The following is a 118,683-nucleotide window of genomic DNA, read 5'->3' as shown; positions in this document are numbered from 1 at the left end:
TGCTAGCTAGGGAAGATGGGAGTTGTAGTCCAAAAACAGCTGGCTACCCAAGTTTGGGAAATGCTGATTTAAACCAAGAAAGTGCAGGCTGCTGCTCTGTTGGCATGGAGAGGGTGTCACAAAACCAAGCACCTCTTAGGAAAAACTAAGCTTACTTTTTAAAAGGAATGTCAAGAGAAGTATGGATTTTCTTAACTGATGGGCCGTTCCCTTGGTTACGTTCTCCCTTGGCTGAGCATCGCACCACACGCACCCGAGCTGAACGGCAATCGATCTAAGTGTGCTGCTTTTGGTAGATGTTAAACTCGCAAATAAATGCAACCACCTGCACTGTTCCTTCAGAAAACAGCCTACATCTTTTACCCTAAAAAGCATCTCGGCTATAACAGCACTTCCTGTGTAAGACCAGGAAATAATTGCTGCCTAGTAGAGTAAAACCACATAGCTGAACTGCTTCCTTAGAACAACAAAAATCCACAAAATCAGCATGCATATATATATATGGGTCGTGGGTGGCACTGTGGGTTAAACCACAGAGCCTAGGACTTGCCGATCAGGTCGGCGGTTCGAATCCCCGTGACGGGTGAGCTCCCATTGCCCCTGCTCCTGCCAACCTAGCAGTTCGAAAGCACGTCAAAGTGCAAGTAGATAAATAGGTACCACTCTGGCGGGAAGGTAAACGGTGTTTCCGTGCGCTGCTTTGGTTCACCAGAAGCAGCTTAGTCATGCTGGCCAAATGACCCAGAAGCTGTACGCCAGCTCCCTTGGCCAATAAAGCGAGATGAGCACCGCAACCCCAGAGTCGGACACGACTGTTCCTGTACTGGCAGTGATGTATGGAAGTGAGAGCTGGACCATAAAGAAGGCTGATTGCCAAAGAATGGATGCTTTTGAATTATGGTGCTGGAGGAGACTCTTGAGAGTCCCCTGGACTGCAAGAAGATCCAACCTCTCCATTCTGAAGGAAATCAGCCCTGAGTGCTCACTGGAAGGACAGATCCTGAAGCTGAGGCTCCGATACTGTGGCCACCTCATGAGAAGAGAAGACTCCCTGGAAAAGACCCTGATGTTGGGAAACACAGAGGGCACAAGGAGAAGGGGACGACAGAGGACTAGATGGTGGGACAGTGTTCTCAAAGCTACCAGCATGAGTCTGACCAAACTGCGGGAGGCAATGGAAGACAGGAGTGCCTGGCGTGCTCTGGTCCAGGGGGACACGAAGAGTCGGACACGACTAAATGACTAAACAACAACAAAATTGTCATTGGAGTCACCACTCTGGGTGTCCTAAAGAGTTGTTTTTACCAATCATTTTATTGTTCCAGTCTCTTCAAGCCTCCACATTGAGGTTGAGTTTGTTAGGGTTTTTAAGAACGAAGCAGTGTATACATTTTATGAAATAAAGTTGATGTTGTTGTTTTATTTTCAACTTATACACCGCCCTGTACTCGGAGGTATCAGGGTGGTTCACAACAAGACCACAACATATAAAATCAAACCAAAAGCAGTAACCTAATAACACCCCCCCCCTCAAAAAAAGCCACATTCTAAAAGGGTGTTGGATGTCAATAAGATCAACCAAAGGCCTGGTTATATATATAATGAGGACCTAGAGGTGTTCATGATAAGGTATGCAAGCTTTCACGTTCACACAGAACGCTTTGACTAAGTTCTCAGTGGACAGTAAGCTTGTTCCTGGACCTGGGGATCACATAATGGAATAGTCTCCTCTGTCCCCATCCAAATTCCTGCATGTAGAAAGCCAGGCTAAAGTATTTCCAGCCTGCTAGCTTTCTACGTGCGGGGAACTGTGTCTGTATGTGTTTTTACAAACTGTGTTTGTACTCCATCATCCAAGTCCTTACCTGCTCTCTGATGCCGCAGTTAGAACCTTTCATGCCTTGTTCCATTGCCCCAAGCACCAAGCTTCTCAATAAGGACTGCAACCTTTACAACACAGTCCCATCCTTCGCCACACAGCAGTCTTCGCTGTTGGCGAGACTCACTCCCAGGGATCTTGGTACGGGAAATTTGCCTGAAGCAATTAGACAGAAGTCTTTCCAGCCTCCCAGAAAGGCATCCCTAATTAATCTGGCAAAACGCTCTTCTAACAAAATCAGTTCTAATTATTCCTAACAGGTATGCTAATATTTATAAAATACTTTAGAAGCCTGCAGATGGCGGGCAGCGTTTCAAAGGGAAGCGAGGAGAGCAGTGCCGGATCAGGCCAAAGGGAGCCCATTTAGTCTACCATCCTCTTTGCCGCATGGCCAGGCAGAAGGATGTGGAGGATCTAGGAGTCTTGGTTGACCACAAACTTGCCATGAGCCAAAAGTGTGACACGGCAGCTAAAAAAGCCAATGCAATTCTGGGCTGCATCAATAGGAGTATAGCATCTAGATCAAGGGAAGTAATAGTGCCACTCTATTCTGCTCTGGTCAGACCTCACCTGGAGTATTGTGTCCAGTTCTGGGCACCACAATTCAAGAAGGACACTGACAAACTGGAACGTGTCCAGAGGAGGGCAACCAAAATGGTCAAAGGCCTGGAAACGATGCCTTATGAGGAACGGCTAAGGGAGCTGGGCATGTTTAGCCTGGAGAAGAGGAGGTTAAGGGGTGATATGATAGCCATGTTCAAATATATAAAAGGATGTCACATGGAGGAGGGAGAAAGGTTGTTTTCTGCTGCTCCAGAGAAGCGGACACGGAGCAATGGATGCAAACTACAAGAAAGAAGATTCCACCTAAACATTAGGAAGAACTTCCTGACAGTAAGAGCTGTTCGACAGTGGAATTTGCTGCCAAGGAGTGTGGTGGAGTCTCCTACTTTGGAGGTCTTTAAGCAGAGGCTTGACAACCATATGTCAGGAGTGCTCTGATGGTGTTTCCTGCTTGGCAGGGGGTTGGACTCGATGGCCCTTGTGGTCTCTTCCAACTCTATGATTCTATGATTCTATGAGATTCGATCCATGGCTTCTAGCTACGCTTTGCTGCTACAGTTGGGAGTCAACAATGCTTCTGAATCTCCAGAGATTCAGGAACAGGATTTGAGATTCGGGGGGATGATGATGATGATTTATTTATCATTATCCACTGTCTTTACAACCCTGGACAGCATTGTTTTTTCCCTGACCGTGCAGCTCCCAAACCACACACAGAAACCATACTGTTGAGAGTGTATTAACTTATGGTCTGTGTGTGTGGTTTGGGAGCTGCACGGTCAGGGGAAAAACAATGCTGTCCAGGGTTGTAAAGACTGCGGAGAGAATAACTGGGTGCACTCTTCCCACCTTGGATCAAATCTATGTTTCCAGGTGCCATAAGAAAGCTACAGAGATAGTGCAGGATAGTGCGCACCCCGGAAATGATCTCTTTCAGCGTCTGCCTTCTGGAAGAAGGTACAGGGTTATAAAGACTAGGACTAGCTGCCTGAGAAACAGTTTCTAACCAAATGCAATTTTGGTTTTAAACACAGTGTAAGGTAGTCTCTATGGGAGTTTAATGTATTTAATTATGGGGTATCAGAGTTTTTAGGGGGTTAACCAGGCTGAGATAGCAGGCTTGCTGGTTTTTGAATGTCTGATGTAGTTTTTTCCAATTTCGTATGGGACAATGACAATAAAGATTATCGTAAATTGTAAATAAATTCAAAAATTATTTATACCCCACCCATCTGGCTAGGTTTCCCCAGCCACTCTGGGCGGCTCCTAAAAGAGGACTAAAAACAGAACAAAACTTCAAACATTAAAAGCTGCCCAAAACAGGGCTGCTTTCAGATGCCTTCTAAAAGTCAGATAGTTGTTTATTTCTTTGACATCTGACGGGAGGGTGTTCCACAGGGCAGGTGCCACCACCGAGAAGGCCCTCTGCCTGGATCCCTGCAACCTCACTTCTCGCAGGAAGGGAACTGCCAGAAGGCCCTAGGAGCTGGACCTCAGTGTCCGGGCAGAACAATGGGGGTGGAGATGCTCCTTCAGGTCTACCGGTGCCGAGGCAAAACTCAAGTTATTCTGTGTACTAGCAACTTAGTGTTGTCGTTGTATTTAAGTATCATCACTTCAGGGAGCATAATCTGGGCAGCGTTTTTATGGAGGACAGGTAAGGGGGGCCCGAGAGCACCTGCCGCTTTGCATCCTAGCAGGAGGGATCTCTTCTCGCGGCGCCGCAATCGTTCATCTCCTGCGCCCCTGCAGGAGTTTCATGCACAATCACGCCCACTCCCAGGAGCCGAGGACGACAAGCCGCAAGAGCAGAATCTAAATGGAGCTTCATTAGCCGGAATGCGCAATTTTAATGACCTGCTAAATAAGCCAGGCCTTCAAAGGAACCGGGGAAAGAAGCTGGAAATGATTCGGTACAAATTGACAATTAGCACAGGCAATTTGCTTCCTGAATAATAAAAAAACAAAAACGAGGAACAGAGGGAAAAGAACACCTCGTACCAGCTCAAGACCTAAGGCAGGTTTTCGGGGGAAAGGCATTCTGTCCGGCTGTCGAAACAGCGAGTTCCTGCAGAATACAGAAAAGCGTGCTTTGCGTTATACGTAGGGCTGCTTCTGAAGACTGTTCAGAAACTTCAGCTGGTGCAGAATTCACCAGGGCATGGAGATTGCTCCGTGGACCGGATCGTGTCTGCACAGACGCGATTTTCAGCGATGTGGAAGCAAGTCCCCGCTCCGCGCTGCGCCAGTTTAGCGCAGCACGGACTCACCAAGCGGGCAGCTCATGGGCCATTTAAACAACCCCTGTGGGCCGCTTGTGGGCCATGGGCTACAAGTTGCCAACCCCTGATCTTACACCGATCCTGGTCTGACTGCACTACCAATTCAAAGTGCTGGTTTTGACTATAAAGCCTTAAATGGCTCAGGACCGCAATACCTCAAGGACCGCCTCTTTCCATATGAACCTACCCAGACCCTGAGATCATCTTCTGAGGCACTCCTTCGTGTGTCTCCTCCTCGAGAGGTCAGGAGGGTGGCAACACGAGAACAGGGCCTTTTCTGCAGTGGCTCCCCATCTGTGGAATGCTCTCCCCAGGGAAGTTCGCCTGGTGCTTTCATTATACAGTCATACCTCAGGTTACAGACGCTTCAGGTTGCGTTTTTTTGGGTTGTGGACGGCCGAATCCCGGAAGTACCGGAACAGGTTACTTCTGGGTTTCGGCAGTCACGCATGCACAGAAGCGCTAAATCATGCTTTGCGTATAAGCGCCAAATTGCAACCCGCAAATGCGCGCACACAGACACAGGTTGCGAACGCTGTGGGTTGTGAATGTGAATCCCGCACGTATCACGTTCGCAACCCGAGCATCCACTGTATACCTTTAGGTGCCAGGCAAAAACGTTCCTTTTAACCAGGCCTTTGGTTGATCTTATTGACATTCAACACCCTTTTAGAATGTGGCTTGGGGGGGGGCGGTTTTATTAGGTTACTGCTTTTGGTTTGATTTTATATGTTGTGGTCTTGTTGTGAACCACCCTAAGACCTCCAGGTATAGGGCGGTGTATACCGTAAATTGAAATAGCAACAACTTTATTTCATAAAATGTATACATCGCTTCATTGTTAAAAACCCAAACTCAACCTCAATGTGGAGGCTGGCAGAGACTGGAACAGTGGTGGCAGCTGCCCAGTGCCTTGCAAAACCAGACAAAGTTAGGAGGAGTTGCAAGCCAATTCAAATGGGAACCATATGGAAATTAGAATGATTTGCAGAATTTTTTATGCAGGATGCAGAATTTAGGATTCTGCTGTGGTGCAGAATCCCCTTTTGGAAAACAAGGAGTAGACGCAGGCCCACCAATAGGCAAACCTCCCTCCTTCGAATTGTGCAGACCTGCAGGGCTGTGTACATGCCACAGAATCTCAGCTCCCGTTTAAAACCGAAAGAGCGACTTTCTTGTTGTTTAGTCATTTAGTTGTGTCTGACTCTTTGTGACCCCCTGGACCAGAGCACGCCAGGCACTCCTGTCTTCCACTGCCTCCCGCAGTTTGGTCAAACTCATGCTGGTAGCTTCGAGAACACTGTCCAACCATCTCGTCCTCTGTCATCCCCTTCTCCTTGGGCCCTCCATCTTTCCCAACATCAGAGTCTTTTCCAGGGAGTCTTCTCTTCTCATGAGGTGGCCAAAGTCTTGGAGCCTCAGCTTCAGGATCTGTCCTTCCAGTGAGCACTCAGGGCTGATTTCCTTCAGAATGGAGAGGTTTGATCTTCTTGCAGTCCATGGGACTCTCAAGAGTCTCCTCCAGCACCATAATTCAAAAGCATCAGTTCTTCGGCGATCAGCCTTCTTTATGGTCCAGCTCTCACTTCCATACACCACTACTGGGAAAACCAGAGCTTTTACTATATGGACCTTTGTTGGCAAGGTGCTGTCTCTGCTTTTTAAGATGCTGTCTAGGTTTGTCATTGCTTTTCTCCCTTCTTGAACTGTGGTGCCCAGAACTGGACACAGTACTCCAGGTGAGGTCTGACCAGAGCAGAATCCATGATGGGAAATAGCCATGGATAGCTCTCTTGTCCCTCACCTCCACATGCAGCTGCTGGGTGACCTTGGGCCAGTCACACTTCTGTGAAGTCTCTCAGCCCCACTCACCTCACAGAGTGTTTGTTGTGGGGGAGGAAGGGAAAGGAGAATGTTAGCCGCTTTGAGATTCCTGAAGGGGAGTGAAAGGCGGGATATCAAATCCAAACTCTTCTTCTTCTTCTCTTTAGGGACACATTCCTGCTGCGCTTACAAACATGCTCATATCCCAGTTGTTTTCACCAGCTCCACCTACACAGCCAGACAAAAATAAAAATCCGGAGGAGCAATTGCAAGTTTGGAAAATGACACACGCCCCCTTTATGCAACCCAAATCAATGTGCATGCAAACTGCTCCTATGTACACACAGCTGTGTTATGTTGTGATTCTGCACAACGTGCAGAGATTCTCTGGGGCTGGGCTGTCTGAGAAACTCCGCTTGCTTTATTTACTTGAGTGCAAATGATTCTAGTCGGAAAGATGCGCTCGGAAAACGCTAAGATTGTGGCAGCTAACGGGAGATTTGAAATGGGAGTTTGGGAGAGCAGTCTGAAGATTTCTGCAGGAGGGGGGGGGTCAGTGCCTACCCACTCCTCTTGCATCACAGAAACCCAGAATTGTAAAAAGCAGTAAAAATGGCAGAGGTAATGCAAAGTATGGAAACCTGCTAAATTCGTGTGTTTTGCAGGCTGCAGAATTTAGAGTAGCGCTGCAGGAATTCATACTTGTGTCAGCAGATGTACAGGTGAATATACTCAATGTTATGAGCTGGCTCAACTGATACCATTATTAATCACCCATTCCCACCTTGCATGTAACCAGGAATTACACAACTTATATTTGAGATCTCTCTCCACAAGCCAGTTTTCCTTCTCCTAGATCCTTCCCAAATTTATTAATGCAGCTGTTTGACTTCACCCCTCGAGGCATGCTCCATTGTCTCTTGAGACAGAAGGATGCAAACAATTTTTAAAGACTAGCAAGGAACCCCACACAGAATAAGCAGTGCTGGCCTAAGAGGTGGAACACTATGTTCCTCTTCTGAACCACCACCACCAGCAAGGCCATGTGTAACCACCCCTTGTCAATCATCATGAGATTGACACCTGCCTAAGGTCAAAGGAAGGGACGCGGGTGGCGCTGTGGGTTAAACCAGAGACTAGGACTTGCCAATCAGAAGGTCGGCGGTTCGAATCCCCGCAACGGGGTGAGCTCCCATTGCTTGGTCCCTGCTCCTGCCAACCTAGCAGTTCAAAAGCACGTCAAAGTGCAAGTAGATAAATAGGTACCGCTCCGGTGGGAAGGTAAGCGGTGTTTCCGTGCGCTGCTCTGGTTCGCCAGAAGCGGCTTAGTCATGCTGGCCACATGACCCGGAAGCTGTATGCCGGCTCCCTCGGCCAATAAAGCAAGATGAGCGCCGCAACCCCCGTGTCGGCCACGACTGGACCTAATGGTCAAGGGTCCCTTTACCTTTACCTAAGTTCAAAGGAGCCTGCTGTATACCTGGCAGTACAAATTGCCCAAGCCTAGTGAGGTGCACCTTCCTCCATCATTAGAAACTTTCAGGAGGGATTTAAAAGCCTTCATGTTCACCCAGGTGGTCGAAGAATACCATCCTAGCAACTGCAAGATTACTGGGTGGAAGAAAACATTGTAACTTTTAACTGTTAACTTTTGGGTGAATGGTGATTCAGGAACCTGGAGTGCTCATGGGCCACAGAGAAGCGTTCTTGGTCCCATATACAGGATTTTAAACAAGCTGTCACACCAGGCAAATGCCCAGGTGTGTACTCTTTCTCTCATGGGCCACAAATTACATTTCAAAACCTCCACCTTTCGACAGTTTTCCCCGAGGAAGGTTCGAGTAACGACAAAGGAGTGCAGTACAGAAGACAGGCAATGAACTGTGTTTTTTTTAAATTGTTTATTGTGTTCATGGCTGGGTTTGAACCCCCAGTAGAAAAAAAACACCACCAATAAATACAACACATTCCTAGCTCCTTTAGCAGACAAGCGTCGTGCCAGCAATGCAGAGATCCAGGGGGGCCCCTTGAGAGTAGAAGTTGAAGGATATGGAGAATCCCAGGAGGGAGAAAGGTCTGGAACCACGAAGGTTGGCTGGACCTGAACGTTGGAGGGCGCACTGTCTGGGATTTCCCAGAGTTTTCTCCCGTTTGAAGGAGGAGACCCACTGGGAGCAGAGCAGCAACGCTGCGAGCGCCTCGCTCCCTTTCCCCCCAGTGTGAAGGTTGTTTGAGGACTGCCAATGGGGAAAGCATTTTTCTAAGGGGTCCTGGGACCGGGTCTTGTTAAGAGAGGGGCTCCCCGTGTCTTGCGCTGCTGGCGACACCTGCCCCTCAGTGGTTATGGGGCCGGCCTCGCCCTCTGCCGCGGCCCGGAGGAGGGGCGTCTACCGTGGAGCGGGGGTTCTTGATGGTCTCGTCCACAGACACGATAAGGCAGGCGGCCTCGGATGCCGCTGTCAGGGCGTTGATGCGCACGACTGCCGGCTCCCACACGCAGGCCACAAAGTTGTCGGCGATGTCTTCGTTGTTCACATCTACGCCGTACCACTTGCCACCCTGAGGGGCAGACAGAACACACCCGGTGAGGTGGTCAAGCGACGGCCCCTTAACTCTGCCCCCACTAACCTGGCTCCCCCCTCCAGCCCAATGGCACCATAACTGTAATGTCTGTACAGGCATTTATGCGCATTCCCAGGGCATTCGTGCATCACCGGGAACATAGGAGGGGCACGGAAAGGGGACAAACCAGCCCTAAAAGAGCACGGAAACACCAAAAGTGGTGCAAAAACAGCACCTCATAATCCTACGAGCCCTTGCGCCAACCTTTGTGGCTGGTGGAGAGCTGGGAGTCTGAGCAAGGTTTGGAGGAAGAATGTGGTGTTTGCAGGCTTTTTCAAGGGTGTTTCCAATATACGTGGTTTCACTTAAAACACGTGGTGCTTCAGAAAGTAACCCTCGCGTAAATGGGGAGTTGCCTATATATTACACAACATATATTGTGCTATTGCTTTGTCCATATCAAGTTTTATTTCAAGTTGCTCTACACCAGTGTTTCCCAAACTTGGCTCTCCAGTTGCTCTTGGACTACAACTCCCATCATCCCTAGCTAGCAGGGATGGTGGGAATTGTAGTACAAAAACAAATTGAGACCCATGTTTAGGAAACTGGCGTAGAAATTTATATACATATTCCACATTCTTTGTAACCCACTGATGAGTTGAAGCAGCACGCAAATTTCATTAAGTAAATAAAAGGAAAGCGTTGTGGACCTTGACTTTTGTGTTTGCATGCAACGAGAAGAGAAGCAGCATGTACTTCCTATCTACCCTGAGCAGAACCACCAGGAAGCCTGCCATGAAGATGCAGCAGTATCCAACCTGCCCACTGCTGGGAAGTGATAGAAGTGGAATCTGCTGCTCTGAAAAGGCTGCAAAACGGCCCCTGCAGGCCTGGCTAAGGTTGCTCACCTGGGCATGCTTGGCTCGGAGTTTGTTGAGGATGTTGGTGGCATCGAAACCGGCGTTGTCACAGAGCTGCCGCGGAATGATCTCCAGGGCTTTGGCGTAGGCTCCAATCAGCAGCTGCTGCTTGCCTGGAATGGTCCTGGAATAGTCTCGAAGGTACTTGGAGATCTCCATTTCTATAGCTCCACCACCAGCGACGACAGAGTCATTCTGGAAGCACACAATTGAGCGGGGAAAGGTCACCTCTCTCTCTCAAAAAAAGTCAGCTATCGCAACAGGTCTAATTTATGCTGTTCTCATAGACGCCACTGGCAGTTTGCCTCGCACGGATCTGGCTGACACTGTTTGGAAGGAGCGAAGGCACACGTCTGTCGAGTTCACACAAGCCAATGCTATCCACCAGCCTGCTGGCAGTGAGAGGGAGGCACAGCTGGCGTGTAATGCAAAGCTAAAGAAATCTGAAATCCATGCAGAGAATGATATGCAAAACTAACTCACGTTTTGCATACTTTAAAAGCAGACATGGAGTATTTACTGTACTTAGTACATTTAATAAAAATTCCCTAAACCACGTACACCAAATCAAAGAACACAACAAAATAACATTCAGTAAGGCTAATTCAGCATGGAAAGGCCTCTAAGCAGAGACTAGGAAGAGTGGGATAAATTCATGGTTAGCAATCCACAAAGATGGATTATTGCTAGCGTGTTCTAAAAATATGTGGTATAGCCAGGACTCCCTGTATATTATTTTAGCAAAGGATGCAGGATCCCCGCTGAACATCTTGAGCTCTGGGAGCTCCCTGGACTGCAGACGTTAGGCTGCATCAAAACGAACATGGGAAGAGCACACCTGACCCAGAGTTTAGGGAACTCTGTTAGCAGAAGTCCCTTTACAATACCACTGGAGAGTCCATTCACACATTACGCGGCAGTCAGCGTCTTCGGGAGAAAGCTGAAATCGAGGTTCCCTCCCACGCTGTGCCTGCAAGATTTCACGTTTTTAGGGGAGTGCTGAAGTCACGCATAAAGCCTGCCCAAGACGCAGCAACAGACTGACAGCTTTGCTGCTCTCCTTAGATGAGACGTGGGGCCAACAGGCTGCAGTTCCAGCATCCTCTGGCATGTGGCGGACACGAACAGAGAGGCTGCTTTGGGGGACGCCAGTAGCCAGAAGGCAGCCACTCTCACTGAAGGGCTCTTTGGCTGTTTGATCGCTTGGCCATGTCTCCACCATTCCCAGCTTGCTTTAGCAAACAACAGACCGAGGTGCTGCTGGGAGGAGCAGATGGCTCTCAAGAAGGTCCAGGTGGCCAGACTTTCATCTGCAGAGAGCCTCGTTTTGATGCCACAGCTGGTCCTTTGGGTCCCAGCACAGGGCTCTGTGCTCCCCCCACGTAGGATCCTTTGGAGTCCTGTTTCCAAGGATACGTGTTTCCAGCTCTTGAGGTAGGGATGCGTGAGAAGAGCTTTGCCAAAGCTCAGAGATGAGAGGAGCTATGTGTGTGCGTGTGGATTTCTATGCATGTCACACAACAGCTTCCCTGCAGCTCGCCTGCCTTCTCCTGCCCCATTTACAACCCCAATCCTCATGGCAATACAAAGCCCAGAAATCTACCCACCCCCAGTTCCCCCCCCCAAAAAAAAACCTTCTACCACAAAGACAAGCTATTCAAAGGCTCCACATGCCACACATGGGTTAAGTGAAAGCGGCAGAATTTTGGAAGAGGCTTTCTGGAACAGCTAAGTAATCAGAGAATTGTAGAGTTGGAAGGGAACCAAGGGTCATCTAGTCCAACCCCCTGCAATGTGGAAATCTCAGCTCAAGCATCCATGACAGATGGCCATTGATCCTCTGACGAAAACCCTCTAAGGAAATAAAATCCACCACTTTCTAAGGGAGACCATTCCAGAGTCCAACAGTAATTACAGTCAGAAAGGTCTTCCTTATGTTTAGTCAGAATCTCCTTTCTTGCATCTCAAATCCATCGGTTCAGGTCCAACCCTCCGGAGCAGCAGAAAACAAGTTTGCTCCATCTTCCATGGGACAGCCTTTTAGAGATTTGAAGATGGCTATCATATCTCCTCTTGGTCTCTTCTATTCCAGGCTAAACATAGTCATACCTCGTGTTACAGACGCTTCAGGTTGCGTTTTTTTTGGGTTACGGACCCGCCGAAACCCAGAAGTACCGGAACGGGTTACTTCTGGGTTTTGGGGGTCGCGCATGCGCAGAAACACTAAATCACGCTTTGTGCACGCGCAGAAGCACCAAATCGCAACCCACACGTGTGCAGACGCACCGCTGCAGGTTGTGAACGTACATCCCGCACGGATCACGTTTGCATCCCAAGAGTCCACTGTACCCAGCTGCTTTATCATCTTCTCCTCTACATACATTCCAGCTTATCAATACCCTTCTTACAACTGTGGCATCAAGAACTAGACGGTGTTCCAGGTGAGGTCCAAAAGGTAGCGCTGTGGCTTGATCAGCTGCTCACACAGTGACCAAGCAGAACTTAACTCCCAGTGCATCAGCTGACATGCAGGAAGTTCAATCCTGCTCTCTGCTGGATTTGGCTATCTCCCGCCTCCCCCACCCACATCACTATGATGTCAGATGATTGACAGGCAGGTGGTCCTGCACCTTAAGCTGTGGCACATCTGAACTGGGAAGGCAGAGGGGAGACACTCCCAGATTACAGGAGCCCCTCTGGCTGGGCCATGATCTGTGGCTGATCAAGACATCCAGGAGGGCTACGGAACCCCAAGTCAGCCTAGCTGCTCAACCCGCACCTTGATTGCTCTCCTAACAATCATGATGGCATCGTGGAGAGAACGCTCCGTCTCCTCCATGAACTGCTCCGCCCCTCCACGCAGGATTATCGTGCAGGTCTTGGCCTTCGGGCAGCCTGTGAAGAAGTTGTACCTGCCAGAGAAAGGGGGAAGCGTGTTTTAGTGTCCATGGGGATCACAGCCGCGCCGCGCCTTAGCTGATGCGCCCTCTGAGGAAAGGGCAGACTCAGACCCATATATATGTCCAGCCACCTCAAGAAACCCCCCAAATGTGTGTGAATTAAAAGCAAGCAAGGCAACTCCAAAGCTTGTCCCGTGCCTCCGCCATCCTGGCCAGGCTGCCTTTACCTGTCGCCTCCAATCTGAGTCTCCTCGAAGAGGTCGCAACGCCCAAGGACCTCATCGGTCAGGGAGTTTACACTGGTCTGAATGGATCCACCGCAGGCCTACAGGGCATGGGGAAAGAGTACCATTTTAGAGGGTACTGATCTAGCATCAAACAAGCGAAAACCGAGTTCTGTTGACTAGGTTTGCTGCTCCGCTCCCTCCACCCCCCATTATGAGAATGTCATTTTCATATATAAGTATCACTACGAAACAATAGTGCCTATTAGTCTGCCTATTGCGTTGACTTATTCATTCCACATCAATGGCCTGGGGTGCTTTGGAAGGTCAGGATATAAATTCAATAAATACTGTATTGGCCCGAATACAAGCCACACCCGCAAATAAGCTGCACCTTTAAAATTGGGGGGGGGAGACAATACCCGAATATAAGCCACTCCCTTAAAATTCCACAGACACTCACGCCTGTAAATGGCAAATGTTCCATTTTACCATATGTCTGTTTCAGCAGCGATATCGTAAAAGCCAATTTTTGTAAGGTCGCAAGTTTAAGCCACACTTTAAATTTTTACGGTCAGAATTTGGGGGGGAAAGTGTGGCTTATATTCGGGCCAATATGGTCATAGCAAAGCACTCTTTACCCCTTTAACAGGGCAGTGTTGCAAAATTCTTTATCAGAATTAAACAGGGAGTTCCAAGGTGTTGGTGATGCCACACTAAAAGATCTACTTATAAACGCAGAGCAAGGATTGTGAGGCACCTGTGAGAGCGCCAGTTCTGCAGATTGAAGCGGTGGAGTGAGCATATAGCCGGTTAAGGTGATCCCGCAAGTAAACTGGTCCCAAGCTTTATATAAAAACAGCATCCCTCAATGCCCTAGGATTAATCAAGGCAATAAACCCTAAACAAATGGCAGGGGATAGCAAGAGCAGCCATTGCAAATTGCAATAAAGGAACAGAAATGTTGGGAGGCGCACACCCACCCACACACCCCTCACAATTTCAAGCACAAAAAACAGGCAGTGGAAGACATTCCGTTCCACGGTAACAGAGAATCGCATACAATCATACCTCATGTTACGTTTGCTTCAGCTTGTGCGTTTCCCGGTTGCGTCCTATGGCGACCCGGAAGTAATGGAACGGGTTACTTCCGGGTTTCACCGCTCGCGCATATGCAGACGCCCAAAATGACGTCACATGCATGCGCAGAAGCGGGTCGCGTTCTGTTCAGGTTGCAAACGGGCCTCCAGAACGGATCCCGTTCGCAACCAGAGATACCACTGTACAGGCCTTTTGCTGCTCCCTGCAGCTGCGCTCAATGTCCAAGAACTGAGCTCAGCAACTAGCGACCTGCAAGGGGTCCAGGCCTACCTTTCTCTCTCCTGTGCTGCTTCACCAGTTCCTCTAACAGGGCTGCCACCCAAGGCAACTGCTCAGGCTGGTTGCATAGGCAGGGCAGCCCCAAGCGCTGGCCAACAACCTGGGAAGGCGAACAGGGGAAACCTCACCATCATGGTCCTCTTGAGATCTTCTTCAGGGACTCGGCCGGCACAGAACATGTCCCGGTCAGCAAAGTACTGGGTAGCCACATCGCCAATCGGAAGCTTGGAGAGGATGACTTTGGCCCCTGACTTGTGGAGCTTATCAAGCTTGTCGTACAAGATGTTCCACTCGGCGTCCACGATGGCCTGGTAATCCTGCAGAGGGAGATTTAGGCAAGAAGCTATCGGTGCTGTTTCTTTAGCCAAGGGGGGGGGGTCTGTTTGGCTTAAAATAAAATAAAAACAAGGGTGGGGTACGGTGCCAATGTACCGTATTTTTCGCTCTATAGGACGCACTTTTTCCCCTCCAAAAATGAAGGAGAAATGTGTGTGCGTCCTATGGGGCGAATGCAGGCTTTCGCTGAAGTCTGGAGAGCAGCGACCCCTCTCGCTCTCCAGGCTTCAGGAAGCTCTCCGCAAGCCTTGGGAGCCCGGTGCGACTTCCCGTCGGGCTCCCAAGGCTTGCAGACAGTAGCCTATTCTGGGGGCTGGGGAAGCCCAAGCTTCCCCCGCCCCAGCCCCGTGCCTGGCGGGGGGGGGGGAATAATTTTTTTTCTGTATTCCCCCCCCCAAAGAAAAAACGAGGTGCGCCCTATGGGCCGGTGCACCCTATAGGGCGAAAAATACGATAGTTGTCTACTGCAAAGGGCGTTATGAGAATGACAACTCTGCCAATACAGTAAATCTAGACATGGAAACAGGATCAGGGGCACCAATGTTCATCCAAGGTGTGCACATTTAGAAGCGTTCCCCAACCATTGGTTTTAGATCTTCCCTGTCACAGAGGTGGCACCAGTTAGCTGCTGGAAGGTGGGTGCCCACCTCAGCACCCATGTGAAGACCACCTGGCGGAAACCCTCACACATATGGTTCTCAATTGTAAACTATATGCTGATCTCCACCAGCAATTTCTAGATCAACTCTGTATCCCCAAATGGAAACCAGAGTCAGAAGTCATACATTTTCTATTACTGGGGAATGATCAGGAGCTCACCAAGTTAGTGGCGAAATATCTCTATTTGGTTTTTTGTCGTCAAAATACACTGCAGATGTCTGATCTTCCTGGAGACCAAGAGATGTGACAATAGACTGCTCTGCCTCCTTTCTTTTAGCAAATGTTTTGTGCCACTGGGGAAGTGGTAATTCTGTATTGATTTGTTTTGGATGTTGTATGTGATGCCAATAAAAGGTATATCTATCTTATCTATCTATTACATCAGCACCCTTCTCCATTGCTCTTGCCCACCCAAGAAGCTGCCTTGTTGGGCAGCTGCCACCCCATGGGGACAGGGTGAGGGCAGAAGAGAAAGGATGGGAAGGGGCAAAACTCAGTGGTAGAGAGTCTGCTTTGCATGCAGAATGCCCCAGGTTCAATCCCTGGCATCTGCAGGTGGGGCCAGGAGAGAACCCTGCCTGAAACCCTGGAGAGCAGCTGCCAGTCAGTGTAGCCAGTACTGAAGTAGATGGGCCAATGGTCTGATTCACTACAAGGCAGCTTCCTTTGTCCAAGGCGGCTGCAACCATTCTGCAGTCCTCTGCTGTGCTCACAGTCCCTTGAACCGAGGTGCTCCTTATAGAAGAACTTTCCAAACTTTTCATGTTGGTGACACACTTTTTATACACGCATCATTCGTGAGAGAGTCTTACTAGCAAACCGCAGATTAAACCAGCCCCGAAAGCGTGCAGGGAGCGTTCGTGCAGCAAACCTACACACTGCAGCCAACACGTTAACATATCATGACAAAGCTTGGAAAGCTCTGGGTTAGGTAATGAGGTTCCAACTATCAACTTGGCCAAATGCCGCATGGAAGTCAAAGATTACCCCGCAAGGCACACGGCTCTTTTGGCAAGACGTTACATTTCCACAGCTTCTCTCCCCAAGCGGTTCTGAGCCTTTACCTGCACAGTGTGGACTCTGACTTCAGCATTGTCCTTCTCTGCCTTCAGCTCCAGCTCAATGTTGAGCAGAGCGATCCTGGGGGACTCATACTTCTTGGGCTGCATCTCAAAGCCGGCGTAAGAGAAGGTCTTCTTGAAGGCAACTCCTGCCACCAGTTGGGAATCCTGCAGGAAAGGAAAGGTCATTTCACTCCTCACGCCCACTCTCGGACGGCAGGCAACCTTCAGTTGGTTCCTACTTAGGTCTTGCTCTTATTTACTCAAGAGGAAGCCCCACTGAGTTCAGTGGGGCTCACTTTCAATTACATGCGTACAGGAATGCAGCCTTAGTGCATCCAACTAAATTGTACCATAGACCCTGCAAAGTCAATGGACTTGTCCATTAATTTCAAAGGGTGTGCTCTATGAAGCAAGCAAGGCCTTCACTGTCCTCTTTCTGGTGCCTGCAAAAAAACATTCTTCTTTAGACAAAACTACCCAGATGCTTAGAAAGCGGAGATAATATTAGTCTATTACCCTATTTTAACTTTCATATGTTTTAAAGTATGGTTGGAATTTTTTCTTGATTTTAGTTGTATCTTTTGTAAACAACTTTTAAGCTTTTTACAATCAAGCGGTATATAAATTCTGTGATTAGGACTATTTTTTAAGTGCAGCAGCCTGGCTTCTTAAAGGGAGGAAAAGATAGAAATAATTCTTGAGAGCTACATGGTGTGTAGTGATGGGCCTGTTAAAGAAGTGGGGGGAGTTACTGTTCTTGTTTTTATTACGTATTTTGTTTTGTAATCTTGTATTTCTTTGTTGTGAACCCCCCTGGGATCAACAGATGAAGGGTGGTATAATCATCGCCATCATCATCTTTGACGAAGACTGGACATCACCCCAAGTGATTTTATCCTTTCGTTTTCCTCCTCGCACTCCCATGATCTACTATCATTCCCTTTCTCCATCAGTTGCTCGAACTTTGCCAACAGCTCCCAGTTTGCTCGCTACCTGAACAGCGGTCTTGGAAGGTCAGATTGCAGGGTTTCCCACAGACACCTGGTTGGCCAGGGCAAGAAGAAGACAGGCCACTGGCCTGATCCAGCAGCCTCATCTTATGTTCTCCACCCTTTTTAGACTTGGAAAGGAATTCCAGCCTAGACTCCTCTGAGCCGAAGGGAACTTTTGGAGGCCAGGGGCTTTACCTCCAGGGCTCCTCCCTGCACCTTCTTGATCCCAATCATTTTGATCTGCAGCAACTCATCCAGCATCATGACGGCATCCACCACCATCTTGGCAAAGAACTCCTTCTGGTGGGAAATCAGCTTCGAGCTCAAGGCTGTGCTTGCACACTTCTCCAACAAGCTCCGCAGCTCCCTGCAGAGAAGAAAAAGATGGAGCCATTTCTTGCCTGCTCTCAAAGTGCTCTGGAGCAATAGGCAGCCCCGAGGCTAAAGAAGCAACACACACAGCACAAGTCTAAAATGAGCTCGTTAGGCTACAAAAAAGAAACACTGCAATTAGTTAAGTGATTCTCACGACTGCTTTGAAAATGGATGGCTTTCTGTTTTTGCACATTAGGTCAGCCACTGGCTGTAGTGCGGGGGCACAAGCAGAACAACAACTTTCCTGCTTATTGCTACTTCTCGTGAACTACTATAAACATCATAAAATGCCTACGGAAAGTAACATTTCCATCAGGCATGGTTTTTGAACGCCTGGGAAAGACAGCATGCCCGTCACAGAAGAACACTTCTTTTTTTAAAAAAGAAGTCAATTATATGGAAGTCTTGTTAATTACAGTTCCTTCATTTAAAGATTAACTGGCATTTGCCTGAAGATTTAATTGCATCACCAAAACATGTATCTTCTTAGCTGGAATCTATCAGCTCAGGCAATGTCCTCCACGCAATCATTAATCATGGGGGGCGGGGGGGGTTTAGAAATGAGCCAGCAGCCTAACCCAACCCATCAGCTGTGCCTCCTGACTGGGCACTGGAGGGGAGGAGAGAAGAGGGGAGGCTTGCCCTATGCAGAGGCCTCCATTTGATTAACAACTCTGTGCAATCGGGATTCTAAACTCCCGGGCCTTTGACTAATTAAAACACCTATGACCTTTTAAACTGCGGCGGGGGTGGTATGATTTCCGTTTGCTACTATGGTACATATTATTGGGTTTTTATATTGCAAACTGCCTTGTGGTCCTCAGCTGAAGCATAGTATAGAAACATAATCGATAACAGCAATGATAAACCACAGGCGGAGCCCCCTCCATGCACAGAGATCCCCCTTGTCACACCTTCCCCACACCCACCTGCAAGTGGGTCGCACCTCTCTGCCTCTGCATGTTTCTAACTGCATGGAGGATAACAGTCAAAAAGGGCTGATGTCAACCTGCATTAAAGTTCTGTGCATTAAGTTTTTGCTGCTGCAATTTGCAAAAGGTGGGAAGTTGTCAAACAGCTGTTTCTTACACAAATAGTTTTTCATAGCCTTTTTTTCTAGGAAAGGTAACATATCCCCCCTGTATACATTTAAAAAAACAACAACTGCACAGCCCTCCACCTGCCCAGGAGTTGCATCCATCAATCATGTTAGGATTAAGAATGCATGTAAAAAAAAAGAGAGCCCAAATAGGGCTATCCAAACATTCATTTCCAAAGATTAGGCAGCAAAACTTTTGAAAAGACTTTCCAAAGAACAACATTATCAACGGAGAGCCTGGCTGCCGATCGTATCCTAAACTAAGCAAGGTGGCGATGGGTCTATACTGGCTCTACCCATAGCTAAGCCCCATATAAGACAAAACACAGGAAATGGGTTGCTTAAGCCCATTCCTCCCTCCATCCCGCATGTAAGCTCCAATGTTTCCTTTTCTGATGGCAACTGCCTCCTGTCGTGTCTGTGACCTGGCATGAGCCTTGGACTGAACATCTCACACCCGAGACAAGGGAGGATTCTGGCAGGGCCTCTGCTGATGTTTGCACTGAGATGGGTGAAGGGTAAACTGCCCTTTCTCAACCTGAAACTGTATTGGAGGGGATAAGGAGCTATACTGGAAGACTTTGGGGGAGGGCAGATTTTGCACCCAGGCTTCCAGTTACCTATTGCTACATGATAGGGATACATGTGCACAGAAATGCAAAGTTGTTTTCCATTTTGTTGCATTCCTGCTTTTTTTCGCAATATATCCATCCAGAGCTTACTGCTGAATCCATGGTACTTAAATTTAGTGAGCAGTAACCATGCTGCCAATGCCCCAACCGCAGAGGGGCACTGCATGCACCCAATCCATTTAAGAACCACTTGCACACACGTAGGTGCACACATTTGTGCAGAGCATCAATAAAAACATGCACCCAACTGAGCCAGCAATGAAGGGAGGTTGTGGATTTAACCTTTCCAATTGAGGCATGGAGGAAACTTACTCTTGGTCGGTCTTCTTGATCGTAACGGCAATCTTCCTGATCTTATTCACGGCCTGCCAAAACAAAGCAAGAACCAGAATTAAGACTTTGCTCTCAACCCCTGCCAAACTCCTGCGCCAGTGCAGCGATGATTCAGCCGCCATGTGCGATTACCCAGCCTGAAGTCTGCACCATTTACGGCAGGCATAGGCAAACTCCAGCCCTCCAGATGTTTGGGACTACAATTCCCATCATCCATAGCTAACAGGACCAGTGGTCAGGGATGATGGGAATTGTAGTCCCAAAAACCTGGAGGGCCGGAGTTTGCCTATGGATGATTTACGGCAACCCCTTTCCGTGTCAGCCTCACCAACATGGACACAAGCATGGTGTCCTATTGCCATCTTGAGTTACGTATTTTGACTTTTTTATTACTTGTTGTCAAAGCGAGAAGGAGGTGGAAGCACAGAAGTGGGACAATGGTCTGCCTCAAAGGCATGTATTTGATTCCAGGTTCCACGTAAACAGGATTAGTGCGAGTCTCTGCCCCAAGCAGTGTTTGGTGTGATAGGCACCACAGCAGATGGCAGTCTTATAACACCTCTGGAGATGCAAGAGGGTTACTGGGAGGCCGGAGGGACATTGCTGGAACAACTCTTGGGTTGGGGTAACTGGCTAAAATGTTTTAATTTTGGTTCCCATTTTGTTTTTGTTGGGTTGGTTAAATGTTTAGTTGGGGTGGTAAAGAATGTATAAAACTGGCTCAAATATAAGTTGGAAATGTAAAGAAAAATAAGGTACTTTGTATCATATGTGGCATGTAGGGAAGTTAAAAAAATTGGGAGATTATATACAATGAATTGGAAAAAATGTTCAAAACAACTTTTGTAAAAAAAACCAAACCAGAAGCATTTTTGTTAGGGATTTTAGGACAAGAAAAACATAGAACTTATTTACGTATGCTGCAACAGAGGCAAGAGTCTTGTTAGCACAAGGATGGAAGAATGAGGAAGTCCCAACGAAAGAAAAATGGCAAGAAAAACTGATGAGTTATGCGGAGATGGCAAAGGTAATTCATAAACTGCGTGAGGAGGAGAACCATGACTTCAAGGAAGAATGGGAACTATTTATAAACTATTTAAAAAGACAACAAAAGGATTTGGACTCCTTGGCAGGTTTTGAATAAACATCTACAAATTTAGTAGTAGAACATATGACAGATAAGATAATGATATGTACAACTTTACAACATGCAGAGAATAATATGTATGAACAAATCAGAGAGGGGAGCTGAGGGAAGTCTCTGGAGGGTGGGAGAGGGAGGGGGAAATGTAATAGGTTATATTTGATTTATAAACTGATTTGTTAAATTTGCTTAATAAAAATATTTTTTAAAAAATGTCTAGTTGGGGTGGTGGTTATTTTAATTTGGGTATAACTGTAAACTGATTATTATTATTATTATTACTACACTCGGCTCAGAGGTGCATAATGCCCAGTGGCTGGGACTGTTTGAATGAGCCTTTGCCAACGTGGTGCTTTCCAGATGTTTGGAACTCCAACTCCCATGATGGGGGAGGTCTGGTAAAAAAAACACCTGGAGGGCACTAGCCAGGCCTGACTAGAACCCATTTGTAAAAATTGTTTCTTGTTCCTTCACTCCCCAGGTGCAAAAGAGCTTCCACAAAGGAAGGCAGGGTGCAGCAGATTCCCTTACCAGCTGGGTTGCAGTGCGGAAGGCACGGATGATGATCTGGGGATGCAGCCCTTCTTCCACATAGGGCTTGATTTGCTTTAGGAATTCAGCAGCTAGAAGTGTAACGGAAGTGGTGCCATCACCAACCTGCAGGAAAAGAGAAGGAAAAATGACGTGTGCCTGAAAACCAGAAATCTCTGCGAAGGGAAGTTCACAAAGCAGCGGCAAGTGCCCCAACTTTCCACGGAGTAAATTGCACCCATTCTATCCACCTCGCCCTGCCATCTCTCGTCCGAAATCACAAGCGCTACAAATCCAACATCTGGCTCAAAACTCCCCCATCACCCTTCAAAGGAGCAGATCTGTGGATTACCACAAGATGGGATGCTGGAAAAATCAATGGCAGCTTGCCACTGTGACAGAGAAAGAGACGTTGGATCCCAGCTACAGATGTTGTAAAGCTCAGAAGACACAGGCACGAGCAGGAGTACCAACATCTACCTACCACTGAAAACTATCAAACCTCCCACACCCACCTCCGCATCCTGTGACTTGGCAATGTCCACAAGTGTCTTTGCAGCAGGGTGTATCACATCAAGAAGCTTCAGGATGGTGGCGCCATCATTAGAAATCGTTGCTTTGCCTGCAAAGATTAACAGAGACAAAGTTCAGGAACAAAGTTGATTCCTGCACTGCAGGGGGTTGTTCTAAGCATCCCAACCAGATGCACCTGCAACATCTGAGCAGGTTAATCAGGACTCTGAAGTTAGGAAGAGAAAGGTGAGCCCTACAGGATCAGACCAAGGAGAGCCCCACCTAGTCCAACACTTTGTTATCAGCCGTGTTCTGCCAGATAGCGTCAGAGCCTTCCTGTGGGTTTCCTAGAGGCAACCGCCCTCCCTCTTCGGTAGTCTCCTCCCATAAGCCCACACATTTTGGCATGGAAGCCATCCAAATATTGTGCTAACCTCCAACCCACCCAGTCCCCCCAAGAGGGCAGAGAGGCTTTCCTGTGACAGCACAGTGAGCTTCAGAGGCACTCCATGCAATTCCAAGGCCCAGAACAAGGTGGGAGGAAGGGGAGAAGCCACCACATAGCTTCCATTCCCATACTGGGCCTGCTAGCAAACTGACGCCCCTAGATGTTTAAGTGCAAGCCCTTGCCCTTCTCTGGAGCTCAGAAAGTGGCAAATCTCCATGGCTTTACATTGAGCTGCAAACAGACTTTACCAGCTTATGCCTTGACAGAGTATCATACCAAATCAGATGACGAGCTGCCCAGAAGGATGTGGCAACTCATTCCCTAGCAAACCATGAAGGGGGGGGTGATCCCGCTGCTGAAGGAGAACCACCGCAAATACTTCCATTCCAACCAGGCACTCAGGTAGTTAGCATAGGTCTTTGCCTCCCATAGATGGAGGAGGCCCTGGAACTACACACACTGGTACATTTGGACTTACTAAAAATTCTGCAGTAAGTGGCAACTAAAGAGGTTCCAGAAATAAAGTCACCTTGCCCTTTCATGATCAGGACAGGGTCAGAGGCATTGTGGGAGCCAGGTAAGACCTCAAGGGTGCCACTGCACCCGTGAAGATGACCGTGCCACACTCTGGATTCAAGGAAATTAATATAGTTAGGGTCTTCACATTACCAAAAAAGTTAGGTAGCAAAGATGTACAGTGGTACCTTGGGTTAAGAACTTAATTTGTTCCGGAGGTCTGTTCTTAACCTGAAACTGTTCTTAACATGAGGTACCACTTCAGCTAATGGGGCCGCCACGCCGCCAGAGCACGATTTCTGTTCTCATCCTGAAGCAAAGTTCTTAACCCGAGGTACTATTTCTGGGTTAGCAGAGTCTGTAACCTGAAGCGTCTGTAACCCGAGGCACCACTGTATAGGAAATTTCCAAAACATCTTGATATGAAGAGTTACTCTTTCACATAGCTATCCTTGTCCAGTATTCCAGTCTCAGGTGAACAATGGCATGGGGGGGGGGGAGTCTTCTGTCTTCAAAATGGACAGCGACGCATGGACAGTTGCTCATCCCCCTCCCTTCAATGTCACCTGCCATTTCTTTGTAGGACAAAACCTCCCCAAAGACCTGTGCCACTGACTGATTAAGATGGCTAGAGAGTAACTAGAGAAAGGTTGCCATACAGAGACACCAGAGGCAGAGCAACTCAGGTTCACAGGTGGCAGCAGGCTCACCTCTGTCATCAACAATGAGCTTGTCCATGCCCCGAGGGCCGAGAGTGGTCCGGACGGCCTCTGCGATGACTTGGCAGGCATTGATGTTACTCACAAGCTGAGGGACCCCCTGGGAAGTGTCTGTGCCTTCCTTCAGCAAGATAACAGGCGTGGGCTGCAAGTAAAACAAACGGTCAGACAAAACACCCTCCAGGACAGTGACAAAAGTTTTTTTGTCATAGAAAAGGTAGCGCCGAACAGCACAACACAAAATTTTCACTAGAAAAATCAGCATTGTTAGCCAGACTTCCTATACACAGATGCAGAAACACTAAAGCAGGAAACAGCTGAATTGGAGAGCAGATTCCATCCTTAAATGCTTCAGGAATGCATTTGTTGGGATCCACAAGGCGCCAAGAACTACCACCTACAAGCCCAACGCAAGTCGCTGGCCAAGCTGGCATGATGCGACAGAACATTCATAGGCACTTTTTAACAGCTCAAGTGCACTCTGCACCACCTCAGAGACAGAAGCAAATGATCAGTTTGGGTTGGACACAGCGTCCTGTTGTTGTTGTTATTTATATTTTAATCAATTCTTTTTATACACTTTTAAAATTCTATTAGTATTTAACTACTTTTTAATGATTATGTTTTCTATGTTACAGGTAAGTCTTGCAAGGCAGCTTACAGATTTAAGTTCTTGAATTCTGGTCTGGGAAAAAGGCAATACAAATATAATCACCACCATTCTCTTTTGATGACCTGGCCCTGCAATCCTATGTGCATGAACCTGGGAGCAAGCCACGGTAAAGGCACCATGCAACTACAGTGGTGCTTCGCAAGACGAAAAGAATAGCGGTCTAGCGGTTTTTTCGTCTTGCGAAGCAAGCCCATTGAAGGATTAGCGGATTAGCGCTATTAGCGGCTTTTAGAGGCTTTTACCGGCTTATCTGCTGATCGGATCAGCTGATAAGCGGCTTGTCGCTATTAGCGGCTTTTAGCGGCTTATCTGCTGATCGGATCAGCTGATAAGCGGCTTAGAAAAAGGGGGGGAAGGGGGAAAAAACCAGCAGGAACTTGCAAGACATTGTTGTCTTGGGAAGCAAGCCCATAGGAGATTCGTTTTGCGAAGCACCTCCAAAACTCTTTCGTCTAGCGAGTTTTCCGTCTTGCGAGGCATTCGTCTTGCGGGGCACCACTGTACAAGGACTGCAGAGAAGGCACCGCCCAGCATGCAAGATTTATGGGCCAGCGGCGACGAAGGAAAGCAGGGCCCTTTCTGCCCATTACAGAAGCAGAAGAGGACATTGTCTCTGCCATGCAGCTTAAGCTAACCAAGCCAGTGTTGGGGAACTCCAGTCCCCTAATGTAAAAAGAGCTCTGCTGGATCAGGCCCATGGGCCATGTAGTCCAGCATTCTCTTCTCACAGCGGCTGACCAGATACCTGGGAGAACCCCACTGGGAGGATTCACAGACTCCCAGAATTGCAGAGCTGGAAGGGACCAGTGTTCAAAACTCCCACTATTCTCGGCGCATTTTGCGACAGGGAATTTCATTAGCGGAAGCAGTTTCTGAGCTCTGGGCACATGATTTCAGATTAAAACTGCAGAGTGGAAGGAAAGGAGGACCGTTTTCTGCCTCCTCACTTGCAGCTACTCTCAGAAGACTGGAAAAGAGACCCTCTGAAGAATATCAAGGAGGTCGGCAAGGGAAGGACTAAAGCATAATATTTTAGCTGCAGTTCATTCATTTTCAGCTTTGCATTCTTGTTATTCAAAAAGTGCGCCTAGACATTCAGTTGTTGTACCCGTAACCTAGGTCTAAGGTGCCATTTAGCTCCTAGCTTTCATGTCTCAGTTTCTAACACTGGAAGGGACCACGCTGGTCATCTAGCCCAACCTTTTGAAATGTTGTTATTATTCATGCAGTGCTGAGTTCAGCTATGGAACTCCCTCCCACAGGAGGCAGCGAGGGCCACGAAGCTGGCACCTGCCCACTCATACCAGTGCCGGATTTACCTATGAGCTAAATAAGCTATAGCTTAGGGCCCCACTCTCTTGGGGGGCCCCAAAAATTTAAAGGAAAAAAATGGATGTACATTTCCAAAATATAAAAATTGTATTTCAGTTCAACAATTACTTTGATAATATACATATTTTGTTATGTGAAAATGGCTTTAGACACCCATCAGGTCCTTAGATTATCATATATGGCGGCTAACAGATTGAGGTTGAATCCTGACAAGATTCCTGACAAGAACAGGAGTACTGTTCTTGGGGGACAGGGGGCGGGCAGGTGTGGAGGACTCCCTGGTCCTGAATGGGGTAACTGTGTCCCTGAAGGACCAGGTGCGCAGCCTGGGAGTCATTTTGGACTCGGCTGACCATGGAGGTGCAGGTCAATTCTGTGTCCAGGGCAACTGTTTACCAGCTCCACCTGGTACGTAGGCTGAGACCCTATCTGCCCACAGACTGCCTCGCCAGAGTGGTGCATGCTCTAGTTATCTCTCGCTTGGACTACTGCAATGCGCTCTACGTGGGGCTACCTTTGAAGGTGACCCGGAAACTGCAACTAATCCAGAATGCGGCAGCTAGACTGGTGACTGGGAGTGGCCGCTGAGACCACATAACACCGGTCTTGAAAGACCTACATTGGCTCCCAGTACATTTCTGAGCACAATTCAAAGTGTTGATGTTGACCTTTAAAGCCCTAAACAGCCTCGGTCCAGTAGACCTGAAGGAGCGTCTCCACCTCCATCGTTCTGCCTGGACACTGAGGTCCAGCGCAGAGGGCCTTCTGGCGGTTCCCTCATTACGAGAAGTGAGATTACAAGGATCCAGGCAGAGGGCCTTCTCGGTGGTGGCACCTGCCCTGTGGAACGCCCTCCCACCAGATGTCAAAGTGAACAACAACTACCAGACTTTTAGAAGACATCTGAAGGCAGCCCTCCTTAGGGAAGCTTTTAACATTTAATAGGTTATTGTAGTTTAGTGTTCTGTTGGAAGCCTTCTATCACTGTGCCATTGAGAGTGTGCTCACTTATGGCTTATGTGTGTGGTACGGAAGCTGTACTACCCAGGACAGGATGGGGTTGTGCAGGGTTGTTAAGGCAGCAGAGAGCATTGTTGGCTGCCCACTCCCCACCTTAGAGCAGATTTATGCCACAAGGTGCCATAGGAAGGCACTGGACATAGTAAAAGATCCATCGCATCCTGGTCACTGTCTCTTCGAGCTCTTGCCGTCGGGACGGAGATACAGGACGATGAAGACAAGAATGAGCCGTCTTAAGAACAGCTTCTTCTCCAGAGCGATCTCGGCCCTGAATGGGAAGCCCGGACTTTGAAAGTCATCTAATCTCCCTTGCTGTATTATATTGTATTGTTTAATTAGTGTTTTTTATGGAGCAGTCAAGTAATTTCGTCGTCCCCGAAGGGGGCAATGACAATAAAGATATTATTATTATTATTATTATTATTATTATTATTATTCCCAGTGGCTGGGACTGTTTACATGAGCCTTTGCCAACCTGATGCCTTCCAGATCTTTGGAACTCCAACTCCCATGATGGGGGAGGTCTGGTAAAAAAACACCTGGAGGGCACTAGCCGGGCCTGACTAGAAACCATTTGTAAATATTGTTGGGGAAATATGGCTGGGGAAACCCAGTCAGATGGGCAAGGTATAAATAATAAATTGTTATTACTATACAGCATATATTCAACACAAAAAACAGCGACAGTTTGTTGCTGACAAAGGACAGCTGGACCTAGAAAGGGCCCCATTACCTTCAGGAGCTGAGGGCCTCATCCAACCTCAATCCGGCCCTGGTTCATACAAAGAAACTCCTAAGGGCCGGCAAGGCGGGACAGCGCCATGCGATACGCGGGACTACAACTCCCAGAACGCCCCGCGCGGACAACGGCCTCGCTTCAGAGGCGCCGGCTCCCGAACGGCCTGATGGGACTGGTAGTCCCAGAGGCTTCCCGCGGACCCTCGCCGCGAGAGAAAGCCCGGCCTGGCCTCACAAGCGACGAGGAAGCCGCGGCCTCGCAGGCTCGCCCCCGGGCAGCTCCGGCCGCTCAGCTGCCCCGGGCCCCGCCAAGACCGCCCCGTCCTCGTAGGCCAGACTTTCCTGAGGGCCGGAGAACCGCCGGTGAGGGAAGCGGGCCCGTCCTGGCGGCGGATGGCGGCGGATAAGCGCGGCTCCCCCACCCGACAAGCGTCGATTCATTCACTCACCATCATCTTGGCGGCAGCCCTGTTGCTAACGGTCCCTCCCCACAATGCACCGCGCCCGTCCAGAAGCTTCCCCTTCGCGCCTGCGCGGTGGGGCCAAAGGGCGGGGTTTTAATGGGGTGGGAAAGGCTATTGGTTGAAGGCTTCGTAGAGGTACGAAAAATAAAGACGCTATCTTGCGTGCAGGTTAGAAGACTTCCGGGTTTAAATGAAGGGATTTGTTTATGCGGTGAGAACCGCTCGTGGGAACCGATGGGGAAACGCGGGGTTTTTAGGTGCGTGGGAGAGAAAAGGCAGGGATTCCCGTTCTTTGGAACTCAGGCCTTTATCATTAAAAGAAAATAAGCGTATTAAATTGGGAAAGGATTATGAAAAGGCTGTATATTGTCTCCCTGCTTATTTAACTTATATGCAGAATTCATCATGCGAAAGGCTGGACTGGATGAATCCCTGGCTGGAATTAAGATTGCCAGAAGAAATATCAACCTCAGATATGCAGATGACACAACCTTGATGGCAGAAAGTGAGGAGGAATTAAAGAACCTCTTAATGAGGGTGAAAGAGGAGAGCGCAAAATATGGTCTGAAGCTCAACATCAAAAAAACGAAGATCATGGCCACTGGGCCCATCACCTCCTGGCAAATAGATGAGGAAGAAATGGAGGCAGTGAGAGATTTTACTTTCTTGGGCTCCATGATCACTGCAGATGGTGACAGCAGTCACGAAATTAAAAGACGCCTGCTCCTTGGGAGAAAGGCGATGACAAACCTAGACAGCATCTTAAAAAGCAGAGACATCACCTTGCCAACAAAGTATAGTAAAAGCCATGGTTTTCCCAGTAGTGATGTATGGAAGTGAGAGCTGGACCATAAAGAAGGCTGATCGCCGAAGAATGGATGCTTTTGAATTATGGTGCTGGAGGAGACTCTTGAGAGTCCCATGGACTGCAAGAAGATCCAACCTCTCCATTCTGAAGGAAATCAGCCCTGAGTGCTCACTGGAAGGACAGATCCTGAAGCTGAGGCTCCAAGACTTTGGCCACCTCATGAGAAGAGAAGACTCCCTGGAAAAGACCCTGATGTTGGGAAAGATGGAGGGCCCAAGGAGAAGGGGATGACAGAGGACGAGATGGTTGGACAGTGTTCTCGAAGCTACCAGCATGAGTTTGACCAAACTGCGGGAGGCAGTGGAAGACAGGAGTGCCTGGCGTGCTCTGGTCCAGGGGGTCATGAAGAGTCGGACATTACTAAATGACTAAACAACAACAACAATACAGTAGATTTCTATGGACAGTCATCATTCCACTCCCAGAAAGTGATATAGGGTGTCCCGGAAGTTCTATTATTGATGTGAATCTCTGCTATTAGATTTATGGTTCATGTCCTGTGAGCTCTATGGAAAGAGCAGCTCCGGTGAGCCGGAGCCCTTCCTCAGGGCCTTACCATAGAGAGAGGGAGGCATTCCCTATCCAGACTGCAGGCAATCCTGTGTGCAGTCCTATGAGCAGGAATGGGAGGGCCAGGTGCCCTGCAGATAGGACTCCATTTCCCATCAGCCCCTTCCACCAGCAGCGTGGTCAAGGATGATGGGACTTGTAGTACTTCAGGAACACCTGGAGGAACCACAGCTTATCCCCATCAATGCTAAACGCACCTTGCATGTCCCGTTTAACCTAGAGCTTCCTTCTGAAGCATGTAGGACAATGGTGCATAACAGCGGGTTGGGCTAGATGACCTTTGGGGGTCCCATTCCGACCCTTCAAATTTACAATTCTAACTGGAGTTGTTTTTTCCCCTTGCTAGGAACCATTGGCTTAGTAAGAAGGTTGTGCAGTTTGAGTGAAAGCCATTTCTGGAGGTCAGAACTGCCCCATCCCAGCGATGTGCAGAAATTCGAGAGGTGAAGCTTTTGCTGAGATGCTTCACCTGGGCAACCATCACCTGCTGAATCGCTGTTTCAGTTGCAGGGATAGTAAAGCAGGATGTTTTCCCCACCACTCAGGATTACCCCCGCAGGTTAATCTGCAGCTCTAATATATTCTCACTACTTGGGAGTAAAGCCATGCAGACTGACTTCTGTCAGGGATTTCTCTAGCTGTGATTCCTGTATTGCAGGAATTTGAACTAATGACCATTTCCAAGGCTAGGATTATATAATACGAATCCTTGTTTTCCTGGAACGTGAACTACACTTTAATCTTTCACATCACCCCCTTGATATTCTTCAGAAAGTCTCTTTTAATTTATATTTATCAGGCTCTGATGACTCCAAACCATAGCTGTCAATTTCCCCCTTTTCTTGCGAGGAATCCTATTCGGAATAAGGGAATTTCCCTTTTAAAAAGGACAACGTTGACAGCTATGCAGATGACTCCAAACCCTCGATCTTTACAAAAAGGAAGTAAATTTATTTCTTATTTCTTATTAAGTTAAAAGAAATAAGCATTTGAAACTTTATGTGTTTTTAAGTTTTATATTTTTGTATGTTTGTTATATATTTTTTTCTTTTTTGTTGTGGTTGTTTATTGTTGTTTTTGCTTCATTATAGAAAATGCTAATAAATATTAATTTTAAAAAACAAACAAAAAGGAAGTAAATTAACCTCTCGCTATTCTTTTCCCCCCTATTAGGAGCTTGTTGGTAGGATCTCCCCCCCCCCCCCAAAAAAACCCACCAATATGGGTGGCAGCTGATGGATTCGAACCCTCCGCCAATGGCATCATGAAGAGCTTGGTCTCCTCCAATGAGAGGAAGCTGGAGGGCGGGTTTTTCCCTTATCAGCGAATGTCAGCGTGAAGAGTGTTGCACAGCTGATGCGCTTGCAAGAGGCGGCGCTTGGCAGGCAGCTGTTGCGGGCCCCCCCCCAGCAATGCTCCCCATTTGGCCCAGATGTTTGTGCATCTTGCTCTGCTTCGGCCCCTTCGCTCGCAGTGAGTATCCCCTCGGCTTCCTAACCTGGGACTGGTGCAGTCATTGGGGACGGAAGCTTCTGGGCTGACAGCTGGCATGGCAGAAACCCTGCCTTACCCTCTCGCCCAGGCTGCAGATGCTCAAAGGACACTGACAAACTGGAACGTGTCCAGAGGAGGGCAACCAAAATGGTCAAAGGCCTGGAAACGATGCCTTGTGAGGAACGGCTAAGGGAGCTGGGCATGTTTAGCCTGGAGAAGAGGAGGTTAAGGGGTGATATGATAGCCATGTTCAAATATATAAAAGGATGTCACATAGAGGAGGGAGAAAGGTTGTTTTCTGCTGCTCCAGAGAAGCGGACACGGAGCAATGGATCCAAACTACAAGAAAGAAGATTCCACCTAAACATTCGGAAGAACTTCCTGACAGTAAGAGCTGTTCGACAGTGGAATTTGGAGGTCTTTAAGCAGAGGCTTGACAACCATATGTCAGGAGTGCTCTGATGGTGTTTCCTGCTTGGCAGGGGGTTGGACTCGATGGCCCTTGTGGTCTCTTCCAACTCTTCTATGATTCTATGAAATCGACCTGATCTTCCTTCGATCTTCCTCTTTTCACATTCATGTGTTTGCCTTGTCTAGCCTTAGTAAGTTGCATGGGTCATTTTATAAAGAGGTTCCTTTCTCAAGATCTTGCAATGCTTTTTAATAATAGTAATACAGTAGCACCTTGGGTTAAGTGCTTAATTCATTCCGGAGGTCCGTTCTTAACCTGAAACTGTTCTTAACCTGAAGCACCACTTCAGCTAATGGGGCCTCCTGCTGCCACTGCGCCGCCGGAGCACAATTTCTGTTCTCATCCTGAAGCAAGGTTCTTAACCCGAGGTACTATTTCTGGGTTAGCGGAGTCTGTAACCTGAAGCGTCTGTAACCTGAAGCGTATGTAACCCGAGGTACCACTGTAATAATAATAATAATTTATTATTTGTACCCCGCCCATCTGACTGGGTTTCCCCAGCCACTCTGGGCGGCTTCCAACAAAGATTAAAAATACATTAAAATGTCACACATTAAAAACTTCCCTAAACAGGGCTGCCTTCAGATGTCTTCTAAAAGTCGGATACAGTGGTACCTCGGGTTAAGTACTTAATTCATTCCGGTCTGTTCTTAACCTGAAACCTGTTCTTAACCTGAAGTACCACTTTAGCTAATGGGGCCTCCTGCTGCTGCCATGCCACCGGAGCACAATTTCTGTTCTCATCCTGAAGCAAAGTTCTCAACCCGAGGTACTATTTCTGGTTTAGCGGAGTCTGTAACCTGAAGCGTCTGTAACCTGAACCGTATGTAACCTGAAGTGTATGTAACCCGAGGTACCACTGTAGTTGTTTATCTCTTTGACATCTGATGGGAGGGCGTTCCACAGAGCGGGTGCCACCACTGAGAAGGCCCTCTGCCTGGTTCCCTGTAACCTCACTTCTCGCAGGGAGGGAACCGCCAGAAGGCCCTCGGAGGTGGACCTCAGTGTCTGGGTAGAACGATGGGGGTGGAGACGCTCCTTCAGGTATTCTGGGCATAGGCTCTGCCTTCCTGCAGTTTCCAGCAACGGATATTAATAAGCGTTGCTGCCTCCAACTGTGACCCCGTCCATTTAAAAGCACATTCTCTCCCCACCCACCCAAAGGATCCTCAGAACAGTAATTTTCTTATGGGTGCTGGGAATTGTAGTTCTGCAGGGTAAACTATAGTTCCCAAGATTTTGACGGTGAGGTTTGGGGCGGATCCAAACGATGGATTCAAATTGCAAAAGGGAAATTCCAACATTAGGAAGAACTTTCTGGCAGTAAGAGCTGTTCAACAGTGGGACAGACGTCCTCAAAAGGTGACAGACTATCGGTCAGGGATTATTCAGCTACATGGTGTGGAAGGTTGTCATTGGCAAGACACCGGTTTCCAGAGCAGCCCATGTGCTTTTTGCAACTGCTCCAGAGTATATGGTGTGTGGGCTTTGCAATCTCAAGCCTATTTATATATTTTTTTAATAATGTTTATTAAGGTTTCACAAACAATAAAAGATTCCAAGATTTATACATAAGAAAAACTACTAAAATATAAAAATACAAAAACAAAACACATAGAGAATACACAATAAAAAACAGTTAACAATGGAAAAAAGACAAAGAAAAGAAAAAGAAAAAATAAAAACCGAGAAAAAAGCCAAAACAGAAAATTGATTAATATTATTCAAATCTTATATTTCACTCACTAGTTTCTTGACCTCCTCACACCTCCCATTATGTATTCCAGTTCAGATATTAGGTTCAGCAAATCCTTACCCTCTTACATTTATCCTCACTCAAGATATTAACCTATTATAAATTTCAATTTTCCAGTTATCAATCCTTATTTACATTTTCTTAAAAGTCTTTTTACCAATACCAATTATTTTCCATCAGACATCATTTTAACATTCCTTAATTTTACAGTACTTCTGCAAGTAGTCTTTGAATTTCTTCCAACTCAAGCCTATTTATAATTCCTTGCTTCCCCCCCTCCCCAAGCCTCCTATTTGCAGCGTGGCAACAGCCAGTTGCATGGAATGTGGCCAGGCAAATTGTTTCCATTCTTCCTCTTCCTCTCGCAGTTATGCGCAGGCTTGAAAAACGTGGTCTCCCAGGATTGGCATAGAACATTCCAGGGGGCCGAAAATGGAGGTGGTTATATATTCAGATTATCAACTCCCCTCTTTTTTCCTCCAATAATCATCCTATTCAGTGTTTCTCCTATAGAAGCGTGAAGCACCAGGGAACTATGCTTCCTGTCCCCAGACCCTTCCTTGATTTCCAAAGCTGCTCTGAGATTCTCTTCGCAATCCCACAGACCCACAAAATCCCAGCCGCTGTCATAAATTTGTCTTGGTTGGCAGCTTCAGGTTGGCGTTTCTGCCGGAGGTGGCATTCAGCTAATTTCCTTTCGGGTTTGGACCCTGGAATGCAATTGTGGATAGGGCGACTGTGCTGGAGAAAAGTAGATAAGCCTGCCACCCGATAAAATCTTTATATATATATATATATTTAAAAACCCTTCCAGTTTAGTTAGTTCAGCCTTTGCCAGCGTAATGCCCTGCAGGTGTGTTGGACTACAAATCCCATCAGCCACAGCCAGCTGATGGGATTTGTAGTCCAAAACAACCGAAGGGCACAAAGCTGGCAAAGGCTGAGTTAGTCCATGTTTCCTCCCTGATCATCACGTCAAAGGAGGAAAGGTGTTATTGCATGACAGACTTAAACTGGTTTGAAAGGCATTCCCTGTTGCTGAGGTGACCTTGGCTATGGGAAGAGGACTGAGATTCTCAGCACCTCACTAAACCACAGGTATAAAACTGATATAAGTTTGTTGTATAGCCACACCCTTAGCCCAGCAACAGCTGGAGGCAGTTTTCTTCTGGATGAAAAGGTCTCTTCACTTTAGATGTTCATTTGAACCTATCTTCAGTTCCTGCTTTTGTATTTAAAAAAACAACAACTATTGTTGTCTCCACCCCCATCATTCTGCCCGGACGCTGAGGTCTAGCGCCGAGCGCCTTCTGGCGGTTCCCTCATTGCGAGAAGCAAAGCTACAGGGAACCAGGCAGAGGGCCTTCTTGGTGGTGGCGCCAGCTCTGTGGAACGCCCTTCCAGCAGATGTCAAAGAGATAAACAATTACCTGACATTCAGAAGACATATTAAGGCAGCCCTGTTCAGGGAAGTTTTTAACGTGTGATATTTTATTGTATTTTTGGTTTCTATGGAAGCCGCCCAGAGTGGCTGGGGAGGCCCAGCCAGATGGGCGGGGTATAAATAATAAATTATTATTATTATTGTCTAGATGTTTTGATGGTAAGTTTGCAAATCACCATGGGACAGAAATGCAAAAGTAGATTCATAAATAGGTAGATGCTGTACGATCGCAGTTTGTGCAGGGGTTCAGTGCCAAGGGTTCCATGTCAAACCTCGGTTCACGAATGGTTCCGTTTTTGAACATTTTGGCTCTCGAATGCTGAGAACCTTTGAAATAAAAAATTTAAGGTCTTATATATGTAATAAATGTTCACAAATGTACAGAAAATAACAGAGGCCATCCAGAGAATATTGAGAAGCAAAGCAGATCGTAAGCCTGATCTGAGAACCCCAAACAAAGGTGTGCCTCCCTTATATAGACATTTTAAATTGCCCGCCCTGGAGTCCAAGATGGAGGGGTGTTAACGTATATAAAATTGTACATATGGTTGATTTGAATATGTTATTATTGATTATGTATACCCAATGTATCAGCCGCCTAGGGGGTTTCACTGTTTGTATTTGGTTGTTGCTAAAAAAAATAAATTAAACTAAAAAAAATGCACTTAAGATGCGACTGTGCTGTAATGAAAATAGTCAGTGTATCCCAGTGCTCCCTTCATCTCTGTTTTCGTCGAGACTCTTTTGGCACAACCTGCCCCAAGAGTTCACGCTCTCTTTCTCTCTTGGCACTGCAGGCTTACGTATCCAGGAATACCTCTACTTCCAGGTATTGAGCCCTGGCGATATCCGCTACATCTTCACTGCCACCCCGGCCAAGGATTTTGGAGGGGTGTTTGTAAGTATGAGAACCAGGCTCCTGTCCCCTCCCAGCGATGCCCAACATCATTTTATTTTTTTACTTTTATTAATCACATTTATATACCGCCTTTATCTTCCAGGGATCTCAAGGTGGTGTCGAGTGGTGCCTCGCAAGACGAAAAGAATCCGTTCTGTGATTCTCTTCGTCTAGCGGTTTTGTCATCTTGCGAAGCAAGCCCATTGACGGATTAGCGGATTAGCGCTATTAGCGGCTTTTAGCGGCTTATCTGCTGATCGGATCAGCTGATAAGCGGCTTAGAAAAGGGGGGGGAAGGGGAAAAACCAGCAGGAACTCGCAAGACATTTTCGTCTTGCGAAGCAAGCCCATAGGAAATTCGTTTTGCGAAGCACCTCCAAAACGGAAAACTCTTTCGTCTAGCGGGTTTTCCGTCTTGCGAGGCATTCATCTTGCAGAACACCACTGTATATGGCTCTCCTCCTCCTCCTCCTCCTCCCCCTCCCCCTCCCCCTCCCCATTTCATCCTCACAACAACCTTGTGAGGTAGGGCTAGGCTAAGAGATGGTGACCGACTCCATGTTCACCCAGTGAGCTTCATGGCCGGGTGGGGATTCGAACCCTGCTCTCCCAGGTCTGAGTCCAGCGCTCTAACCACTACGCCACACTGACTGCAAAACAGTCTTCATTTTTTGGAGGGAGGGTTTAAAATGTAACTGAAGCGTTCCCAAAGCCAGGAAGGATTGGACTCTGATTAATAAAATACAGACGAGGCTTGACCAGCCAGACTCTGGGAGGGGTGCCAATAATAATTCCCTCCACCCCTTGGCCCAGGTCGTTTTATTCACAAAAGAACTTTTTACAGTGTTCGTAAGAACCAATCAGATTTCCTCTGAGCATTTTAAAAACCCCACGTGGGGCAAAGTCAGATCAGAAGAAATTCTTTTAACTACAAAGAAACCATTTCCTACTTGAGCATGCATATGTAGTTCAGAGTAAATAAAATAGGAATAAAAGGAGGAATGCAATCAGCAAAACCCCAGAGGTCATAAACAGGAATAAACAGGAGAGGCAGGATGGGTAGTATTTACCGTCTCCTTGTGAACTCTCTTCCTGGCCTTTAAGATCTATCTAAAGATTAACAAACTACATAAAAGTAACCTACTATCTTTATGTACTGAGGATGCCCAGTGAAGCAACTAGCCTGTGTTTAGAATGCTGATAAGTGCCTGTCAGGCGTAGAGAAAGCAAATGGCAGAGGTGGAGAGGCTTGTGGGATTTGATCAGAAATTATTGTCAATGAATCAAGCCCAGACAACACAATGCTTTCATTGCTGACACAATGGCTTGCTCCATATTTCATAATTCCTCATAGCAATCCCACTTGACCCCCACAGTAACAGAGAGGATAACAAATTTATTAGGACGTAAGCTTCCATTAACAATAGCTCATTTCATCCAATACTTGAAGTGTTATCCTGAGTCACATTTTCACATGGTTGGATGTGTGTGAGATGAGTCCTAAGCTAATAATGGCGAAAATTGCTTTAAAAAAGAGGGATAATTTGCAAAAACAGAAACAACACACCAGTAGCTGATAACACAGGCGTCCTGGCATTGATATGCTAGTTCACCACTGTGCTACACTGGCTTCTCATGGCGCCAGAGGTAGAAAGCAAGAAGCCCTGGCGCTTCTATCTGAGATATTCAGCAAGTTTTAATTTTGCTCTGCTTTCTTTCTGCCCCTTTCGCCTGCCCAAGAACACGAGATACCAGCAGATCTACCTGGTCCCAGCAGACCCCCCGGAGGCTTGCGGGGCTCTGAACAACGGGGTCTTCATCGAAGGCCAGATCGCCTTGGTGGAGCGCGGGTGAGTTTCCTCACATGGGAAGAGGGCCCGGCTGTTTTCAAGGGCTACGTTTTTAATTAATGGGATTGCTTTCATATGCATTTTGATTAACCTTCCCGTGAGTCGCTTGTTTGCCCGCACACTTTTTGACGCATTTCCCTGTCTCTTTCCAAAAGTCTGCGCACAAAGCCCTTAACAACTCAGGACCCAGTTTGCCTGCCGTAGGCCCTAACTGGTGACACCAGTCACGAAATTAAAAGACGCCTGCAAACCTAGGCAGCATCTTAAAAAGCAGTGACATCACCTTTTGAATTATGGTGCTGGAGGAGACTCTTGAGAGTCCCATGGACTGCAAAAAGATCCAACTTATCCATTCTGAAGGAAATCAGCCCTGAGTGCTCACTGGAAGGACAGATCCTGAAGCTGAGGCTCCAAGACTTTGGCCACCTCATGAGAAGAGAAAACTCCCTGATGTTGGGAGAGTCCATGGGACTCTCAAGAGTCTCCTCCAGCACCAGAATTCAAAAGCAGCTTCGGTGATGAACCTTCTTTATGGTCCAGCTCTCACTTCCATACATCACTACTGGGAAAACCATAGCTTTAACTATATGGGCCTTTGTTGGCAAGATGATGTCTCTGCTTTTTAAGCTGCTGTCTAGGTTTGTCCTTGCTTTTCTCCCAAGAAGCAGGCGTCTTTTAATTTCGTGACTGCTGTCACCCTCTGCAGCGATCATGGAGCCCAAGAAAGTAAAACCTCTCACTGCCTCCATTTCTTCCCCTTCTATTTGCCAGGAGGTGATGAGCCCAGTGGCCATGATCTTCATTTTTTGGGTGTTGAGTTTCAGACCATATTTTGCGCTCTCCTCTTTCACCCAATGATGATGATAGCAATAGCAATAGTACCCCTCCCATCTTACTGGGTTTCCCCAGCCGCTCAGGGACGCTTCAGTTATAAAAACATAATAAAGCGCCATACATTCCAAACTTCCCTATACAGGGAACAATACCTGTCTAGTTTGGATCTGAGTGTCTTTGGGGGCGCAGGACTCGAAGCTCTCTTGCTGCCTTCCCGGCAGGGGCTGCTCATTCCTGTCCAAGACTCGCATCGTACAGGAACTTGGCGGCCGTGCGGTGATCATCGCGGACAACGCCTATGACAATGACAGCTCCTACGTGGAGATGATCCAGGACAGCACCAGGCGGACAGCGGACATCCCTGCCCTCTTCCTGCTTGGGAGGGACGGGTAAGTGGCTTGGAGCTGGCGTAGCCAGAGGCTTCCGAGATCAGGCAAAATCTCCTCCGTGGCTGGATCTACACTCAGTTTTTAAACGTTATTAGAATGATATCGGAAAGATCGTTCTAAAACGTCAAGAAAATAAAAGTCCCTTTTGCTTTCTTTCTCCGCCGTCTCCCTGGTTTCTGGTTGCTCTCATGTCACGTTTTAATTACGCACCGTGGACATTAAAACATAACGTCGCATGGCTATATGGTTAACAGAATCTTTCCTTTGCTTTTTCTTAGCGTTAAAAACCGTGAGTGTAGATCTGCCCTGCGTCTTGTAAAAATAGAAGACAATCTTGGAAATGAAACAAACAAACAAACAAAAAATCCTTTCAGTAGAACCTTAGAGACCAACTAAGTTTGTTACTGGTATGAGCTTTCGTGTGCATGCACACTTCTTCAGATATGAAAGCACACGAAAGCTCATACCAATAACAAACTTGGCCTCTAAGGTGCTACTGGAAAGAATTTTTTTATTTTGTTTCGACTACAGCAGACCAACACGGCTACCTACCTGTAACTAGAATCTTGGAAATGGTAAAGAAATGGGGGGTTTTATCAGTGATGGCCGTAATAACAGAGCTATTCCTCCACTGTTGGAGGGAATCGCCCCTTGAATACCTGTTTGCTGGAAATCACAAGTGGAGAGAGAGGACGGTTGAGCTCAGGTCCTGTTTCTGGCTTCCTGTAGACACCTGGTCAGTTACTGTGAGAAACAGGAAGCTGGACAGATGTAGCCAGACCAGTTATGTGGCTTCCCTTAAGTGCATAGTATTAAATTTGAGTGCAGTAACTATTGGGTTACGGTTATGATATAAAAAGAGTGAAGATTGGGTGTAGCAATGAGATTTAAAAAAGAAAGCCACAGAAAAGGGGATGAGAAGTCGATAAAACAGAAGAAACATTGGGATTTTATGTGAAATTTGTGGAAAGTTTAATAAACTATATTATAAGAAATAAATAAATTTGAGTGCAGAGAGCTGGTGTGCAAATCTGCTGGCAGCAGTAACAACCCTTGCAACAACAACAAAATCTAACAATGGGAGAATGGAGGAGAGCTTGCCAAATTTTAGGAATGCAGAAATTTACCCGTTTTAAAAGTGCATTGGCACACAGAAGCAGCAAAACCAGTTCCTTTTTTAAAAATGGAAAACTGAGTGAGTGGTTGGCAGGTTCCGGAACAGGATCAAAGCTCTGGAAAACATCAGCCCAAAACTCTTGAGTGATGTGGAGATAGAACACGTTTGTTTATGTCACGAGTCCGACTTGGAATAAGGACGCTTACTGGGGATACCTGGAACGGAGTCGGCCAAAAGGGAAATTGCAGGCCACTTGGAGACGGCTGGCCACTTTAGTGTGGCCCCTCGAGTTTCCACCAGACTCCTGCAAACATTGGTCGGACCTTGACAGGCTGCTGGGATCCTGGCTGGTTGGTTGGTTTGGAAAAATGTAGATGGGGCAAAGGCAAACCCATCACTGATCCAGAATAGAAATTGAGCAGCTGTACTGTGCTGTGGAGGACATGGGTGGCACTGTAGGTTAAACCACAGAGCCTAGGACTTGCCGATCAGAAGGTCAGCGGTTCGAATCCCTGCGACGGGGTGAGCTCCCGTTGCTCGGTTCCTGCTCCTGCCAACCTAGCAGTTCGAAAGCACGTCAAAGTGCAAGTAGATAAATAGGCACCGCTCCAGCGGGACTAGATTGGGACAGACAGAAGTACTGTTTTGGGGGGACAGGAGGCGGGCAGATGTAGAGGACTCCCTGGTCCTGAATGGGGCAACTGTGCCCCTGGAGGACCAGGTGCGAAGCCTGGGAGACATTTTGGACTCACAGCTGTCCATGGAGACGCTAGTTAATTCTGTGTCCAGGGCAGCTGTTTACCAGCTCCATCTGGTACGCAGGCTGAGGCCCTATCTGCCAGCGGACTGTCTCACCAGAGGGGTGCATGCTCTGGTTATCTCCCGCTTGGACTACTGCAATGCACTCTACGTGGGGCTACCTTTGAAGGTGACCCGGAAACTACAACTAATCCAGAATGCGGCAGCCAGACTGGTGACTGTAAGTGGCCACCCAGACCACATAACACCGGTCTTGAAAGACCTACATTGGCTCCAAGTACGTTTCTGAGCACAATTCAAAGTGTTGGTGCTGTCCTTTAAACAGCCTCGGTCCAGTATACCTGAAGGAGCGTCTCCACCCCCATTGTTCTACCCGGACACTGAGGTCCAGCGCCGAGGGCCTTCTGGTGGTTCCCTCAATGCAAGAAGTGAGGTTACAGGGAACCAGGCAGAGGGCCTTCTCGGTGGTGGTAGCCACCCTGTGAAACGCCCTCCCATCAGATGTCAAGGAAATAAACAACTACCAGACTTTTAGAAGACATCTGAAGGCAGCCCTGTTTAGGGAAGCTTTTAATGTTTAATAGGTTACTGTATTTTAATATTCTGTGGGAAGCTGCCCAGAGTGGCTGGAGAAACCCAGCCAGATGGGCGGGGTATAAATAATAAATTATTATTATTATTATAATCCCGCAAGCAGGATTCGAACACAAGAGCCCTCTCCCCTCCTGTGGTTTCCAGCAACTGAGATTCAGAATCATCACTGCCTCCGACTGTGACAGGGAGTTCCGTAGTTTAACTATGCAGTGCGTCCACCGACCAAAGTCACTATGGCTTTGCCCCCCTCTTTCCAGGTACATGATCCGCCGATCCTTGGAGCAGCACGGCCTCCCCTGGGCAGTCATCTCCATCCCCGTAAACGTCACCAGCATCTCAACCTACGAACTGATGCAGCCTCCGTGGACCTTTTGGTAGCAGAGAGCAAGCAGGGCAAAGGATCCTGGCGAGGACGGGCCACAGACTGGCCGGCTGGCCTTTCCGAAAGGAGCTGCGATGGGGCTTTACGAACTAGAAACCTCCTGGATGTTCCATCATCTTGCCTCTTTCAAGAATTGGAGCCACCGTTTTTGGGTGGCTTTCGTAGGTCAAAGGAGCTGCCCGCAGCGACTCAGCCCTATGGGCTACGTACTAAGCGTGGCACTGGCTTCCCCGCCTGGCACAACTCTCCCGGGGCCCAGCCACAAGTCAGCCCTGGACCCGTGGGCACCAGGAACCACCAGTGGACTGTTCCAGCAAAATACACCTTCGAAATCCTGTGATTCAGCAGAGGCAGCTTGCTCTTTCTTGTGCTGTTCCCACTGGGCTCAGGATTGTGCCCCCATTTCACTGGCTGCCTGGATGGGGCAGCTGTGCTGCTTTCTGCTTGGAAAAGAGAGGCACAGTGCGTCTCTCTTGGAGGACTGGGGCTGTGGATGATTTAGGTTACCTTTTTCTATCCCTGGGGAAGCATCCCTACAGCAGTTTTGCAGTCCTGCTTCTTGTTTCCGTTTTTGTTTGGCTATGCTACAGCACTCTACGTGGGGCTACCTTTGAAGGTGACTCGGAAACTACAACTAATCCAGAATGCGGCAGCTAGACCGGTGACTGGGGGCGGCCGCCGAGACCATATAACACCGGTCTTGAAAGACCTACATTGGCTCCCAATACGCTTCCGAGCACAATTCAAAGTGTTGGTGCTGACCTTTAAAGCCCTAAACGGCCTCGGTCCAGTATACCTGAAGGAGCGTCTCCACCCCCATCATTCTGCCCGGACGCTGAGGTCCAGCGCCGAGGGCCTTCTGGCGGTTCCCTCATTGCGAGAAGCAAAGCTACAGGGAACCAGGCAGAGGGCCTTCTCGGTAGTGGCGCCCGCCCTGTGGAACGCCCTCCCATCAGATGTCAAAGCGATAAACAACTACCTGACATTCAGAAGACATCTTAAGGCAGCCCTGTTCAGGGAAGTTTTTAACGTGTGATATTTTACTGTATTTTTGGTTTCTATGGAAGCCGCCCAGAGTGGCTGGGGAGGCCCAGCCAGATTGGCGGGGTATAAATAATACAGTATTATTATTATTATTATTATTATTATTATTATTATTATTATTCAACGGCACCCTCTCGGAATTTCGAATGTGCCCATTGGCAAACTCTATTTAAACTGGGGAAGGGAGTAGCTGATGCGGAGACCTCTGGGACGCGAATCACGTGTGGCTGCCGGGAGCTGCCAGCGTGGTGCCCCCAGGTACACAGCTGCCCCACACCAAGCCCCCCTTCCCCAATAAAATAGGTTGTGGGGTTTTGTGTGCATTTTATGCATAGCAGTTTTCCTACTTTGCAAACTGCGCCCAAGGGGTCAACAAGTTTGGCACCTCTTGCTGGTAAGTGCTGGTTGGCTCACGGCCTTCTCCAAACCTTATTTCTAGCACATTTGAGTACAGTCATACCTAATGTTGCATCCACTTCATGTTGCGGACTGCCAAAACCCGGAAGTACCAGAATGGGTTCCAGGAGTCCATTCGACTGCCAAAACCGTTCGAAAACCAAAGCATGGCTTCTGATTGGCTACAGGAGCGTCGTGCAGCCAATTGGAAGCCGCGCCAGACATTTGGCTTCCGAAAACCATTCAAAAACTGAACCCTCACTTCTGGTTTTCGATCATTCAGGAGCCAAGAGTTCCAAGGCGTTCGGCAACCAAGGTATGACTTTAGTCCTGTCACGGAAGGAAAAAAGAGGCGCTCAGACCCTCCTGAAATAAATCTAAAATGAAAGGAAAGCAGAATTTGCCTCCAAAATTTCCCCAAGCAAACGAAAAGCACAACCTCTATCCCTGCAAAAGTAGGCAGAGTGCACTCTCTACCCTGGTGCACAGAAGCATTTGGATGAAATAGAGGATGGGTAGGCAAACTAAGGCTCAGGGGTCGGATCCAGCCCAATCACCTTCTACATCCGGCCCGCAGACGGTCTGGGAATCAGCGTGTTTTTACATGAGTAGAATGTGTGCTTTTATTTACAATGCATCTCTGGGTTATTTGTGGGGCATAGGAATTTGTTCATTGCCCTCCCCCCCCCAAATATAGTCCAGCCCCCCACAAGGTCTGAGGGACAGTGGACCAGCCCCCTGCTGAAAAAGTTTGCTGACCCCTGAAATAGAAGATGACTGGATGGCTGGGTTTTGCATTCTCGCCACTTCTGGCTGCAGAAAGAAATCCCTCAAATTTAAAGTAAATAAATGGGAAGAGGAGGAGGAGGAGGGTCTCCGCAGCTGACAAGGGGTGGTGGTCATAGAATCTTAGTTGGAAGGGACCCCATCAGGTCGTCTAGTCCAAACCCCGCTGCCCCGGTGTCCTCACAGTGATGTCTGAGGACACTATTTTATTAATTCCGAGAGAATAATAGCAAGAAAGATTTGGGAAATGATTTTGGCTCCACCACATCAAGAAGTGAGTGAAGGACCTGAGCAGAGACTAGTTGCCAGCTGATCACCCGGAGTTAAGGGCTATTGGAGAGGACACGGCGATAATAATTTGTTCATGTGCTGGATCTAACAGCTATAGGGCCTGTTAGGAGTCATGAAACTTTTCATAAAGCTCCTGACAAAGGAGACTTCCCTGAAACGCGACAAGCTATGGTTTGTAACCAGATGTGCCAGAGCTTGCCTCCCTTTCTCCCTCACTGAGGACTAGAAACTTGGTTTTGAAAAGACGAAAATCGGGACAGACCAGAACTGTCACATCCTATCGTGGGTGGCGCTGTGGGTTAAACCACAGAGCCTAGGGCTTGCTGGTCAGAAGGTCGGCGGTTTGAATTCCCGCGACGGGGTGAGCTCCCGTTGCTCGGTCCCTGCTCCTGCCAACCTAGCAGTTTGAAAGCACGTCGAATGCAAGTAGATAAATAGGTACCACTCCGGCGGGAAGGTAAACAGCGTTTCCGTGCACTGCTCTGGTTCACCAGAAGTGGCTAGTCATGCTGGCCACATGACCCGGAAGCTGTACGCCGGCTCCCTCGGCCAGTAAAGCGAGATGAGCGCTGCAACCCCAGAGTCGGGAACAACTGGACCTAATGGTCAGGGGTCCCTTTACCTTTTATGAAATCACAGCGCCCCACAAATCATACGATCCATCGCTCCCACAAACCTGCTTCATGGGTCTCAGTTTACCCCAGGTAGACTCACAGAATAAGAGGATTAAAAGATCCCATGAGGGTCATCTAGTCCAACCCCCTTGCAGTGCAGGAATCTTTTGTCCAACGTGGGGTTCAAACCCACGACTCTGAGATAAAGTGTCTCAGGCTGTACTCACTGAGCTATCCCAGGGGATAAACTCTGCCCCACCTACAACACACACACAAAAAACCCTTGCAAAACTAGCTTCTTATTGCTCTGTTAAAACAGCAAAGAACTATTCCCGCATTGCCAGGGGTTGGACTAGATGGCCCTTGGGTCCCTCCCAACTCTAAAACTCTACGATTATTTTCCAGACTGAACATACCCAGCTCCTTCAACCATTCCTCATACGGCTTGGCTCCCAGACCCTTGATCATCTTGGTCACCTTCCTCTGCACATTTCCCAGCTTGTCAACATCCTTTCTAAATTGTGGTGCCCAGAACATAAAATTGTGCAGCCCTGTTTAGGGAAGTTTTTAATGACTGATGTTTTAATGTATTTTTAATCTTTTGTTGGAAGCCGCCCAGAGTGGCTGGGGGAACCCAGTCGGACGGGTGGGGTAGAAATAATAAATATTATTAATAATAATAACTGGACACCGTATTCCAGGTGTGGTCTGACCAAGGCAGAATGGAGCGGTACTATTCCTTCCCTTGATCTGGACACTAGACTTCTCTTGATTCAGCCTGGAATAACAAAAGGCAAGAGCAGGGGTAGGCAAACTAAGGCCCGGGGGCTGGATCCGGCCCAATTGCCTTCTCAATCCAGACAGTCTGGGAATCAGTGTGTTTTTACATGAGTAGAATGTGTCCTTCTATTTAAAATGAATATCTGGCTTATTTGTGTGGCCTGACTGGTGTTTTTACATGAGTAGAATGCTTTTATTTTAAATGCATCTCTGGGTTATTTGTGGGGCATAGGAATTCGTTCATTTTTTTTTCTTTTCAAAATACAGTGGTACCTCGGGTTACATACGCTTCAGGTTACAGACGCTTCAGGTTACAGACTCCGCTAACCCGGAAATAGTACCTCGGGTTAAGAACTTTGCTTCAGGATGAGAACAGAAATCGTGCTCCGGTGGCACGGCGGCAGCAAGAGGCCCCATTAGCTGAAGTGATGCTTCCGGTTAAGAACAGTTTCAGGTTAAGTACGGACCTCCGGAACGAATTAAGTACTTAACCTGAGGTACCACTGTATGTAAGAATGCAGCCAGCCCCCAAACTGCTAAGAACCAGCTTAGGAGGAAACTAGTGATGACTGTTAAAGTAAAAACAAAAAAACCCCACACAACTCCAGATAAAGTACAGTGGTACCTCGGGTTACAGATGCTTCAGGTTACAGACTCCGCTAACCCAGAAATAGTACCTTGGGTTAAGAACTTTGCTTTGGGATGAGAACAGAAATTGTGCTCCGGCGGCAGCGGGAGGCCCCATTAGCTAAAGTGGTGCTTCAGGTTAAGAACAGTTTCAGGTTAAGAACGGACCTCTGGAACTAATTAATTACTTAACCCGAGGTACCACTGTATAGTCCGGCCCCCGACAAGGTCTGAGGGACAGTGGACCAGCCCCCTGCTGAAAAGGTTTGCTGACCCCTGGGCAAGATCCTCTCCCTTATTCGCCTTTCCCACCACGTGAACACAAAAGCCGCTCTTTGCGTTGCAAATCGTTTTACTGTACCCAGGCAAGTGGCAAAATGGTGGTCAAGGGGTTCCTTCAGCCTGTGCCCCTCTGCCCCACGGGCTTGGGGGGTGTTGGGGAACTGCCCCATGGCAATTGGCGGGGAAGATCTGGCCCTCTTTGGGGGGTTAACAGCTCTGATACAATGCCGAGAGGGGAGGCGTCAGTAAATGGGGCACATTTCCCCAAAGGGGCAGACTCTTTGCATCGCGTCCTGGCGAAATCTCTGCCCTTCACTCGGCTGCCGGCACTGGCTGCTCACGAGTCCAGGAATCTCCTTCCAAAGCTGATGCCGCCGTTGTCGCCTCCAGAGAGGAACCCCCAGCCCAGCCCCCAGGGTCAAACGTCCGTCATCTCGTCCTCCAGTTCTGCATCGTCCGGCTCCCCTTCGACTTCTTCCTCCTCCTCGTCTTCCTCTTCCGACGTCACGTCCGGGTCGTTGGCTTGAGCCAGGCACTTGGGGCAGGAGCAAACAAACAGGTAGTTTTCCCTGGAAGGGGGCAGAGGAGGGGGGAAAAGGGGTGGGTGCTGGTTATGATGGTGACGATTTCAGTTTGTTATCCTCCCAACACATAATAATAATAATAATAATAATAATAATAATAATAATAATAATAAATTATTTATACCCCGTCCTTCCCGGAACAAGCTTGTTTTTCTCCTGCTCTGGAGGGTAATAATAAATAATAATTTTTTCTTTATACCCCACCCTCCCCGGTTCAGAAAACCGGGCTCAGGGCGGCTAACAACAAATTTAAAACACTTAGTTGATGCAACAAAAAACAGCATAAAATGCAGTATAAAACGTGAATAACAAATTCAGAATTCAAAATCAATTTAGGGGGGAAATCCATCCAATAAACATTAGATGATCCCCAGGGCTAGCTGGCTGAATTGGTCCTACTTGGGCCAGCGAGGAGACCAGGGGAGAATGAGCTGTGGGATCCCAGAGCGGGTAATCTTCATAAAAAGGGGAGGGGGAGGGAAGGAAGGGGAACAAAAGATCAGGCTAAGTTCAAATTGAAAGCCAGGCGGAATAGCTCTGTCTTACAGGCCCTGCGGAAGGAGGTTAAATCCTGCTGGGCCCTGGTCTCCTGGGACAGAGCATCCCACCAGGTCGGAGCCACCACTGAGAAGGCCCAGGCCCTGGTGGAGGATAGTCTGACTTCCTTAGGGCCCAGGACCTCTAAAATATGGTTATTCATGGATCTTAAGGTCCTCTGTGGGGCAGACCAGGAGAGGCGGTCCCGTAGATACAAGGGCCCTAAGGAATCTTTAAAATACATTTTCACCTATATTTTAAATTGCCCCCCATTATGTTTTTTTAAAAATAATAATAATAATAATAATAATAATATATTATTTATACCCCGCCCATCTGGCTGAGCTTCCCCAGCCACGCTGGGGACGCCAATCAAGTGTTAAAAACAGTACAGCATTAAATATTTAAAACTTCCCTAAACAGGGCTGCCTTCAGATGTCTTTTAAAAAGAAGATAGCTGCTTATTTCTTTCACATCTGAAGGGAGGGCGTTGCACAGGGCGGGCGCCACTACCGAGAAGGCCCTCTGCCTGGTTTCCTATAACATCGCTTCTCACAGGGAGGGAACCGCCAGAAGGCCCTCGGCGCTGGACCTCAGTGTCCTGGCTGAATGATGGGGGTGGAGACGCTCCTTCAGGTATACTGGACCGAGGACATTTAGGGCTTTTACTGTGATTTTATTGGTGTTAGCCGCCCTGAGCCCAGCTCTGGCTGGGTATAAATAAAATTTATTATTGTTATTATTATTATTAGTAGTAGTAGTAGTATTTTGTGACTGTGTGGAACACAGTTCAGCTACTGATTGTGTGACTGCAGTACATTGTTTACTGCTTTCGTTTTATGGATCAATGGTCTCGTCAAGACAGTAAAATTCATGTTAAACTGCTGGTTAAGGGGTTGTTTTTAATAGTCTGGAACAGATTAATCCATTTTGCATTACTTTCTATGGGAAAGCACACCTTGGTTTTGGAACGCTTTGGTTTTGGAAGGGACTTCCGGAACGGATTAAGTTTGAGAACCAAGGTGCCACTGTATTCAGAAGCACTGTTGCCACCAGCCGTAGCCATCGAAAGCTCCCTCCGTCCTCCATCAATCTGCCTCATCACTGCTTCTTGTGGCAGAGAGTTCCACAGTCTAAGACGGATTTTCCTTGCATCTGCCGTGAATCTTCCAACGTTCAGATTCACAAGGATTCCTTGATGGGGAGCTATGCCTCTTCCCCCCCCCCCCGCCCCGGGCCTCTCCTAATATTATGTTGGCATCCGCTGGCATCAAACTTTGCTGCCCAGGCTTACCGGAGGGTCTTGTTGCGGCTGTGGCGGCTTCGCTCCCTTTGGCAACAGTCCAAGTAGCTGATGCAGATCTCCTATTCGGGAATAAGGAATGGCACACATTGAAGGCAAACACTGACCCAAACAGAGCGGCATGCCCAACATTTCTTTTTAAACCTCTGTGTATATTCCTCTACCTATTTTCTTTTTAATTTCTATGTTTAAAAAAGAGCTTGCTACTTGATGTTTATCTTTGTAGGTTATTTCATCTTCGTTCTATCCAGCTTTAAATTAAAAACAAACAAACATATACTGTGTTTTTCCATGTATAAGAGTATATTTTTTCCCAAATTTTTAAAGTTTAAAATTGGTGGTCATCTTATACACGGAATGATGCAATTATTTATTTCTCAATTTGGGGCTCAAAAAATAGGGTTCGTCTTATATACAGAAAAATACGGTGTTTATTTATAATAAAACGAAACATTGTTACAGATGCCAGATTAAATAAAAGCAGAAGGGAATATCTAGAACTGAGCGCATAGGAACGAATTCCCATACTAAGATAATTTCATATCGCATGGTTCCAAGTAGCACAAATGGATTTGCGTTACGCTGTGCCTTATTGCTCCTGTACATAATAAAAATTATATTATAAAAATAATAATATTCTGTTTTGTTATTGTTATAGTTTGGTGGTTTCCCTTTTTATTTGTGTTTTTATCTTCTGAACCGTCCTGAGGTCTTTTGATAAAGAGCAATATGTAAAACCAGTAAAAAATAATAATTTTTAAAAACACGACAAAGGCGTTCTCTTGGATTGGATTCTTACAAATACTGTAATAGGTTAAGATCTTGTGAAGTAGAATAACAACTTTGTAAAATATACAGTCTGGGTTTTTTTCCTCTCTCCCCTTTATTTTCCCTTCTACATGGGTTCTGTTTCCCTTTTCCTTCTTATTTACGTCTCACCATGTTTAGTGTACATATAATTCTGTGCGTTTGAATTTTCAATAAAAATGTTAAATAATAATAATAATAAAAAAAACGATAATGGCCTCTTCTTGCTCTCTGGTTCTCAACATACTTAACCATGAGCTTAGACATGCATACTGTGTCCCAGATTTTCGTTACCCATTCCTAACTTTGGGACACGTCCCAGCCCAGGAGATGCCCAATTTTTTGCAACAGGGTTCAAAAACAGGCCCCTCTCACCTCCTGCAGGATGGTACATTTAGGAGACTGAGACACCGGCCTGCCTACCCGATTCTGGCTTAAAATCACAGAATTGTAGAGTTGGAAGGGACCCCCACTCCAGGGTCATCCAGTACAACCCTCTGCCACACAGGAATCTTTTGCCCATCACGGGCCTCGAACCCATGGCCGATTGCAGTGGGTTGGACTAGATGACCCTCGGGGTCCCTTATGGAACACATTCTCTCTTTCTCTCGCTCTTACTTAACAACCAGCCCAAAGCCCATCAGCTTCCTCCTTGTCAGGTGTGCGTGCAGGAGCCAGGCCCTGTGACCAGTAGGGCTTCGCAGGACTGGGGCCTTCCGAAGTTTGTTCTGGAGAGGCAAGGGGCGGCCACACAGGTGAGGCCGATTGGTAACTCACAGCACCGGGTGGCAAGAGCCAGGAAGGGATATAAGGTCAGAATTCCCTTTGGCTCTTTGCCAAAGCAACACGCTTCCTGCCTTGCTGCGTTTGGCTTCTCGCTTCTCAACCCTCGGACCCCTGATTTCGTGACTCCTCGCTTCTTGACCCTCGGACCCTTGACTTCCTGACTCCTCGCTTCCAGACCCTCAGACCCCTGGCCACTCGTTCCTGCTCCCACCCCACCATCTTGCCCCCGGTCCCGATGTCCTCCGCTAGGACTTCGATTGCCCGTAGACCGGACCGTGACACTCCTCCTCCTTAAGTTTCAGCTTCCCGTTGCAGAACTCATCCGGGAAGAAGAGGAGTCTGCATGTCCTCTAGCGCCACCTAGTGTTGGTCTCCTGGACCCCTGCCCTACCGGTTTCTGAAGGGCCTCCAGGGCTCTCACCTCTCCCGGCCTGATATCCTCCAAGGCCGTCAGGTGCAGGAGGAAATTGTTATCCGGGAACGAGGTTTCGGCATTGGGGATGCAGCTGTGGTTACCTGAGGAAGGAGGCAAACAGAGCAGCCATGAGCTTCAAGGAACAATTTCCTGTGTGATATACCGTATTTTTCGCTCTGTAACACGCACCTGACCATAACACGCACATCGTTTTTAGAGGAGGAAAACAAGGGGGGGGGAATTCTGAATGAAACAGTGGATGTATCATTTTTGTGCTTCATGCTGTGGCCACAGACATGTGATCTGATGGTGAATTTGGGCTGACCCAATGCAAAAACCCTGAGAATCTCTGTGGATCTGTGCTTTGTAACGTTTTTGCACCATTGTGGCCCCAGGCCACAATGGGTGCGTGATTTTTTTGATGCAGGCTATAGCCATGGACATGCTATGTGATCTGATGGTGAATTTGGGGTGACCCAATGCAAAGATCCTGAGGATCCATGTGGATCCATGCTTTGTAACCACGTTTTAAGTGGGGAGGGAAGGAAAAACACAGAAGGGACAAGGAGCATGAGAGGGGTGTGCAGAGAAGCAGCTGGCTAAGAATGCAGGAGAGGGGTTTAACGGGAGGGAGGAAAGGAAGGCAAAAGTTTCCCCCCACCCACCCAAGCCAGCCCTCAACTCTCTCTCTCTCTCTCTCTCTCCCCCCTCCCTCCCTCCCTTCCTCTCCCACCTGCATGTTTTCCAGCTGCCTGTTAGTCCCTAGAATGCTTCCCTGGACGCAGCAGCAGCAGCAGCAGCAGCAGCGGAGCATGGAGAGGAATGAGAAGGAAGGACGCAATCCTTTCCTTTCCCCTCTGCTTGCCTGGAGGGCAGGGGGTTTCCCTGCTCTTTGTTCCGTTTGAGCAAACACAGCAACGAAACAGAAGCGGGTGGGCAGTAAGACCCTGAGGCAGAATGCAGGAAAGCAACAGCTTCCTCTTTTCAGGTTTCCCTTTTCCGTGACGCGCGATCTGGTTTTTGCCCCTGCACTCATGCCAGTCGGCTCCAGGGACCACACATTCGCTCAATAACACGCACAGACATTTCCCCTTACTTTTTAGGAGAAAAAATCTGTGTGTTATAGAGAGAAAAATACGGTATATATTTTTTGAAATATGAGAGCCATCTTCAAATATCTCAAGGACTGCCACGTGGAGAATGGAGCAAGCTACTTTTCTCCGGCTCCGGAGGGTAGGACTCGAACCCGTGGCTTCATGTTACAAGAAAGGAGATTCCAACTCCAGGATGAAATTTCTCCCTCAGGAGGTTGCAGACTCTCCTTCCTTGGAGGTTTTTAAGCAGATGTCAGATGGCTATCTGTCATTGATGCTTCAGATGAGAATCCTGCACTGCAGGGGGTTGGACTAGATGACCCTCGTGTTCCCTTCCCACTTGACGATTCTATAAAACGTGTTTGGGCAGATTATTCCTCCCCTGATACTTACAGCAACTCTGCAGCATGTAGAGGCCAGACCCTTCGCAATTCAGAAACTCCCCTGTCTCTAAATCAAAGAGGGAGGAAAGAAGATATGAGAGGCAATTTCCGTCTCTTAATAATCCCCCTTTCCCAAAGAGAATCCTAAATGCAGGAATCAGGCACAGTATGACCCTCACATGAGCCGTGGTATAGACTCTCCATCCTAGGAGGTTTTTAAGCAGAGGTTGGATGGCCGTCTGTCAGGGATGCTTGAGTTGCGATTCCTGCACTGAAGGGGGTTGGACTAGATGACCCCGGGTGACCCTTCCAGCTCTAGGATTCTATCACTATACCTGAAGGAGCATCTCCACCCCCATCGTTCTGCCCGGACGGTTCCCTCGCTGCAAAAAGCGAAGTTGCAGAGAACCAGGCAGAGGGCCTTCTCGGTGGTGGCGCCCTTCCTGTGGAACGCCCTCCCATCAGATGTCAAAGAAATTAACAACTACAGTGGTACCCCGCAAGACGAATGCCTCGCAAGACAGAAAACCCGCAAGACGAAAGGGTTTTCTGTTTTGGAGGCGCTTCGCAAGACGAATTTCCCTATGGGCTTGCTTCGCAAGACGAAAGCCCAAAGGGAAATCTCTGGGGACCTGTTTTAAATTGCTGGCGGTCGGGAGCAAAGACTTTCGCCCACAGCCAGCCTTCAGAAGAGGTCCTGGACCTCTTCTGAAGGCCGGCGGGGGGCAAAAGTCTTTGCTCCCCCCCCCCGCCTGCCTTCCCGGGACAGCGGAGACTTCTCTGCTGTCCCGGGCGATCTTAAAATGCTGGCGGGCGGGAGCGAAGCGTTCGCTGCCGACCCCCAGCATTTTAAAATCTCCCTGGGACAGCGGAGGCTTCGCTCCCGCCCACCAGCATTTTAAAATCGCCCCGGGACAGCAGGGGCTTTTAAAATGCTGGCGGTCGGCAGCAAAGCCCTCCTGCCCCCGGAGCTTGCGGGGCGGGAGGTGGGAAGAAGGGCTTTTCTTCCCACCGCCAGCCTTCAGAACAGCCTTCTGAAGGCTGGCAGTGGGAAGAAAAGCCCTTGTTCCCCCCCCCAGCCTTCAGAAGAGGTCGGGGGACAGACTGTCCCCGGACCTGGTCTGAAGGCGGTTTCCCTAGGAACGCATTAATTGATTTTCAATGCATTCCTATGGGAAACCGTGCCTCGCAAGACGAAAAACTCGCAAGAAGAAAAAACTTGCAGAACGAATTAATTTCGTCTTGCGAGGCACCACTGTATCCGACTTTTAGAAGACATCTGAAGGCAAGGGAAGCTTTTAACATTTGAAGAATCATTGTATTTTAATATTCTGCTGGAAGCCGCCCAGAGTGGCTGGGGAAACCCATCCAGATGGGTGGGGTATAAATAATAAATTATCATCATCATCACATTTATACCCTGACTTTCCTCCCAGGGGCTCAAGGTGGTTTTCTTCCTCCCACCTGTCCCTGGACGACGTCAAGGTTCGATCCTGCTTCACCAGAGTGTTGGAGAAGATCAAGCACCCAGCCCATCAGGCAAAACAACAAATGGATCTTTGGCCTGATCCTGCAATGCCTGCTCTTCTGCTCTCCAAAGCAGAAAGGGCCTGGAGGTGAGCCATGCATGGACTCAACACAGTTCAGCATCCTTACCAGTTCCTCGGTGATGCCGGGCAGTGGCATAGCATGGGATGCCAGTGCCCGGGGCAAGACCACCATCAGATCCAGGAAGCGGCAGTGATGGTGGAGGGAGTTTATTTTATTAGTTTTATTTATTTTGTGAAATTTTTACACTACTTGTTTGTTTTTCTTTTGAAATTTTGCACATGCTTCCCAAATTTTGCACCCGGGACAACAGTCCCTCTGGCTCCCCTCATGCTATGCCACTGATCCCAGGCACATGACGACACCGCCACAACCAAGGGCGTTGGGCACCTCCCACCCATGAAGGCACGGCCCCCCCCCGTCGTTCCAAGGCCCCCAATTTCCCGTTCACTGACCTCTCTCTATGTCCTTGTACAGCTGGTTTATGAAGGCGTCCAACTGCTCTCGCTCCTGGGGGGGTAAGTCCAAGGCGTCGCAGGCGTGGACCCACTGGCTCAAGGAGCTGGGTGGTGCCAGAGAGACAGACAGATGGCATCAATTCCTTCCATTTATAGAGTCTTCCTCTCTGCGGGGGCTGGCAAGGAATTGCCTTCAGGGTGCCACCACCAAAAGCGCCCTCATTTTGCTGGGCCAGGGCACGCCACAAACCACACCTCCAACTCTGAGACGTCTAAAGGATTTGCGGCAATCCGTAGGACGCCTCCACTGAAAACGGGGGTAGCCAACACGGTGCCCCTACCCAGACAGCTCCCATTGGTCCGGGTCAGCATGGCCAATGACCAGGGATTGTGGGAGTTGTGGTCCTAAGAGGGCACCACAATGGCAGTGCCTTAAAAGGTAGGCCAACACTGTTATACCCATTTTGCAGGTGGCAGCGAAGAGCGACTGAGGTGGAGGGCCAATGGTGACTTCACAGGGGCTAAAACGTGATTTCAACGGGGGAATATCTGAGCCACTGAGTTCCACTCACCGCAAGCAAGGACTGTAGCACCAACTGGTATTTTTCATATATATATGACTGGGTTGTCCCAGCTCAGCCTGTGAGTCAGTCTGCTAGCCAGTCGGTGTTACTTGTCCAACGTTACGTCTCGAACGGCTGAACTTATTTAGAGCAACAGAGACATTTTGTATGTATCTGTATCTGGAGAAGCCTACAACCTGTAGCTATCTATGTCCAGAACTGTTTTGCTGAGCCTTATCTTCTGCAGCAGCAATCTATCTGAACCTTTCTCTGCTTCCAGGTGGCGACTGGTACCGAGAGCAATGTCCGCTGTACAAGAATCTCACCTGAGATTCTCATTACTATCTCAGTACTGTCTACCAGGACTGGCAGGGACTCTCCAGGGTTCAGGCAACGGGAAGGAACTGGGGACTTTCTCAATGAAAAGCAGGTGATCTGCCCTGGATCTACAGCCCTTCGGACTAGTTCCTCAGACCACAAAGTTAGGTCTGGCTTTTAGATAATTTATTACGGTTGGAGACCAGCTTATAAAACACACTCGGGCGTACATTCCCAAAAAGAAAACAAACAGCTAAAACAATGTATAACAATAAATTTAAATTTTATAAATCCGATAGGTAAAGGTAAAGGTAAAGGTAAAGGGACCCCTGACCATTAGGTCCAGTCGTGGCCGACTCTGGGGTTGTGGCGCTCATCTCGTTTTACTGGCCAAGGGAGCCGGCGTACAGCTTCCAGGTCATGTGACCAGCATGACTAAGCCGCTTCTGGCGAACTAGAGCAGCGCACGAAAACACCGTTTACCTTCCCACCGGAGCGGTACCTATTTATCCACTTGCACTTTGACGTGCTTTCAAACTGCTAGGTTGGCAGGAGCAGGGACCGAGCAACAGGAGTTCACCCCGTCGCAGGGATTCGAACCGCCGACCTTCTGATCGGCAAGTCCTAGGCTCTGTGGTTTAACCCACAGCGCCACCCGCGTCCCGTGATAAGCATATAGACACTTAAAACTTTAAGATAGGCTACCGCAGAGAAATGACCCAGAGTCACCCATGAAACCGAGTTTGGGGATTTTCTCCACGAACTAGTTTGAGCCGGGGGACGGTCTGCGCCTACAGATCAGTACACAGAATCTGGCGACCATCCGGGTCGTCTTATGATCTTTGCCTGACAGAAGGCCAAATTTTTGCTTTTCCGGGAGGTCAGCGAGCCTCACCAGTAGGGGATCAATGGTCTTACTACGTGCCTCTTCGTAAAAGGGACGTCTAAAGAACAAGTGTTCTGGGCTTCCTATCTCTCCCAATGGACAGGTGCAAAGTCTCTGAGCGTACGGGACTTTTCTGAAGGCTCCTTCCAGGACTGGCGAGGGCAGAGCCGAGCTTCTGGCGAGTGTAAGGCCCTTCTAGCATTTTTGGATACGAGAAAGAAGAGATATGCTGCCAGTGCGGCTATATATCTCCCGATTTCTCCAATTTTATAGTCGGGGCACCTTGAGCAGTCCTGTTGTCTCTCGGTGTCTATGAAGTTGATGTATTCCGCTAAGTCCTAATTAACCCTCAGAGAACCCAGGGGAGTTCCCGGGAAAGGCTAAAATCCACTTGAACGTACCTGGTTCCTATCCCCTGTCCGTTGGTGCCGACGAGGGCGAACAGCGACCGGAAACCTTCCGGGGAGAACCACTGCCAGGAGGAGATAGCAAAGAGAGAGAGATAAATGGTGGTGGTAAACAGCATCCCTGCCCCAGATGCTGAGACCCTTCTGGGACTAGAGGAGTGGGATTGCGGGGCCCACCTTCTCTCGGTCCTGCCACTGTTACAGGGACACTTGGTGGGGACGCAGGATAGGGCCTTCTCAGTGGCTGCCCTCAGACAACTTTGAAACTCCCTGCCTATTGGGGTTGAATCCTGACAAAACAGAAGTACTGTTTTTGGAGGACAGGGGGCAGACAGGTGTGGGGGACTCCCTGGTCCTGAATGAGGTAACTGTGCCCCCGAAGGACCAGGTGCGCAGCCTGGGGGTCATTTTGGACTCACAGCTGTCCATGGAGGGGCAGGTTAATTCTGTGTCCAGGGCAGCCGTCTCCCAGCTCCATCTGGTACGCAGGATGAGACCCTATCTGCCTGCGGACTGCCTCGCCAGAGTGGTGCATGCTCTGGTTATCTCCCTCTTGGACTACTGCAATGCGCTCTATGTGGGGCTACCTTTGAAGGTGACCCGGAAACTGCAATTAATCCAGAATGTGACAGCTAGACTGGTGACTGTGAGTGGCCACCCAGACCACATAACACTTGTCCTGAAAGATCTGCTTTGGCTCCCAGTAAGTTTCCAAGCACAATTCAAAGTGTTGGTGCTGACCTTTAAAGCCCTAAATGGCCTCGGTTTCAGTATACCTGAAGGAGCATTTCCACCCCCATCGTTCTGCCCAGACCCTGAGGTCCAGCTCCGAGGGCCTTCTGGCGGTTCCCTCATTGCGAGAAGTGAGGTTACAGGGAATCAGGCAGAGGGCCTTCTCGGTGGTGGCGCCCGCCCTGTGGAACGCCTTCCCTTCAGTTGTGAAGGAAATAAGCAGCTATCTTATCTTTAAAAGACATCTGAAGGCAGCCCTGTACAGGGAAGTTTTTAATGTTTGATGCTTTTAACACTGTATTGGGAGCCACCCAGAGTGGCTGGGGAAACTCAGACAGATCCAGAAACCTTCCCAAAGGGCAGGAGAAACCTGGAGCCTGGAACTCCTCCCAGCTACAAAAATTCTGGCTTTACCCTGCTGAGATGGTCGTCGTAAAGGGCTTCGGTGAAAAGGACGCGCAGGATTTCCAGCTGGCCCTGGAGAGGTGGAGGAGAAGATCAGAAGTCATTCAACGCTAGGAATAAGGGAAAGAAGTCCATGCTTGATTCTGTCCCCGCAACCTTCTCGAACCTTCTGGCTGTTTTGAACTCCCATCAACTGCCAGCCCGTGAGATCCTGCCCACACTTCTCTCTGGAGTCCTAACAGAAATGTGCTTTTAATGAAATTTGAGATAAGAACAGGATCAGGCCAGGAGCTCTGCATCCTGGGACCAACCAGATAATAATAATAAAATAAAAATAAAACTTTATTTATATCCCGCCCTCCCCAGCCGATGCTGGGCTCAGAGCGGCTAACAACAGTAAAATAATACAGTATTCTAAAATCAATTCGTTATAAAATCAGTTCAATCCCTGCAGGAAACCCGCAAGGGGGATTCGAACACAAAACCCCTCTCCCCTTCCTGTGGTTTCCAGCAACTGATATTCAGAAGCATCGCTGTCTCTGACGGCCGGGGCATATAGTCATTGTGGCTAGTGGCCATGAATAGCCCTCTCTTGCTCCATGGATTTGTCCAATCCTCTTTCAAAGCCATCCAGATTTGGTGGCCAGCCTTGCCTCTGGTGGCAGGGAGTTCCGTAGGCTAATCACGTTGGGGGAATCAAGATAATGGAAACCACAGGTTGGTTTCTACCGACCACTGCGCATGCACAGGGGAGGCAGGCGCAGGATTAAGATTACGACGCTTCCTTTGGGTCAAAGGAGACGGGCGGAAAGAAAGAACCCCAGGGTCACAGAACTGAAGAGCTGGGACTCCCAAGGGTCATCTAGTCCAACCCCACCGCAAATGAATGGATCACCAGCCCCAGAAGATCAACCCTTCCGTTATCACAGGGTTCCCAACCTTAAATTTATCCCCCAGGAGTTTGTGGACGATCTCCTCTTCCTCGTTGGCTGTTTTGCTGCAGAACTGAGCGAAGAGTTTGATCCACCAGTCTTTGTCCTTTGCCTGCAAGGAAACAAAAAAATGAAAATAAAATGCGGCTTTTACTTCTCTTGTTGCAGGGAGCTTCTGAGGAACAATCGAGGCAAGAAGATGTTGAAAGACCTCTCCCCTTGGTCTATACAAGGAGTGGGAAACCACCGTCCCGTGGGCCAAATGAAGTCCTTCAGGGCTCTGGCATGCTCCCCCCTCCCCTCCCTCTCCCAGGCCCTCCACTCTGCTCTCCTTGCATGCGTCGGCCAGGCTGGGATAAATAATAATAATAATAATAATAATAATAATAATAATAATAATAATAATACAGTGGTACCTCTGGCTAAGTACTTAATTCGTCCCAGAGGTCCATTCTTAACCTGAAACTGTTCTTAACCTGAAGCACCACTTTAGCTAATGGGGCCTCCCACTGCCACCGCACCGCCGAAGCATGATTTCTGTTCTCATCCTGAATCAAAGTTCTTAACCCGAGGTACTATTTCAGGGTTAGTGGAGTCTGTAACCTGAAGCGTATGTAACCTGAAGCGTATGTAACCTGAGGTACCACTGTAATAATAATTTTTTGTTTATATCCCGCCCTCACCAGCCGAAGCCGGGCTCAGAGCGTCTAACAACAATAAAAGTATCACAGTTTACATAAAATCACAATCAATTAATTAAAATACATTCTAAACTCAGTTCAGAATTGAATGGCAACCATTGGGCTGGAGTTCTGTGAGGATTACCGAAGGAGGGGGTCAGACTGTGTCTTGGCCAAAGGCCTGGTGGAACAGCTCTGTCTTGCAGGCCCTGCAGAAAGATGTCAAGTCCAGCAGGACCCAGTCTCTTGTAACAGAGCATTCCACCACGTCGGGGCCAGTACGGAAAAGGCCCTGGCTCTGGTTGAGGCCAGCCTAACCTCCCTGTGGCCCGGGATCTCCAAGATGTTTTTATCTGAAGACCGTAAGGTCCTCTGTGGATGGATGCATCCCCTGAACTGCAAGAATCACAGAATCTCAGCACTGTAGACTTGGAAGAGACCCCCAGCGGTCTTCTATTCCAACCCCCTGAAACGCAGGAATGACGGCTCGTGTCTCCTGCTTGCCTGGGCGGAACAGTGAGGGTCAATGTGTGTGCGCATCTCTCTGGTGTTTGCTGGAATGCGGCCGGCCATACTAAGGCGGAAGTCACAACTCCTGCTCTGCCCACTATTGATATGCGGCCCTCGGAAGCCAAAAAAGCTCCCCCAGCCCAGACCTAGCCTTTCTTTAAAGCCAAATAATTTTCCTGTTTATATGCCGCTCAGATGACGGGGTTGCCCCAGCCACTCTAGGCAGCATCCAACAAAATATTTAAAAATTTGTGTTGGATGACAGGTTGAGAGGAGTTCCCTACCAGGACAGACTTTGCTGGTGTGACCAAGACACCGATTCTATAAAACATATTTTGCTGCACTGTGCGAAATATGAGCAAGCCAGGGCTGAACTGATATTACCTTTGCTGGTACCTTTCCCAGGAAAATCAGAGGCTCACTATGTCAGGTTCCTATTGGAAGACTGGACAAATTCTAAAACATTGGCAGTGGCGAAGTTTTTATCAGTGGTTGCAAGAACCAACAATCCCTATCTTTAAGTCTAAACAAAATGCTTGTTTAACTTAGTGGTAGGCTGTCTGAATTGTGCATTGCTTTGTAACAATTTGTTGGGTCTCTTGACCGTAATATTGATTGATTGATTGATTGATTGATTGATTGATATTTAAAAACACAATAGAACATCAGACCTTAAAAATTTCCTGGCACAGGCCTGCCTTCAGGTGTCTTCTAAAAGTCTGGTAGTTGTTGTTCTCTTTGACATCTGGTGGGAGGCTGTTCCACAGGGCGGGCGCCACCACTGAGAAGGCCCTCTGCCTGGTTCTCTGTAACCTGGCTTCTCGAGGTGAGGGAACCGCCAGAAGGCCCTCAGCGCTGGACCTCAGCGTCTGGGCAGAACGATGGGGGTGGAGACGCTCCTTCAGATATACTGGACCGAGGCCATTTAGGGCTTTCAAGGTCAGCACCAACACTTTGAATTGTGCTCGGAAATGTACTGAGAGCCAGTGTAGGTCTTTCAAGACCAGTGTTATGTGGTCTCGGCAGTTTCCGGGTCACCTTCAAAGGTAGCCCCACATGGAGCACATTACAGTAGTCCAAGCAGGAAATAAGTTGAGCATGCACCACTCTGGAGAAACAGTCCACGGGCAGATAGGGTCTCAGCCTACGTACCAGATGGAGCTGGTAGACGGTCGCCCTGGACACAGAATTGATCTGCGCCTCCATGGACAGCTGTGAGTCCAGAATGACTCCCAGGCTGTGCATCTGGTCCTTCAGGGGCACAGTGACCCCATTCAGGACCAGGGAGTTCACACCTGCCCGCCCACTGTCCCCCAAAACAGTCCTTCTGTCTTGTCAGGATTCAACCTCATTCTGATAGCCGCCATCTCTCCTCCAGACACTCACACAAGGCCACAAATCTTTGGGTACCACAAACCCCAACACAAACCTGCTTGACAGTTGCAACCATTCTGGCCATGAGCATGATGCTCGAAGTCTCAGGCGGGTAATGGATGTTCCTGGAATAGAAGTTAAGGGATTTCTTATTCACATAATCACAGACGAAACAGAGGGGGGAAGCAGAGGGGGATTATCTAGCCCTAGCAGAATCTACGTCAAATAATAATTAACTGGAGGTATTATTATTATTATTATTATTATTATTATTATTATTATTATTATTATTAGCTTCCCCCCCCTCACGCTATTCAGCCAAAACCGGCTCCCACAGCATCTTGCAAATATCTGCAAAGGAAGTCCCTGACCTTAGAATTTCCTCCTCTCTGCTTTTATTCTGTGCATTTTCTTTTGTAAGATTTTTTTTTTAAAGGAAATTGCATACTGCCCTTCATCTGTAGATTTCAGAATATAAGATAAATGCATAATAAAAACAGCACAAACCAATAAACCCTCCTCCTCCCCACCCAAAAACAGCTTTCAGTTGCAATGGCAAAAAGCGACCGAACAAACAAACAATAGGGTTTAATAATAATAATAATAATAATAGAAGAGGTATTTAAGCTGCCTGGCCCACCTTTCAGGGGTGTTGTAGCAGCTGATTTGCTGCCTCAGCCGAGGAGGTTAGAGGCTAAGAGCAGATGACCCCAAGGTATTTTGGAGGATTCTAAAATGTGAAGACTATATTTTGTTTTCAGATGCTGCATGTACAGTTTTAGGTTTTTCAGGAATAATAATTGTTCTTTAAAACCCTGGTGCCCCATTCATCCAGGCAATGGGGGCACACCTTTCCAGTCAACCAAAAGGCTTCTAAACTGGCTAATCTAAGCAACTAAGTCCTGCAGCCTGATTTCAAAAAACAAAACAAAACAAAACACCCTCTTTTATAGCCCCAAGCCCTCCCTGCTGTGGGCAGAAAGTCTCTTTATTATTATTTATTAAATCTGCATAGCTGCCCTTCATCTGTACATCTCAGGGCGGTTCACAACATCAAAACACAAGGAATAATAATAATAATAATAATAATAATAATAATAATAATAATAATAAATTATTTCTACCCCGCCCATCTGGCTGGGTTTCCCCAGCCACTCTGGGCGGCTTCCAACAAAATATTAAAATACAATGGTCTATTAAACATTAAAAGCTTCCCTGAACAGGGCTGCCTTCAGATGTCTTCTAAAAGTCAGATAGTTGTTTATTTCCTTAACATCTGACAGGAGGGTGCCACCACCAAGAAGGCCCTCTGCCTGGTTCCCTGTAGCTTTGCTTCTCGCAGTGAGGGAACCGCCAGAAGGCCCTCAGCGCTGGACCTCAGTGTCTAGGTAGAATGATGGGGGTGAAGATGCCCCTTCAGGTATACTGGACCGAGGCCATTTAGGGCTTAAAACTAACCCCCCCCCCCAAAAAAAAAATGAGAAATAAATACCTCCAGGCCTCTTGCAGTTTGCTGAGCGGGTGGTTGGGGTCCTGCCTGGACGGCCCCAGGCACAAAACCTGGTGATACTGTTCCCAGGCAAGCTGACGGCACTCTGCGCTGCAATAAGCCACCTAAGGAGCAATAGGTTATATTTTGTGAGAATCCTCCGGAAAAACAATCCCTCAAAGGACCTGTTGATGGCATTTTACCATTGTACTGTGGAGAGTGTATTAACTTGTATTAATCTGTGTGTGTGGTTTGGGAGCTGCACGGTCAGGGAAAAAACAATGCTGTCCAGGGTTGTAAAGACTGTGGAGAAAATAACTTGGTGCACTCTTCCCACCTTGGATCAAATCTATACTTCCAGGTGCCATAAGAAAGCTGCAGAGATAGCGCAGGATAGTGCGCACCCCGGAAATGATCTCTTTCAGCTTCTGCCTTCTGGAAGAAGGTCCAGGGTTATAAAGACTAGGACCAGCTGCCTGAGAAACAGTTTCTATCCAAATGCGATTTTGGTTTTAAACGCAATGTAAGGTAGTCTCTATGGGACTACCTTAGAGGAGGGAGGGAGAAAGGTTACATAGAGGAGGGAGAAAGGTTGTTTTCTGCTGCTCCAGAGAAGCGGACACAGAGCAATGGATCCAAACTACAAGAAAGAAGATTCCACCTAAACATTAGGAAGAACTTCCTGACAGTAAGAGCTGTTCGACAGTGGAATTTGCTGCCAAGGAGTGTGGTGGAGTCTCCTACTTTGGAGGTCTTTAAGCAGAGGCTTGACAACCATATGTCAGGAGTGCTCTGATGGTGTTTCCTGCTTGGCAGGGGGTTGGACTCGATGGCCCTTGTGGTCTCTTCCAACTCTATGATTCTATGATTCTATGGGAGTATATTGTATTCAATTATGGGATATCAGAGTTTTTAGGGGGCTAACCAGGCTGGGAGAGCTGGCTTGTGGGTTTTTGAATGTCTGATGTAGATTTTTCAATTTCGTTGTTCTGTATGGGACAATGACAATAAAAATTATTGTATTGTATCGTATAGGAAGCGAAGCACAGCTGTCATCGAAGGGGACTCCCCCCCCCCTTTGGCACAGCCCTTCGGCAGCTGGGGAAAGGCGACCGAGATTCCCAGGCCGTGCGAGGGGACGCGATCCGCCTGCCTCCTACTTACTTGGCAAGCCGGGCAGTGTTGGTGGAGCTCCTTCCGAATGCTGCACTGCTCCGGGTGAGGGAGGGCTTGGGGTTTCCCCAGCAGCCTCTGCGCATTTTCTTCTGCCGTCTCCAGCGCTCGCAAGCAATGGTCGCAGGCTGGAGGGGAGATGGGGGTAAGAAAAGGGCCATGAAGGAAAGTAAGTGCTGGGAATGTAAAACAACAGAAGGGGCATTTTTTCCTTTCCTTTTTTATTTTATTTAAAGAATTTTTATTGCAAAGTAAGTAAGGCGGATGCTCAGATTGCAAATCAGCAGCCCCGACCCACCTCAATCCAGCTGCCTGCAGAGATCATCTGTTAGGGCAACCAGAGCCGTCTCGGTCCCATGACCGGAGCGGAAGCAGGATTGGAATGGATCCCGCACAGCTTAAATTTGCGACCTTACAAAAATCGGCTTTTACGGTATCGCTGCTGAAACACATACAGTAAAACGGAGCCAAAAAAAAAAGTTTTATTGCCAATTTGCGAGCTTGAGACTGTTCATTTGCCATTTGCGCGTGTGAGCACCTGTGGAATTGTAGCAACTGAATAGTGATTTGCAATTTTAGCAACTACAGTGGTACCTCAGGTTGCATACGCTTCAGGTTACAGACTCCGCTAACCCAGAAATAGTGCTTCAGGTTAAGAACTTTGCTTCAGGATGAGAACAGAAATCGTGCTCTGGCGGCGCGGCAGCAGCAGGAGGCCCCATTAGCTAAAGTGGTGCTTCAGGTTAAGAACAGTTTCAGGTTAAGAATGGACCTCCGGAACGAATTAAGTACTTAACCTGAGGTACCACTGTATATCGTAACTTTTGTGGGCTTGCAAGACAAAAGGCTTAAATTGGCGCGGAGTTACAATTCTACCAACCGCAGCGATTTTCAGCCTGTAACCCAATTTTAAGGGAGCGGCTTATATTCGGGGATTGTCTTTTTTGTCTTGAATTTTAAAGGTGTGGCTTATTGGCAGCTGCGGCTTATATTCAGGCCAATACGGTAATACCTATATTAATACAGGTATGTACTGAGGCGATCCATTAAAAAAAGCAAGTGTACCAAAAGGAATTATGTCGAAAAGAAGAAGAAGAAAAATGGGGGGGGGGTCGTGTGTGCGCCAAAATAGGCCTTGTTTAGGGCAACAGATAACCAAAGGTATACAACACAGGATACAGAAGTCCTTACAGTATCTTAAAGGTAAAGGTACCCCTGCCCGAACGGGCCAGTCTTGACAGACTCTGGGGTTTGTGCGCCCATCTCACATCTATTGGCCGGGGGCCAGCGCTGTCCGGGGACACTTCCGGGTCACGTGGCCAGCGTGACAACGCTGCTCTGGCGAGCCAGAGCCGCACACGGAACGCCGTTTACCTTCCCGCTGGTAAGCGGTACCTATTTATCTACTTGCCCCCGGGGGTGCTTTCGAACTGCTAGGTTGGCAGGCGCTGGGACCGAGCAGCGGGAGCGCACCCCGCCGCGGGGATTCGAACCGCCGACCTTTCGATCGGCAAGCCCTAGGCGTTGAGGCTTTAGCCCACAGCGCCACCCGCGTCCCCTACAGTATCTTAGGTTATCCTAAATTACCCCTGCATTGCAGAGGCTGGACTAGGTGAGTATCCAAGCTGCAGCTCCAAAGGACTTCTCTGCGCACACAGGAATTTCCTCTTTCTCCCCTGCCCTCTCCAGCCCCTCAGCTGCATACCCTCAGAATCAGCAGTGTGGGGTCGGTGGATCCTCTGGAGCAGATTTTGGGGGTACACAGCGGGAGGAGATGAAATGCAAATCCCGTGGAACCCCCTTCTGGCACAACATGGGATATACAGTGGTACCTCGGGTTACAGACGCTTCAGGTTACAGACTCCGCTAACCCAGAAATAGTACCTTGGGTTAATAACTTTGCTTCAGGATGAGAACAGAAATTGTTCTCCGGCGGCAGCAGGAGGCCCCATTAGCTAAAGTGGTGCTTCAGGTTAAGAACAGTTTCAGGTTAAGAACGGACCTCTGGAACGAATTAATTACTTAACCCGAGGTACCACTGTAGTCCAATTTCTAGATAACACACACACAGAGAGATATATGCACACACCCCAATGCACACGTTGTATTCAACAATGCAATGTCTTCTCCCCAAACAGATTGAGAGTGCCAGTCTGCTCACCTCTATATTTATACAGGGCATTCCAGAGGAATTGGGCAGACACCACCGGCTTCTCGACGAAAATTGTTTCCCCCTTCTTGATGTTTCTGGTGGTGAAGAGTCCTTTGCCCTTTTAACATCGACAGAACAAAAGATAATACAGTCATACCTCGGGTTACAGACGCTTCGGGTTGTGCACCACGCCGAGCCCAGAAGTACCGGAATGGTTATTTCCGGGTTTCGGCACTTGCACATGCGCAGAAGCGCTAAATCGTGCTTTGCACATGTGCAGAAGTACCAAATTGTGACCCACGCGTGCACAGACTCGTAGGTCTGAATGTGCCTCTCGCACGGATCACGTTCACAACCCAAGCATCCACTGTAGTAGTAGTAGTAGTAGTAGTAATAATAATAATAATAATAAGCTTGATTTGGAGACAGGAGGGCAGCGGGAAGGAGGAAGAGAAGCAAAACATGGAACCAGCGGTTGCCTGGTCGGCTGGGGCGAGCTAAGAAACAGCTCCACGCGACCAGGTACAGACAAGGAGCTTGGATTCCTCGCTGAGGCCAGCTCCTCTTCAAAGAGGTTCAAGCACATACTCAGTTACGACATCATCTGGGTGGAGACGAATGGCCGCCCTACCGTACCCCGACGAGTCGTGAAAATAATCCGTAACACACACTGGCAGCAAAAGGATGAGAGCACTAGGGGCAAAAGGGCACACCAGGGTAAATGGGCACCTGCCCCAATTTGGTCTGATCCAGATTATCTGGACTTGCTATTAGCGGTCTTCACCCAGTGGACGCCAGTTGTGCCCCAACAGCAGAAGCTAATTGTGGTCAACACAATACAGTGGTGCCCCGCAAGACAAACGCCTCGCGAGACGGAAAACTCGCTAGATGAAAGAGTTTTCCGTTTTGGAGGTGCTTCACAAAACGAATCTCCTATGGACTTGCTTCGCAAGACGAAAATGTCTTGCGAGTTCCTGCGGGGTTTTTCCCCTCCCCCCCTTTTCTAAGCCGCTAAGCCGCTTATCAGCTGATCCAATAAGCCGCTAAAAGCCGCTAATAGCGCTAATCCGCTAATCCGTCAATGGGCTTGCTTCGCAAGATGACAAAACCGCTAGACGAAGAGAATCACAGAACGGATTCTTTTCGTCTTGCGAGGCACCACTGTACACATTTCTCCCTCTGGGATAGCTCAGTCTGTAGAGCATGAGACTCTTAATTTCAGGGCCATGGATTCGAATCCCACGTTGGGCAAAGATTCATGCATTGGAAGGGGTTGGACTAGATGACCCCCGGGATCCCTTCCAACTCAACTGTTCAGTTATTCTAATGGGCTGTGTGCCCACTTGTGATTCCTTGCAAACAGCATTCAGAGGTGCACAGCCCCCACACTGCCATGGCGGCTACTGGCCACAGTTAGCCTCTTATCTCTTATCTTTGGTCTATTCCTCTTTTAAAGACATTCAGGTTAGTCGCTACCATAAAGGAGGCAGACCTCTTCTCCCTGCTCACAGCAGGGGCATAATAATAATAATAATAATAATAATAATAATAATAATAATAATAATATACCGGTAGTTTATTATTTATACCCCGCCCATCTGGCTGGGTTCCTCCAGCCACTCTGGGCGGCTTCCAACAGAATATTAAAATACAATAACCTATTAAACATTAAAAGCTTCCCTCAACAGGGCTGCCTTCAGATGTCTTCTAAAAGTCTGGTCGTTATTTTCTCTTTGACATCTGATGGGAGGGCGTTCCACAGGGCAGGTGCCACCACCGAGAAGGCCCTCTTCCTGGTTCCCTGTAACTTGGCTTCTCACAGGGAGGGAAACACCAGAAGGCCCTCAGAGCTGGACCTTAGCATCTGGGCTGAATGATGGGGGTGGAGACACTCCTTCAGGTATCCTGGGCGGAGGCCGTTTAGGGCTTTCAAGATCAGCACCAACACTCTGAATTGCACTCGGAAATGTACTGGGAGACCAGTGTTATATGTTATATCCGCCTATGGGCCCTATGCCTTCCAGGGGCCCTGCGGGAATGGATCAAAATAATGTGGATTTGTTTCGTGCAATGAAATTGGTTTATTAAAATCCCCGTTGGGCAAAATCAAAAACATATTAGGAGGTAATCCACGAGGGGTGTCTGCAACAGAGTCCTGCAACTAGATCTGGCCACAAGGTGCCCACTTGGCCAGCACCCTGAGCTCACAGTGACCAACCACTTGCCCATTGCAGAGAGCCAGCAAACGGGATTCGGGCGCAAGAGCCCTCTGTCCTCCTGCGGCTTCCAGAAACCGGGATCCCATGGCCCCATCCTGGCTAGGAACCCAGCAGAGATCAATTTGCCCCGTCCGAATCAAAAGCCAAGGAAAAAGCCTTGCCAATGCCCCTCCCGCCCCAGCCCAGCATCCTGTCCCCAACCAGGCGCCCACGATGCTCCCAACAAGCAGGAACCCAGCTCTCCCCGCTTGCCAGCGCTTACTCGGGAGCAAGTCCCGCCGATTTCACTGGAGGCTCCCTCCCACCTTTGGGCAAGCTGGCACCATCGCCAGATCGGAAAGCGATCCAACGCCCCACCCCAGGGTGGCAGTCTCTCAGCTGATGGGCGTAGTTGCGCGTGGGGAAATCCGGCCGGATCCGGCCCCGGGAGCCCGCATCTCTGCAGACACCCCGCCCTGCGCATCTTTGCTCCGAAGCCGGCCCCGCCGCCCGGCAGGCCGGCATCCTGACACCCCCGATCCGCGCGCAACGGAGGCCGCTTTGCGCCCTGGGCGCATTGAATGGTTTGGTCCCTTGCAAGCGCGCACAGCAGCCAGTCGCTGCAGCCTTGCGTTTCCCCGCAGGATCTGGCAGCGGGGAGAGGGAGGGAGGAGATCGCCTTTCCTGCAGCAGAGGAGGATCCACTGGATCCGCAGCAGCAGGAGGTGCGGGGGGGGGAATCAGGGAGCGGCTCCCTCTTGCTCACCTTGATGTTGCTGATGAATCGCACCTCCAGGGCGCGGCGGGCTTGGCCGGCGGGGTCCATACAAAAGGAGAACGTGTCACTCATGGGAGCCGCCATCTTGGCCCAACTCTGACCCTGCCCGCCAGGAGGAGGAGGAGGAGCAAGAAATGCAATTGCAATCGCGGGAGGGAGGGATCGCAGCTCGGTTTGCCCGTCGGGATTTCAGCTTTGCGTTCCCGTTGCGTCGCTGGCCGGCCTTTCCCTGCAAAGGAGCGCCAGGCGGCGCCCGGGTTTGGTTCCCCGCAACAACAGCCCTGCGAGGTAGGGGAGGCTGCTGCTGCCGGGCCCGAGGCCCCGCCCAGAGAAAGCTGCCTGCAAAAGTGACATGTAGGCTGTCAGAATCCACCCCGCCGCGTGGGAAGCCCTTGCAGACAACCGCAGTGCTTCATCCTTAAATGCGCAGCCCTCCATTGTCTCCCGATCCATAGCTGCTGTTGCAGGAATTTATGTATAGGTTGGGGGGTTGCCCCTCCAGCAGATATCAGGCACATGCAGCCCACTACCAAAATCAGCACAATCACTTTTGTGACTCTTGTGATTTGTCCCCACAAAACACTTCACCACAGTTTCTTCCTATCTATTCAAAGGGCCTCTGCTGCAGAATACCAAATGTAAGAATTCACTGATCGATGTATCTTATGTACTGGCTCACAGGGAAAACTTCAGAAATTCATATAGACATGTGAGCTCAGCTCCTCAGCAGCCCCTCTGCCTGAGGGATAATTCCTGGCATCCTGATACCTGAGTGCCAGACAGGTAGCCATTCCAGAAATGACAAACCCAGATGAAGACAAAAGGGTGGGATTAACTTGGCTGGGAAACAGGGAAATGTAAATATCTCTTTTGTTACACTTGATGGGTGTTTGGTGGAGGGAGAGGGGAACCATGGGGCAGGGTCCAGGATGCTCAGATTACTGCCACCAGACCTCCGTTTCCATGATGTAACCATGATGTAACCATGATGTTGTTTGGGGGGTGTAACATGAGGATTGTTGTTTAGTCGTGTCCGACTCTTCGTGACCCCATGGACCAGAGCACACCAGGCACATGGGGATTAGCAGCTAATAAAAGTTTGGGTTCTCTTTTGTTTGGGGCTTCCATCTTGTTCCACCTTGTGGCAGGTGGGAGTCCTGTGGCGACAGTCTTCAATAAAGGCCAAGCCTACTGGCTGCTGTTTTGCTCTGGTATTCCTGGCTGGTTTCCTTGTTTTTTGTCCAAGGGAGCCCTCAGATTTCCAAGGGAGCCATCAGATTTCTAGTGGCTGGAGTCCCTTCAGCCACCCCCCAATAAAATATTTGTCCCCCCCTTCCCAAGTTGATGGGCATTGCCATTCAAATAGTTTGCATGTGCCATGTCTTGTACTATGAAGGGTGTTGCTTTCCTGCCCCCCTCAATATTTTATTCCAGTTGACACCCCCGCTGCCGAGACAGATGCCAACCAGAGTTGGAGGCAGGTGTGCCATCTGCAGGACTGGCCTCCCAATTTTATTTTATTATTTTCGGTACACTCAATGGCAAGGGTGGGGGGAGAAACCTCCTTTGTCTCTTAACACTGTACCCATTTCCGAAGCAAATTCTGCACCGGGGTGATAGAATCATAGAATCATAGAGTTGGAAGAGACCACAAGGGCCATCGAGTCCAACCCCCTGCCAAGCAGGAAACACCATCAGAGCACTCCTGACATATGGTTGTCAAGCCTCTGCTTAAAGACCTCCAAAGTAGGAGACTCCACCACACTCCTTGGCAGCAAATTCCACTGTCGAACAGCTCTTACTGTCAGGAAGTTCTTCCTAATGTTTAGGTGGAATCTTCTTTCTTGTAGTTTGGATCCATTGCTCCATGTCCGCTTCTCTGGAGCAGCAGAAAACAACCTTTCTCCCTCCTCTATGTGACATCCTTTTATGTATTTGAACATGGCTATCATATCACCCCTTAACCTCCTCTTCTCCAGGCTAAACATGCCCAGCTCCCTTAGCCGTTCCTCATAAGGCATCGTTTCCAGGCCTTTGACCATTTTGGTTGCCCTCCTCTGGACACGTTCAAGTTTGTCAGTGTCCTTCTTGAACTGTGGTGCCCAGAACTGGACACAGTACTCCAGGTGAGGTCTGACCAGAGCAGAATACAGTGGCACTATTACTTCCCTTGATCTAGATGCTATACTCCTATTGATGCAGCCCAGAATTGCATTGGCTTTTTTAGCTGCCGCGTCACACTGTTGGCTCATGTCAAGTTTGTGGTCAACCAAGACTCCTAGATCCTTTTCACATGTACTGCTCTCAAGCCAGGTGTCACCCATCTTGTATTTGTGCCTCTCATTTTTTTTGCCCAAGTGATGGTGTGGGATTGGCGCCTCCTTGTGGCTGGGGACGTGGAGCAGTGCCTCCAGTATCCTTGTGGGGAGAGGCGGGTGGGGCTGGTGGACTGCAAGCTTAACATAGGGAGAGCTTGCAGGATCAGGCCAATGGCATCCTGTTCTCACAGTGGCCAGCTGGATGTTTGTGGGAAGCCTGCAAGCAGGATTCGACCACAAGCCATATCTCTCCTCTCCGGCGGTTTCCATTGCCGCCTCTGACCCTGGAGGCAGAGCAGAGCCATTGTGGAGGATAATCAATAATAATAAAACAGTCCACAGAATTATCCCAGTTTACCTAAAAAACCATAAATGCAGGGGGGGGGCAGGATCAGAGCACCATTTGAGAATGGAAGAAGCAAATGACATCACGATGTGAGCAGCTGTTGTTTATTTCTACAATCCTTTCGTTCCCTCAAGATTCTTCCCACTTTACAAATTCACAAGGGGATTAAATAAAACGAAGACGGCATTATGGTTATGCAGGCAGTACCGGCGACGAACTTGTGGGCTGAGACCCCCCAAGACCACGTCCACACACAGAGAGGCAGTTCAGGATCTGGGCAACCCAACTTCCTCTCCGAAAACGGATTCATTCCCCCTCTTAAACAAACAGCCCAAGAGAGGAGCCCAAGAGTCTGTTGTTTTGCAGGGCGCAATTGAAAAAGCATTTGATAAGGAAGGTTGGGAAGAGAGGTTTGGGATTCCTCGTTCGCACGTGCGACTCTGTCTCTCGTCCAAACCAACTGGAACCCAGGAGCATCAAATCCAGAGGAAGAAAGGAAGGAGGAAATTGCCTTGTGCGTCTGAAAACTCACCCACGGCCAACGCAAGGAGCCTGGCTCCCTTCTCCTTGCAAAAGGCTAACACTGGAATGGTCTTCTGCACCAGAGATGGGCTGATGCCCCCAGCACAGGGGGTGTCCAAAACTGACCCCCCAACCCCTCTCCTTCAGCCAAGAGGGAGCTGCAAGGTGGGGGGCGGAGAAGGAGGGGGAGGCCCCTACTTCTTTCCAAGCTGAGCTTTGGCGAGGTTGATCTTGGCAACGACAGAAGCGTCTGCGGCCGCCGTGCACTTTGAGAGGATGAGGTTCATCTCTGCCTCGTTCTTCCGTTCAATGGCGGCTTCGGAAGCCTGGCTCAAGTCCCTGCCATGAAAAACGGGCGGAGAATAAGTAAACAAACAAACAAGGAGAGGGCAGGGCGGAAATGCCTGCTAAAACAAACAGAAATGCAAGTTTTAAACTTCATTTGCTTATTGATTTCAGCAGAGTTCATGGCCTGCACTCTTTTCAAGAAAAACGCTCCATCAAGCAGCTGAGAAAATCCACATTAAAAAGGCAGGCACTAAAATCCTAATTTAAACCAGAGGTTCCCGAATGGAAGACTTTGTACCCGGGGAGGGGATGGCCTGGGCTGCTCGCTCAGAAGCAAGGGTGCGGTGGCAAAGGGGCACTGCAGGTGTAAATGACTATCAGACTTTGAAAAGCTGTTATCGCTGGCTCAAGTTCATCCATTTTGTTGACTTGACTAAACTTAACAGTTTCAGTTGGATCCGGATGAGCGTGCAGTTAAATTGTTACTGTGTAGAATTTTATTATCTTCCTTAGGGGACCGCGCAAACTACTGTTCTGAATAATGATTTTTATAGGGTAGTGGGCACTGGGTGGGGGTGAGATCATGTAACACTGGTCCTAAAGGATCTACACTGGCTCCCAGTATGTTTCCAGGCACAATTCTGAGTGTTGGTGCTGACCTTTAAAACCCTAAACGGCTCTGGCCCTGTAGGAGCGTCTCCACCCCCATCGTTCAGCCCAGAGACTGAGGTCCAGCTTTGAAGGCCTTCTGGCGGTTCCCTCCCTCTGAGAAGGGAGGTTACAGGGAACCAGGCAGAGGGCCTCCTCGGTAGTGGCACCCGCCCTGTGGAACGCCCTCCCACCAGATGTCAAAGAGAACAACAACTACCGGACTTTTAGAAGACATCTGAAAGCAGCCCTGTTTAGGGAAGCTTTTAATGTTTAATAGAGTATAGTATTTTAATATTTTGTTGGAAGCCGTCCAGAGTGGCTGGGGAAACCCAGCCAGATGGGCGGGGTATAAATAATAAATTATCATCATCATCTTGGTTGCTCTCCAGCCCAAAAGGTGCCCAGAACAAGTGAGCCAAGCCCACTGCTATGGGGCAAAGACATTCCCCACCAGACCAGATACGTACCCTACCAGAAGGAAGGCTTTCACCCTCTGCTCTGGGGCAACGCGGGGGGCGTACTTCTTTGCTTCGTGGCGGTTGTGGTGCTTCATGCTGATCTCGACAAAAGGCTGCCAAAAAAAAATCCCACAGTGTCAACACAATGCAAGTTTCCCAAAGCGAGCACCATAAATGCGGGGGGCCCGACCCGAGGGCCACGCTCCTTTTCTATGCAGCCTTTGGAGGGTCGCGCGTCCTCTGTATCCATACCTAAGGTACAGATGTAAGAGGCTTGTTTGTAATTATATTTTGAGAGTGGTTCCTGTTCTCGTGTGGCTGGATCCTTTTATCCTTTCTTTAGGCATTCCAGGTTCACAGAATCATACAGTTGTCAGGGACCCCGTGGGTTTGTTGTAGTGATCAGATGGGATTACTGTGAGGAATTATAAAATACCGTATTTTTTTGCTCCATAAGACGCACCTAGTTTTTAGATGGGGAATGCAAGGGGGAAAATTATTTAAAGGGAGCACTGAGCAGAGCATGTATGCATCCCAGACTCTGCTCAGCGCTCCCTTTCACGAGCCGCATGTGTGCAGCTCTTGCGGGCTTTTTCCCAAGGAGGGAGAAGGGCAGCCCGTCACTGTCACGCACACACCTCTTGGGGGCTTTTGTGGGAGGTGGAGGAAGGGACAGAGCAGTCCCTAAGCCAGAAGCTAGAGCAGAGAGAGGGAGCGCAGCGATCCCTCTTGCTGTTCTGGCTTCTGGGATAGCTGCGCAGCCTGCATTCGCTCCATAAGACGTACACACATTTCCCCTTACTTTTTAGGAGGGGGGAAATGCGTCTTATACAGTGAAAAATACGGTATGCATCAAGCCATTGTGTCCGCGATGAAAGCATGGCGTTGACTGGGTTCGATGCATTGTCAATAATTTCTGGTCAAATCCCACAAGCCTCTGCATCTCTGATTTCTCTACACCTGACAGGCACGTATAAGTATTCTAAATACACAGGCCAGTTGCTTCATCAGGCATCCTCAATACATAAAGATAGTAGGTTACTTTGATATGTACCTTTCCTTGGTTTTGTTAATCTTGGGGCCTGGAAATAGTTTTCACATGAAGGTGATAAAGATACCTAGCTCCTTGCCATCCTTCCTCTCGTGTTTATTGCTTGTTTATGACCTCCAGGGTTGCTGAATGCATTCCTCCTTTTTAGTCCTGTTTTATTTACTCTCAGATTGTGTATGCATGCTCAGAGTAGTCTTTGTAGTTAAAAGAATTTCTTTTGATCTGACTTTGTCCCACGTGGGGTTTTTGAAATGCTCAGAGGAACTCTGATTGGTTCTTACGAACACTGTGTAAAAAGTTCTTTTGTGAATAAAACAACCTGGGCCGATTATTATACGCACCCCTCCCAGAGTCTTGCTGGTCAAGTCTTGTGTGTATTCTAATAATAATAATAATAATAATAATAATAATAATAATAATTTATTTGTACCCCGCCCATCTGGATGGGTTTCCCCAGCCACTCTGGGCGGCTTCCAACAAAGACCAAAAATACACTAAGATTTTTTTAATTTTTTTCTTGCCTGACTGTAGCTTTTGCCTGGCCCAACCCCAGACTTAGAAGGGCTTGAGGGGGAAAACCCAGTTTCTGGGAGAGTGTTCAGGACTGCAGTCTGCCAGCCTGACTGGAATTGATAGCAGAGGATCAATGGGGCAATCCTTCGGGGGAGCAGATTCAATGTCAGCCATTTGTAGATTGATGTTAGGCAGATGTTAGCCTCCACTCTCATCATCCCCGCTTCTAACCCATGTGTTTGAGACACATCTGGGGACTTGGAGGATGATACAGTCAGGCAAAGAATATTAGGCACTGAGAGACAACAGGACTGCGCAAGGTGCCCCAACTATAAGATTGGAGAAATCGAGAGAGATATAGCCACACTGGCAGCATATCTCTTCTTTCTCGTATCTAGAAATGCAAGAAGGGCTTTTACACTCGCCAGAAGCTCGGCTCTTCCCTCGCTGGTCCTGGAAGGAGCCTTCAGAAAAGTCCCGTACGCTCAGAGACTTTGCACCTGTCCATTGGGAGAGATAGGAAGCCCAGAACACTTGTTCTTTAGACGTCCCTTTTACGAAGAGGCACGTAGTGAGACCACTGATCCCCTACTGGTGAGGCTCGCCGACCTCCCGCAAAAGCAAATATTTGACCTTTTCTTGTTAGGCAAAGATCAGAAGATGACCTGGATGGTCGCCAGATTCTGTGTACAGATCTGTAGGTGTAAACCATCTTCCAACTCAAAATAGTCCATCATGAAAATCCCCAAACTCGGTTCCATGGGTGACTCTGGGTCAACTCCCTGGGATAGTTTATTGTTGTACATTGTTTTAATTGTCTGTTTTCCTTCTGTGACTGTACCCCCAAGTGCGTTTTATAAGCTGGCCTCCGACCGTAATAAATTACCTATCACTAAGATTAATCAGAGTCCAATCCTTCCTTTGCTTTGGGAATGCCACATTTGTCTAGCACAACCTCCAGCGATGCAGAAATCTCAAATAAGCACCCCCAAGGCTGATGCCCAGGAAATCACTGAACAAGGCCGGGCTCCAAGCCTGGACAGTCTCCTGCCCCCTCCAACGTCCTTCCTTACCAAGTATCCAATGGGGGACTTCTTGGACTTAGAGAACTTCTCCAGCTCTTCCCAGTCTCCTTGCTCAGCCAAGGCACTGATCTTCAGCCACCAGAACCTAACAGTGCAAGAAGGGGACAGCGTCACAAGTGCCATGCTGGCCAGACCAAGAAAAGTGTGTCTATATTTGGGGGAGGGTGGTTCTCAAGGATCTGAGAAACGTTGGACCTCCAGTCTGTGGGATGTGATACATAAGTAGCAGTCAAGTACAACATTCCTTGTTTTCCTAGAGTGGACATGCAAGGGGATGTTTGGTCCAGCTAGTCGGAACTTCCTGTTTCCTCCTGGGCTGGAGCATCCTTCCTTTTGCATGTCACTAGGCGTGGCTATCCAGGAACAAAGGGCACGTTTTAACCTGTACAGTGGTGGCCCGCAAGACGAACGCCTCGCGAGACGAAAAACTTGCAAGACGAAAGGTTTTTTCGTTTTCGGCTTGCTTCGCAAAACGAAGCTTGCCCCCGCACCCCGGACCTCTTTTGAAGCAAGGGGCGGCGGGGAGAAGATCGCTTCTCCCCGTTGCCAGCCCCGCAATCTCCGGGGACAGAGGTCCGGGGTCCGGGGAGAGAGGGGAAGGCGCGCGCACGCCTTCCCCTCTGTCCCCTCTTTTGAAGCAAGGGGCGGCAACGGGGAGAAGCGATTCTCCCCGCTGCCCCTTCCCTTGCTTTAAAACAGGTCCCCTCTGTCCCCGGACGGTCTCCATAGGAACGCATTGATTGATTTTCAATGCATTCCTATGGGAAACCGTGCTTCGCAAGACGAAAAACTCGCAAGAAGAAAAAACTTGCGGAATGAATTAATTTCGTCTTGCGAGGCACCACTGTATTTTAAATTGGTTGTTTTCCCCCCCTATTATATTCTTACAGTAATTTTACTGGTGTTAGCCGCTCTGAGCCCGGCTCTGGCCAGGGAGGGCGGGGTATAAATAACAGTTATTATTATTTATTATAATGCACTATGCTCCCCCCAGGCAAGGAGGAGGCGTGACCAGCATTCAAGGGCCCATCCCAGCCAGGCTAAAACACTCCGGGGGGGGGGGCGCAAGGGACGTGGCCTGGAGAGAGTGCCCTGGGGGAAGGCCGGTTCCCCAAATCCCTGCCCCAGATTATGGGGCTAGGCTGTACGGTGGAGGAGTGGGGAACTGGGCCGAGGGTATTTGGGGTGCTTTCTCCACTCAACTATCCCATGTGACTCTTGATCATCATAATATAATAATAATAATTTATTATTTATACCCCGCCCATCTGGCTGAGTTTCCCCAGCCACTCTGGGAGGCTTCCATTAAATATTAAAAACCTCCCTAAACAGGGCTGCCTTCAGATGTATTTTAAAGAGAAGATAGCTGCTTATTTCCTTCACATCTTAAGGGAGGGTGTTCCACAGGGTGGGTGCCACTACCGAGAAGGCCCTCTGTCTGGTTCCCTGTAACTTCACTTCTCGCAGCGAGGGAACCGCCAGAAGGCCCTCAGCACTGGACCTCAGTGTCCGGGCTGAACGATCGGGGTGGAGACGCTCCTTCAGGTATAGAGGATCAAGGCAGTTTAGGGCTTTAAAGGTCAACACCAACACTTTGAATTGTGCTCGGAAACGTACTGGGAGCCAATGCAGATCTCTCAGGACTGGTGTTATGTGGTCCCGGTGGCCACTCCCAGTCACCCGTCTAGCTGCCGCATTCTGGATTAATTGCAGTTTCTGGGTCACCTTCAAAGGTAGCCCCACATAGAGCGCATTGCAGTAGTCCAAGCGGGAGATAACCAGAGCATGCACCACTCTGGCAAGACAGTCTGCAGGCAGGTAGGGTCTCAGCCTGCATACCAGATGCAGCTGATAAACAGCTGCCCTGGACACAGATTTGACCTGTGCCTCCATGGACAGCTGTGAGTCCAAAATGACTCCCAGGCTGCGCACCTGGTCCTTCAGGGGCACAGTTACCCCATTCAGGACCAGGGAATCCTCCACACCTGCCCGCCCCCTGTCTCCCAAAAACAGTACTTCTGTCTTGTCAGGATTCAACCTCAATCTGTTAGCCGCCAGCCATCCTCCAACCACCTCCAGACACTCACATAGGACCTTCACTGCCTTCACTGGTTCTGATTTGAAAGAGAGGTAGAGCTGGGTATCATCCGCATATTGATGGACACCCAGCCCAAACCCCCTGATGATCTCTCCCTGCAGCTTCATATAGATGTTAAAAAGCATGGGAGAGAGGACGGAACCCTGAGGCACCCCACAAGTGAGAGCCCAGGGGTCTGAACATTGGGGCAGGGGATCCTCGCTCCCTCCCTGCCACTCCCCACACTGCCCCAACCGTTTGTCGGGGATCTTGAAGTCGCGGTAGAACTGCTCCGCTCGCTTGTGGTTCCCCTCTAGGATGAGGTTGTAGACGGTGTCATGGAGGGACTCATCCAGGTAGGGCTTGTCAAAGTCGGCCTGGAGACGCCGCTGACTGCGGAGGAGCTTGATCTGGTCTTCGGTGGCCTGGAAAGGGAAGGCGAGGAGAGAGAGGGAGACTTAGAGGACGCTGCAGGCGGACAGACAAAGGGACCCCCTGGCCTTTTTCAGTGTGGGGGCTGCGTTCCCTTCAGGGGCGACAGGAGAGAGCCAGCAGTCAAACATACGAAGCAAGTGGAATTACCGTATTTTTCGCTCTGTATGACGCACTTTTTCCACTCCAAAAATTAAGAGGAAATGTGTGTGCGTCCTATGGAGCAAATGCAGGCCCCTTGGCTTCAGCGATAGCAACGCGAAGCCTCCGAAGGGCAGAGGGAGCGCTCCCTCCGCGCTCCGGAGGCTTCGCGTTGCTTTCGCTGAAGCCTGGAGAGCAAGAGGGGTCGGTGCGCACCGACCCCTCTCGTTCTCCAGGCTTCAGGGATGGCCGCCTGAAGCCTTTGGAGCGCAGCAGGAACTCGCGCTGCGCTCCATAGGCTTTGGGTTCCTTTTGCTGAAGCCGGGAGAGCAAGACTCTCCTGGCTTCAGCAGAGAGGAAGAGCTACGCGGCGCCCCTTCAGTGAAGCGGGAGGAGAAATGGCAGGGGCTCTGTTTCTCCTGCCGCTTCGCTGAAGGGCCACTGAGCAGAGAGGGGGAGATTTTTTTTTCTTGTTCTCCCCCTCTAAAACAAGGTGCGTCCTATGGTCGGGTGCGTCCTATAGAGCGAAAAATACAGTAACTCTATTAGGATCTTGAGTGCCAAGCCTAAGGAGCACAGCAATTCATCTCTGGTGGGTCTTGTCCCTCTTGTCCCATCACTCTTGTCCCCACAAAGCAGTTGCTGAGACTGAAGGTCCCCAGTTCCCCAGGGTGTTTTCCAAACAATATGAGACGATGCCTGCATGCAGTCAACCTCTCCTCCGCCCTTTTCATTCATTTCATTCCCACACTTGGGTCTCCAGCTGTTTTTGGACTACAACTCCCATGATCAGTGGTCAGGGATGCTGGGAACTGTAGTCCAAAAAGAGTTGGGAGACCCAAGTGCAGGAAACCCTGGTTTAGAGAAGGGGACATTTGTGAATTGTGCATGGCATGGAGGAAGCGCAAAGAGAAAAGCTTTTCTCCCTCTGCCTTGACATGAAGCTGAGTGCTGGAAGATTCAGGATGGATAAAAGAAAGTATTTATTCATGCAGTGCCACAGGAGGCAGGGTGGCCACTGAGTCAGGTAGCTTTAAAAGAGGACTGGACAAATTCAGGGAAAAGAAGAGGAAAAGCCTTTGACTGTGTCGACCACAGCAAACTATGGCAAGCTCTTAAAGAAATGGGAGTGCCTGATCACCTCATCTGTCTCCTGAGAAATCTCTATGTGGGACAAGCAGCTACAGTTAGAACTGGATATGGAACAACTGATTGGTTCAAAATTGGGAAAGGAGTACGGCAAGGCTATATATTGTCTCCCTGCTTATTTAACTCATATGCAGAATTCATCATGCGAAAGGCTGGGCTGGATGAATCCCAAGCCGGAATTAAGATTGCTGGAAGAAATATCAACAACCTCAGATATGCAGATGACACAACCTTGATGGCAGAAAGGGAGGAGGAATTAAAGAACCTTTTAATGAGGGTGAAAGAGGAGAGCGCAAAATATGGTCTGAAGCTCAACATCAAAAAAACTAATGGCCACTGGTCCCACGACCTCCTGGCAAATAGAAGGGGAAGAAATGGAGGCAGTGAGAGATTTTACTTTCTTGGGCTCCAGGATCACTGCAGATCTCACGAAATTAAAAGACGCCTGCTTCTTGGGAGAAAAGCAATGACAAATCTAGATATCATCTTAAAAAGCAGAGACATCACCTTGCCAACAAAGGTCCGTATAGTTAAAGCTATGGTTTTCCCAGTAGTGATGTATGGAAGTGAGAGCTGGACCATCAAGAAGGCTGATTGCCGAAGAATTGATGCTTTTGAATTCTGGTGCTGGAGGAGACTCTTGAGAGTCCCATGGACTGCAAGAAGATCAAACCTCTCCATTCTGAAGGAAATCAACCCTGAGTGCTCACTGGAAGGACAGATCCTGAAGCTGAGGCTCCAAGACTTTGGCCACCTCGTGAGAAGAGAAGACTCCCTGGAAAAGACCCTGATGTTGGGAAAGATGGAGGGCACAAGGAGAAGGGGACAACAGAGGATGAGATGGTTGTACAGTGTTCTCGAAGCTACCAGCATGAGTTTGCCCAAACTGCAGGAGGCAGTGGAAGACAGGAGTACCAGGTGTGCTCTGGTCCAGGGGGGCACGAAGAGTCGGACACGACTAAACGACTGAACAACAACAACAACAATTGATGGCTACTTGTCAGGATGGTTGTGCTTGAGTTCTTGTGCTCTCATCCTGCTAGCTGGTTTCCCACAGGCAGTCTGGTCAGCCCCTATGAAAACTGGATGGCGGACTGGACATGGGCCACTGGCTTGACCCAGCAGCTTCTTCTGATGGTCATGACACACAAGAGATGCTTCTTCACGCACTCACCTTGGCCGCAAACTCGTTCTTGGCTTTGTAGTACTCATCCACTGCGTTCTGCAAACTGGCCACCCGCCCGTCAATCTGCTGTGGAAGAAAAAAGAACCCCTTGCGCGTTTTAATACAGGCAAAGAAAAATGGCTAGGGACAATAATGGAACCTGTTGCTTCCTTGATGGGGATTGGACCTGTATGAATAATCTGCCTTTTCCCTGCAGTCTCAGAGCTCTGGAGACTGAAAGATTTATGTAGGACAGTTCTGCGCAGAGAAACGAGTCCTGCGACCCGAGTTAACTGCGTGCAAGTTTCCTTAACTGGCACACATTTCCCCATTTGATTCTTTTTCACATGGGCAACCTCTGGCTTAAATTCAACACCAACCTCCCTCCCCGAATCCCACTCCGCCCGTTGCTCACAGCAGATTTATTATGGGCCAGAAAGTTGGAACGCATGGGGCAGTGTTTTTGGCTTCCATAACGAAAGCCGAAAGGTTCTCGGGTTGCACATTTCTGCACAGTTTACTGAGCCCACCAGGCTTGCGCCACACAAACATGGAGCAGACACGGCCGCAACCTCCTAAGTCTAGATTTGCCATCCTCCCTGGACACCCTTTTCTCCTTGCCAGTCTCCAGGGAGCTCCTTACCTTATCGCTGGCATAGCTGGCACGCACGTGGAAGTTGCCCAACTCCTGGTGGTCGTCGTCTTGGTTGTACAGGTCTTTGAGCGTATCTAGCTCTTGGTATTTGCAGAACTGGGGACGCGCAAGCCAAGGGTTAAATTTCTATTTATTAAAGTCCTATACCAGCCTTCATCCAAGGGTCACAGGGCGGTTTACAATACAGTGGTACCTCGGGTTTTCCAAATTCTGACTGTGAAAAGTTAGAGTGCTGCTGAAATTTGCGACCTTACAAAAATTGGCTTTTACGGTATCGCTGCTGAAACATATGGTAAAACGGAACGGGCGTGAGTGCCTGCAGAATTTTGAGGGAGCGGCTGATATTTGGGTATTGTCTTTTTTTTCTCTCCCGAATTTTAAAGGTGTGGTATATATTTGGGTGTGGCTTATATTCTGGCCACTGCGGTACCACAACACATACAAAACCATGTAGAAGGATCAAATTGAGAAACTAAAACACACAATTTATAAAATTATTATTTTTTTAAACCGCTGGACTTCTCTTCTTCCTTCCCAGCTGTTCCAACACTGTCTCTCTTATCGTTGTCACGACTTACTGTTACAATTTTCACTCATCAATTATCATCGTCATCAACAATTTACACCCCAATTTTCATTATGAAAATGTATACGTGGGTCGAGATTTGTAAACTGCCTTGCCATTGAAGTCTCAAGTTGTCCGGCAAGGATGAGAAAAAACACTACAATATTAAAACGTCAGACTCTCTGAAAATCAAAGTAGCTCTGGATGTTTTCCCCCTGCTATCATCATCCTCAGCATTAAAACGACCCATAATATTTTTATTATAAACGGCCTTGGTCCAGTATATCTGAAGGAGCGTCTCCACCCCCATCGTTCTACCCGGACACTGAGGTCCAGCACCGAGGGCCTTCTGGCGGTTCCCTCATTGCGAGAAGCCAAGTTACAGGGAACCAGGCAGAGGGCCTGCTTGGTAGTGGCACCCGCCCTGTGGAACGCCCTCCCACCAGATGTCAAAGAGAACAACAACTACCAGGCTTTTAGAAGACATCTGAAGGCAGCCCTGTTCAGGGAAGCTTTTAATGTTTGATGTGTTATAGTATTTTAATATTCTTTTGGAAGCCGCCCAGAGTGGCTTGGGAACCCCAGCCAGATGGGCCGAGTATAAATAATAAATTATTATTATTATTAACCTCTTCCTAGATCTGCAACCCGACAGGGGTGGCCAGCATATCCGGCCCCTCACAGGCTTCTTCCGGCCCTCACGTTTAAATGCAGAGCCTGGGGACTGAATCCTGCACTGTCAATTCCTGCAAATTCTGTGCTTTGCCCCTGACCTGCGGCACCGATTCTTCACGGCTTCCAGACCTCTCCCTTTCCTTAGTCTTGCAGGAGGGCCTGAGACGTGTTTCGCAGCCGAATTCAGCCCTCCAGGTACACCTGCAAATGCATCCACATGCCACCGCCCCCTGCAACAGGTGTGCCTCCAAACCTCACCTGGCGATAGAGGCTCAAAGCCACCGGCTGGTTCTGCAGAGTCATGAAGAAGGCACCGCGGTTCAGCTCGTTCTTCAGGTGCAAGACGACCGTGTAAACTGGGAATGAAGAAGAGAGAGGCTGGTTAGATGGATAGCAATGAGCCCTGAAGCAAAGACCGTCTTGAGCAATATTATACCCAATTCACAGAACTTAACCAAGGGTCTCTCTGCGCATGCCAACAGCTTCTAGGAGCCACAGGTGCAGGATGAGGACCAAAGATGGACAAACCTTTGAAGGTCACCTGGAAATTAATCCAGAATACGGCAGCTAGACTGGTGACTGGGAGTGGCCGCCGAGACCATATAACACTGGTCCTGAAAGACCTACATTGGCTCCCAGTACATTTCCAAGGACAATTTGTTGGTGCTGACCTTTAAAGCCCTTTAAAGCCCAGTATACCTGAAGGAGGGTCTCCACCCCCATTGTTCAGCCTGGACACTGAGGTCCAGCTCCAAGGGCCTTTTGGCAATTCCCTCACTACAAGAAACGAGGTTACAGGGAACCAGGCAGAGGGCCTTCTCAGTAGTGGCACCCGCCCTGTGGAACGCCCTCCCACCAGATGTCAAGGAAATAAACAACTATCTGACTTTTAGAAGACATCTGAAGGCCGCCCTGTTTAGGGAAGTTTTAAATGTTTGATGTTTTAATGTGTTTTTAATATTCTGTTGGGAGCTGCTCAGAGTGGCTGGGGAGGTCCGGCCAGATGGGCGGAGGTATAATATGTTGTTGTTGTTGTTGTTGTTGTTGTTGTTGTTGTTGCTGCTGTTATTGTTAATTAGCCTGGAAGAAGCACAAAGTGTCCCCTGCCACAGGTACAGTGGTACCTCAGGTTACAGATGCTTCAGGTTACAGACTCCGCTAACCCAGAAATAGTACCCCAGGTTAAGAACTTTACTGCAGGATGAGAACAGAATTCGCATGGCGGCAGCAGGAGGCCCCATTAGCTAAAGTGGTACCTCAGGTTAAGAACAGTGTCAGGTTAATAATGGACCACCAGAATGAATTAAGTTCTTAACCCAAGGTACTACTACTACTACTAATAATAATAATAAAATTAATTTATACCCCGCCCTCCCCAGCGAAGACCAGGCTCAGGGCGGCTAACAACCGATATAAAAACCAATTGATTGAAATACAACTTAAAAACAAGATTAAAACACAACATTAAAACATTAAAATACAGCCTCATTTCAATGGAAACTCAAATCAAAAACTTTTTGGGGGATGAAAACATCAGGTGCAGGGGTGCCACTGTACTGCCCCTCGCGGGGAGGCAGGGAGGCAGGCAAGACAGGGAAAGTGCGTCTCCGCTTTACCCAAGTCGGTGTCTCCGCTCTCGATGGCCTTGCTAAGCGCCAGCTGGCTGCTCTTCATCTTCAGCAGCAGAGGAACCTGCTTCCCAGACCGGGGCTCGTATTCCAGCAGCTGCAAGCAAACACAATGGCATTGCGGGTCAACGGGCGTTGCACTGCATTGCAATATTATTTCATAGACTTCGTAGAATCACAGAATCGTAGGAAGGGACCCCCAGAGTCAATCTAGTCCAGCCCCGGAGAATGCAGGAATCTCAGCTAAAGGCAACTAACATTTAGGGGACCAGAATGGCTACTAGCAGTTGCAAAAGGCAGGAATGGCATGGAGGCAGCCAGCCCCACCTGCCAGTGTGCCGTGGAGGTTATAGTATCGGACTAGGACCCGGGAGAGAGCTGGGTTCGAATCCTCACTCAGCCATGAAGTTCACTGGGTGGCCGTGAGCCTCTCAGCCTAACTGACCTCACAGGGAACAGGACTTGATTTTCCATGCATGTGTAAAGCTAAGGCGAAGGAATGCATCTATATAACAAGCCTGTAAGTATATGAGGAGAGCCCGCGGGATCAGGCCAATGGCCCACCTAGCCCACAATCCTATTCTCACAGGGGCTGAACAGTTTTCTGTGGGAAACCAGCAAGCAGGATCTGAGCACAAGAGCAACTCTCACAAAAGCAATGCGGCAGCCAGACTGGTGACTGGGAGCGGCTGCTGAGACCACATAACACCGGTTCTGAGAGATCTGCATTGGCTCCCAGTACGTTTCCGAGCACAATTAAAAGTGTTGGTGCTGACCTTTAAAGTCGGAAATGGCCTGGGCCCTGTATGCTTGAAGGAGCGTCTCCACCCCCATCGTCTAGCCAGGACACTGAGGTCCGCCTCCGAGGGCCTTCTGGCGGTTCCCCTCTCTGTGAGAAGTGAGGTTACAGGGAACCAGGCAGAGGGCCTTCTCGGTAGTGGCGCCCGCCCTGTGGAACGCCCTCCCATCAGATGTCAAGGAAATAAGCACCTATCCTATTTTTAAAAGACAGGGAAGACAAAGTTGCAGGGAACCAGGCAGAGGGCCTTCTCAGTAGTGGCACCCGTCCTGTGGAATGCTCTCCCATCAGGTGTCAAGGAGATAAATAACTACAGTGGTACCTCGGGTTACAGATGTTTCAGGTTACAGACTCCGCTAACCCAGAAATAGTACCTCAAGTTAAGAACTTTGCCCCAGGATGAGAACAGAAATCGTGTGGCAGCAGTGGGAGGCCCCATTAACTAAAGTGGTTAAGAACAGTTTCAGGTTAAGAACGGACCTCCAGAATGAATTAAGTTCTTAACCCGAGGTAACACTGTATTTTAGAAGACATCTGAAGGCAGCCCTGTTTAGTAAAAATTTTAATGTCTGATCTTTTGTCGTGTTTTTAATATTCGGTTGGGAGTCGCCAAGAGTGGCTGGGGAAACCCAGCCAGATGGGCGGAGTATAAATAATAAATTATTTTTATTATTATATATCCCTTCCTGCCGTTTCCAGAAACCGGTATTAGGCAGACAACAGCCAAGGTGCCGAACAGCCGCCTAATCAATAGGCCCACGGACTCCACTTTTGTGGGTTCCTCGGGGGCGTCTGTCATTCTGAACAGGGAAAACTGTCTTGAACATGTTACAGGGAGGTAGCCGTGTTTGTCTGCCGTAGTTGAAATTTTCTGAGAATCCTCCGGAAAAACAATCTCTCAAAGGACCTGTTGATGGCATTTTACCATTGTACTGTGGAGAGTGTATTAACTTATGGCCTGTGCGTGTGGTTTGGGAGCTGAAGGGCAGGGAGAAAACAATGCTGTCCAGGGTTGTAAAGACTGCGGAGAGAATAATTGGGTGCACTCTCGCATCTTGGATCAAATCTATGCTTCCAGGTGCCATAAGAAAGCTGCAGAGATAGTGCAGGATAGTGTGCACCCCGGAAATGATCTCTTTCAGCTTCTGCCTTCTGGACGAAGGTCCAGGGTTATAAAGACTAGGACTAGCCGCCTGAGAAACAGTTTCTACCCAAATGCAATTCTGGTTTTAAATGCAGTATAAGGAGTCTCTATGGGAGTATATTGTATTCAATTATGGGGTATCAGAGTTTTTAGGGGCTAGCCAGCCTGGGATAGTTGGGATAGCTGCCTTTCCCACAAACACACCCTGCTGAAACCACACCGTGAAGAAGTGTGCATGCACACGAAAGCTTATACCAAGCACAAACTTAGTTGGTCTCTAAGGTGCTACTAAGGACACAGGTGGTGCTGTGGTCTAAATCACTGAGCCCCTTGGTCTTGCCGATCAGAAGGTCGGCGGTTCGAATCCCCGCAACGGAGTGAACTCCCGTTGCTCGGTCCCTGCTCCTGCCACCTAGCAGTTTGAAAGCATGTCAAAGTGCAAATAGATAAACAGGTACAACTCCGGTGGGAAGGTAAAGGGTGTTTCCGTGCGCTGCTCTGGTTCGCCAGAAGCAGCTTAGTCATGCTGGCCACATGACCTGGAAGCTGTACGCCAGCTCCCTCAGCCAATAAAGCGAGATGAGCGCTGCAACCCCAGAGTCGGTCACAACTGGACCTAATGGTCAGGGGTCCTTTTACTTTTACGGGACCATCAAGGGCCATCTAGTCCAACCCCCTGCGATGCAGGAACTTTTTGCATTTACCTTTTTATCGAACAATGACAATAAAGATCCTCGTATCGTAAAATTAAAAAATTCCTTCCAGTAGCACCTTAGAGACCAACTAAGTTTGTTATTGGTATGAGCTTTCGTGTGCATGCACGCTTCTTCAGATACCACTATGATGTCTGGAACATCACAGTGGTGTAGCTGTTGGGAGAGACCCAAGATGCTGAGATTCCTGTCTTGCGGGGGGATGGAACTAGATTACTCGCCGGGGGTCCCTACCACCTGTACGATTCTGTGAATGCCAAGAGTCAGCACCCAGAGCAGATCTTACAAATCCAACACTGGCCTCTCACTCGGCTCCTATCCCACAATGCACCACGGTTTACCAAGGTGTAGCTGAGCCTCAGTGCTGCAAGGAAAGGAGGGTTACCCTTATGCTATTCATATAATCAGTCATCAGTTATCAATATATTCACATATGCACACATATAATCAGGGCTTACCATGATTTTTATAATCCATTTGAATAAAAAAAAAGCCTTTTGCCTAGGCTAACTGCAAAACTGCTTGAAACCGCAAGTCAGAAACCGACCTATCCCCCAGTGCATTTTACACCCTAGAGAAAGGGGAAGCCATAAATCAGATGACGCTGGTACAAAACTCTCCCTCAGCTCCAGACTAATTCTGTACCCAAAACAGGAAGGGCTGACCACAATACTCCCTACATGAACAGATGCACAGGGGAGTTAGCGCCAGGAGATCCCCTCCTCTTTTCCCTGTTCCATCCACTAGGGAAAAGGTCAGACGGTACAGACAAGAAAGCAGAAATTGGGAGTGAACTCTGTGCACGGCCAGGAGCATGGCAGAAAGCGCGCTAATTGGTTATTTTTCGCTGCCGTTCATGATTGTCTCATGATCTGTGATGCGCACAGGTATTTACCCTCAGAACTTGAATGCTTCGGGGTCTTTTGGAAAGGATTCCAACTGGGTCCATTATTGCTCAGCAATAAACCTCACCTTCATTTTCTCCAAGTTGCTGCATCTGTCTATCCTTTATTTCATTTTAAGTGGGTGCCATTTAAATTTTTACTTGCTTCATCAGGACTCACCCAACCTCAGCCAGCCCACCTGCTCTCGTACCTTAATGGCCAGCTCTGCCCGGCCGCATTCGTACGCCCGGGCAGCGATCTCTGAGTACGAGATGCCTGGGGTATCGCCCAGTTTCTGGTTGATGGCCTGAGCTACCTCCTCATCAGATTTGTCTTTCTGCTGTACCTGGGAATTCAGAAAACACACAGTGCATTATTATTATCATTATTATTATTATTATTGTGAAGGATGGGCTATAACAACGCTAGAAACAGTTTTAAGCAACATGCAGTCTCAGAAATAAGGGGGAAATATACATCCCAAGTGTCAGAAGTCTGGAAAAAGAGCTGCGTCTTCAGTAGTCTCCAAATGTTGCAGAGTGAAAGTTGTCGAGAAAACGGCCTGGGGGTGAGCATGCAATTCCCCAGAACTCTGAGCATCCTCCAGTATGCGCAGCTCTGGAGAAATAAAAAAATTCCTTCCAGTAGCACCTTGAAGACCAACTAAGTTAGTTCTTGGTATGAGCTTTCGTGTACATGCACACTTCTTCAGATACACTGAAACAGAAGTTGCCAGATCCTTCTATATAGTGAGAAGGTGGGGAGGGGTATTACTCAGAAGGCTGGTGGGAATGGGAGATTGGCAGATAGCTGAGATGAGCCTGTTGACGACTCTTAACGACTGCAATAGGTCTTACAGGAAAAGGCAAGGGGTGAGAAGGTGAGAAATGGCTTAGTCATGTGTAATGGGATAAGAATCCAATGTCTCTGTTCAAACCAGGTCTCTCCATGGTTTTAAGTTTGGTAACGAGTTGCAATTCAGCAGCTTCTCTTTCCAGTCTATTTCTGAAATTCCTTTGTAGTAAAACAGCTACGTTGAGATCTTGTATAGAATGTCCTGGGAGACTGAAGTGTTCTCCTACTGGTTTCTCTATTTTGTGATTCTTGATGTCAGATTTATGTCCGTTTATTCTTTGGCGTATCTACAAGCTCTGGAGAAGGCATGCTCCCCGCTTCTCTAGTGCGCTCAGTGACATAAACCAGCTGGTATATGCACACTAATCTTCAAGCAAAACAGCAAGAAGAGCGAGACATCGTAGGTGATGATGATGATTTATACCCCGCTCATCTGGCTGGGTTTCCCCAGCCACTCTGGGCAGCTTCCAACAGAATATTAAAATACAATAACCTATTAAACATTTGAAGCTTCCCTGAACAGGGCTGCCTTCAGATGTCTTCTAAAAGTCTGGTAGTTGTTTTTCTCTTTGACATCTGGCGGGAGGGCGTTCCACAGGGTGTTCCGGTTTTCGAACGTTTTTCGGAAGCCGAACGTCCGATGCGGCTGTCGGCTATTGTTTCCGGGGCACCTGCACCAATCAGAAGCTGCACCTTGGTTTTCGAACATTTCGGAAGTCAAATGGACTTCCGGAACGGATTAAGTTTGGTGCTTTTGTTTTTGCTATTTATTTTGCGTTTTTGTTTTTGAGGCTTTTTCGGTTCATTTGTTTTTGTGACTGTGTGGAACCCAGTTCAGCTACTGATTGATTGATTGTGTGACTGCGGAAATGGATAAAAGCCCCCCATCAATGACCATCATCAGTGCAGGTAAGAAAAAAATATAATTTTAATTTTTATCATCTACAATGCTGTCTTATTTATTTTATAGTACAGTACATTGATTATTGCTTTCATTTTATGGATCAATGGTCTCGATAGATAGGAAAATTCATGTTAAATTGCTGTTTTAGGGGTTGTTTTTAAAAGTCTGGAACAGATTAATCCGTTTTGCATTACTTTTTATGGGAAAGCACACCTTGGTATTGGAACGCTTCGGTTTTGGATCGAACTTCCGGAACGGATTAGGTTTAAAAACCAAGGTATACCACTGTACAGTCACACCTTGGTTCTCAAACGGAATCCATTCCAGAATTCCGTTCGACTTCCGAAAACATTCGGAAACCAAGGCACGGCTTCCGATTGGCTGCAGGAGCTTCCTGCACTCAATCGAAAGCTGCGTTGGACGTTTGGCTTCCAAAAAAGTTTGCAAACTGGAAAACACTCACTTCCGGGTTTGCGGCATTCAGGAGCCAAAACATTCGAGTCGCAAGGCGTTCAAGAACCAAGGTACGACTGTATGTGGAAATTCTTCAGTTTGGTTTTATATTTTTGTGTTTACTATTGGTGGCTACTTTTGTGATGTTGTAGTGATGTATTTTTTCATGATGGGTTCTGCCTTGAGCATGGCTTGAACTGTGGAAAGGCAGCATACAGATAAAATTATGCAGGTTTGTATGTATGTGAGACATTGCTGGAAGATTTCAGGCAGATGATGGCAGCGGAGGGAACACAGTGATCTGGATTTACGGGTGAAACGTTCTTACCTTGTAGCAGGCCCAGTGCGCCAAGATGCGGCTAATCCCTTGGAACTCGGAGAGACGCAGGTACTCGCAGATCTTGATAGCGATGGGGTAAAGTCTACGCAGAACCAGCCTTAGGGTGCAAAAGACAGGAGAATTAGTCACACCTCTGTATTCCTTATGGAGGAGAGTTCTGTCCATGAGCCAGAATAAAGCCTCCATCGACAGGAGTAGTATACCTTTGGCCCTAAGATATTCTCCATGTTTGACCGCTAAGGGAAGCAGCTCTTGCCTATCACACCCTGATTTTGGGCAGGGAACACCTTTTCCCATTATTCCCAAACTGCCCTGGGAGACTTTCTGGTTGAAGGAACTGAGCAAAAAACAAACAAACCCACCCCACTTTGGAATAAGCAACAACCAGCTTGGCAAACAGCAGGACTTGAACCCAGATCTACGGCTAGATTTTCCATGCACTGGATCGCAGACGCCTCCCTTGCTCTTCGGCTCCATCTCGGACCCACACACCCAGAATCATGTCCACAGCTCCGTTTTTGGTCTGTTGGCCTAACTTGTGTTGTTTTATTTGGGTCAAAGAGAAGCATCCTAGAATCTTCCTCCTCTCCCACCTAGCTTTCCCTCCCAAACAGCCCAAGAGATGCAGCTCAGCTGAGCAAGGAAGCGGTCTTTACCTGTCCAGCAAAACTTCCGTGGTGACCTGTGTGTATCTGCAGCAGCCGTCAAGGAAAAAGCCCTTGTGCACGTGCTAACCGCGACGAAATTTGCCGCTTGGAATCACAGAATTGTAGGATTGTAAAGGACCATCAGGGACACGGGTGGCGCTGTGGGTTAAACCACAGAGCCTCTTGGGTTTGCCGATCAGAAGGTTGGCGGTTCGAATCTCACGACGGGGTGAGTGTGCCTGCTACTCGGTCCCTGCTCCTGCCAACCTAGCAGTTCGAAAGCACATCAAAGTGCAAGTACCGTATTTTTCGCCCTATAGGATGCACTTTTTCCCCTCCAAAAATGAAGGGAAAATGTGTGTGCGTCCTATGGGGCGAATGCAGGCTTTCGCTGAAGCCTGGAGTGCGAGAGGGGTCGGTGTGCACGGACCCCTCTTGCTCTCCAGGCTTCAGGAAGCTATCCGCAAGCCTTGGGAGCTCCGCGGGAGTTCCCGTCGGGCTCCCAAGGCTTGCAGATAGCAGCCTGCATCCCGAAGCCTGGGGCGCGCTGCACAGCGCACCCCGGGCTTCGTGCAGGTATCGGGCAGCCCCACAAGCTCGGGGGACAGCGGGGAGGCGGAGCGCTGCCATCCCACTGTTCCCCGACCTGGTTTGTGGAGTTGCCTGGTTTGTGAGAAGCCTTTGGGCAGATATCCACAAGCCTGGGGAGACCGTTGCGACTTCCCGCGGGCTCCCTAGGCTTGCGGATAGCAGCCTGTTCTGGGGGCTGGGGGGGGAGATTTTTAAAAATTATTTATTCCCCCCCCCAAAAAAAAACCCTAGGTGCGCCCTATGGGCTGGTGCGCCCTATGGGGCGAAAAATACGGTACATAAATAGGTACCGCTCCGGCGGGAAGGTAAACGGCGTTTCCGTGCGCTGCTCTGGTTTGCCAGAAGCGGCTTGGTCATGCTGGCCACATGACCCGGAAGCTGTACGCCGGCTCCCTAGGCCAATAAAGCGAGATGAGCACTGCAACCCCAGAGTCGGCCACAACTGGACCTAATGGTCAGGGGTCCCCTTTACCTTTACCTTTAAGGGGCCATCAAGGGCCATCTAGTCCAACCCCCTGTGATGCAGGAACCTTTTGCCCAATGTGGGACTCGAACCCACAACCCTGAGATTAAGTCTCATGCTCTCCCCGCTGAGCTGACGTTGTAGATTTGCCTTTTTCCGGTGTATGCATTGCTCCCCTTTTATAACTGTGCGATTTGTGTTCACATCGCATTGTGACGGCCATTGGCTACAAACAATAAAATTGATTGATTGATACCGACTGAGCTACTACTGTGTTCTCTAGGATACTGGTCGAAGCTGAGGGGGATCCCGATCTGGTAATCCCGGATGGCGTTGAGCACCCGCAGATCCCTGCAGGTCTCCACGAAACGCTCGGGCGGGAACTTGTCAATGAAGCATTTCCCAAAGGAGGCCGCCTGGAGGCATGGGGTATGAGAGAGAGAAAGGGTTAAACATATAATTTATAATTTAATGCTGTATTGTTTTTAACACTCGATTGGGAGCGGCCTAGAGTGGCTGGGGAAACTCAGCCAGATGGACGGGGTATAAATAATAAATTATTATTATTATTAGATATAAATATAAGTTTCTAGTTCTTAATGCGACAAGATTCAATTCCACGAATGTTTGTGGGAGCGGGGTTACTGGTTTGCTTCCTTTGTTCTTGTTTCCGCTACGCATTTTGTGCTCCCGTTTCGCATTTTAATGTTGCAATCTTTGGATGAAGCGCGGCATAGAAATTTAATGAATGAAATCAAGAAAAAATAAGATCGTCTGAAAAGCATACGGTCAATGAATGGCTGAAACAATATTTGAAGCTGTCTGAACAATGCTTGCACAGGGGATTGGAAGGAGGCAAACCCTGAGCATGGACTCATGCAGAGACACACACTGAGAGCCCTACTGAACTATTGGCTTTGCCTAAACTCAAATCCCCCCAGTCTAATATCCCCAGTGCTGCAAGATCGTCACAACAGCACCAGGACTAAAATTATCTATCAAAAACTTCACTCTTGTGGTTTATCACCACAACAGCTAGTTATACCTCAGGTTGAAGTAGCTTCAGGATGAATATTTTCGGGTTGCGCTCTGCAGCGACCCAGAAGTAACGGAGTGCGTTACTTCTGGGTTTTGCCGCTCGGGTATGTGCAGACGCTCAAAAGGACATCATGTGCATGCGCGGAAACAGCGAATTGCGACCCGTGCATGTGCGGACGTGGGTTGTGTTCGCTTCAGGATGCGAACGGGGCTCCGGAACAGATCCCACTCGCATCCAAAGGTACCACTGTACTCACTTTGGGTTTTAGTAAAGCAAATATTTGTCAGTGCATAATGATATCAAGCGTCAGAACTTGGCCACAATAAGGAAATTTTGCCCATGGTATGACTATTTTCCTCCTTCCCATTTCGACTCTCTGGCACCCTATCTGCATAACCTACTACTTCTAAAATATAGATGCACTTTTACTCTCGTAAGATTGAATGTGTTGCCCTCAGCTGTACTCGAGGGACAATTCCAACATGTTCCACACGAAAAGCGCTTATGTCCCTGTGGAGATGGCAGTACCAAATCGGTGGCGCTTGCAATCTTTATAAAGACTTGAGGAATGAGATTATCACCCCTCTTTTATTGTCCATTCCGGGTCACCCAACCGCTGCCCCAGTATCCTTTCTCTTGGCAGATCCAGATGAGCAGGTGACAGCAAAGGTTGCAATGTTTTTAGCTGAGGCAATCAGGTTTTTAGCTGAGGCAATCAGAATCCACTATTTGACTATTGATTCAAAACTCTAAAATGTATTTTATATAACTGACTTTTTATTTCTATTCTTTGTACATCGTACTGTTGTTTTATTGCTATGCCCAATGTCTGACGCAAATAAAGATTCATTCATTCATGCAGGATCTGTTTTCTTTCCGCAGGGCCTGTAAGACAGAGTTGTTCCGCCTGGCCTTTGGCTTGGAATCAACTTGATCCCCTCCCCCTCTTTCCTTTCTCCTTCTGTAATGGAACTCCTATTTGGGGACTTCCCTGGCTTTTTTCTGGCCCATGTAGGACCAGTCTGGATAGCTGGCCTTGGTGAAGATTTGACGTTTTCATCCCCCCCCAAAGTTTTTGATTTGGGTTTCTACTGAAATGAGGCTGCATTTTAATGTTGTATTTTAATCTTGTTTTCAAGTTGTATTTCAATCAAATTTTTAATACTTGGTGTTAGCCGCCCTGAGCCCGGTCTTGGTCAACTTTCAGATTTGAAAAGAAGGGATCAGCAGCCCCACCTGTCCTGGGGACAGTCTACGGGATATCTAACAATCCGGGATAGCAGCGGGAAACGGCGCTGGAATAAGGAAATTTCCCGCAAAAAAAGGGAAGGTTGACAGCTACGGTCTTGGCTGGGGAGGGCAGGGTATAAATAAAATTTATTATTATCATTCATTCATTCATTCATTCAGAGAGTCTTCTGTGGGCAGAAAGGCAAGGGGTTTTTTTTAGTAGCTCAGGTGTGTTTAACCTCTTACAGCACACAGCTCAGGAATCGGCCACTCCCAATCTGCCACACCTGAGCTCTCTTTGCAAGGGGGCCATAACAACCCCCAAAACAAGCAGCGGATTCTGCCCCTTCGGTACTCACCCGAAGGAGAGATTTCTGGATCTCGGGCTCGTGTTCGTAGCTGGCTGCCCTGATGCACTGTTCCACGGCCTCCGGGAGCAGATTCTGGTCCTTGATCTCCCGCAGGTATTCGTCGGCCTTCTGGCTCTCTTTCTGAGGAGGGGGAAGGAGGAGGAAGACGGGGAAATGAGAAGCCTTAAAGCCCTTGCAGGCTGTGGGTACCAGATCTCTTCAAGAGTGCCTCCTTCGCCCATGACCATTGTTTATTAAACTTATATGCCACCCATCCTGCCGATGGTGACTGGAACAGCAAGCTTAGCAGTAATAAAGCAACAGGCCTGAAACTACTACCATTTTGGGAAATGATATATAATCAATTAAATGTTTAAAATAACTTTTTCTTTTAAAAAAAAAACCCGAAGCCCTTCTTTTAAGAATTTTAGGTGCCGAAATCCCAATGGACAGTACTTTCTTTTCTGGGGGGATGCAGTGCTACACACACCACTAAACATTTTGTGAAACTTTGTAGTTTTGTCCATTTACTGTATTTATTTTCCCCGATTTGAACTATAAAATGGTGATTTTCTTGAGTCAAAGTTAAAATCTTTTGCTTGGGCTTGAACCCACAACCCTGAGATTAAGCGTCTCATGCTCGGAAGATGCAAGTGATATATAAATGTAATAAATAAAATGAAATTCCCCAGGTTATGCACAGAGTTACACCTGAGGCTGCCAGCTGGTCCTGGCTGTTCTTGTTAGTTTCTGTTTGCCACTGAGCAGTAGCTTAGAGTCACAAGACTCTGTTTACATTCCAGAGACAGTCCAGGATGTTGGAAGTCTCACGGGAGACGGGATGTGACGTTAGTGGTTTCCTGTTCCTTCGTTCCTCGGTTGCTCTCTGCTCTCACAAACAGACGATGTATTTTTCTTTGCTCTCTGCGTAGCTTAGAAATAAAGCATAGCATGTAGCCATAAATCTCATCACTTCCACGTGCTGTTTTGGATTCTCTGCTGAATGGGATGTGCCTGGAGCCTCATCAAAGGCTCAGGTCGTTAATTATTGTGGGAGGCGATTCCGGAGGCTCGGCCAGAGGAAAATGAGCTTTATCAGCTTGGCCGAGCGCAGATTCCGACAGTTCTTCCAGCAAGTCGGTCCTACACCAAAGCGGAGGATCAGGGCTGTCCTTTTCTCCTCCCCACCCGCTAAGCATCCCTCACCTCATATTCCTTCTGAGCTTCCAGCAGCAACGCTCCTGGTGCCATGGATGCAATCTTGAAGACTTCCTGGCTGGCCTCTGAAACGGAAGCAAGAAGTGAGAATCTTGGCCAGGATGCTCAAACCCGGCGAGGGGTCCTGAAAACAACAACGCGGGCTCCCCTTTTCAAACAGGAGGCGGCAGGTTTCTAGTCCTCTCTGCTTGCCCAGTATTGCAGGGGAGAGTCACCTGGGATCTCGTGGAGGAATTCGTGGGTGGAACGGGAGAAGATCCTCACGCCATCGAGCTCTGGCACGAGGTACGAATCCTCATCCAGAGGGTACCTGCGGTCAGCGTTAAGGAATCCAAGGAGGAATTGGGACAGCCTGTATCAGGGATGGGGAACTCTGTGGGGCACCCCAGATGCTCCTGGACTCCAACCCCCAGCAGCCAGGATGGCCAGGGATGCTGGGAGTTGTGCCACAAAACGTCTACCCATCCCTCGTCTAAACACCCAGCAGAACCAAACGGTGTAAAAAAGACCTGTGTTGGATCAGGTCACAGAGGCTCACCTTGCCCAGTACCTGTGTTAGAAATTAGCCAGGGGCCAGGCGCGTTTTGCCTTTTGAACCCTGATCTCCCAGGTCCTAGCCCGGCGCTCTAAACGCTAAACAGCACTGGCTCCCTAGAGCCCTTCTGCCACAGGGCAGCCCTATAAATTAAGCAGGCAAATACCGTATTTTTCGCTCTATAGGACGCATTTTTTCCCCTCCAAAAATTAAGGGGAAATGTGTGTGTGTCCTATAGAGCGAATGCAGGCTGCGCAGCTCAGCCCAAAGCCAGAACACAGAGGGGTCCGTCTCGCTCTTCTAGCTTGGGGATGGCTGCGCGCAAAGCCTCTTGCGGGGCAGAGGGGTGCCTTCACCCCACTGCCCCGCAAAGGCTAGAAAGGCTGTTCCCAAGCCAGAACAGCAAGACGGAGCGCTGCGGAGCACTCCATCTCGCTGTTCTAGCTTGGGGATGGCTGCGCAAAACTATCCCTGAAGCCTTGGGAGCGCAGCAGGTCCTTCAGGGATCTTTGAGGCTGGCGGTGGGGGAAAGCAGCACTCCCCCCCCCCCCGCCAGCCCCAAAGAGCAGGTCGGAAGGAACCTGAAGCCTCCAGAGCCCAGCGGAAACTCCCCCCGTGCTCCAAAGGCTTCGGGTTGCCTTCACTGAAGCCTGGAGAGTGAGAGGGGTCAGTGCGCACCGACCCCTCTCACTCTCCAGGCTTCCAAGGTAGCCGCCTGCAGCCTCCAGAGCCAGTGTGGTGTAGTGGTTAAGAGCGGTAGATTCGTAATCTGGGGAACCGGGTTCGCTTCCCCGCTCCTCCACATCCAGCTGCTGGGTGACCTTGGGCCAGTCACACTTCTCTGAAGTCTCTCAGCCCCACTCACCTCACAGAGTGTTTGTTGTGGGGGAGGAAGGGAAAAGGAGATTGTTAGCCGCTTTGAGACTCCTTAAAGGGAGTGAAAGGCGGGATATCAAATCCAAACTCTTCTTCTTCTTCTTCTTTGAGTGAATACACCTTGAACGCACCTTGTTTTAGAGGGGGAGAACAAGAAAAGAAAAGTTTCCCTGTTCTCCCCCTCCTATGGGCCGGTGCGTCCTAGAGAGCGAAAAATATGGTAAATATGGGGGGAAGTCAAATGTTCCCTTACAGAAGACTCTGAAATATTTCCTCTGAATAATAAGCCCCCCAGCCCCACCCCTGCCTCTCCCCGCAAGGATGCTGAATACACTGCTCTGCGTCCCCAGCCACAAGGAGGCGCCGTTCCCACGCCATCACCACGGCGCGCTGCTTGCTTCGAGAGCGGGTGCACCTACCACATAAAAGAAAAAGGAGGGTTTTTTTCCTTACCATCAAGTGGTGCATAAATGGTATGACAATAATATAAGATATAAAAAGATAAAAGGTGGACCCCAGGGAAGTCCCCAAGCCTGGCACAAAAGGGGAGGAGGCCTGCTGAACTCACCAGACCATCTGCTTTGGCGGAGCTCGAAATTCGCACATGGACTCGCCCAGTTTTTCCTGCAGAGGGAAGAGGCAGAGGGGCGATGAGGGGTGGGAGGAAGGAAAATGGGTCAGCTGCCCCTCTCTGTGGGGCTACGTGCAGGAAAGGGCTGCGGCTTGCTGTGGAAATGGAACCACACCATAACCACTGGAAAGATAGGCCAGCAGCAACACTGTATTTGCAAGTTAAAATCTGCTTGTCAATCAATTATTTTTGCTTTATGGGCAGTTGCACGCCTTGGGACATTTTTGCAGAACTTTCTTCCCGCTGCTAGACCCGAACATGAGCCAATAGCAAACACCACCCCTCCTTTGTTACAGACAGGCTTTCACGGCGGAGCAGAGCAAAGTTCATCCTCCTCAATCCTACAATGATCTAGCTTTCCAGAAAGTGGTGGCAGCTGCCCAGTGCCTTGCAAAACCAGGCAAAGTTAGGAGGAGTGGCAAGCCAATTCAAATGGGAACCATATGAAAATTAGAATGATTTGCAGAATTTTTTATGCAGGATGCAGAATTTAGGATTCTGCTGTGGTGCAGAATCCCCTTTTGGAAAACAAGGAGTAGACGCAGGCCCACCAATAGGCAAACCTCCCTCCTTCGAATTGTGCAGACCTGCAGGGCTGGGTGCATGCCACAGAATCTCAGCTTTCAGATGCAAAATCTCAGCTCCCGTTTAAAACCGAAAGAGCAACTTTCTTGTTGTTTAGTCATTTAGTTGTGTCCAACTCTTCATGACCCCCTGGACCAGAGCACGCCAGGCACTCCTGTCTTCCACTGCCACCCGCAGTTTGGTCAAACTCATGCTGGTAGCTTCGAGAACACTGTCCCACCATCTCGTCCTCCGTCGTCCCCTTCTCCTTGTGCCCTCCATCTTTCCCAACACCAGAGTCTTTTCTCTTCTCATGAGGTGGCCAAAGTCTTGGAGCCTCAGCTTCAGGATCTGTCCTTCCAGTGAGCACTCAGGGCTGATTTCCTTCAGAATGGAGAGGTTTGATCTTCTTGCAGTCCATGGGATTCTCAAGAGTCTCCTCCAGCACCAGAATTCAAAAGCATCCATTCTTCGGCCATCAGCCTTATTTATGGTCCAGCTCTCACTTCCATACATCACTACAGTGGTACCTCGGGTTAAGTACTTAATTCGTTCCAGAGGTCCATTCTTAACCTGAAACTGTTCTTAACCTGAAGCACCACTTTAGATAATGGGGCCTCCCGCTGCCGCCGGAGCACGATTTTTGTTCTCATCCTGAAGCAAAGTTCTTAACCCAAGGTACTATTTCTGGGTTAGCAGAGTCTGTAACCTGAAGCGTATGTAACCCAAGGTACCACTGCACTGGGAAAACCATTGCTTTAACTATACGGACCTTTGCTGGCAAGGTGACGTCTCTGCTTTTTAAGGTGCTGTGTAAGTTTCTCATTGCTTTTCTAGCCCTTAGGAAATCCGTTCCCTTTCTTTTTAGGTCGACTCTCTTTCAGAAAAGGGAGAAGGAATCACGGAACTGACACAAGGTGTTACCCTGGACCACCCTTTATCTGAATCCAGCCCTACCCTAAGCTGGTGCCCCTGCAGATGTTCAAACTGCAACTCCCAGCAGCAACAGGCGCTCCAAAACACCCACAAGACGCCCAGTTGCAGGGGAGGCTAGCTTAACCCCTCTGGAGAAGACCAAGGTGGACTCGTGCAATGGGCTCCACAGAGAAGTGCCTTGCAGTCTGACGGATCTCTCCGCTTCCAAGGCGAATCTGGACACGCTGCTCACCTTAAGGTTGGACTTCCCCATCCAGATGTATCCTGTGTCGGTGAAGAGAGCCAGGAAGCGATAGTTGAAGGATACTGCCATCCGCAGAAAGGAGCCGGCGTGAGGACTCAGCCCAGGCAAGGTCTGCGGTGAAGGAAGGGAAACAGAGTCAGCAAGGCCACGAGGAGCTGCTGATTTACTCCTTACATGCAATGCCCGGAGGGGAAAATGTCATCGCCTATTCATAAGTGGTTCTCAGGCCAATTCCACCCACGAATCTGATCTCTTTCAGCTTCTGCCGTCTGGAAGAAGGTACAGGGTTATAAAGACTAGGACTAGCCGCCTGAGTTTCGATCCAAATGCGATTTTGGTTTTAAACGCAGTGTAAGGTAGTCTCTATGGGAGTATATTGTATTTAGAAATGGGGTATCAGAGTTTTTAGGGGGTTAACCAGACTGGGATAGCAGGCTTGCTGGTTTCTGAATGTCTGATGTAGATTTTTTCAATTTCGTTGTTCTGTATGGGATAATGACAATAAAGATTATTGTATCAATAGTTGAACTCTTAGCTGATAAAGACCTACCAATTGCACACCTGATAGCCAAATTCGCTCTGCCTGAGCTAAGAAATTCTGTTCCAGCTTTCTGTTAATGCTTTCTAGTTTTGAAACTTTATGCAATCTTTATGCAAATTTCTTCTATAACTTTTATTAAATTTTTGGTTTTACATTTTAGAATATTCACTCAAACAACCTTAAAGAAGTTCCCTTCTTCTCTTTCCATGGTTCATTTTGCATATCATGAATCCCTGCATATTTTACACAGACTGAACCATTCAGTATTTCATTATTACATCCATCAAAACTTATCTACACTGCTGAATTTATCTTAATGCTTCCCACGTTTTAAGATAAACACAACTTCCCCCCATATATTCAATAAACATTTTCCAATTTTCTTTAAATGCATGGTCTCCTTGTTCTCTTATTCTATATGTTAGGTCTTCAAGCTGCACATATTCCATCAGTTTAAGTTGCAGTTCTTCTTTATAATAAGAATATAATAATAATAATTTATTATTTATACCCCACCCATCTAGGCAGCTTCCACTGGGCGGCTTCCAACCAAATATTAAAAACAATACAGCGTCAGGCATTAAAAACCTCCCTAAACAGGGCTGCCTTCAGTTGTCTTTTAAAAGTAAAATTGTTGTTTATTGCCTTGACATCTGGTGGGAGGGCGTTCCACAGGACAGGCGCCACTACCAAGAAGGCCCTCTGCCTGGTTCCCTGTAACTTGGCTTCTCGCAGTGAGGGAACTGCCAGAAGGCCCTTGGCGCTGGACCTTAGTGTCTGGGCTGAACGATGTGGGTGGAGACGTCCTTCAGGTATACAGGACCAAGGCCGTTTAGGGCTTTCAAGGTCAGCACCAACACTTTGAATTGTGCTCGGAAACGTACTGGGAGCCAGTGTAGGTCTTTCAAGACTGGTGTTATATGGTCTCAGCAGCCACTCCCAGTCACCAGTCTAGCTGCCGCATTCTGCATTAATTGCAGTTTCTGAGTCACCTTCAAAGGTAGCCCCACGCTGAGCACACTGCTCCATATAGAGCGCAGTAGTCCAAGCATTGGGATTTCGCTCGATTTCCATTACTTCTCTGGTAAACTTTGATAGGTTATGTTGTGTGGTTTCAGAGGAAAGCCTTGCTCTTTTCCTCTGCTGTTCATTGTAATGGTATTTGGGACACGGGTGGTTAAACCACAGAGCCTAGGACTTGCCGATCAGAAGGTTGGCGGTTCGAATCCCTGTAATGGGGTGATAAATAGGTAGCTCTCTGGTGGGAAGGTAAGCGGCGTTTCCATGCGCTGCTCTGGTTCGCCAGAAGCGGCTTAGTTATGCTGGCCACATGACCCGGAAGCTGTACGCTGGCTCCCTCGGCCAATAAAGTGAGATGAGCGCTGCAACCCCAGAGTCGGTCACGACTGGACCTAATGGTCAGGGGTCCCTTTACCTTTATGCACAATAAATTGATTGATTGATTGAGGAAGCAGATCATAGCCATTGTGGCTAGTAGCCACAGATAGCTCTGCAGCAATGCAGGAGGCTAGGAATTGGTCCAGCCGGAGCGAATGTCCGGGGGGCTCCCACAAGAGGTGTCCCATCCAGCCCTGCACCCCCTCACTCACCACCGGGGAGCAGGTCGTGTTGTCCAGTAGGTACAGCTCTTGGCCAACAGCAACAAGGAGGACGGTCACTCGCTCTTGGCACAGGACGGCCCAGCAGGAGGGGGGCTTCTGGATACCTGAAAGAAGGACAGGAGGGATGAAGGCAAAAAAACTTCAGGCAGAGGACACTTTGCACAAAGCTGAGGTTCAAAGGCAGCAGCAGATCTGTCTGCTTGGGGCAGGGACTGTGTTATTACAAACAGGAAGCAGGCTGGAGCCCCTATAAACACCGACACTTGTGAAACACTGGCCTGCGAGCGCTCCAGTTGGAGAAGAGCCTTTACCAAAGGTGTTTGAAGGCACTCAAACTCAGAATGTAAGGGAGAAACATGCTAAGAGGAAGGCACGCTTGGCAAATCCACACCGTGATCAACTCCCACCCAGAAACCTATGTCCCCACTGTGGAAGGACGTGTGGATCCAGAATTGGCCTCCACAGACATTTACGGACCCACTGTTAAGACCGTGTTTATGGAAGACAATCTTACTCGACTACGAGTGATTGCCAAATAAGAAGACTCAATGGGAAGCAGGCTGGAGCCCCTAACTCAGGGGGAAGTTTGCTGCTTGCAGGTGCGTCTGGCAAATACCAGCCAAGCGGCACAGTCCAGGAAGCAGGTGTGGGGAGGCAAGGGATTGTTTTAGGGGAACGGCCAAAGCTTGCATGCAAACAGTCCCAGGTCCAGCCCCCCCCCCAATGGCATCTGCAGGCAGAGCTGGACACGCAAAGGTTGCAGGTTTGTTCCCTGTACAGGACAGCTGCTCCCCCCCCCAATATAATTTTCCATTAAGTTTCCAAAATTTCTCAAATGAGTTTCGGACTAGATAATTACAACTTTGTTTCATGGATTTCAACCTCCACTGTGTTTTTATTCAACCCCTTTTCTGCTGAATTATATAACAAACGCATTATCTTTTACCCAAAAAAGAGCCCCACCCACTAGGAGAGTTATTTTATCATTTTACTTCCACTGTTCGTATTTCGAATTCCGCCCATGATTTCATTTGGCTACAATGCTTTTTCAGACAGCCCCCCAAAAGGCCTCCACTCTTCTATAAAAAGTTCATCATTTTGGTCTCTTAGTTTTGCCATTTCCGCACAGTCCAATAATTGCTTATTTCTTTCTTTGCTTGCTTATTAAATTTGCATACCGCCCTTCATCTGAAAATCACAGGGCAGTTCACAACACTTTTAAAAGTAATAACTGTAACGTCTCTAAGTATGGATATATTCCTGGATTGCAGGGGGTTGGATTAGATATCCTCAGGCTCCCCTTCCAACCCTACGATTCTAGGATTCTAAGCTGCCTGAAAGTGCTGGAGAGCTGCTGCCAGCCAGTGGAGGCAGAACTAAGCTAGATGGACAAGTGTCTGACTCCGCTTAAACTGTTTTTTTTAAAAATGCCCATCCTCTACCCCTACTTAAGAAGACAAAGAAAATGAAAATAAAAGCTGCACACACAATCTGTTCTATTGCGTATTTAGTGTTTTCATTTTGCATTCCTACGTTGTGAACCACCTTGTGGTCTTCGAGCAGAATACAAATTCAATAAATAAATAAATTCATATCCATGGAAGGATCTGACAGATCAAAGGATCTATACAAAGCCTCGGTCTCGAACTGATGGCGGAATCCTGAGCGAGACGGGGAGTGGACCCAAACGGCAATTGGAGGCTTAACGTGGCTCCAGCTCAAGAACCGTGAGAAACCTAGACATTTGGGAGAAGATGGCGATGGCTTAGCAAGCAGGCTTCGGAGCTCCGCAGATAACAGGACTGTAATTAGCGTTGATTGCTACCCAGAGAAGTAATTTCTTATTTTTCTTACTTCCCTACTTTTAAACTTACCAATCTACTGAGATTCTATCAGCACCTTCTTGTCTATGCTATGAGAAACAACTTGGGTAAGTTCTGTGAAGCGTCCTGGGCAAGCCGCCAGCTGCTAGCTATTAACCGCCAGCTCCCTTCTATAATTTGTTCCTGGAACTCCTGGCAGTCGCCACACAGAGATGCTCTTAAATTGAACAAACCCAGCACTTTCTATTTTTTCTCTCTTCTTCGGTTAAGGAAACCTCTCCTTCTTTCCTTTCCACCGTTATACTATGCCTGCTAGTAAACGCTACAGGGACCCAGAGGATACAGCTCTCTCGCTGGTTTCCAAACAATCTAAAATAGAGGACTTTTTTTTAACAAATCTGCTTTTATACTTCAAACAAAAAACCGGTTTTCTCCCCTTGAAGATGATTGTGAGTGTGGGGAGAATATTCAAGGTGAGAGCGTAGAACTGGATCCAACAATGGGGCAAGGTGATAAGAAACAAGAGAGGAAGGAATAACAAGCAGGAGAGCACCCAATAGTCTACTATATAGTATATTGTATTTTAAAATGGGGTTTCAGAGTTTTTGGGGGGGTTTTGAATGTCTTATGTAGATTTTCAATTTCATTGTTCTGTATGGGACAATGACAAAACAGTGGTGCCCCGCAAGACGAATGCCTCGCAAGACGGAAAACTCGCTAGACGAAAGAGTTTTCCGTTTTGGAGGTGCTTCGCAAAACGAATTTCCTATGGGCTTGCTTTGCAAGACGACAATGTCTTGCAAGTTCCTGCGGGGGTTCCCCCCCTTTTTCTAAGCCGCTAAGCCGCTTATCAGCTGATCCGATAAGCCGATAAGCCGCTAAAAGCCGCTAATAGCGCTAATCTGCTAATCCATCAATGGGCTTGCTTTGCAAGACGAAAAACCGCTAGACGAAGAGAATCACAGAACGGATTCTTTTCATCTTGCGAGGCACCACTGTAAAGATATCGTATTCGTATTAACTCTAATTGCAAGAACGGATGAGCATATCTTCCAACAATTTAGAGGCATTGCCTCTCAGATAACCCAATGATCCAAAGAGGTCCACAGTTTATCAGTTAATAACAAGCAGGCATTAACAGAGCACCAAAGCACCAAAGTGAAATGGCGACAACAAGAGCAGACCCCTAAGCGCAACATAGAACGTGCAGAGGCTCCTAAAACAAACTCTAGAAACATGGGGTGCGATTTTTGCCAGGGAGCACATGCAGTAACGGAAGAGCGCGTCTGGGGCAGTGCGAGTCGAGGGGCAAAGGTGGGCCGGAGGCAGATTTACCTGGCACCTGAGGCAGCCTGCGGAGTTTCAAGTCCTCGACGTTGGTGGCTATGGTGAAGCGGTGGGCCCCAGTGAGGATGGCCACCCCCGTGCCATATTCCGTGTGGAACACCCTGGCCTCCAGCACGTGGTTCTGAAGAACCTCCTGGGGGTTAGAGAGAAAGCAAGGAAGCACCGGGTCAGGTAGTGTAGTGGATAGAGCAGCGGTTCTCAAAAAAAAAAAGTCCTAGCAGTGTTTGATTTATAACACAGAACACAACTACCGTATTTTGCGCCCCATAGGACGCTCCGGCCCATAGGACGCACCTAGTTTTTTTGGGGGGAAATAAAGGGGAAAAAATTTATTTCCCCCCCAGGTGCGGGGCTGGAAGAACCAGGTCGGGGAACAGTGGGAAGGCACGCTCTGCCTCCCCGCTGTCCCCCGAGCTTGTGGGGCTGGCGATGGGGAGAAGTGTGCTGATCCCAGGACTGCAGGCAGCTCTGCGCCGCCATCCGGAGCGGGGCGGGACTTAGCGCCTCGCTCCCGATGGCCGCGCAGAGCTGCGCTGATCCCGGGACTGCAGGCAGCTCTGCGCAACCCTCGGAGCCGGTCTCCCGAGGGTTGCGCAGAGCTTCCTGAAGCCTGGAGAGCAAGAGGGGTCGCTTCAGCGAAAGCCTGCATTCGCCCCATAGGACGCACACACATTTCCCCTTCATTTTTGGAGGGGGAAAAGTGCGTCCTATAGGGCGAAAAATACGGTACTTTATAACATGATCATGCGACACCCAGAAAGCATAGAACAAGACAGCAACAGAAGATCATGAATCATTTCCAAAATATCATTATGAACGAGCCTCTTACATATATATCTTAGGTATGTCTACAAACTCAATGAAAGGTGCAAGTTGGCTTTTGCCAGGTAATCTCATTGATATTCGGTCGAATTTGAGACAAACAAATTCTCATCTCCCCAATCCACTCAAAGAAGCCTTTCTCTTTTCTGATACAGCGGTGCCTCGCAAGACGAAAAACTCGCTAGACAAAAGGGTTTTCCGTTTTTGCGTTGCTTAGCTAGATGAATTTCCCTATGGGCTTGCTTGAAGAGGCGCAGTTGCGACAGACTGTGCTTCGCAAGACGAAAAACATCGCAAGACGAAAAGACTCGCGGAACGAATTCTTTTCGTCTTGCGAGGCACCACTGTATTTCATTGAAAACCCCTGTTCACAACAATATGTCATGGGGAACTGTGGCAGAATAACCAACGCTCTTGCTCTCATTTTGAAAAGGCAAATTTTTAAAATATTTTTTTAAAAATACTGATATATTATATTATTCTATACTACACTGAAAGGTTTGAACGTTTCTTCAAGCAAGAAGTGAGCTTACATTTGTGAATCACTTCCTACGAAACATTTCTAGGTGTTTTCATTATACAATAAAAACTGGGCGGCTTACAGCACATCTAAAAAATTGTAAACCATCAGACATTACAAATTTCCCAATGCTGGGCTGCCTTCAGATGTCTTCTAAAAGTCAGATAGTTGTTTATTTTCTCCTGATGGGAGGGTGTTCCACAGGGCGGGCGCCACTACCTAGAAGGCCCTCTGCCATAAGTGAGGATATTAATAGACAGGATGTTAAATTGTTTTTATTTGCAACAACAGCAGCAAGAGTATTGTTGACCAAGAAATGGAAGCAAGAAGAAATTCCGACGAAAGAAGAATGGCAGACAAAATTAATGGACTACGCAGAATTGGATAAAATGACAGGAAGGATTGGAAGAAGTATATGAATTATTTGAAGAGCAACTGCAATCAACAAATTATGCTGGTAGGACTACAAAAAGTTTTGTAAGGAGAAATATACGAAGCAGAAAAAGATAGAGATATTGGTTATGAGTTTGAAATGTAATGGGGAAAACAAGAAGAGAGAGATTAGACTGGAAAATTTTCAGACAGGACTGATGGAAGTCAAAAAAATTGAATAAGATGTAAAAGGATGTTTAATAATTGTTGGAAATGGTATGTTAAAAAACGAATAAAAATATTTTTAAAAGGAAAAGAAGGCCCTCTGCCTGGTTCCCTGTAACTTGGCTTCTCGCAGGGAGGGAACGGCCAGAAGGCCCTGGGAGCTGGACCTCAGCGTCCGGGCAGAATGATGGGGGTGGAGACGCTCCTTCAGGTCTACTGGGCCGAAGCCCCAGCTCCCAAAAGCCCCCGGTTCCAGTAAACCCTCCTCTCCAAGGTCACTTACGTTGCCCATGCTGAAGCGCCGCTTGAACTCACAAAAGAGGCTGTAGACAAGGACCGAGCCATCCTCCTGGATGCAAAGGAGGTCCTCACTGGTCGTCCAGCCAAGGTGCACGGCCGGACAGTTCTTCCACTGGAGGAGAGACAAAAGCCCAGGGTTAGAAATTAGACAAGCACCAGATGCACCTATTGAGCAACCTGACATTCTGAATCAGCTGGTACTTCTTGGCAGGCCCCAAAGGTAGCCCTGCGTATGACCTATTAAAATATCAGGGGTATTTGCCTACTGCACTCAGGAAGCAACCCTGTCCACTCTCCGGTAAGAGATACGGCCAGCGGCCCTTCTTGTCCAGCATCCTGTTCTTGTCAGGAGTTCAGCCTACACTCGAGTAGGACCCTGGCAGAGACAAATGCCCGACTGGCATGTTCTCTCCCTCCTGGTCGATCGTTCGGGAGCTTCAAAAGCTTTCTTCAGCCCAAACATCACAGTGACCAATGCCAACCAACATCGGCTCACTTAGGGATCTGCAGAGTCTTCACAGTTGCGTAACAGACCTCAGCAACTCAGCATTTTGGCTAATCTACTTTATTTACACATAAACACACACGGAGCACTGCAACATGGCTCCCTCCCTCTCTAGCATCAGACAGCAAAGAGAATGAACAAAAGACAATAGTCCCACTTCACGGAACACAAACATCCTGTCTCCGTCACTTCCCACTCAGTGGAGTCAAAACATATACTGTCATGTGATAGACAAAAATCCCATGACTGCAACCATAGATCAGGAATTCTAACAGTTCTCACAGGGGCCAACCAGATGCCTGTGGGAAACCAGCAAGCAAGATTCGAACGCAACAGCCCTCTTACTCTCCTGTGGTTTCCAAGAACTGGTATTCAGAATCACTGCTGTCTCTAATTGTGGAGGCACAGCATAGCCAACCTGGCTGGTAGCCATCGATAGCCCTCTCCTCCATGGAATTTCCTAAGCCTCTTTCAAAGTCATCCATTTGGCAGCCACGTCGCGACTCGAACCCAGCCCCCCTGTTGCTGAACCCCCAAAGTCCTCGTTCTCAGCTGAAAAAAGGGCTTGGTGCACACAGCACAATTTGACAGTGTTCGTTCAGAGTTTGCCCTTGCTTTCCCCCATCCTCCTCATTTCCCCCTGTTGCCTTTACCACTGCGAGTGTCACCTCTTTGGGGCAGAGAACTGACCTGCCTTCTCCCTCCTTTTTGCTGTTGTTGCTAATGTTACTATGCAGCGCCGGATTTAGGTTTGATGAGGCCCTAAGCTCCTGAAGGTAATGGGGCCCTTTATATGTCCAGCTGTCCTTTGTCAACAACAAATTGTCGCTGTTTTTTTGTGTTGAATATTTGCTATAGGGAAATTTATGGACCTCATAAGTATCTAACCAGTGTTATTTTAGGGAGCAGGCTACTTACATCATAGGAGCTTACACAACACAAAACACTGTTACTGTAAGTAGGTTTTATTCTACAGTGGTGCCTCGCAAGACGAAATTAATCCGTTCCGCGAGTCTCTTCGTCTAGCGGTTTTTTCGTCTTGCGAAGCAACCCTATTAGGGGATTAGCGGATTAGCGCTATTAGCGGTTTAGCGGCTATTAAAGGCTTAGCGGCTATTAAAGGATTAGCGGATTAGCGACTAAAAGGCTATTAGCGGCTTAGCGGCTTAGAAAAAGGGGGGGGAGCGGGGGAAAATCGGAACACTTGCAAGACGTTTTCGTCTTGCAAAGCAAGCCCATAGGGAAAATCGTCTTGTGAAGCAGCTCAAAAACGGAAAACCCTTTCGTCTAGCGGATTTTCCGTCTTGCAAGGCATTCGTCTTGCGGGGCACCACTGTATTTGTTTTTTATCTTATATTCTGGAAATGTACATCCAGGTTTTTTCCCTTTAATTTTTTGGGGGGCCCTAAGCTATAGCTTGTTTAGCTTATACGTAAATCCAGCACTGTTCCTATGCAATGCACAGTGACCATTGATAACACAATTTGCTTACCGGAATGCTAGCTAAGAGGACCCCTGAGGCAGTGTAGATTTCCAGAGGTGGCCGGGAACTGGGAGATTTCTCTTTCTTGTTTTTCAGCAAAGCTAAAACGATAGAGGCTTTTTTAAAAATCACAATACAAAACAATGATGAGAAGTCAAGCCCCCGACAATTGCCGATCTCACCTCCCATTTTAATTCTTTGTGAGCATTTCTTTAATTATACCATTACTAGCAGCCTTGTAACTGCCATTGCGCAGAAATTCTAAGAAACCAAAAAAAAACACCAAACCAGCGTCGTTTTGAGCCAGTAGTCAAAACCAAAAAAGTTCAGTCTGCCATCTTGATTCAAAATGGCATCCAACTGCCTCCAAACATGGCTGAGAAGCTGCTCCTTGATCTCAGGAACCAGAAGGCAAAAAATTTTGGTTACGGTCAAAATAGACAGCCAAAATATAGAGCTATTATTATTATCGCCCATATGTGCCAACTCAACTGCTTAGGATTTACTAGTGGCTATTCTGGCAGCTAGGGATGCAGGTGGCGCTGTGGGTTAAACCAGAGCCTAGGACTTGCCGATCAGAAGGTCGCCGGTTTGAATCCCCGCGACGGGGTGAGCTCCCGTTGCTCGGTCCCTGCTCCTGCCAACCTAGCAGTTCAAAAGCACACCAAAGTGCAAGTAGATAAATAGGTACCGCTCTGGCGGGAAGGTAAATGGCGTTTCCATGCGCTGCTCTGGTTTGCCAGAAGCGGCTCAGTCATGCTGGCCACATGACCCGGAAGCTGTACACCGGCTCCCTCGGCCAATAAAGCAAGATGAGCGCCGCAACCCCAGAGTCGGCCACGACTGGACCTAATGGTCAGGGGTCCCTTTACCTTTATTCTGGCAGCTAGTGCCAGCCCTCTTTCCTTGCCCTGATTTAATAATAATAATAAAAAAATTTATTTTTATCCCGCCCTCCCCAGCTGAAGCCGGGCTCAGGGCGGCTAACAACAATCAAACAATCAAATAATCCAACATTCTAAAAACATTACATTATAAAAATTAATTAAAATCAAATTAATGGCAACCGTTAAGCAAAATTCTGTGCAGGTTGCCAGAGGAGGGAGTCAGGCTGTGCCCTGACCAAAGGCCTGGTGGAACAACTCTGTCTTGCAGGCCCTGCGGAAAGATGTCAGGTCCCGCAGGGCCCTAGTCTCTTGGGACAGAGCGTTCCACCAGATTGGAGCCGCAGCCGAGAAAGCCCCGGCTCTAGTTGAGGCCAGGCTAACCTCTCTGTGACCTGGGACCTTGAGGATGTTTTTATTTGCAGACCGTAGGTTCCTTTGTGGGGCATACCAGGAGAGGCGGTCCTGTAGGTACGAGGGTCCTAGGACGTATAGGGCTTTAAAGGTTAAAACCAGCACCTTAAACCTGATCCTGTACTCCACCGGGGGCCAGTGCAGCTGGTATAGTACCGGATGAATGTGATCTCGCAGCGAAGACCCCATAAGGAGTCTTGCCGCGGCATTCTGCACCCGCTGGAGTTTCTGGGTCAGTCTCAAGGGCAGCCCCACGTAGCGCGAGTTACAATAATTTATTTAGTTTGGGTCCCGCCCTTCCTCCAGGAACCTCAAGGCGTTCTCACAACAGCCCTGTAGGGCAGGGTAGGCAGAGCCAGAAAGAGAGCGTGCGACTGACTGCATCATGCAGGCCATACCCCTTGGCAAATTCCCCGACTGAATGAGACTGGGCCGAGAGAGGAAACCTCCCAGCTGCAAAGGAACAGCTGGTGCGAGAAAGAGGAGCTGGCATTTACGCATTACGGCATGTAATGCCTTAAGAGAGAATATTATGAAAATGATTTACAGGTGGCACATGACCCCAGTCAAGCTAGCAAAAATCTACCATTTGCCTGATAATAAGTGTTGGAAATGTAAAGAATCTGAAGGTACTTTTTATCACCTTTGGTGGACGTGCCCGAAGATTAAGGCTTTCTGGGAAATGATATATAATAAAATGAAAAATGTACTTAAATGTACTTTCCCTAAGAAACCAGAAGCCTTTCTCTTGGGCATTGTCGGCCAATTGGTGCCAAAGAAAGACAGGCTTTTTTAAATGTATGCTACTACAGCATCAAGAATTCTCATTGCAAAGTATTGGAAGACACAGGATCTACCCACTCTGGAAGAATGGCAGATGAAAGTGATAGATTATATGGGATTGGCGGAAATGACTGGCAGAATCCGAGACCAGGGGAAAGAGACGGAGGAAGAAGATTGGAAGAAATTTAAAATCTATCTTAAGAAATATTGTAAAATTAATGAGGACTAAAATGTTGAAGTTATAGAAAATAGGGGATTACAGCTGCGGAAGATTAAGTAAAAGAAAAGAACAAGGGAAAATTTGATAAAAGTAAGGGGGAGGATTTGCTGAAATAAATTTGGGAATTGGAATGCAGAAAAGGGAGGTATGGGGAAGTCGGTGAAGTAAGGTTTAAGAAAAAAGGATTTGAAATTATACATGTTTGTTTATGTTTTTGTATGTTTGTATTGTGTATTGTTTGTGTTTATATAGTGAAAAACCAATTTAAAAAATTTTTTTTAAAAAGAGGAGCTGGCACTTGCCGTACCAATGGGGCCTCCGTAGGGTGCAGCAGCGACCAAGCTATCCCGTAGGTCTTCTCTCAGGTTCCAGCCCATGGTGTACAAATCCAGTTTCCTGCAGGAAGAAAACGTTAGCGGAAAGTCTTGGAGGAGAGAAAAGTCAGGTTAAATAAAAGCAGAGCCCTGAAGCATTGACAAAACCCAGCATTCTGTTCCCAACGCTGGTCAGCTCTGCGCTTTGGGAAGCCCCCAAGCAGGGCACTGAGGCAGGTGGCCTTCCTAGTCGTTTGCCCCAACCAGGCAATAAGACACTCGGAGATGGGGAGCAGGGAGAGAAGTAGGATCCTAGAGCAGTGTTTCCCAAACTTTTTTGGGTAACGGCACATCTGTTTAATGAAAAAAATCTCGCGGCACACCACCGCGGCACAGCCCCGTGACGTCAGCGCGCAGCGTCACGCCGGGAGGGACGCACAAAAGTGAAAGTTTTTTTCCCTCCCCCTTGCCGGGGAACCTCCAAGCTTTGGGGGTGGGAGGAGGCAGCAGAGCGAGGGACTGAGGGACGGTGGCAACTGAGGCGGCGGCGGCTGTTGTGGTGGTGGCGGCGATAGCGGGCGGAGGAGGGGGCGGCGGCGGGGCTTGAGGAGCCGTCGCCGGGAGTTGCTGCTGCTGTTGTTGCTGCTGCTGCCCGGACATGCCGGCCTCCTCCTCCTCCGCTGTCTCGCGCTCCTCCCTTTTGCACGCGCTGCCCCGCCGCTCGGCACCACCACCGCGGAGCCGCCCGCGACTCGACGCGGATCCTCGCCGCCGCCCCCTCTCACCGCCCGACTCGCCCGCCTCCCTCCCACGGCACACCAGCCAATGTCTCACGGCACAGTAGTGTGCCGCGGTACACCGGTTGGCAAACACTGGCCTAGAGGGATGTGGGGAAGGAGGATGGAGGAGAAGATTATGGAGTCAGCAGAGCAGCTGGGAAGCAGAGTGTCCTCTGTTTGAATTTGGCCTCTGCCACAAACCCACCTGGTGGCCTTAGCTCAGCCCCAGCTCCCCTCCCTGTTTACAATGTGGGGTTAGCAACAGCGGCCTCGCAGGTCTGTTGTAAAGGTTACTGAGACAGGGGTTCGTGCAGTGGTCTGAACACAGAAAAGTACATAGTTCCTGGGCTCCAACTCCCTTCAACCCTGAGTCCACTGGGAGATGGAGTCCAGGAGAATCCCTGACGTTCACCAATGACATCTGTTATACAGTGGTGCCTCGCAAGACGAAAAGAATCCGTTCTGTGATTCTCTTCGTCTAGCGGTTTTTTAGTCTTGCGAAGCAAGCCCATTGACAGATTAGTGGATTAGCGCTATTAGCGCCTTTTAGCGGCTTATCTGCTGATCGGATCAGCTGATAAGCGGCTTAGCGGCTAAGAAAAAAGGGGGGGAACCAGCAGGAACTCGCAAGACATTGTCGTCTTGCGAAGCAAGCCCATAGGAAATTCGTTTTGCGAAGCACCTCAAAAACGGAAAACTCCTTTGTCTAGCGAGTTTTCCGTCTTGCGAGGCACCACTGTATTAAGTGTCAAATGCTGTTCCTAAAATAAAGTAATAGTAATAATCAGTGCTTTTTTTCTTTAAAAATGTTTAGCGGTACTCTCATTTTGACTGAAGAAAACTACCATTTTATAGTTCAAATCAGGAGAAATAAATACAGTAAATGGACAAAAGATTCACAAAATGTTTAGGGGAATGCGTACCCGTGTCCCCCCCCCCCGAAAAAGCACTGATCATAATAATAACAAACACCTTGCCGCAGCAGGAGGTGCCTAAGCAAATTTTTTCGCAATCTATTTATTGGATAGCTGCCTTTCCCACAAACACACCCTGCTGAAATCACACCGTGAAGAAGTGTGCATGCACACGAAAGCTTATACCAAGAACAAACTTAGTTGGTCTCTAAGGTGCTACACAGGTGGTGCTGTGGTCTAAACCACAGAGCCCAGGACTTGCCGATCGGAAGGTCAGTGGTTCGAATCCCCACAACGGGGTGAGCTCCCGTTGCTCGGTCTCTGCTCCTGCCCACCTAGCAGTCACATCAACGTGCAAGCACATCAACATGCAAGTAGATACCGTAAATAGGTACTGCTCCGGCGGGAAGGTAAACAGTGTTTCCGTGCGCTGCTCTGGTTCGCCAGAAGCGGCTTAGTCCTGCTGGCCACATGACCCGGAAGCTGTATGCCGGCTCCCTCGGCCAATAAAGTGAGATGAGCACTGCAACCCCAGAGTTGGCCCCAACGGGCCCTAACGGTCAGGGGTACCTTTACCTTTAAGGTGCTACTGGACAATTTATTTAGTTTTTTATATATTTCGTGCTCAAACCAGTTCACAACCTAGCCAGATGGGTGGCATATAAATAAAGTAAGATTTTCAGTTAATTTTCAGTTCCTGTCCAGATAGGGGTACTTTTGGGCCACCAACCAAAGCGGGGGGAAGGCACTAGACGCCACCGAGACCATCTGAGCCTCAAGCAACAGCAGGGGACCCAGAAGCGCCCCCCAAATTGCACACCGGGCTCCTTACAAGGGAGTGCAACTCCATCAAGAGCAGGCAACCTCCGGACTGGCAGAAATGACTGGCAGAATCCGAAACCAGGGAAGAGAGAGACGGCGGAAGAAGATTGGAAGAAATTTAAGGATTATCTTGGGAAATATTATAAAATTAGTGAATGTTAGATTGATGTTGGACTGAATAAGGGGTTACCAGCTGTAATGATTAAGATAATTGGGGGGAAAAGAAGAAAGAAAGGTGTAAAATTAAGTGAAAATTAAGGGTGAGGATTTGCTGAATGAATAATTTGAATTGGAATACAAAAAGGGGAGGTATGAGGAGGTCCGAGAAATAAGTTAAAAGAAAATAAGTGAATGAAATTATATGTGTTTTTAAATTTTGTATTTTTGTCTTTTTTGTATAAACTTTGAAAAGTTAATAAATATATATATATTTTTAAAAAAGAGCAGGCAACCTCCCATCCACCCCATCTAGGGAACCACCCCCTGACAGCACCTCAGTAGATAATGGTGTGCGGAAAGCACATTCAATGCACACTTAAAGCGCATCTCTTCCCCCGCAGAATCCTGGGGACTGAGATTGGGAATTCTGCTGGGAACTGCAGCCTTGCAAGGGGGGCAGTTCTCAGGATACCTGGCTGTGCTTTAAATGGATGATGTGGGTGTGACCACAGGGAGAAGAGAAATAGCTTAGCATAGTCGACTTGGAAGGGGGGGCCCATGAAGGGAGAAGCCACCACCAAAGAAGATTTGCAAAATAAGTTAATGAACTACGCAGGACATATTAGATCATTTGAAACCCAAGAAAGAAAGGGCATTGATTTTTTTAAAAGGGGTAAAGTTTCATGCATACTTTGCAAGCTTCGTGCGTAGGTTTTGACATTAGCTGAAATTCCAAAAGTCACTTGCAATAAGACGAATAAGGTGTAAAAACTGGATTGTGAAGAATGTAAGATTCTATGGATGTGCATGAATAAGTATAAAATAATGGAACCGGGAGGGGGAGTGGAGGGAAGTTAATCAAGATTTATGGTTTACATTTTTTATTGTGGTGAGTGGTATTTTTGCGGGGTGGGGGTTGTTATCATAAAATTAACAAATTGTATTTAATTTTTTTAAAAGGACGCCTCCCCCAGGGCCCTCTCTAGACCAACCACCCGCAATGCAGGAATCTTTTGCCCAAGGCGCGTCTCGAACCCACGACCCTGAGATGAAGACCCTCATGCTCTCCAGACGGAGGCTAATAATAATAATAATAATAAATAAATAAATAAATAATGCATGCTCGTCTGATCAGCTGCAACCCCCCCCCCCCAGATCCGGCTGGTGCCCTCCCAGTGCAAAATGCTTTGCAGGAACTGCGCCCCTGCCCCTCCCCATCAATATAAAGCATTTTTTGGGGGGGGGAGTGGGAGTGGGGTTGTTCCAGGGAGTGGCAAAATTAGGGGAGGGTCAGAGAGGGGGGGAGTCTCGGGGGGGGGCGCTGGGGAGGCGGGGGGACGCTCACTGACCGGTAATAGGCCGCTTCCCCGAGGGGGTCCCAGTTTGCCGTGTAGCAGTCCATGCCTTGCGCCCCTGGACCCAGCAGAGATGCTCTTCTCCCCGGGACGCTTCCGCCCTCAGCGTCCACCCCAGGCAAACGGACGCAGGGAAGCCGAGGCCGCCATCTTGAGCGAGGGCACGGCGCTGCTTCCGGGGCCTGGCTCTCCGCTGCCCCCTAGAGGAGGAGGATTCTGTCAATCACTCTGCAAGACACGCCTCTATTAAAGGGCCCGCGTTGAGATCATTCATTCATTTTTATCTTATTTTTATGCTTCTATTTTTTTATTTTCTTGGGTGGCAGTGGTAAATATTTGTATTTTAACTTCTTTTTTCTGGGGGGAGATATTTGTTGTTGCTGCTGCTGCTTTTTCATTTTAAAAGCAGAGAGGGTCGGTTGCAAAAAGCAGGTGAAGATTTTAGAAAGGTGCAAAAAGTGTAAAAGCATGCACATTGAATGAGTTGCAGCTGCCAGAGGGATTGACAAATAACAAAATACCGGGTAAAGAATATCCGCATTATCCGATTGCCCAAGTACAGTTCCAGGTTTGTCGCCTTGAAAACGACGGCTCTGTTGCATACGTAATAAATGAATGCCAAATCATATTTGCTGTCAGAAGTGTCTGGAGGTTCTAGTCCTTGTCGAGATATCAAATTGTGCATATGAGATCACTTCTGAGCAGGCATGCAGAACAGGACTGAGCCGCAAATAAATAACTCCCCGCTGCCTCCGCCCCTCATTTGCAATGCAACAGCCAGGGCAGGTTGTACAGTTATAATTTAGCTTATGGTATCCATCATCTCTGACCATTACCGTATTTATTTATTGCACTGCTATCCTTCTTTTTCCTCTGAGTTCAAGGTGGCCCACAGGACCACTTTATTGTCACAACAACCTGTCAAGGTGGGTTAAGCTAAGAGGCCCAAGTGTCTGACCCAAGATTCATTGTTGACATAGGACTAGTAACTAGCTGAAATCCAGCATCGTCTGAGCTCTGTGAGTGCAGCTTTCTCCGGATTAAAGTGAAGAGTGTTTGAGGACCGGGACATTCACAGGGAAACCAAAATGCTTGTTTACAAAGCTATTCTACTACCAACCTTACTGTATGCTTATGAAACGTGGACCACTTATAAACGCCATCTCCAACTCCTCGAAAGATTCCGCCAATGGTGTCTCTGAAAAATTTTACACATCACTTTGGAAAACAGGCAAACTAATGCCAGTGTACTGGAAGAAGCAAAGATCACCAGTGTTGAAGCAATGATTCTTCAACATCAACTTCGTTGGACTGGTCATGTTGTGCGGATGCCTGATGATCGTCTTCCAGTAGATTTTCTCTTTCCGGTACTTCCTAGTTCAACACGGTGCACAACCTAAAAACACACAGCCTGAAGCATCTGTAACCCGAGGTACCGCTGTATTTTGAATTCGGTATGTATGGGGGTGTCAAAATCTTTTAAGTGCTTAGGACCTCTAAAGGTCTTAATCCAGACCTGGTGAGAAGGCTAAAAAGCTGCCCTTTCGTGCTGGTTGGGTGACTCTGGGCCACTGGAAAGAGGGACCGTGCAGCAGAAATAGTAAGGGTATTTGACCACCCCCCCCCCAGACCACTAGACCTCTGCTAAAAATGTGCGGGGCCCCCTCCAGCTGCAATGTACATGTCTTTTCCAACCTCTACGTCTCTTTGTTGCTGATTTTATCTTTGCTCAGCGAGGACTTTGCAGAAATCTAAAAACAGATGCAGACCCAGGGCGGGGTTACGCACGACCCCAGCAGCGATCTTCCTTTCAAACCGTATTTAACTACCTAGAGAGTGTAATAATAAAATTTAAGGTCTTATATATATAATATTCATAAATGTACCAACCGAGCACGTACATAGATCAGCGCAGGAAGACCGACCTGAAACCATTTTGACTCCCAAACTGACCCAATGTTTTCTCTGCAAAGAGGGAGCGGGTGAGGGAACCATCCCATTGTCACAGGAATTGGGAAATCACCATCTCAAAGGAATGGCCAGACTACCAGGAAAGGCAATCAGATAAGGCATTATCAGATAACCTGGCAGACAAGGAAAAACAACAACACTCAAATTTCTGTTGTAGACCGCCTTTTCTGTGATGTAGGTATGATGTTTGTGGGGGGTGGTCTTAGGTTACACCCCTTCTGTGATGTATGTACGAGTGGTCTTGAGCTCCAGGGCAGGGAATTTAAAATGTCCATATAAAGCCTTGCGCGCCATTGTTCTGGGTTCCTCCTCCTTTCCTGCGTGTGAGGGGAGCACCCTGTTGCAACAGATCAATAAAGATCAAGCTTACTAGCTGCTTTGCTTCTCAGTATTCTCTGGTTGGTCTCTGTTATTTTCTCCTACCAATAGGGAACCCACTTAAGGACTCTATAGAGGCTCTTGGGTACCCCATAAGGGGAAAAGGGCAGAT

At 48.3% G+C, this 118,683-nt stretch overlaps 4 protein-coding genes across 5 annotated transcripts; 1 reads left to right on the top strand and 3 right to left on the bottom strand.

Annotated features, from left to right (window-relative positions):
- Positions 1–8,433: 8,433 nt before the first annotated feature.
- CCT7 (chaperonin containing TCP1 subunit 7) lies at positions 8,434–28,260 on the bottom strand. The gene is made up of 12 exons (XM_082236496.1): positions 28,110–28,260; positions 23,889–24,042; positions 22,217–22,323; positions 21,702–21,827; positions 20,006–20,058; positions 17,783–17,954; positions 16,596–16,760; positions 14,664–14,852; positions 13,159–13,256; positions 12,811–12,943; positions 10,020–10,226; positions 8,434–9,108 (listed from the first exon to the last, which is right to left on the bottom strand). Exons 1-12 carry the CDS (start codon positions 28,113–28,115, stop codon positions 8,884–8,886), a joined length of 1,635 nt encoding a protein of 544 aa, XP_082092622.1. The 5' UTR covers positions 28,116–28,260; the 3' UTR covers positions 8,434–8,883.
- A 2,666-nt stretch (positions 28,261–30,926) lies between these two features.
- Positions 30,927–41,682, top strand: PRADC1 (protease associated domain containing 1). 2 transcript variants are annotated; one of them, XM_082236791.1, is made up of 5 exons: positions 30,927–31,035; positions 35,526–35,626; positions 37,367–37,476; positions 38,532–38,699; positions 41,427–41,682. In XM_082236791.1, exons 1-5 carry the CDS (start codon positions 30,975–30,977, stop codon positions 41,545–41,547), a joined length of 561 nt encoding a protein of 186 aa, XP_082092917.1. In that variant the 5' UTR covers positions 30,927–30,974; the 3' UTR covers positions 41,548–41,682. The 2 variants fall into 2 exon arrangements, with proteins under 2 accessions (XP_082092917.1, XP_082092916.1); XM_082236790.1 differs by lacking the exon at positions 30,927–31,035 and adding an exon at positions 32,203–32,297.
- Positions 41,683–46,423: 4,741 nt separating this feature from the next.
- SMYD5 (SMYD family member 5) lies at positions 46,424–69,150 on the bottom strand. The gene is made up of 13 exons (XM_082236580.1): positions 68,872–69,150; positions 65,917–66,025; positions 63,747–63,883; positions 62,586–62,707; positions 61,149–61,218; positions 58,537–58,641; positions 57,607–57,669; positions 56,455–56,525; positions 54,284–54,390; positions 52,291–52,347; positions 50,810–50,904; positions 48,787–48,857; positions 46,424–46,940 (listed from the first exon to the last, which is right to left on the bottom strand). The coding sequence occupies exons 1-13, from the start codon at positions 68,965–68,967 to the stop codon at positions 46,790–46,792; spliced, it is 1,254 nt and encodes a 417-aa protein (XP_082092706.1). The 5' UTR covers positions 68,968–69,150; the 3' UTR covers positions 46,424–46,789.
- Positions 69,151–71,635: 2,485 nt separating this feature from the next.
- VPS16 (VPS16 core subunit of CORVET and HOPS complexes) lies at positions 71,636–116,387 on the bottom strand. The gene is made up of 24 exons (XM_082236397.1): positions 116,217–116,387; positions 112,187–112,275; positions 109,588–109,679; positions 107,574–107,702; positions 105,340–105,484; positions 102,170–102,285; positions 100,007–100,129; positions 98,212–98,267; positions 97,969–98,058; positions 96,448–96,542; positions 96,221–96,297; positions 95,024–95,155; positions 92,684–92,811; positions 91,351–91,386; positions 90,683–90,791; positions 88,354–88,488; positions 84,591–84,699; positions 83,233–83,330; positions 81,723–81,830; positions 81,089–81,166; positions 78,448–78,617; positions 76,104–76,200; positions 73,476–73,579; positions 71,636–72,408 (listed from the first exon to the last, which is right to left on the bottom strand). The coding sequence occupies exons 1-24, from the start codon at positions 116,267–116,269 to the stop codon at positions 72,264–72,266; spliced, it is 2,514 nt and encodes an 837-aa protein (XP_082092523.1). The 5' UTR covers positions 116,270–116,387; the 3' UTR covers positions 71,636–72,263.
- Between the last annotated feature and the right edge of the window lie 2,296 nt (positions 116,388–118,683).

Source organism: Podarcis vaucheri (assembly GCF_965113315.1).
Source record: "Podarcis vaucheri genome assembly, chromosome: 9".
In the NCBI taxonomy this organism is placed as follows: Eukaryota; Metazoa; Chordata; class Lepidosauria; order Squamata; family Lacertidae; genus Podarcis; species Podarcis vaucheri.
Note: the sequence above shows the minus strand (reverse complement) of the source record. Positions and strands in the feature narration are given on the sequence as shown.

What these genes read in the sequence shown, in the direction of transcription:
- CCT7 (XM_082236496.1), bottom strand. An exon ending in TGCAGGGAGGAGCCCTGGAG is followed by an intron (nt 16,761 to 17,782) that starts GTAAAGCCCCTG and finishes CCTTTCCTGCAG; the next exon opens with GATTCCCAACTGGTGGCAGG. An exon ending in ACTCAGATTGGAGGCGACAG is followed by an intron (nt 12,944 to 13,158) that starts GTAAAGGCAGCC and finishes TTTCTCTGGCAG; the next exon opens with GTACAACTTCTTCACAGGCT.
- PRADC1 (XM_082236790.1), top strand. Translation starts at nt 32,222, where the DNA reads ATGGGGCCTCCTGCTGCTGCCATGCCACCGGAGCACAATTTCTGTTCT. An exon ending in AGCAAAGTTCTCAACCCGAG is followed by an intron (nt 32,298 to 35,525) that starts GTACTATTTCTG and finishes TTGGCACTGCAG; the next exon opens with GCTTACGTATCCAGGAATAC. An exon ending in ATCGCCTTGGTGGAGCGCGG is followed by an intron (nt 37,477 to 38,531) that starts GTGAGTTTCCTC and finishes CCTTCCCGGCAG; the next exon opens with GGGCTGCTCATTCCTGTCCA.
- SMYD5 (XM_082236580.1), bottom strand. Translation starts at nt 68,967, where the DNA reads ATGGCGGCTCCCATGAGTGACACGTTCTCCTTTTGTATGGACCCCGCC. An exon ending in GTACAAGGACATAGAGAGAG is followed by an intron (nt 52,348 to 54,283) that starts GTCAGTGAACGG and finishes TCTTTGATTTAG; the next exon opens with AGACAGGGGAGTTTCTGAAT. An exon ending in AGGATATCAGGCCGGGAGAG is followed by an intron (nt 48,858 to 50,809) that starts GTGAGAGCCCTG and finishes ATTCCCGAATAG; the next exon opens with GAGATCTGCATCAGCTACTT.
- VPS16 (XM_082236397.1), bottom strand. Translation starts at nt 116,269, where the DNA reads ATGGACTGCTACACGGCAAACTGGGACCCCCTCGGGGAAGCGGCCTAT. An exon ending in ACCCTACGGAGGCCCCATTG is followed by an intron (nt 109,680 to 112,186) that starts GTACGGCAAGTG and finishes CTATCGTTTTAG; the next exon opens with CTTTGCTGAAAAACAAGAAA. An exon ending in TTCAAGATCCCCGACAAACG is followed by an intron (nt 76,201 to 78,447) that starts GTTGGGGCAGTG and finishes TTGCACTGTTAG; the next exon opens with GTTCTGGTGGCTGAAGATCA.